General features: G+C 45.4%; 4 protein-coding genes across 7 annotated transcripts in view; 1 reads left to right on the forward strand and 3 right to left on the reverse strand.

Moving 5' to 3' along the window:
* The window catches only part of AGTR2 (angiotensin II receptor type 2), a 3,427-nt gene extending 237 nt beyond the window's left edge, over nt 1–3,190 (reverse strand). Inside the window, exons 1-2 of the mRNA XM_083595307.1 lie at nt 2,952–3,190; nt 1–2,055 (exon numbers count right to left, since the gene is read on the reverse strand). The exon at nt 1–2,055 is cut by the window's left edge and continues 237 nt beyond it. Coding sequence (XP_083451433.1) covers nt 906–1,970 — 1,065 coding nt within the window. The 5' untranslated portion in view covers nt 1,971–2,055; nt 2,952–3,190 and the 3' untranslated portion in view covers nt 1–905. The remainder of the gene's footprint in view (nt 2,056–2,951) is intronic.
* A 10,502-nt stretch (nt 3,191–13,692) lies between these two features.
* Nucleotides 13,693–17,029, forward strand: LOC310754681 (uncharacterized protein). Its single transcript, XM_083596764.1, has 2 exons — nt 13,693–14,957; nt 16,269–17,029. Exons 1-2 carry the CDS (start codon nt 14,111–14,113, stop codon nt 16,736–16,738), a joined length of 1,317 nt encoding a protein of 438 aa, XP_083452890.1. The 5' UTR covers nt 13,693–14,110; the 3' UTR covers nt 16,739–17,029.
* A 4,601-nt stretch (nt 17,030–21,630) lies between these two features.
* On the reverse strand, nt 21,631–91,402 carry PLS3 (plastin 3). 4 transcript variants are annotated; one of them, XM_083595422.1, is made up of 18 exons: nt 91,235–91,299; nt 66,176–66,276; nt 51,813–51,916; nt 42,152–42,240; nt 40,719–40,882; nt 39,006–39,135; nt 37,226–37,358; nt 34,538–34,619; nt 32,890–33,055; nt 31,672–31,814; nt 30,575–30,670; nt 29,873–30,068; nt 29,337–29,415; nt 28,505–28,619; nt 27,571–27,704; nt 26,870–26,993; nt 24,888–25,012; nt 21,631–23,746 (listed from the first exon to the last, which is right to left on the reverse strand). In XM_083595422.1, exons 4-18 carry the CDS (start codon nt 42,222–42,224, stop codon nt 23,614–23,616), a joined length of 1,893 nt encoding a protein of 630 aa, XP_083451548.1. In that variant the 5' UTR covers nt 42,225–42,240; nt 51,813–51,916; nt 66,176–66,276; nt 91,235–91,299; the 3' UTR covers nt 21,631–23,613. The 4 variants fall into 4 exon arrangements, with proteins under 4 accessions (XP_083451548.1, XP_083451549.1, XP_083451546.1 ...); XM_083595423.1 differs by having other exon boundaries at nt 65,908–66,276; XM_083595420.1 differs by lacking the exon at nt 66,176–66,276 and adding an exon at nt 89,905–90,083 and having other exon boundaries at nt 91,235–91,284.
* Nucleotides 91,403–135,062: 43,660 nt separating this feature from the next.
* LOC310753976 (uncharacterized protein) lies at nt 135,063–140,813 on the reverse strand (the record flags this gene model as incomplete). Its single annotated transcript, XM_083595306.1, has 6 exons — nt 135,063–136,243; nt 136,813–136,963; nt 137,638–137,705; nt 139,672–139,816; nt 140,039–140,124; nt 140,798–140,813. 6 exons carry the CDS (start codon nt 140,811–140,813, stop codon nt 135,687–135,689), a joined length of 1,023 nt encoding a protein of 340 aa, XP_083451432.1. The 3' UTR covers nt 135,063–135,686.
* Nucleotides 140,814–143,873: the final 3,060 nt, after the last annotated feature.

Below are 143,873 nucleotides of genomic sequence, written 5' to 3' on the forward strand. Positions count from 1 at the left end.
GACTATATTCAGGGCCAGCTCTACCATGAGGCATAGTGAGGCAGCTGCTTCAGTTGGCAGATGGGAACAGGGAGTGCACCCTGGCATCCTCACACCCCCAACAAACTTGCTGCCCCCAGGAAATGGGGGAGACACTGCCCCATTGTCAATGTGGGTACTAAGATTCAGCAACCAGTCTAGCTGGCTTCTGTAAATGGAATGGGGTGAGATGGAGAGCCATTTTATCCCTTGCCTCAGGCAGCAAAATGTATTGGACCAGCCCTGACTGATCCATGTAAGCTGAGGCCATAGTAGACCCAGTAGTCTTTAAGATTCCACAAGACTCTTTATTGTTTTAGCACATCCAAAGCAAGAGGGCTGTCTGTGCACTTGCTCTACACGCTATAGCTGCCATACGTCCGGATTTTCCCGGACATTACCGGAATTTCAAAGGCAGAAATGACTACATACTGCTCTCTCTCTCTCTCTCTCTCTCTCTCCCTCCCTCCCTCCCTCCCTCCCTCCCTCCCTCCCTCTGGCATTTCCTGTAAGCCAGCTTTCCCCCCTGATGGCATCTAGAAGCCAGAAGTGCTGCCCTTTCGTCACAAACAGCTACTGGGTTTTTAATGTCACCCAAATGTTTACTGACGGTAAGTCAAACCCTGTCCCATCCCCCCCCCCCAATGTATAAAAACAAAACACAGAGCAAGTAAAATGCATGAAGAAGTCAAAATTAGTTCAAGAAATCGAAAGCACAGTCTTTGCTGGACAGTTTGTTCCAGGAGATGTGTAAAAAGCAGGCGAGGAAACCGAGCAAGAACACAGCCGCCTCCTCCTAAAAGTTTCCAGATGCTGCTCACTCACTCAGGGCACCCAGGGTAGGTGTGTCTGTGGCTTCGCATAGACTCTGCTTTGGTCTGTCCCCATCAGGGACTCCGTGATTTTGGGGGAGCAAGTTTTGCTGGGGCAAAGGTTTTCCCCTTGAACTGATAGAGCCTCAGCTTGAACAAATGTTGGAGTTTCTCCTGGAACTGCCTGCTGATGACATAGTACAACAAAGGATTGATGCAGCTGTTAGCGAACCCCATGGAGAGCCCAAACGGTAGGGCTGCGTCAATGACAGAGGTGACCCAGCAATTGCTGATCACATCCATCCAGGAAAGGGCATCCAGGAAGGTGAGGATGTGGAAGGGGAGCCAGCAGACCAAGAAAGCCACCACCACAGTGGCCACCAGCTTCAGGACTCTATCCCTCATCTGCTGGTTCTTCCCAAACCCCTGAGCTCTCATCAGGTGCACCCTGATCCAAAGGTAGCACGTGATAATGATGATGAGGGGGACCAGGAACCCAAAGATGTTCTTCATCAAGGCTGTTCCAGCTGACCAGCTGGAGTATTTCTCTGATGGGTAGGCCATGATGCAGGCTGTCACACCTAGCTCTACGATGTATTTGGTGTTGCGGAAGTAGAAAGTTGGCAGGGAAGTTAGGGCCGCCAGTCCCCAGATCAGAAGCGCAGTCTTGGACGCTTGCTGCAGTGTCCCTTGCTGGGACTGGAATGGGTGGGCAACTGCCTGGTAGCGGTTCAGGCTTAGGCAGGTGATGAAGAAGATGCTGGCAAACATGGTCAGGCAAAGGACCGAGCTGGTGATTTTGCACATCACTGGGCCAAAGAGCCAGTTGTACCCATACGTATAGTATGCAGCCCAAAAAGGAAGTGTGGTCAGGGCCAGCAAGTCCGCCACAGCCAGGTTGACGATGTAAATGCTGGAGACTTTCCTCGGGCTCCGCTGCCAACACAGCACTGCTACCACCATGCTGTTCCCCACCAGTCCGAGGATGAAGATGATCCAGTAGAGGACTGGGATGAGGACAAACTGGTAACTGGAAACAAAGATAGGGCAGTGGGAGGAGACGTTGGCTGGAGAGGAGTAAAGATCTTGCAAAGGCTGCTCAGTGGGGCTGGGGGTGGAGTCGTTGTCCCTGGAATGCATGCTGGTGCCCAGGATGGAGATTTGGGGTGCAGTGAACTCTTCTTGGGAACTGGAGTCTTGTGTGTCACATCATCCAATAGCTAGCCTATTTTTATTTTTTTTAAGAAAGAGAAAACACAACAGAATCACAAGCTGCATACGTGCAAACTACATCCTTGGCCTTTCTAGTTTACTCATGAAGGAGATGAAACCAGGAAATGGCATTCTATGGAGTCAGAGCATCGTTCCCTCTAACATGGTATGTTGTCTTCATTGACAGGCAGTGGCTTTCCAGGTTTCAGGTAGGGGACGTTCTGGAGGTGCCAGGGATTGAACCTGGGACCTTCTGTGTGCAGAGCAAATGCTCTACCACTAAGCTACAGCACTCCCCCAGGATGCAGGTGCATTCCAGGTCTACTATTGCTTAAGATCTGATCTGCTGGAAGAGATCAAAAGTCAGTCGAGTCCAGCATGCTGTCCCCTGAAGCAACCAGCTTTGTGCTTCCAAGATTGGAGGGTCTGAAGGCAATGTCTGCCTTCAACTTTTGTCCCAGGACTCTAGGGTCACAGCTGTGAAGGCAAAAGCTTAATTCTCTCCCTAAACCAGGCACCATCAGCCTAGAGCCTTCATTTTAGCTCTCTGCGATCAACACTGACAGGCATCAGCTCCCCAGAGGTCCAGACAATGGTCACTTTCCCAGCTCTATGTGGAGATGTCATGGTTGAAACCTGGGACGCTCTGTATGCAAGCAGACACTGAGCCATAGCCCTTCAATTGAAAGGCTGCAGAAGGATGTTTATTTTAAAACAGAAATCACGAAGGAACCATATTGAGCATGGATGCAAAAGTTTGTGTGTGTTAAATACCCTTTAAATCTTCACTGTTATTATTCAGACATTTCTATACAGCAAACCTCCCCTCCATGCAAAGCAGTTTCTTCACACATTGCTAGATAACATAAAGCCTTATGGGAAACACAAAGAAGACAGGTGGTTACTTACTCTGGGAGTGCTTGAACTCAGGCTGGTTACACACCAAGTTGTGTCCACCCTCAGGCAGGAGCAAAACCTTCCAGGCAAAACCTTCCCTTCTTTCTCTGGCTGCTTTGTGAGAGTTGGTTTTACATCACTCCAAGACTGAAATATGAACACCATCGAGAAAGTCTTTGCATAGCTTCCCGCTTTGTATGAGAGGAGCATTGGGCTGGTAGAGAGCATACATGCGTCTCTCAGTCTCTACAACCAATAAGAGGCAAAAGACTGAAGGAGGGAGGGTGTTTAAGCAATCCATTCCCAGTGCAGTTGTTTGGAGAGAGAATGCTCCCCCTCCCAGCTTACCCTTCATAAAGTTTGGCTAGAAAGTGTGCAGCTATTTCTTCCTGCAATCTGAGAAGAATGTGTGCAAAAGAGGGATGGAAAATAAGCAAAATAAACTAGCATCTTCAGTAAGGTGTAGCTTCCAGGAAAGTGTGCATGGAATTGTACAGATAATGCTGAAAGAGAAAAAAGCTTCAGAGCAGAAGTTTCATCTACACTTACTGTTTGCCTTGCGCATTCTATGTGCAGCTCCACACTGAATCTCAACAAAAGGCAATTCAGGTTTTCTGAAGGTTGCTGTTTGCTCCAAATCAGCAGTAAAGAGCGCATTTTCCTGGAGAAAGTGTATGTGGGGAAGCAGTTGGACACGGAGCTTTAAAGTGCAGACCTGTGTCTAGAAACTCAACACAAAATGAAGTTTGAGTGAGCCAAGAATCTCTGAGCAATGTGCTTTCTGATAAGCAAGCAAGGACTCAGCAGGTAAATGCAACCAGCTCTGTGCCAAAGCAATTGGCTGCGGTTCCTAACTTTCCCCCTTCCCCTACCCAGCAAGAAAGATAAATGCATGGAATTTGGGCTGCATGGAATTTGGAAATGCTGTTGGAAAGGCTGGCTCCCATCAAACTCAGAGGTCCAATTAGCAACATGTTAGAGGTCAAATGGTCCATGTGCATGAGACTGTTCACCTGTTTGCATGCACAGGGTTGGCTGGATTCTGTGACTAGTACTATGCAGGGGTAGGGAGCAGCAGCATCTTTTCCTTGGCCTCAGGCAGAAAGACATCTTGAGTGAGCCCTGGTAAGCTCGATTTGCACTGAAAATTGATCCAACTGCAAGCTGAAGGAGAAGCACAGAGTGTTTATTCTCCAGGATGCCAAGTCCTGGCTGCTTAACTTTCAGTGTCAACAGAGCTTCCTCACACATTAGCTTTGCTTCTGCCCATGGGTGCCAACCTGCAATGTTTTTCCACCCGTTAGTCAGACGCTGCTCCTCCCCAGGCTCACTACAATCCAGAAAACTGTGGAGTGCAATTTTCTTTTCTACAGAATTTTATTTTCTAAATGGTGGCATTTTGTTATCTGGGATCACAACGTTATTGTATTCCTAAGCTCTCTTTCATAGTCAAAAGAATAGTCATAAGAATATCACAAAAAGAAAGAATGCTAGTAATTATGCCTATTTTTAAAATTTATCTAATTTTTATATTTTGTGATGTTTTGTGTTTTGTATTGTTGCAGACCTCCTGTTACCCTTACTATTCAACATTTTGCTGGCACAACAGTTTACAGTTCTGAAGCTGCCTTCTGCTGAGTCAGACCATTGGTCCAGCTAGCTCAGTTCTGTTGACACTGACAGGAAGCAGTTCTTCAGGAATCTTTCCTAGACCTCCCTGGAGATGCTAGGGATTGGACCTGAGAACTTCTGCATGCAATTCAGGTGCTCTGCCACTAGGCCACATCAATTCCCCTCTCTTTTCTCTACATCCATCTGAGGCTTTGCTTGCTTAAAATCCAGTGAGGTTGGTTTTCCTCATTATGTTTCAAATCATGTTTGCATGGTGTCATACACATCAAAATGGCTAGATGTGTTTCCAAATCACCTTCGGTCTGTCTGTCCACCCCAGTGGACATAGAAGGTGTGTGAATCTCTTCATGTGGCTTATGTTTTCAGTTCAGATAATAGCTTGTTGGTGGGAATACATCAAAATGCAGTATCCAAACATAGATGAACATCTGCTCCTTGAGCTCAGGACCCATCATGTGAAATTTGGGAAAAAATCAGTGCAGTTTTAAAAGACTCAGTCCTCCATTTTGATTCAAAACAATTGTATCCAACCATAGATGAAAATCCATTTTTCAGTTTTGGGAACACACACAGAAAAAATTGGTATGGTATCTTAAGAGGTGTGCAAATGTATAATGAACAAATAACTTTCCAAAATCGAGAGTATATTACATTGTATTTATATTCCACCATTCCTTCAATGAGCTCAATGGTTCTGCCAGTTTACCCTCACAACTCTGTGTGGTAGGTTAGGCTAAGAGATCGTGTCTAGTTCAAGGTCACCCAATGAGCTCCAGGACTGAGTGGGTCTCCTAAGGTCCAGGTCCAACACTCTAACCACTATACAACACAGACTGCTTCCTAGCTGTTCGTATTTCGTATGGGTGGGAAAATTCAGCTGCAAAAGGCAAATTCAAGTTCTGCAATTGAAATCAGTTTACTCTTAAAAAAACAAACAAACAAAAAAACCTCCAGAATTTTTGCTGTAAGGAAAGTTATGGGGAAATGCACTGGAAAGTGTGGGGTGGCAGTGTCTTAATGTGACACTACGTAACCTGCCCACAAACAAATCAAAAGGAATGTTCAGTAAATAGCAGGCATTGTAGCACCTCCTGCAAAGTCAGGCTCAATAACCAGTTCATCTGGAAGTATCCCCAGCTTGTTAGTCTTTTAATGAGTGTCACAAGACGCTATTGTTATAAACAAGCTCTGCTCTCCGAGAGCCATTTTAATACATGTGTCATAACATAAAGTCAGAATGAGAAAATCAAGAGGCTGAAGATGATAAAGTATGGGATAAAGCAATTTCATTCCCAGAGTAAATGAGTGGCCTGGATTTAACCCAGCCAAGACTGAAGGGACTTGCCTTCGCAATTTCAGGCACATATCCAAGCCTAGCTGTGCCTTCAGGATGTACAGACATGAAGTGTTCCAGTGACCTACATTATGTGCAGTAACTTGGAGAGGGGGCTTTTAAATGATGTCCCCTCCCAATTTCCTTTAAAACACGAAGAATAAGCTTGTAAATGCGCCTTATGTTTAGATTCCACATCGAGGACTTGGAATATCAAGAAGCTTCTGAGCTCCAGAGCATGATTTGACAGTCTCTCTAGAACATTTTGAAACACTGCGTGTTTGGAATATTCCATGAAAGAGGAGATTCCTGCAGAAGCTTGGCTCTGTCTTCCCTTTTCAAGCATTTCTTGCTGATTTAGAAGCATCCAAATGAACTCCAGCATTCAGAGAGAGTCCAGTTTTAGAAAGCCTCCTTGCAGTTATTATGAGTTGCAAGCACCTTTCAAGTACGGTATGTCTTTCGTGTAAAATAAACAGCTTTCTTAATTTGCCTAAAGTCATATCCAGGGTAGAGTATTCTCCAACAAATACTCCAACAAAGTATTCAGCTTCCGTTGATACATTTGAACTCCAGATGTGATTACTCTCCATCCCCTTGCTATTAACTAGTACACCGTGCCCCCTCATGGGGTTGTTTTGTGTTTTTCCTCCATACCCTGCTTTTAGAGTTGTTAAAATTGTACCTTTGCAAACCTGGATTTCTTCCTAACCCTTCTGAAACTTTTGTCTTTTGTGTGGGACTCTGTGCCATTATCTATCCATCTATCTATTTTTAAGTCATTCCTACACCACTTAATTATTTGCATTTCTTTCTTTTTAAAAATAATTTTTATTAGTTTTTTTAACATATCATTTTCAACAATTATTAAACATACTTTTATATCTTATACAATTTTTTTTACTTCCATCAATCACATCTGACAATTTTCCAATCTTTTCACTTATTTTACATTTCTTACTTTCACTATTACATTTAAATCTCATAACTAATATCTCTCTTCTTTCTCTTATTTGCAATGTTTCATATATTTCTCCTTACAAAACTTCTCGTAGTCCTACTAGCGTAATTTGTTGATTACAGTTGCTCTTCAAACAATTCATATGCTTCTTCCAATCTTCTGTAAATCTCTGGTCCCGCAGGTTTCGAATCCTTCCTGTCATTTTATCCAATTCTGCGTAGTCCATTAATTTTGTCTGCCATTTTTCTTTTGTCAGTATTTCCTCCATTTCTGGGCCAACAATACTCTTGCCACTGTTGTTGCATATAAAAACAATTTAACATCCTGTCTATTAATATCCTCACTTATAATACCAAGTAAAAATGCTTCTGTTTTTTTAAAAATATATATATTTCAACATTTTTTTCATTTCATTATATATCATTTCCCATAAATTTTTTACTAATTATTTGCATTTCTAAGTGGTGTGCATAAAAGCAATCAGCAGAAAAACACAACAATAAAACCATTTTTTAAAAGTGTCATAAAACTGAACACTACCTTAAGCAGCTTCCAGAATAAGAAAGTCTTAGCCATGTGCCTGAAATTTAGCAAGGAGGGTGCCTATGATCTCATCTGGAAGGAAATCGCTGCAGGGTTCTGTCCTGGGCCCATTAGATGAAGGAATTGAGGAGATGCTCATCAAATTTGCAGATGACACCAAACTGGGAGGGGTAACCAATGCCACAGAAGACAGAATCAGAATTCAAAATGACCTGTATAGATTGGAGAACTGGGCGCAAGCTAACAAAATGAATCTCAATAGGCCCAAATGTAAGGTTCTGCACTTAGGCAGGAAGAACCAGATGCACAAATATAGGGCAGGGGACCCCTGCCTTGCCAGTAGTACATGTGAAAAGGATCTAGGGGTCTTGGTGGACCACAACCTTAACATGAGTCAACAGTGTGATGCAGCAGCAAAAAAAGCATTGCTATTCTAGGTTGCATCAAGAGAAGTATAGTGTCCAAATCAAGGGAAGTAATAGTACCCCTCTATTCTGCCTCAGTCAGATCATACTTGGAATACTGTACTGATTTCTGGGCACCACAATTTAAGAAGGATGTTGACAAGCTGGAACGTGTGCAGAGGAAGGTAACCAAGATGATGAAGGGTCTGGAAACAAAGCCCTTATGAGGAACAGTTGAGGGAGCTGGGTATGTTTAGCCTGGAAAAGAGAAGATTAAGAGGAGATATGAGAGCCATCTTCAGTGATCTCAAGGGCTGTCCTATGCAAGATGGAGCAAGCTTTTCTCCTGCTCCAGAAAGTGGGACTTGAACCAATGGCTTCAAGTTACAAGAAAAGAGATTCTGGTTAAACATCAGAAAGAACTTTCTGACAATAAGAGCTGCTTGGCAGTGGAACAGACTCCCTTGGGAGGTTGTGGACTTTCCTTCCTTGGAGGTTTTTAAGCAGAGATTGGCTGGCCACCTGTGATGGATACTTCAGCTGAGATGCCTGCATTGCAAAGCGTTGGACTAGATGATCCCTTGGGTCCCTTCCAACCCTATGATTCTGTGATTCTATTACTTGGTTCCATGTCACTGAATGCAGAGTTCCAGTAGTTATGACCTGTGCATCTGATCCATGGGGGACCACCAAGAGAGACTCGGTGATCATGCTGAAATATAATAGATTAGGTGGTCATTGAGGTACCCTGGACCCAATATGTTAAGGGCCTTGCAAATTAAGACAAGAACCCTGACACAGGCTTGGTTGCGAATGGACAGCCAGTACAAGCTTTTAAGCACTAGCGTTGTGTGCTGGCAGTAGTCTGTCCCCATCCACAGTGCCACCACAGTGCTTTGAACCACCTGGAGCTTCTGCGCCAGGCACAAGGGCAGACCCACTTAGAGCACATTGCAATGATCAAGTTTTGGAAGTTATCAGTGTATGAATCACTGCAGCCAGATCGATCCTGTCTAGGATTGGCTGTAGTTTGCACATTAGCTATAGATGGTCAAAGGCACCCATAGCCACCAAGGCTACCTGAGCCTCAAGTGATAAGGAATAGTCCAAGAACAAACCCCCCCACAAAAAAACCCCTATGCACCTGTTCTTTCAGAGGCAGATACATAATGATTGGCACTCGCAGCTTGAAAATCAGGAAGACAGGGAACTCAAGTCAAAATGAAGACTGCTGATTTCTTCATCTAGCAGTGCACCAACACAAAATTTAGTTCCTAACATTATTGTTGTGGAAGAAATATTACCTCCCACTCTAGGTGCAGGGAGTGGGATGTGGGACTGAACCTGAGAGAAGATGGAGGGAGAGGGAAAGCAGGCAGCCAGAGAGATTGAATCAGCCAGGAGAGAGGCTCCCTGGCCAGGGAATGAACAGAATCTTAGTTAAGGTGCTCTTGGTAGGAGAGACTGAAAAATAAACTAGAGAAATTCCACTGCAGAGGCCCATTAAAATCTGTGCAAAGGTTATGTCTGTCTAGCTCAGCATCGTAAGCCAAATGAGGGTAAGCATTTGTGCTAATCCTTAGTTTGCCAGATATCTAGTAATCCAGCCCTTGGGGCTTGTTGTGTTTTTGCCAGGGCTCAGAAAAATTACAAGATGTCTGGAGTCCAATCACAGAGCAGTCCTGCAGCGCTTGAACCTCCTTCTTGGGTCAGAAGCAAAGGGCTCTCACAGCAAGCAACATAGTGGCTTCCAGGGGTGCCAACTTTAATAAAATACTGGGGAGGCCCAGGTAAGCCCCATCCCACATAATCAATCACATGACATAGTGCACACACCATCTGAATGGCAATGCCCATCAGCTTTGGGAGGAGCAGTTCCCTTAAATATTTTATTGAGGGGCAAAGGGACCTTGGCCCTTAGAAGTTGGCTCCTACAGGGCTGCAGTCAGAAGGGGCTCAGAAGGAGATAACCCATGGAATAATTAGGCTCCTTCCCTCCAAGTTAGGCCCCATGTCCATTTAGATGAAAATTTGGCCCCCAAATTCCATAGTTTACCAAACTCTCAAGGGTTGAATTCGACACGGGGCCAGTTTACCTGTGAGGTCATATTACCCCATCCATGCATAGGCTCAAACACACATTCAGCTGCTCCAGTCTACAGGACTGGCACCATGGCAGATGCCACAAAGCACTTGCCCTACATTCATAGGAAATCAAACTTAGTGTGTTAGCAGCCACACATCAGGCAGGCACCCTCACCCTTTATGGTGCTGCTTAAAACCTTCAGGGCTAGACAAGCCTGTCCCGGCATGTTAGCATGTATTTTAAACTGATTTTTAGCTTAGCGTGGATTTTCTGATTTTTTTTAACTGATAATTTCATTTTAAAAATTCTTTTTGTCACCTACTCTGAGGAGTGTATATACATTTCAAGAAACAAATAAATATAAATAAATCTGTCACCCAAAGGTGATTTGCACAATTCATAGAATCATAGAGATGGAATTGCAATTTGCTGATATCCTGAGAGTTCATTTTACTGTGTACTATTATATTTTAAATGGATTATTGAATATTACTTTATTTTATGCATCATTTTTTTTACAGTCATTTTTTTATTATGACTTATTTGTATTGGATTGTTTTGTTACTAGATGTGTGATCTTTGCAGTATATTTTGACGCTTCTTTGGCTTGTATGCTGCCTTGTGTATAGCAATCCAGGAAGGTGGCACACAAACTAAAGGTGAAATGGAATCATATCTGACCAGACAACTTATGCATGTAGTAGCATTGGGTCCATCTGCACATGGGTGTAGCCAAGATTTATGGAGGAGCGGGGCAGAAACTCAGTTAAGGTTTTTATTTATTTACTGGGGGGCAGTTGCCCCCCTGCGCCTCCTTGGCTACAGCCGTACATCTGCACACAAACATAGCAAGATGCATTATACAGAACCAAATCCTTGGTCCATCTGACTCAGGTCTCTGGGTTTCAGACTGGGAATGTCACCAGCCCTACTTGGGAACTCCCACGATTAAATCTCAGATCTTCTGCCTGCAAAACAGATGTTCTGCTGCCAGACCAAGGCCCATTGCTACACAGTGGACAGTGGATGCTATGTGGTCTGTCTGCAGGAGGGTGTCCAAAGAACTACCCTCTGTGCTGCCCACCAGCAAACATCAGCCACTGCAAAGTTCTCTGTTTATTTGCAGAGCCTGGGGATTGAGAAGGAGAGGGCAGCTAGCAGATTAGGTGGAAGGTTCCCCGTGAGGAGTGGCAGTTTGTGATGATGGGCTGCTGACCAATAGCTTTTAGCTGTGTTCAATCAATGGAACCTCCAGATTCAGCTGCAGTGTACCTCTGGATACCTGAAGAGCAATCAGGAGGGCTCTCGCCTTAGGGCCTTTTCTGGGATTCTAGAATTCATTTGTTTGAGCCCTTGTGGGAAACACAATGTTTAACGGGGATCTGATCTCTCAGAGATTGACTTATGGCTTCTCCGTGTTCTGGTCTTCTGGTCAGAGTGTGTGTGCTCGTGCCCACGCACGCTAAAGATGTTTAAATATGCAAATCTGAGCTGAGCCTTACAGAATTAGCATCAGATTAGAGCACGAGAAAAGCTGTTTTCTCTTGAGTGGAATGGAAGCGATTAGGCACCTGATCGTTAAGCGAGTTGCTGCTCCGGAGGTCTTAAAGCTGCGGCAGGAATCGCCGTTTGGAAGCTCATAACGGCTGCTTCTGGGTGTTCAAAATGCGTAGCTGGGGAATCCTGTCCTTTGGCGGCCTGTGTGCGTGTGACGCTTTGAGTCTTTACAATGCCTTCTAGGGAGTAATGCAGACTCGGGGTATTACGCTGTGGTGGATTCTTGGTTACCGAGGCTGTTCCGCCCAACTTATTTCATTATTTATTATTTACGGGTCCCTGACCCTAAGATCCCAAGGCGGGCTACAACAATTAAAAACACAATGTTGAAAACAGCTTAAAACAACTTTCAGAAACAATTGTGTGAGTCCTAAAAGAATACATCTCTGATATACACATCTCACAGTATGAATTTTACTTCGAATTAAAACGAACAAACACCACACACCCCACCCCACTCTCGCTTGCAACACACTTTTAGAGAAACCATGGAAGCTGCTTTGTGGAGAAGATTTCAACCAAAGCTGGGTATGCGTTGTGTTCAAAACATAGAATTGTAGATATGTAAGGGACAACAAGGAGGATCACATAGTCCAACTCCCTGCAGTGCAGGAACATTTTGCTCCAAGCAGAGCTCGAACCCATGACCTTGAGATTAAGAGTCTCCTGCTCTACTGACTGAGCTGTCCCTCACCCATCTGCTTCGGTTGGAATTGTGTGTGCATGGAATTTAATGAGCAAAAGGGGCCCTCTCCAAGCCCATGGTTTTCATCCCTCCAGCCCCCACTCCAGCCATATAAAAAACAAAAAACAAAACGAGGGTATCATATTAGCCTAGACTCTGTAAGAAAAAAACAGCACCCTGAAGTCCTTAGCTGGGTCCTTGGGTGGTATTGCTGCTGGATGTTGCCATGACAGGGTCTTCTCACTGGTGGCTCTTCAGTTCTGGAATACCCTCCATGGTGAGCTGTGTATGTTATTAACATTTCAGCATAATGGTTTTGTTTGTTTGTTTTGTAGAAATAGTCTGTTTCTGGCGTCTTTGAAATTTTGAGGATATTAGAGTGTTTTAAAACATTTTCAAAATCTTTGCATTGCTTTGATAGTTTTGCTGTTTGCTGCCCTGGGCCCCTTTGGATGGAAATACATGATAAAAGTTGAATAAATCAAATAACAAACACGGTATGTTTATTAAAAGTATTCATCACACAATATGTTGCACAGAGCGGGTGGTGGTTGGACATCTTACCTTTCATGCCAGATGAAGAGTGCTGCATAACTCAGAAGCCTGCCACATTCCTTATGATAAATGGCAAGTAAGAAATCTAAAGAATAAAATAAATCCACATCCATTCAAGGAGGAGGAAGAGGAGGAAGAGGAGGAGAAGCAGCCTGTCACATTTCCAGCAACTCACCATACTGTCCTTGCTTAGCCAGACCCTCTTCGGGTAATGGAGTCTAGTTGGGGAGAAAAGTGTTGCATGGGAGCCCCGACCCCACTTTCTATGGGATTGCAGTAGATCCGGGCTTAACCACACAGATCCACGACTGTTGTGTAGAATGACAAGGGATGCCCTGGTTGAGGCAGAATCCTCAAGTCACAGAAGGCATCAGAACAGATTCACATACTGAACTAGAAAGTTAAAGGGAGCAACAGCTACAACAAAATTCTCAAAAAGGCAGATCATAGGTGAAGAGCATCTAAGGATGTCGGGGGCCGGCAGACAAGCAAGCTATTAAATGCTTTCTTCACATAGCTGTCAACTTTCAGATTTGAAAATAAGGGATCAGCAGCCTCACCTGTCCCGGGGACAGTCTATGGGATATCTAACAATGCGGGATAGCAGCGGGAAAAGGCGCTGGAATAAGGGAATTTCCCGCAAAAAAAGGGAAGGTTGACAGCTATGTTTCTTCATCAGTCAAAACAAGTAGACTGCAGGCATCCTTGTTGTGGTCAATGACATGCTGTTCCAGTCTGGAGCAGAAATTGGATTCAGTTCACACTTGCTTTTTGGGAATAGTTCCTAAACTGTTTTAATTTATGTGTGGTTTTTATTTTAGTGTAATATTGTTGCAAACCACTTTGATTTTTGTTATAAAATTGTAGTATTCAAATATTTTTATAAATATATACAGAAAGGCAAACCTGCCTAATTTGCTCTTTCCATGCAAACTTAAACACATATATTGGAATTTTCACTTTTCCTAATGTTTGCAATGTGGTTCTCCATCCTGGTTAATGTTTCTAAAACTGCAAATGCTAGGTTAAAGTGTGCATAAAAATGAAAACAGCATCTATATTGAGGAGACAGCTTTGCAAAACTGTCTGCATGGAGCAAAATTGCATACAAAAATTATGGGTCAGGAGGAATTATCACTAAAATGCAGATTAAATTTCATAAGGGTTGGTTTTGAAAACGGAGCTGTAAGTTGATGTGGAAATGCAGAGAACTGAACTTAAGACAGATTCGTTCACTCTTTGGCCAGTCCTTCTTGTAAGCTCTTGTTTGACTAAGAACTTTATCCCTCCTTGTTCATAGGAAGCTTAATCTCCCTTGGCTTCATTTCACTTCTCAAAAGCCACCTCATTCATCTCAGTCCCCTCTGCCATTTCTCTCTGCAAGGCAGTCCGCGTTCTTTATCCTATGCTGGGACATGCACCTCCTGCTTCTTCTTTTGATCTTCACCAGTTCATTGAGGCCTGGCTTGGGCCCCTCGACTTGCCCCTCCTCGTGCAATTGCTCCCCTGGTGCCACCATTTACTGCAACAGCGCTGGACTCCGCAGCCTCCCTAGGGAAATTGCTGCTTCCACCATCTCGCTGAACCTGTCCAATAACTTTCTGCGCTTGCTGACCACCGACGCCTTCAGCAACCTCACCTACCTGAACAGCCTCTGGCTGGATCGCAACAACCTCACTTTCCTGTACCCGGGAGCTTTTAAGTCACTCTGCAACCTGCGGGTCTTATATCTCAGCAGGAACCCCAGGCTGACCTACCTCCATGCCAACACCTTCCAAGGCCTTCATAACCTCATCAGTTTGGATTTATCCCACTGCAACCTCTTTGAAATCCACCCTTTTGTTTTCTCCCACCTCCCCTCTTTGGAAGCCCTCGACCTAACCTCCAACAACATGCGTTACATCCCACAAGCTTTCCGGAGCCTGACGAGCCTCACACAGCTGTCAATGGAGAGGAACCACATCGAAGCCATCGGTAGAGACTCCCTGAAGGACATGGGAGCCCTGAGAGAGCTGAACCTCCGGAAGAATCGCATCTGGACCATCCAAAAGGACGCCTTCCTCCAACTGGACAGGCTTGGCACGTTAAATTTAGGACACAACCGTCTCTCCAATTTGCCTAATCAGCTCTTCAGTGGATTGACACAGCTCAAGAGCATCCACCTAGAGGCCAATCGGCTCACCAGGATCAGCTGCCCTTTCGACAGTCTCCAGAATTTGAGGAGGCTCTACCTCAACAACAACCGGATTTTGTCCATTGCAGGTAAGAATGGACAGGTCTTGTCCATTTCAGTTCCTCTTAGTTTATCATGCCTCCCCCCCCATCTTAAATTCTAAAAGCTCCCACATTTCTGTAGGAATTTGTGGCTTTAAAAGCAACAACAACAGCCTTGCGAAAATTAATCAGCATTTCCATGATAATTGTACAATTGTACCTAATAAACACATTTTTGTATACATTAAGCTAGAAAACAATGGACTAATATACATATGGCTAATGTACTGTCACCACAAGTGATTTTTACTAATGTGAATTTTGCACACAAAATTTTCATCAATATTTATTAATTTATTATTTGATCTGCTGAATCTCTTTTGACAGAGCATTCTGCAGGACTGTGCTGATAACACTAAAGTCTCTATTTCTTGCTGTTATCAAGTGAGCCTCACCAACTCAAAGAATGATCAATAACACTCCAGTGTTGATCTCACTGATCAAGCAAGGAGATAAGGGTTTAGGTGGTCCCTGAGCTGGCCTAGTCTAAGTTGTTCTGGGCTTTGTAAATTCATGCAAAGACCTTGAACCTTGTGTATATACAGTGGTACCTCCAGTTACGAAGTTAATTCATTCCGGAGGTCCATTCTTAGGCCAAAACCGTTCATAACCTGAGGCATGCTTTTGCTAATGGTGCCTCCTGTTACTGCTGTGCTGCCGGTGCACGACTTCCACTTGCATCCCGGGGCAAAGTTCACAACAAGCTGCATCTACTTCCGGGTTAGCAGAGCTTGTAACCTCCTAGCGTTTGCAAGGAGGACGGTATGTAACACGAGGTTCCACTGTATACAATATGATCACAGCTTATGTGTGGGTTCAGTTCCAAGGCTTCTGTGTACACTCAAAAATGTGTATGCTCAAACTGCCCCCTTGGAACTGCCGCTGCACAAGCATCCCCAGCCTTCTGGAGCCAGCATGCTAAGTGGGCCTTGCCCCCCAAGTGAGGCAGAGAGCTTAAAAGCTCTTTCCACACCTGGAAAATGCAGTGCAAAAAATTCTTCCAAGTTCTCCATCTTGCTTGCAGTGTTTCAACCAGACAACCTTCAACTGCACACGGTTGGAATCACGCCAGCTAAATGCATGTAAGTTGTGATTGTACTATGTATATACATATTTATGCACATTTCTGCCTAATCTGTGCTTTGGTTGTCTGTAGAACCACATCACAAAGTTCTGAGAAGGGCAGGTGTCAAAGGACCAGCTGCATTTCAGTCTGCCTATTGGTTTGAGAAGCGTGAATTTGACTGCTTGCCATCGAATGCAAATGAAATCCAGTTTCTCTCCCCTCCCTGACTGCAGGCCCTGCTTTCGCACACTTGAAGGAACTGGACTTCCTCCACTTGAACAGGAACAACCTGAGCTACCTCTCCAGCCACCTCCTGGTAGAGCTCCCCAAGCTGAGACACGTCCTCCTGTCACACAACCCTTGGCAGTGTGACTGCGGAATGTTGTGGTTTGCCACTTGGATCCTCACCTACCAAGGGGTCATTGAGGGCTTGCACTGTGCCTTTCCCACCATTCACAACACATCTCAGCTTGGCCAGCGTGCTCAGGGGGCCTTACCCAGCTGCCCGCCACAGTCTGGGGTCACGAAGGAAGAAGGCTGCGATGGGCCCTACACAAGTCGGGCTTCTCACCTGGTTGTTGCTGCTGCTGCTGCTGCTGAGAAATCGTTTTGCCTCCTCCTTGCCTGTTGGGCCTCGTACTCAGCTGTGTTCTCGTTACCTAAGCAACTAGGTATCCACAATCTCCTTGTCAAGGCTTTGTAACCCACCTTCATTTCAAGCTGCCTGCTATAAAGGGACAGATTATTTCTCTAATCCCTTTTTGGGAGGGGGGTTTGCTCCCTGTCCATTAATAAACTGTGCTTACAGTTTAGCCCCTGCCAAGCTATCAATTAGCAAAAGTGTGATTAATGCTGCAGGCAGTGGCATAGTGTGGGGGAGGGGCACAGGGACAGCTGCTCAGTGCGCAAAATCGTTAGGGGTGCAAAATTTCAACACCTGGTGCTGCCTCAATACAGCTGTGTGCTTCTGTCACTCCATGCAAACCAGGAAGTGACCTCTTCTTTTCAGATCTCTGTGGCTGTAATCTCCTGGGTGATGTGGGTGCTGTTGGGCAGCTGAACGTGCATGTGTACTTGGTCTGTTTCCCTCCCCTCCCCACCACTCCTTGTGGCCCTGGGCACTGGCAACCTACGCCACTGGCTGCAGACATGCTCGTGAGATGCTAATTTCATGGTGGTTTGGCTGGGCAAGGGCATATGGATACTTAAGAGAGCCAAAAGTTCAGTAGGTCAGGTTAGCTGCCAGGGCTCTGGGCTTTTAATCTGGAATGCTGCTGCCTGTTCCAAGACAACTGCGAAAGGATGCTTTGGTGTGGGATCTGTGGGCTGCAGCTCAGGATCCTTCTAGGGACTTCCTATCTGAGCTTTCTGTCTGATGATGTCAGGGATTAAAGTTGAGTCTTTGTGTGCACAGTATAGGAACCCTGGGTTGTAAAGTTGGCTTGTTTCAACAGACAGTAGTTAAGATTAACCAGTTTAGGGTTTGAACATGGGTCACTGTTTTTTCTTTGAATCATTGTAACAGCCTGCAGGCATAATTTCAGTGTTTCTGTTTTGGTAAAGTTCTACTGGGTTCTTATTGTATTTTGATACTCTGCTTTGTTTTCTTTTGTTTTGTTTTTGCTTGTGGTATCATGATTGCAATCTGTCAAACTGTTTAAAGATGTTGTTATGTTAAGTGGATATTTAAGTTATTAAAATAATGATGAAGATTATAAACAAACAAACAAACCCTATGTTGCCTTATGCCGAGTCAAATCTAGCCCAGCAGTGTCTGCATTGACTGGCAGCAGCTCTCCAGGCTTCCCTGTCCTACCTGGAGATGCCAGGGGTTGAATCTGGGACCATCGGCAAGGAAGGACCATCCGCTTTGCCGCTGAGCTTATGGCCGCTCCCCACTAGAATCATAGAATCATCATAGAGTTGGAAGAGACCACAAGGGCCATCGAGTCCAACCCCCTGCCAAGCAGGAAACACCATCAGAGCACTCCTGACATATGGTTGTCAAGCCTCTGCTTAAAGACCTCCAAAGAAGGAGACTCCACCACACTCCTTGGCAGCAAATTCCACTGTCGAACAGCTCTTACTGTCAGGAAGTTCTTCCTAATGTTTAGGTGGAATCTTCTTTCTTGTAGTTTGGAACCATTGCTCCGTGTCCGCTTCTCTGGAGCAGCAGAAAACAACCTTTCTCCCTCCTCTATGTGACATCCTTTTATATATTTGAACATGGCTATCATATCGCTCCTTAACCTCCTCTTCTCCAGGCTAAACATGCCCAGCTCCCTTAGCCGTTCCTCATAAGGCATCGTTTCCAGGCCTTTGACCATTTTGGTTGCCCTCCTCTGGACACGTTCCAGTTTGTCAGTGTCCTTCTTGAACTGTGGTGCCCAGAACTGGACACAGTACTCCAGGTGAGGTCTGACCAGAGCAGAATACAGTGGCACTATTACTTCCCTTGATCTAGATGCTATACTCCTATTGATGCAGCCCAGAATTGCATTGGCTTTTTTAGCTGCCGCGTCACACTGTTGGCTCATGTCAAGTTTGTGGTCAACCAAGACTCCTAGATCCTTTTCACATGTACTGCTCTCAAGCCAGGTGTCACCCATCTTGTATTTGTGCCTCTCATTTTTTTTGCCCAAGTGCAATACTTTACATTTCTCCCTGTTAAAATTCATCTTGTTTGTTTTGACCCAGTTCTCTAATCTGTCAAGGTCGTTTTGAAGTGTGATCCTGTCCTTTGGGGTGTTAGCCACCCCTCCCAGTTTGGTGTCATCTGCAAATTTGATCAGGATGCCCTTGAGTCCATCATCCAAGTCGTTGATAAAGATGTTGAATAAGACAAACATCTTTGGCCACTAGTGGCCAAAATGATGGGAACGTTTAGGAAAAGTTGTATTTCTGAGGCTTGGTGGCTTAAACATCAGTCTTTTTTGGAATAAGATTATAATGAAGAATATAATGCAACAATCTGGGATGAATTATCTTTATTCTATAAAAAACTACTGTATAGCCAAATAAAATAAACACAAAAAACATGATAAAGGGTATTTCATAACTTCTCACCATTTCTGTTTTAATACTTTGTATGGAAACCTTTGGCCACAATCACAGCCCTACATCAGCATCCCATGGAGTGAACCAAGGAGTTTAGGCCACCAGGTATTATAATGTGAAACCAAGATTGCATGATTGCTTCTAGCAATTGTGCTTTATTCCTTGATTGCCCCTGACTAAAATAGTTTCTTTTATTTGCTTCACAGATTTTCTATTGGATTTAGGTCAGGGCTATGACACCATTTTCTAGGTGACTAGTCAACTCTTTACACTCCATTTGCCACTGGTTACTTTTGAGTTAAGGAAATCTAAACCACAGAGCCTAGGGACTTGCCGATCAGAAGGTCAGCGGTTCGAATCCCCGCGACGGGGTGAGCTCCTGTTGCTCGGTTCCTGGTCCTGCCAACCTAGCAGTTCGAAAGCATGTCAAAGTGCAAGTAGATAAATAGGTACCTCTCTGGCGGGAAGGCAAACAGCGTTTCCGTGCGCTGCTCTGTTTGCCAGAAGCGGCTTAGTCATGATGGCCACATGACCCAGAAGCTTTACGCCGGCTCCATTGGCAATAAAGCAAGATGAGCGCTGCAATTCCAGAGTTCACCACAACTGGACCTAATGGTCAGGGGTCCCTTTACCTTTACTTCTTGCCACACAAGGCAGTTGTGCTTTCTTTTTCTGGTTATTTGGCTATACCTTTTGATACAATAAAGATGATTCAGCAAAATTTGTTGCATTATATTCCACATTAAATCATCTTTCTATTGCTATATGTTTTTATGGCATCAGTTTCTGGTATTATTCTAAAACAAGATTTAAGTTATGAGCCACCAAACCTTAGAAATACAACTTTCCCTAAAGGTTACCACAATTCTGACCACTAGAGTATGTTCTTTGCCCCAAGTTACAGTGCAGGAAACCATCTCCCCAAGTCCTTTCAGATATTATTCAGTCCATCCTTTCTTCTTGCAGAATGTTCTGGTCCTGATGCCTTCACACACTCCACAAACTCCCTAACTTGCAACATCTTGGAAGCAGGTGGGTTTGGTCAGGGATGGAGAACTTGAGGTCCTGAAGATGTTGCTGGGACTACAACTCCCACCATTCCCTGAACATTGGCAAGGCTGGCTGGGGCAAAGGGAGTTGTAGTCTGGTAACATATGTAGGGCTACCAGTCTCCCATCCTTGGGGAAAGGGGAAGGAAAACCTAAGAACAGGCAGGGCAAACGTAAGAGTGACCTCTTCTAGGTTCTGAGTTTGTCAATAGATGCCCCCAAAAGGTTTTCATTTTGTTTCATCTAATAAGGACTAGAATCTTGGATAACCCTCCAAAGTGCAAAATGTCCTTTCATTGCAGAGAATAACTTCACTTTTTAGGATACTAGGAGCCTTCCTAAGATTTCCAGCAAGTTTGCAAGATATGGATACATATTATTTACAAGGTATGTTTTGAAAGATGCATGCTTCTCCAGCTAGTAGTAAAGAAATGCAACCCGTACAGAATGATCTATGATAGGCATGCCAGAGGGATGTAGAAGAAATGTACAAAGCAGCACCATTTGGGCTTCATTGCAACCAGTGACACAGGGCCAAACTACACATTACACCAAGTGCTACATTATTGAGCTTCTGAATTCCGCACCCAAAATACAGCCATGAGGAGAGCTGCCAGTTTGTTTGCAACACGAGCACTGGGGTCATTTTTTAAAACCCCTTCCTCCGTGCTATTTCACAATCAAAATCCCAAACTGTTTGTTTGGGCTGGGAAGAGCGAACATAGCTACCTGCATTGCAAGTTTTCCGTCCCCAGAATCTCTTACATAGAATGTTGCTCAGTCCTCTGTGCATTCCTGGCTGCGTTGGTTCAGCAAGCTGTTCCTACAGGAATGGTGAACACCTCCAATGAAGGAGCCCACACCCTAATTTAGGGTCCCCTATCCCGTCATGTGAGTGGAAAGGAGTGTTCAGGCTTTGAACTGAGAAGTAGAGTTGCACCTGCTTACTGCATGCCCCCTCCCTGTGCCAAAACACCTCTTATGAGCCACGTGTTTGATGATGCAGGAAAGGGCTATTACATGCATCAAGCTGAATTTCATTGGGCATTCAATGAATCTGAATTTAGGGCAGAAAAAAGGCAGTAACTCCTTCACACAGTGTTACAGAGTTAAATTATGGAATTTACTCCCCTGGGAAGCCATGATGGCCCTCAACTTGGGCAGAGAGGGCTGTAAAATGGGATTGGGCAAATTCATGGAGGAGAAGGCTGCAAACAGCTACCGGTCATGATGGCTATTCTCTGCCTACATGGTCAGAGGCAGTCATGCTTCTGAATACCAGCTGCTGGGAAAGGCAGCAGGGGGAGAGCTGCTCTTGTGCTTGGATCCTGACTGTGTGCTTCCCACCCATCTCTGGTTGGCCACTGTGAGAACAGGATGCTGGACTGGCTGGGCCACTGGCCTACATCCAGCTGCAGGCTCTTCTGACATCCTTATACTGGGCTTGAACCAGGAGGTGCGAGAAACTGGCACGCTGACAGAAATCAGATTTGGTCTGTATTTTAAACAACTTTATTTCAACTTTAAACAACTTTTGCTTTGTCTCCATATTACATCATTTTGAATAGCTCAGGATAACAATATGACCTGAAGGGTAGCTAACAGCTCGCCAAAGCCAGAGTACACTTGCTCCTATGGATAGAATGCCTTCTCATTGCTGATAACATTTCCCTTTTTTATTTATATAAAAAAATAGTTTCTGAAATCTCAGCACATTCCGCAATTACTGGTCCCTGCTGTTTGTGGAATTGGCCTGGTCCCATCTGCCATGCTTTTCTATACACACACACACACACACACACACACACACGAAAAAGAGGTGCCAGAACTCATCATGAGCGCCTCCCTTGCTCTCTTATAATGGCAATGGTGCCCACCTGAGAGGGGCCAGAACTGAGTTCCAGTGAGTTCCGGCTGGGGGGGAAAAAGCCCTGTATATAGATAGATAGATAGATAGATAGATGGATGATAGATGGATAGGTGTGTGTGCGTGCGCATATTTAAAAACTTAAGATGTTTCGCATACATATTCTGGGGTTAAACAACAAAGATCTCTAGCAAAATACAAACTGAACCAAGATAATATTACACACACAAAAAAGGCATTCATTTGGTTCTTTTGGTTTACTGAAGCAGTTGGCAATGCAGTAGCCTTTGAAGGTGGTGCTTCTCAAAACAAAAGAATTTGTTTTATATATAAAGAGAAAACTTAGCCAGAAAAGGGGGGGGGACCCTGCTATGCTTGTGCCTGCAAAGGAATAAAAAGCATCGTTAGGCTGTACGGAAGAAAAATAAAGATAAGAGCAGCACCATGTTTTGAGAATACTGCTGGAAGACTCGTCTTTGTAAGTACCATTTCCCCCCTGCCCCTTCCTGTCTCCTCCCTTGAGACCAGCTGTGTGCAGATTTCCATCCCACAGGACCCCTGGGAAAAGAACTGGGTGAGGTTAATTGGGCTTTTGTTTTCAAAAAACAAGTTTTTATCTTTACAGAGAGCATGTTTGAGGAAGTGTAGGCCATGCTAGCTGAAATTTTAGAAACCACTGGCATTTCACATTAAGATTTCCACTGTGAAAGTGACAGGGAATAAGCACCTGGCATTGCTCCTCCCTGTGACTGTCACTGCAATCCTAACCATACCCACCCAAATGTATTATTTACTTCAACGGGGCTTACCCCCTCGTAAGTGGGGTTAGGGTTGCGGCCCAAATCATGCAGGACAAATTAAACCTACCAGTCTATAGTTGCTGAGAAAATGCTGCAGAATTACAGAATGTGTACAACCTCACCCAGTTCTATAATTTACAACTAGATGCAGCCTTTTATTAGCCAAGATGTAGAATCCTTTCTTTCATTCTTTTTGTGCCTGGGGTAACACACAGTTCTGGTTACTGCCTTTGCCTCAATGAAACTGCAGCAAAAATTCAATGGAAACTCAATGCTGTCACACATTCTAAGACCACCTGAAATAAAATAAAAACTAGACTCCCCCCCCCCTTTGTTAAGACAGAAGAGTGAGATGCATCACTATTAAGGACTGATGCCAGCCAGCTCTGACAGCCCACTAAAGAACGGAGCATCTAAGCATGGAAGCCTCAGCTGCCAGCCCAGCAGTCTGCTCCACAAAAATATCCAAATGCTTTCTTGCAGGCACTTGAGAAAACAAACCTTTCTTTAAAAAAAAAAAATCTGGGGGAAGAGAGCTCTTGTGGCTGGTTAACGCTCCCCCCCCCATCTCTTTCTCTGAGAATTCTCATCACATTTCTGCCTTTTGCAGGACAAAATGGAGAGTTCCCCTTTAAAAACAAAACAAAACAAAAACCACACCAAGAGTTCTTTTGTTGCTGCTGCTGCTGCTGCTGCTGTAGAAGCTGGCAGCCTTTTCCTCTGGAATCAGCTGCTCTCGCAAGACACAAACGGGTGGGGGTGGGGGTGGATTGGTCTGGGTGCTTTGGTTTTGGTGCTTGGACTCTTAAACTCTCTTCATTCCTCGGCCCATCAAGCAGGCAAACACTGTCATTACCATCTTGGGTTTCACCTCCACCAGGTCCTCGGGGAGAGCATACACACGGGCCCCGATTCTCCTAGCCATTGACACAGCATACCTAGGAGCAAATGAAGGGATGTCAGGTGTCTTGAACCCTTTTGCCACTTGACCACAATGGAGGAGGAGGAGGAGATCTACACCCAAACATGTGGGGTCTGCAGTGCTGGATTTACGTATAAGCTAAACAAGCTATAGCTTAGGGCCCCACTCTCTTGGGGGCCACCCAAAAAAAATAAACAAAAAACCCCCTGGATGTACATTTCCAAAATATAAGATAAAAAATGAATAAAATAAAACCTACATACAGCAACAGTGTTTTGTGTTGTGTAGGCTCCTATTTGTTATGTGCAAATGGCTTTAGATACCTATTAGGTCCATCAATTACCATATAGCATATATTCAACACAAAAAACAGTGACAATTTGTTGTTGACAAAGGACAGCTGGACATATAAGGGGCTCCATTACCTTCAGTAGCTTAGGGCCTCATCAAACCTAAATCATCAAACCTAAATCTGGCCCTGGGGGTCTGAGACTGTCAAAGAATAGTTTTCTCCATTTTACCAACTATGGGCAGATCCACAACATACATGAAAGCACATCCAGCACACATTTAAAGCACATGATTTCACCCTCCTAGGAATCCTTGGAATTGTAGTTTCCCCTTCACAGAGCTACAATTCCCAGCAACCACAACAAATTACAGAAGAAGACCCCTTCGGGATCAGGCCAAAGGCCCTTCTAGTCGTGCGTCCTGTTCTTACAGTGGCTAACCAGGTACCCCGTTGGGAGGAAGAACACAAACAAGACCCGATCGCAAGAGCCCTTTCCCCTCCTGCTGCTTCCAGCAACTGGCATTCAGAAGCACTGCTGCCCCCAAGTGGGAGACTGAGCACCACGGCTAGTAGCCACGGACAGCTCCAAATTTCTTTGTGAATTTGCCAAATCCCCTTTTTAAAGCCACCTAGTTGGCGACCCTCACTGCCTCCTGTGGGAGTGAGTTCCGCAGTTCAACTAGGATTCTTTGCAGGGAGTCATGTGCTTTAAATGTGGAATCCTGAAAGCAAAAATTCTGGGATCAGCATATGTTTTTGGACTATGAGGTCTGCACACTAGACCTGGAGCCCGAGTTTCAAAAGAGAATACATTTGGTAGAATGCTAAAAAAATAGGACACTGAAGAAGAAGGAAAGAGGCTTACTTGGCATTACTGTGTTTATCTTCCTCTGACAGATCTCCTGTCTTCACAAGATCATAATTTATACAGCCAGGTTGAATGGCATCAATTAAGTCCACAACGGCTAAGCTGCTGCTAATACTCTTGTCCTAGATGAGAGAAGGGGGGCAGTATGTTAACGTAATTTAAAATTTGAGGAAGCGGGTGACAGACAATTCATACACAGAACACACACAGTTGAATTGTATAATAACAACAACAACAACAACAACAACAACAACAACAACAACAACAACAACAATAATAATAATAATAATAATTTATTTATACCCCACCCACCTGGCTGGGTTTCCCCAGCCACACTGGGTGGCTTCCAACAAAATATTAAAATACAATAATCTGTTAAACATTAAAAGCTTCCCTAAACAGGGCTGCCTTCAGATGTCTTCTAAAAGTCTGGTAGTTGTTTTTCTCTTTGACATCTGGTGGGAGGGCACTCCACAGGATGGATGCCACTACCGAGAAGGCCCTCTGTCTGGTTTCCTGTAACTTTGCTTCTTGCAGGGAGGGAACCGCCAGAAGGCCCTCGGCGCTGGACCTCAGTGTCCGGGCAGAACGATGGGGGTGGAGACGCTCCTTCAGGTATACTGGACCGAGGCTGTTTAGGGCTTTAAAGGTCAGCACGAACACTTTGAATTGTGCTCGGAAACGTACTGGGAGCCAGTGTAGATCTTTCAAGATTGGTGGCCGCTCCCAGTCACCAGTCTAGCTGCCGCATTCTGGATTAGTTGTAGTTTCTGGGTCACCTTCAAAGGTAGCTCCACATAGAGCGCACTGCAGTAGTCCAAGCGAGAGATAACCAGAGCATGCACCACTCTGGCGAGACACTCTGTGGGCAGGTAGGGTCTCATCCTGCGTACCAGATGGAACTGGTAAACAGCTGCCAGGACACAGAATTGACCTGCGCCTCCATGGGCAGCTGTGAGTCCAGAATGACTCCCAGGCTGCGCACCTGGTCCTTCAGGGGCATAGTTACCCCATTCAGGACCAGGGAGTCCTCCACACAAGGGAAAAACCAATGCAATGGAACAAACAGCAGCTCTTACACTTGGGGAGAATCAATATTTCTTTCTTGAGGTCTACAAAAATCTCTTGTGGGTGTTTAATCATCTCTAAGAATCTGCCATACAACCTGATATTCAGTGCTGTTTTTCTAGAAAAAGAGGTACCAGAACTCCCCATGAATATCTCCCTTGTTCTCTTAGAATGACAATGGCACCCACCAGAAAGGAACCAGAGCTGAGATCTGGTGAGTTCTGGCTGAAAGGAAGCCCTGCTGATATTCAGTATCTACAGGCTGCATCCAGCTAAGTCCAGCTGCTCACTCAAGTGCAGTTCCAGTGAAATTAAACCATCTCAGTTAGCCACGCCCATTAATTTCAATCAGTTTATCCTGAGTTAGGATTAGCACTAGTGCAGCCCTGTAGCATTGAGAACCGTGTGGAACTATGTCTTGGGTGAACCAGACTGCAGATGGTGGCCACTCAATTGGTGGACTGCACCTCCATAAATAAATAAAGAGCAGTAGCATGTCACAGAGGATAGTTTGAGCGTAGCCTCCTTATCTACAAGCAGGGAGATGTTTAAATGGAGGAACAAGAACTCACGGCAGCAGCTCACACCCAGATACTAATGACAGCCTGAAGTCTCACAGACTTCAGTTAGAACAAGGCCTAAGTTATTTGTGGATGATGGAAGATTTAGAAGAAGCTAGCAAACTGTTCACTGTCAGAGAGGTGTCTGCATGGGGAAAATTATTCCACAAGAGAAGCCTCCTGTTTTTCCCTGTCAGGATGGCTACTTATGCAGGCCTCAGGCCCAGAATGTGGCTACAGACACACCCACCTAAAAATACCAGGCTGCACCATTTCAGGAATATTTATGCTAGAATAAAGGCAAGAAATCCAATACCCATTTTAAAAGAAAGCGAGAGGAACGCTTTGCACCTTAAAGCTCTGGATACAGCTCGATTTTCCAGCTTCTGCCAAGGTCTTGTTTACCCAGCTTACGATAATGTCATCATTTGCCTTCTGACCATCTCCAAGATTCACTAGGACGTTCAGAGTATATCTAGGAGCAGGAAAAGGGAGATATCATTGTTCATCACAAAAGACAGAGAAGAACTTCCAAATAAAATAACCTGCTTGGGGTTTAGCAGTGAAAAGGTGGCTAATGAGCAAGAAAAAACTTCTCAGAAGTCTTCCTAGGATAACCAGGGACAAGAGTTGCAGGTCTTGGGCTAAATCAGGAGGGGGCGCCCTCAATATGCTGTGGGGTTGTCAACTCTTGATTTGTCAATTTTTCCTAATTCAAGACATTTCCATAGTCATTCCCTTATAGCTGGGGCTTCAAATTCTTTCCAGACCCTAATTTTCCACATGAATAAGCAAACAATTTTTTATTTCCCTTTTTCTTAAAAAAAAGGGGGGGGGGGAGAAAGAAGCTGCACCAGTGGACCTTCTTTGTTTTTCCGTGTGAGAACAGAAGCTGGGTTAACAACAGCAAAAGCAACCACACCAGACACAAAAGGCCCCAAGCCTTTTCTGAAACATTTGCCCACAGTGGAAGCCCTGTGGGCAGCCCACACCAAGGCCTTCGTCCTGCAAGGAAGCATTTGCACACGTCAAAAACTAAAGCTGAATGATACCTTCTCATCAGCTGCCACACTACAGCCAGCGTGAGAGTTGGGTTGCCGTCATTGAGGTCTTGCCCGCCAATGCCAACCAGGGAGAACTTTGCCGGATGCTTCCCTAGGTCGACGGCATAATTGCAATTTTCCAGCTGCTCGTGGGGAAAGGGGGAAATTGTGGAGAGGGAGAGAGAGAGAGAAAGGTTAGATTGTGTGATGTGCCTTATGCTGATGCAATCCAGCTAGCCTACTATGGTGCAGTCCCACCTGGGCAGAAATGGAGTTGTATTGCAGTTAAGTGTGTCAGGCTAGGACCTGGGAGACCAGGGTTCTAATCCCCACTCAGCCATGAAGCTCTCACATGGTGATTTTGGGGGCCAGTCACTGCCCCTCAGCCTAATCTACCGCACAGGGTTGCTGTGGGGGTTAAAACAAGGAGGAGGAGAACAATGTATGACACTTTGAGCTCCTTGGAGAAAAAGGAGGGATACAGATTCCATGAATAAATAGAAAAATCTTGGGGTTACTTGGAACAATATTCCCCAGCTCCCAAATGCCTGAGTAAGAAGGAAAGTTTTTTAATTCCTCCTGAATGTTAAGAATAATGGAGACAGGTGCACCTCACTAGCGAAGGCATTCCATGAATTGGGGAACCACCACTGAAAAAGCAGATGCTCTTCTGCTGAGTCACAGCCCTTCCCTTCCCTTCCCTTCCTCCATGGAAACAGCAATCATGGGCAAACCTTCCTGGGAAGAATCTTTGTTGTGATGCTTGCTCTACTCCTGCCACGCACAGCTGCCAGGTGTTCTGTGTGCTGCAGAACACAATTATGCAAGCTGGGGAGGTGGGGGAGGAAGCAGGCTCTGTCCGTCTGTGATGTGAACTGAATCTGAACCCTGAATTTGTACAAACCCGTTTCTAAGCAGCAGCGCCTCCAGCAGGCATCATTACCTTTTTCATGTTTGCTCCAAGCTTTGGGTACGGGGGCTTGTTGACCTTACTCCAGTCAACAGGAACTTTTATCTTTTCATAGAGCTGCAAGATGACCAATGCGTCCTGCAGATCACTGGAAACAGAGAGCATCAATTAATAGTTGATGTGTTTTTGCCACATGGGACATTTTCTTTTTAAAGCAAAACCAGCTCAATATTTAAAATACAGACACAACCCCCGCCGGAGTTACATGCATTTGACTCACACACAACTGGGCATACACGCAGTGCCAGGAAATAATTAAATAGTTCAATTCAAACCCAGAAAAGGTGGGCGAGAGCTGGAGTCTTCGTGGCTCATGAAGAGACCCTCCCCAGAGCGCAAAAAGGACATGTGAGGAAGGAGGAAGCCCCGAAGAGACTGGAGGCACTGAGGCTTTGTTTATACTGCTCGACCTCCCCGCCTAACAACTGGTGTGTGGGGCAGCACAGCAGCAGCAGCAGTGGCGGCTTTCTCCCTAGAGCTTCAATTCTAGTTGTGGATATTTTTGGATACAGTATTTTTGGTAAGGATTGAAGAGGAAGTGGCAGAGAGGGCGTTGAAAGGGCATTTAGAGGGTGCTTCCCATTTTACACGATTTCATGCACAGGGCCCCAGAACATAACCCCCACATGTGTAGAGTCACCTGTAGGTTCCAGCAGGGATGAAAACCCTCTGTGGCTCCCCAGATGCAGAAGGACTTCATCACCACCAGCCAGCAAGCTCAATGGTCAGGGACAATGGGCGCTCCCCTTCTATGTATCAGAAACCGATTGCTCCAAACAAGGCAGGCAGTGAGCCTGCTACTTACCCGTAGAGATGGTTCACATGGGGGTTCACGCCAAGAGAGTTCATCCAGTTGCGAAATGTTCTTTCTTCTCGGGTCTCACCTAAGTTAAGGGGGGGGGAGACAGACAGGAAATTAGGTGCCCCTTTTACAAAACAACAACAACACTGAAGGCAGCTTAAAAAGTTAAATATCAGAAAACTTTTAATGCAACCACAGCGAAAATTAAAGTTATCCAAGTATACAAGAAAAAATCCATTTAATCCTTAAAAATCTGCAAAGCTTGGGCAGAACAGGGCAGCATGGTTTCTGAGAGAGAGAGTTGTGAACACACCATGTGAGTCTCCAGGAAATGTCTGCTTCCCAGTTGCCCCCTGCATAACTTCTGAACATAAGGAAATGTGCATGGCTAATTCTTTGAGTGCAGGAGAGAGAAAAGCAGCTGCAGCTGTCCACCTCTGCAACACACACACACACACACACACACACACACACACACACACACACTACCCTCTTCCCTCCAACAAGAACCCTGGAGAGGAAATGCAGCCCTTCCTTACCTTCCAGCAGTGTCCAGTCAATGTCCTGGTTTTCAGGCTTGGTGAGTGCCGGGTACTTGTTGAACAAGTTGGCCACGAAAGCCAAGTTCAGTTTGGGGTTGCCACTCACAACGTCCGCTGGGGTGACAAACTGCCGGCAGCCTAGTCTGTCTGCCTGCTGAAGCATGCACTCAGCCCTCTTCAAGTCGTCTTTCTCCTGGAAAAGCAGGGATAGCACCATGAACTACCAGGAGGACCTTCTTCAACCGCATCACAGGGCAGTGATGATTAGCAGACTGATTGCCCAATCCCACATGTTCAGGGCTCGCCCTCCTCACCACCCACCACCAACAAAACAAGCTGGGGTGGGGGAGGTCCACAGCTCAGTGTTAGGACACTTGCCTTGCATGAAGGTTCAGTCCCCAGCATCTCCAAGCAGTGCTGCAAAGCCTAAAACTCTGGAGACTGCAAGTCAGTGTAGGCAATAGTGAGCCAGATGGACCAACAGTCTGAATCAGTAGAAGGCAGCTTTGTATGGTAGGGGAAGGGCTATAAAGCAACTGCTATGCATGGAGAAGACCTGGATTCTACATGGGGCTGCCCATGCAAAATTCAGTGGGAAGGTGCACAGCATCGGGTGTTTTAAATTAACCAAAAGCCAGGCAACTATAATGTCCCGATGCTAAAGAGATTTGTAGCAGCCCAAGAATGGGGATGACTTACACTGAAGCCAGACATGTTGATATCAATTTGCGGCTCCCCTTCCTTCTGTCCCTTGGGTGCAATTTGGTTGAGGAGATGGTAGTATGCTCTGGAGTCCTGGAGCAGACCAAAAACGAGGAAGAAGAGAGTCAGCCATTGGTTTGCCTACTGCAAGGCAGAAGACACATACAAGACCGGGCACCATTAAATTAGTTAAAACACTGAGGAGGTATACATTGCTTTGATACCTTAACAGAGTTATTGAAGTCAGTGAGCTTGCAAAAATAAAAGCAAGGGGAGGGGGAGAGAAAGGAAGGCAAGAGAGCGAAAGAAGGACAGCAGAAATCCAGGAAGCATGAGAGAAAGAGAGAAGAGAAGTAAGGTGGTTAGATGGGAACCAGTGGAAAATAGTTTCAATTCCAAAAACCAGGGAATATTCCCTAGTAGATAATCCAGCTTTTTGGGAGGGGGGTGTCTCCCACTCCCAAAGCTACAGCAAGATCTGTAGGAATAATTCATTATCCTCACCCTCAGTAATAGTTATATACCACTTAATGTGCAAAATCCTCAAGTGGCTTACATAAAGCACAGTAAGGTGGTTTTTAAAAATAAAAATGTACGAACATTTAAAACCAAAATTACAAAGAAATACATTGGTAAAAGCAGAGAAGCTACTGATTTAATATTATGTTGAATATCAATAAATGCATCTGTTGAGTCTGGGAATGCCTGCTTCAATAGATGGGTCTTTAGGCAATGCTTAAATCTTGCCAATGTTTCTGCCTCATGAACAGCACACAGAAGGCTGTTTGGCCATTGGCCATGTTGGTTGGGGAAGGCGAGAGCCCCATAAAAGCTAGAGCGTCACAGGTATGCTCCTCCCTAGTTGAAAAGTTAACATGATTTCAAGGGCCCCCAGACCAGGCAGTCTTGGCAAACCCCTCACCCGGAAGAGATGGCCGTGAAATTCTCCCCCACTGCTCACTGTACAAAGCAAGAACTATGCCTGTAGCCAGATGTTTAAGGTGGGATCATTGCAAGGCAGTCAGAACATCAGTTGTAGCCCATTTCTTTATTGCGTAGACAAGGCACCCCACTGTCTCCAGCCCCACGGATACCTTGATCTCTGAGCTGAAGTTGTTGATCTTGTGCCACCCAGCATTTTCCAGGTGGAAGTTGGCCCACCTCAAGAGCAGCTCCTCTGGAGACAACTTCATCAGGTCTTCCAAAGTCTCCCCATCTCGGAGCAAGGCAGCCAAGGCTGAAACAAAAGGATGGGGTCATGGATGTTGGAGGGCACCATTAGGAGAGGCTAGGTTTGCATTTCGTTCCTCCCAAACGAAGCTATCTTAATTTAAAAGGGGCATAATCACATTTGGCTAAGGGAGGAAGTAAGTTGTCTTAATACTGAATGAGGCCCTTGATCCATCTAGCTCAGTACTGCCTACACTGACTGGCAGAGGCTCTCCAGAGTTTCAAGCAGGGAGATGCTTGAATGGAGATGCCATTGGAGATGGAATCTGAGATCTGCTGCATGCAAATCAGGTGCTCTGCCACTGAGCTATGGCCCTTCTCTGGCACTGTTGAGCTATGCTTTCTGTCTCCAACTACAGAATCCAGAGTTCTCCACCTGGATATGTGATAGACTGAATCTGGGACTTTCTGCAGGAAACACAACTTTGACCCTACACTTATCATAGGGAACTGCCTTATGTAGAATCGGTCTATATTAGCTCAGTCTCCCTCCAGAGGTTGTGGACTTGCCTTCTTGGAGATTGTTAAGCAGAGGTTGAATGGCCATCAGCCATGGATGCTTTAGTGGTGATCCTTGTGTTGCAGGGAGTTGGACTAGAGAACCCTTGGAGTCCCTACCAATTCTACAATGCTATGATTCTGTGAACTACAACTTCCATCAGCCTCAACAAGCACAGCCCAGGATGATGAGAGCTGTCCTTCAGCAACATCTAGAGGGTGAAAGGGTCTCCACACCGAGTCTACACTGACTGACAGAGGACCTCCAGGGTTTCAAGCAGGAGGATTTCTCAGTCCCACCTGGGAAGTTTTGGGGACTGCACCTGGATAGCTTAAAACATCTTAGGGATACCCTAACTGTGGCAAAAACCCCAGCGTTCTAACCATGGCATCCTACTGGCTTGCTCACTCCCACAAATAGGGGCCAACCACTTTCCAAAACAGCAGCAGCAGTGATGACAACGAAACGCAAAACTTGGCCTGCTCAAAGGAAAATAAGAGGGTGGCTGGGTCCAGCAGTGACTTTTGCTGGGTAGTTCTTAGTCCGTCATCCGGATGGGAAGAGAGTGCAGCCTTTGGCTTACCTTCATTTCTGCTGAGTTCTATATCTGCAAACAAGCCAATCTTGATGATCTGCCACAGAAGCCCTAGAACCAGATGTGGCTTCCCTTCCCTCAAATCTTCTGCTCCAATGTTGACCACATGACACCCAATGGCAGAGGCCGAGTTCAAGGCCAAGTTCAGGTTTTCCTGACGACAGAAGGGGCTCAAGTCAGAAGGGATCCCTTTCATACCGTTATCTCTTGCCTAAGAGCTGTCCCCTCTATGGGTGGTCAGGTGCACTGTATCTAAATTAGTAAAGGGACCCCTGACCATTAGGTCCAGTCGCGAATGGCTCTGGGGTTGCGGCACTCATCTCACTTTATTGGCCAAGGGAGCCGGCGTACAGCTTCCGGGTCATGTGGCCAGCATGACTAAGCCGCTTCTGGTGAACCAGAGCAGCGCACGAAAACGCCGTTTACCTTCCTGCTGGAGCAGTACCTATTTATCGACTTGCACTTTGACTTGCTTTCAAACTGCTAGGTTGGCAGGAACTGGGAATGAGCAATGGGAGCTCACCCCATCGTGGGGATTTGAACCGCCGACCTTCTGGTTGGCAAGCCCAAGGCTCTGTGGTTTAACCCACAGTGCCACCTGCATCCCTTGTAGCTAAATTACTGAAGCCCCAAATTGCCTGGCTGTTCCTTTACCCACTGTCTTTCCCCACAAAGGGGCTATTTGTGCAGTGGTTCAAATGAAAATGCTAGGCCACTGTTGTTGTTTTTAAAAATCCTGTCTTGTTGATCTTGAACCCTATGCTAGCAAACTGCAGGAGCACAGGAAGCTGCCTTATACAGAGTCAAGCCATTGGGTCCATTTAGTTCAGTGTTGTCTACACTGACTGGCAGAAGCTCTCTGAGGAGTCTTTCTGAGTTTTACCTTGAAGATGCTAGGGACCAAACCTGGGTAACTTCTGTGCGCAAAACAGATGTTCCAGAACTGAGCTATATGGCGTTCCTTAACATTTAATGTTGTTTCATTGAAAGCAACATTAAATACTGCGGTTAAAGCTTTTTTCTGCCTGTTGAAATAGGTTTTGGGGCCCTGATAAGGAAAAAACAGACACAAATCCAACAGGTGTTGGGGGTTTTTTTGGGGGGGGTAGGGCTCAAAGCAAAAATTGCTCCCCAAATGCTGTTGCTACAATGCATTTCCATTTAATAAACTTTGAACCCAGTGGTGGTTTTTTCACCTGTTCTTTAACCTATATTAATATTTACAGGCAGCTACTTCGAACCTAGCAGTTTGAAAGCATGTCAAAGTGCAAGTAGATAAATAGGTACCGCTCCGGCGGGAAGGTAAATGGCGTTTCCGTGCGCTGCTCTGGTTCGCCAGAAGCGGCTTAGTCCTGCTGGCCACATGACCTGCAAGCTGTATGCCGGCTCCCTCGGCCAATAAAGCGAGATGAGCGCCGCAACCTCAGAGTCGGCCACGACTGGACCTAATGGTCAGGGGTCCCTTTACCTTTTTACTTTTTGATATAAAGCAAAAGCACAGAACAAGAGGCCCCTTCAATAATTAAAAGCAAAAAAACCCCTCATCCCCCTTGGGTCAATGAACAACTCCAGCATTATCTTAACCCACTGGGGAAGTGAGGGGGGAAAGAAAGCCAGTTGGAGGAGGATTCCCTACCTGGATTATGAATGGTGTTAGCTTTTTCTTGTTGATTACTCTTTCATCAATTGTGTCAGGAACAGAAAGGTTGATCATTTTACTGGTGGAAAGAAGCAGGGGAGAACAAGATTCAAACTGAGATTAGTCAGGGTCTACGCACTCATGTGAGAGGAGGGGGGAATTCTGTGAAAGGGTGCAGGGCATGATTAAACGGCGTTTGCAGAATAACTCCTCTAAATAATATTAGTGCAATATTACTGCAATGTTGCTCAAAGAAGCAAGGAATTTTTAAAAACGAATTCTTCATTAATATATGTGAACTTATAAGCAGCTGTTTTTCTGCCCAAAGCAGATCAGTGCAGAGGTTTAATTTAAAAAAAAAAAGGTTTTCCCTGTGATCTAAATTATTTTTAGCAAAGTTACCCTTAAAAGCAGGGGTGCAGAGACCTTTTTGCTCCATGTCCTGGATTCTTACCAGGACTGGCCTTGCAAACCAAACTGGGCAGGTGGATGGGGCCACACAACCAGCAGCCACACATCTTTATGATGCCACATGACTGACAGGTGGCTTGTCAAAATCGCTTGTATGAGGCCTGTGAAATGCGTGAGAGAGAAGCCTGGAATTTAAAATGCTGGCTTCTTTCTTGTGCTTCCCATTGATGGCTGCAGGTAGAGGCTGGACAGAGGGGAATACAGTATTAGAATTAGTATCAGTATTTATATCCTGCCTTTCTCCTAAGTTGGGATTCAAGGCAGCTTCCAACAATTGTTAAACAACTTTATAAATACTGTTATAAAACAAACCAGTTAAAAACAACATTAAAAAAAAACCTCAACAGGATGAATTCAGAACCAGTGATTAAAATGCAGTTTGCCCTGACAGCATCCCAGAGATCAGAATAGTCTGCACTTCCATTTCAAAAGGTCTGTTTGAATAGGAAGGTCATATGGGCTGCCGGAGAAAGAGTACCAAGGAGGGAGCTAGGCTAGCCTCTCTTGGGAGGAAATTCCACAATATGGCAGCGAACACACAAATGGCTCTCTCGCATCGCCACCAGCGGGACCCTATTCAGACATGAAGCTCCCTGGGTGACCTTAGGCCAGTCCCTGCCTCTCAGCCTAACCTACCTCACAGGCTGTTGTGTAGATGAAAAGAAGAGCAGGGAGAACTAGGTACGCCACTTTGGGCTCTTTGGAGGAAAGGTAAGGTACAAATGTAATGAAGAAATAATGAACAAACTGCTGCTCTGAAGTTGATGGGATGAAGAGAGGGCGATCAACAAAGGATCTTGGCATCCACGTAGGTTCGTATACGAAAAAAGGATCTTTCGGGTGGACTGGACCCAAGCCATATACTTAAGGCTTAAATCATGTACTTTTAACCAGGGAGTAAGGAAAGTGTTAAGGAAACTGGAAAAAAACCATGGGGTTTGCTCTCCATGAGTTGGCAGAAATGTTATTTTGCCCATGTGCAGCTGAGGCATCTTGTGACTGTCTCTGTTGCTGGGCCAACTATCACTAGGCACAGGGCAGAAAAGGACTCAAGCTGCAGTGCTGAGGAGTGCAGGAGAATCTGTGGGAAGTGTGGAGATTGTTGGAACAAGCCTGTGAAAATGTGGAAGACGTTCTAAAGGGTTCGTCTGACAGACGTCAGACAACATGCAAGACCTCTAGACTCAGAACGTCTGAGAACTCTGGAAGTTGCAGAAGTTTGTTAGCAACTAGATTTTGCCTTTGCCTTGTGGACTCTGCAAGGAATTGGCAAGCAAAGAACCCCTCTGGGCTCAGAAAGAGAAAATTTACTGTAGCAGCTTTAAATAGTGTGTGCATATTTTGTGCATGTGTTTGTGTAGACCAAGTAAAAGCAATCTCTGCTACACTGTTTTTTTCTTCCTGTGGTGAGCTTAGCCACTTGGCTGAACTTCTATAGCACATACACAATACCCAACAGGACACCCTAAACCATACACTGTGAACTTTAGACAGGAGAGAAGAGCTAACATACAGAGTTACAAGAGTTGGTTTCAACATTGCCACTGGTGCTATATGCTAAGTCAATAGGGAGCAGTCAGTGCTGCAGATGTAGATGAGGGAGACTCAGGTTCAAATCCCCAATTAGCTGTGTCAATCAGTCTTTCTCAGCCTAACCTCATTTTTTAAAGAATAAAATCATGTGCGCTTTAGTATGTGAGAGTCCACACTTCCACTGGAACACTGACCTCTCCTTGACCTCTCTGAACACTGACCTCTCCTTGAGCTTTTCCATCCCAGCTGGTAACTAAGAACTTGTACCCGAGTTTCCTTATTTCCCTCTCCCTCCAAATTCACTTTCCTTTTGTGCCATTAAATTATACAGACTGATTTTTTGGTTCATTTTGCTATTTAAAGTTGCAATTGATAAGCTGCTCTGGGGGAGTTTTTTGATTGAAGAGTGGGATAAAAAATCCTTTAAACGAATGGTTAATAATATGTACATCACCCTGAGTTCTCTGAAAACATAATGGAATAAAGACTAAAGAGCAAAAATAAAATAAAATTATTGGAGGGAAGTGTGATACCCATGTGAAGTGTGACAATCTAAAACATCGACAGCAAAGCTAATATAGGAATGTCACTTAACTGGAGATTACAATTTTCCCCTTTCTGCACCTTTCTAATTGCATCCATAACTCCAGAGAACAAAAGCCCTCCAAAGAAAAAACTCACCACAGCACAATCCCATCTGCAACGGCTTTGAAGAGATCGTCTGTATTTGGGTTCATTGGAATGACATGCTTACAGTCTGGATCATTTTCCAAAGCCTTGTTTATCCAGTTCACAAAGGCATATTTTTCTTCCTCTGAAGAAGAAGGAGACTGTCAAGTTCATTGTATGTTTAGGGCTCACACAGGTGGCAAGCAAAACAAGAGGACTCAGTGCATCATCAGGCACCAGAAAACCCTGGGACAGGCTCCCCCCACCCACATCTAATCACTTTAGATACTGCAGAAGGTGGGGGCTGACCCATAGGAGGTTCATGGCCTTGGTGTTTGTGTGTTCCACAATGAAACACCAAAAAACACCTGGGGCTCAAGCAATTAACTATAGGCCTCCCACAAATCTGCACAACTTTTAACTGTGTCACATACGCAGAGACCATCTGAACTGTTCAGATAAAACTCCTCCCCAGTGCACCCTATCTTTGATAAGAGAATTATTCACAATAGCAGCTTCCAAGACCCACTAAGGCCGTGGAGATAAATTCAAAACAGTAACGCTTAATTGCACATTGACTCGGAATACAATTAAATTGATTCTTTTAATTAGTTCCACGAAACTGAACTTTGATCCAGTGGTATCTGGGGTCAAATCCCCCATAGTACACGTCCAGCTGATCTTACTGCCCACCAGGGAGCGCCACCAATCACTTTGGGAACCATGACTGCAAACTGAATTCTTGAGTTTTGATCCGTTCCACCCTCTGTTTATTTATTTAGTCTTCACGTTTCTACCACAGATCACTGATGGGATGGCTCTCTCTTTCATCCTCACAAAAACACAGGGAGGCAAGCTGGGTTAGGCCGAGAGAGCATGATTGGGTGAAGAAGGCCCAGTGAGATCCCTGGCTCCACGAGGCCTCCTTGGAATCTCACACCCAACAGGGAGTGCATTCCAGTAATAGCTTATGGCAAAGCTGGGGAACCTGGTGGCCTCCAGGTGTTGTTGGACTCCAACTCCCATCAGTCCCAGCCAGCTTGGCCAAGGGTCAGAAGGACAGGAGCTACAGGGCACCACATTGGTTACACCCAACACAGCTGAATGTTGGAAGATTCAGGACAGACAAAAGGAAGTCCTTCTTCACGCAGCGCCTTGTTAAACTATGGAACTCCCTCCCGCAGGAGGCAGTGATGGCCACCAATCTAGATAGCTTTAAAAGAGGACCACTCACCATGACAGCGATGATCTGCCTCCACAGTAGGTGGCAATAGCATCCCTAAGTATCTGTTGCCGGGCAATTGTTTAATTGTTGCACTTAGATCCTAGTTTCTCCCCCCAAGGAGCTCAGGGTGGGATACATGGTTCTTCCCCTCCTTATTTAATCGCCACAACCACCCTGCGAGGTAGGTTAGGCTGAGAGGCAGGGCCTGCCCCCCAGGGTCACCCAGTGAGCTGCATGGCTGAGTGGGGATTTGAACCCTGGTCTCCAATGTACTAGTCCCAACGTGCTAACCGCTACACCACACTGCTATGGTGTGTGACTCCGTGCATCATTTCAGCCAGAGCACATGGGTCCCAGGATGCAGCTGGAGCTAGGGATTTGCATCACCGGCATGGAGGGAATTGAGGTGGTGCCTGAAAATAACTGATGGGGTCTTCCTAGGAGTGCCGTCTCTACACCCAATTTACACCTCAAGGGCACAAAAAAGAGGCAGAGAAAATAAACCTCAGTAGCATAGGATGCAGGAATGTATTTCAACTTAGTCCAAAAGATTATTTCAGGGGCTACCTGAGTAGGAATGCTGGGTGCCTTCGCTGGAGAGCTCAGATGTCCCACCGATAGCGCAAATGCCTTCTTTTCTGTTGATGGCTTTTCTGAAAGTCTTGGCGATGTCACTGCTTTTCACCTCTTGGAAGATCTGCGCAAATAAAAACACGTGCAGTCAGTGATAGGCCTGGCTCTTAGCGACATATTAAGCCTGTACCTGAGCTGCACCATGTCAGACTTGAAGCTTGGAGGCTGATTGGGTTGTGCGCTTTGCCAAACCCAACCTCAATAATAAGGAGTTTCAGCAGGTAGGAAATGGGGATCCAGGTGTATGTGGAGCAGAATGCTCAGCATGAAGGAGACCCAATCCTGGAAAACCCTTAATAGACGTTTCAAACGCTGCAACCACAACCTGGGTTTGCCACCTCAGTGAGAACCAGCTCACAAGACAAAACATTTTTGCAGTGTCTTTGCTGTTCAGGATTCCAGCTACATTGGTACCTCTGGATATGAACAGGATCTGTTCTGGAGCCCTTTTCGCATCCTGAAGTAAACGTAAGACACGACTGCGTGTCTACAGGTTGTGTTTCGCCGCTTCCGCACATGCGCATGATGTCACTTTGAGTGTCTGCACATGAGCGAGCGGCGAAACCCAGAAGTAACACGCTCCATCACTTCCGGGTCGCCATGGAGCGCAACCCGAAGCTTCTTCAACCCAAGGTATGACTGTACTCCATTTTAGTGCACTTGGCACATGGTTTATGATACCCCATCCATCAAACAAACAAACAGTGAGCATTTCATGACCACTGAACAAAGTGTGCATTGGGCTGTGTTTTTTTTTGAGTCTCCCCACCCCCCACCCACAAGGGTCCCACCCCTAAATATTTCATGGTACTTCTACAAACTTTGGAGCTTCCACAAACTAGCGCAGTTGGTAGAGAATGAGACTCTTAATCTGGGGTCAAGTCCCACAACAGGCAAAATATTCCTACATTGCAGGGGATAGACTAGATGACCCACATGGCCCCTTCCAACAATAATTCTATGATTCTATACAACTTGCTGATAGTACTCTCTTATGCCTGGGTGGTCCTGTCTTGGCACTTGGAGAACTGAGATCAGGACTGGAGAACCAGCAGCCTCCCAGATGTTGTTAGATTCTAGCTCCCATCAGCCAGGGCCAGCACAGAAAAACATCAGGGATGGCGGGTGGGAACCGTAATTCAGCAACATGTGGTGGGCTGCAAATTCACCTCTCCTGAAAGATATGATGACACAAGTCTTCTGCGCTTGTTGGTGCAGCTCCAAAGCACAGCAGGTAAGCACCTCGCATGCTATTAGATCAGAATCAACTAGAACACCTAAAGGAGTCAAAGGGCTGGAGGAAGTCTGGGGAGATTTTTGTCTTTGGATAGCAGAGCCCCCGACTGCCAAAATACCTCACCACAAACTGCTTTTGAGATTCCCTCAGGTTTTCCCAAGTGGTATTGGGGGTGGATGACATTGTTGTTTGGGAAAGAGAAGCCCAGAGGTTTCAAGGCCTTTAAGAAGTGGAATAAAATTCTTAAACCTTGCCAATTTCAGTCCATTCAGCTCTGCTGTGTGTGGCACAATGCCCCCTTACCATCACAGATAAAAGGCTGGCTGCCTTGCAACAGAAGCAGGCACCAAGGTTCTACGACTGGAAGAGACACTGAGAACTAGCAGGAGGGAGTTTTTTTAGATACTTACGTAAACAAACTCTTCAAAGCTGATCTTCCCATCTTTGTTCTTGTCCCCATCTATCATCAGTTTCTGGATGATCTCCCTCACTTTGTATCCAGGAAGGGGAAGGTTGGCTTCTTTGAAGAGTTCGTGCAACTCATAATCACAGATGAATCCATTGCTGTTGAGATCTTTAATGCAAAAGAAAAAAACACAAGGCTTGTGAGAAAAATTTTGTGGAGTTTTATTGTTTGATATTAGGTTGTTCTAAGCTGCTTCTAAGTCACAAAATATAGATTTATTCATTCATTCATTTGCTTGCTTGCTTGCTTGCTTACTTACTGAATTTGTATTCTGCCCTTGCTCTCAAATGAGCCCACAACACCCACATTTATTTAATTAGGTATTTATTTAAAAAAACATTCTTAAACAGTTAAAACATTCTAAAAACAGTTATCATCCAGTGATCTTGGGGTTGCCAGGAACTGTATTTCTTAGCCATCAAATGCCTGGGTAAACAGGAAAGTTTTCAAATGACTCCTGGGAGTTCATAATGATGATGACAGGGGCACCCCACTAAGGAGTGCATCCCATACAATGGAGAAAGCAGGTGTACATACTCATATATAAGCATGCATTTGTAGCCTGTGCTTCACCATGTGGTCCCAGGGTGAGGCTACATATGGCTCAACGCAGAAAGGAAACCAAGTAATACATAAACACTATGAAATCGAATAAACAGCAGACACAAACCAAAGCAACATTGCAATAGGAGGGACAGCCTGATCTTATCTTCCATCTCCCCAAAAGGTGCTTCTTGACCTGACTTCCAAAGCACATCCCATGCTGAGGCCGCAGGCTCCTTAGAAAAGGAAGGCAATTTGCAGCTTGGGGAGTGCCGCAGAGATGCCCCTCTCATGCCCCCACCCCCATGAATCTCACGAGGGCGGCATTAAAGCAGTAGCAAGGCTTCCATTGCAGATCTCAAGACCAACCCAGGTCTACTTGGAAGGAAACACTGCTTCTGCTATGTTGGGTTAATGTTGCGGGGAAAATACAGGACGATGCTGGATCACAACCTCATGTGCTTTTAATTCTGTTGGGAGCCGCACAGATCGGGGGGGGTTAAATAACAAATTATTATTATTATTAATTATTATTATTATTATTATTATTATTATTATTATTATTATTAACATTTTCAATAAATATATCCATCTTTTTACAATCATTTAAATAGCACTGGTTCCTTTCAGTTCAGACTTTGGGCTCTGTTCTGTATATTATCTGGCTGCTTGGCTAAGATCACCCACTAGGAGGCAGCACAAACAAACCTGGCACACAGAGACACCACGCTGGAGAGAGTTTGGGATCCAGTTTGCTGCTCCCAGAGCAGAGGCACCCACTCCTGACACCCGGATGCATAATTCATGTTGCTGTAAGCCATTATAGACACTCACCGACTTTGGCAAAGGCCTCCCTGAGTTCCTCTAGCTCATCTTTGGATATCTGTGTAGTGCTGGCCATTTTCATGCATTAAAACAAGCACCTGCAAGGGAAAGGGAGAGGGGAGGTGGAAGAGAAGCAGGAACACTGAATAAAATCAGGAGCACCAGTCTAGTTTTGAAATCCCTCCTTTCCCAACAGACTGCAACAGAAAATGGGCTGCTGTGTCTGCTACTCCTCCAGTGGGATTTCTCCAGGCATGAGAGAGCAGTGTGCTAGCTAAGCCACTAATGCTATCAATACCTAACCATCCCCCTGTTTACTTTTGAGAACAGGGCACACTGTGGCTGCCTGTTAAAGCAAAGAATTCGCTCCCGCCAGAAGAAGCGCCGAAGGCCATCAACTTGGATGGCTCTAAAAGACTTATAGACAAATTCTCCTGCTCTGGAAGGCAGGACTCGAACCCATGGCTTCAAGTTACAAGAAAGGAGATTCCAGGAAGAACTTTCTGACAGTAAGAGCTGTTAGACCATGGAAGAGACTCCCTCGGAGGGTGGTGGCCTCTCCTTCCTTGGAGGTTTTTAAGCAGAGGTTGGGTGGCAACTTGTCATGGATGCTTTAGCTGAGATTCCAGCACTGCAGGAAGGCTGTGATTCTATAATTCTATGTTCTGTGATTCTATAATTCTATGAGTATCTCAACAAGGTTAGTAAGAGAGAACGTGTAAATCAAACACAATTATACAGAAGAAGAAAGTGGATATTATAGAAAACATGGAGGGGTCGAAAAATAAAAAGGCAAGATTATTATAGCTATTCCAATAAAGGACACTGAAGATATTGCTTCTGTTCCCAATAATTAAATTTTACTCAACAAAGTGTTTAGATTTATGGTCTCCTATTCTTATTACAAAATAAAAGGGATTCTCAATGAACATGCTGTTCTGTTATCTGCCTTAATTAAACTCTGCCATGTTTACTGTCATTATGGTGCTGGAGGAGACTCTTGAGAGTCCCATGGACTGCAAGAAGATCAAACCTCTCCCTTCTTAAGGAAATCAGCCCTGAGTGTTCACTGGAAGGACAGATCTTAAAGCTGAGGCTCCAGTACTTTGGCGACCTCATGAGAAGAGAAGACTCCCTAGAAAAGACCCTGATGTTGGGAAAGAGAAGGGGACGACAAGGAGAAGGGGACGACAGAGGACGAGATGGTTGGACAGTGTTCTCGAAGCTACGAACATGAGTTTGACCAAACTGTGGGAGGCATGGAAGACAGGAATGCCTGGCATGCTCTGGTCCATGGGGTCACGAAGAGGCAGACACGACTAAACGACTAAACAACAACAACAGGTTTTCTGTCTACAACCCCTCCCCACAACTTGGCATTCTCCAGACATTTTGGACTACAAATCCCACCATCCTGAAACATCTGGAGGGCAACAGGTTGGGGAAGGCTGGTGTATATATCCCATCCCAGATTCTTATTATCCAAGTCAATCAACAAGCAGACCTGAAATCTCCTAATTTGGCTTGGAGAAGATCTCACAAGCTCATGGGTTTTGCAAAGGAACGATGCTGTACCCTGAATAGTATCAAGGAGGAAGCTCTTTAGGTACCTCCAAGCCTCAATGTATTGCATTAATACTGCCAGCCAGGATGCTTCCATGTGTGATTTATTCGCAGTCTGGCTTTGGGGAGAGTGTTTCCTCTAGGCTCACGTAGAACCAAAGTTTTGGCTTATTATCACAGACTACATGCTGGGTAGCTTCTTTATTCTTAACTGGTTTAGGTGTCATGGCTTCTGGTCACCCAGGACGGAAATGTTTAAAACAAAACTTGCAAATCAATGGTTCTCAAACTTTTTTACGCCACCACATCCTTGGTTCCATAAACTCCTCCCCAAGTGCTCACTGCCCTATCTTATAAAAAGCATTATTCAAAACAGCGTTTTCCACTAAGGCCGTGATAATAACACAGTAAAATTCCAAGTGATGGCAATTAACTGTGCAGTGCTCAGTGGGGTTATAATTCTTTGATTATGGTGCAGAACAAGTTATACACAGTGTGCATATTCTTGGAAATGTAACAAACAAATAAGTAAATTGGGGTGGGGAACCCGCTTCAGCTGAAGGGCTGCATTTCCTTTGGGGCAACTTCCCAAAGGTCACAGGACAATGGTGGGAGGGGCTAGAGGGAAAATTTGGCAGATTTTACCTGTGCACAGGAGGGTACTTTCTACACAGCCAGGTGAGCAAGAGGCATGATCAGAGTTCAAGGCCATATTTCCAACCAGGCAAAAGCACTCAAGGAGAGTACATAGCAAAGGGCAATGAAGGGCTGTGGTCTGGGGAAGAATCCCAAGGGCCAAAGAGAGGGTCACATTTGTGCCCTGGCTCTGAGGCTCCCCACTCCTCAATTTAATAATAATAAAAAAGGATTGTGTGTTTTCAGGTGAATATGGGCTGCCTGGTACCACTCAGAAAAGAGCGTGCTGTGAAATGAATCAAAGCAGAGTGTTTTGTTGTGTGGCTACAGGTGGCCACCTGCCAGGATCCTTTGTTTGAACTGGCACCAATGAACATTCCCCCTGCCTCTGTTTGCAGAGCATCTCAATAGGCCCCACTTGCTGTTCCAAGCTAGAGGCTTCAGCATGTGCTTCCAGGCGATGGAGATGTCTGGAGGCCCTGTTTGTCTGGGGTTGCAAACATTTGCTGAGGTTTGGTGCTTTGTTGTTGTTTTTTTATTCTGTGTGCTTAAGAATCCATTTTCACAAGGGTTGTGGGGGAGAAGGCAGAAAACAAGAAAAGGTTAAATAAACATGGCATGCCCAATAATTATATATGCCATGTCCTGTGTCACACATGGCACCAGGTGCGACAGAGGTAAAACCCTGTCTGAGCCCCAAGGAGGTTGCCTGCCACCACCAATCCGCTGCTCAGCGATGCCTTCAAAACCCCAAGAAAAACACTCTGTGAGCTTGAAAGCAGCTTCTGAAGACCCCAAATACTGGCTAATTGTGGGATCTGGAGAAGCAGCATCTTGAGCAGCGCTGGGTTACTGGCAGGTGGGTGGCTCCAACCACCTGCCACACTTGGCCCACAAGTGGTGGAGGGTGGGAATGTCCTGGTCCACTGGTTAGATGCAGTTTCCCTACCTCTGATATTTGGGGCGACCTTTCTTTACTTCCTGCCCAGAGTCTGGCTGCTGCCATTGAGCGCCAGGAAGCAATTCTCTACCCCATCCAGGCCCAGATCACTGCAGGTGACCAGGGTAGGTAAAACATGGTGGGCATGGCATGAAGCTTGGCTCATGTGCTTCAGGGATCCATCACTGTGAGGCACCGTGGCCTGAATGCAGTCTGCAATCTCTCCTGCTCTCAGTTTGTGCCAAACACATGGCATGGATGAGCTGGTGATAGGGACACCTGCCTTGGTGCTGAGGTGGTGGAAGCAGCCTTGAATTTATTAACCTTCTGACCCAGGGCTTGCCCATCTTTTATGGCCAGGTGGCACATCTGCAAATCAAAAAACTCTGAAGGGCACAGGAAACACAGGGCCCAGGCAGGGTCTCTGTTGGTGCAGGTGCACCTCTGGGTACCATACTAGCAATCCTCATTCCAGCCCTTACTATTCTTATATATATATTTTAAAGCCTGATGCTCAGTTTAGGATCTGTCAAGAAAGAAGGAGTGGAACAAAACACTCCCTCTTCCCCCTGTTTGCTTAACAAAAGCTTTTATTCTGCTAAGCTTTGCAGTTTTCACCTTTTGCAATCAGGACACACTGAGCTCTGCACTGGGAACACACAGAGGTCAGCTGAATAGAGCAAGGCCAGCCTGCTTGCCTGTCCATCACTGCAATTCCATAAAAGCGAAGGGGAGGGAGCATAAGGCTACTAGTGACTACTAGCCACAATGGCTGTGTTCCACTCCCGCTGCTGAAGGCACTATGCCTCTGAGTTCCAGCTGCTCAGAAACAGAAGTTGGGGAGGGGGCTGGGGCACTGGGGTCCTGCTTCCCACAGGCACCTGGGTGGCCACTGTCAGAAAGGGTGCCAGACTAGGTGATTAGGTGACTAGACGAGATATGGATATGCTCGTACCCCTTCCAATCTGCGCCTCATCCCGAGGGACGAGGGTAGGGTGAGGAAGGATTACTCACCTCCGTCACTGGTGTTGTGCAATGCCAGGTCTATAGGCAACAAAACCGCCACCCTGCAAGATTTCTTTACCTCGCAGGGGGTCGACCTGGCTTGTGTGACGGAGACCTGGGTGCGCGAAGGGGCAACAGTTACCTTACGACAGATGGCGCCCCCGGGTTTCTCTGTCCTCCACCAGTCGCGGACTGTGGGCCGGGGGGGAGGGGTGGCATTATTAATCCGGGAAGATTGTTCTTTCAGGGCTCTACCATCGCCATCGATTCCCGGCATTGAATGTGTTGGCCTAGTGTGGGGCTCCGAGGTGAGCTTGGCTGTCTGGCTGGTGTACCGGCCACCTAGCGCACCAGCAGCCACCCTGTCAGGCCTGCTGGAGGCGGTGGCCGGCTGGGCCTTGAAGTTCCCTAACCTATTGGTATTGGGGGACTTCAACATCCATGCTGATGCCACTCCCTCCTCACAGGCTCTGGACCTGGTGTCTTCCATGGCGACACTAGGGCTCTCCCAGTTTGTTTCGGGCCCCACACATCAAGCAGGCCACACGCTGGATTTGATCTTTGGCGCCAGTATAGATGTGATCTTGTCTCCTTCGATGAAGGTGCCATGGTCTGATCACTACGCTCTGAAAGCCAGGATTGACTTTCCACCCCCACCCTGCTTAGGTGGCGAGCCAATTTGGGCTCGACCGCAGAGGCTGATGGACCCTGATAGATTCCGTCAGGCCTTGCGGGACCTTGCTCCCCCTGGCGACTCATTGACTGAGCTTGTTGAGGGCTGGAATATCCAGCTCCTGGCAGCCATCAATGAGATCGCACCTAAGCGCCCTCTGCGACCCCGCAGAAACCGGGCTCCCTGGTTTACCGAGGAGCTCCGGAAAATGAAGCAGGACCTCAGACGGCTAGAGCAAGTATGGTGGGGTGCCCGTGACGGAGCCTCAAGAACATCTTATAGGGCTTTTATGAAAACCTACGAGATGGCGGTGAAGGCTGCTAAGAAGTCTTACTTCTTGGCCTCCATTGCATCCGCTAGCTCTTGCCTGGCGCAATTATTTAGTATAATCAGGTCTTTAACATCCCTTGAGAGACAGCCAAATTTAAATAACAATTTGACACACAGCTGTGAGGCATTTGCAAGCTTTTTTGCGGAGAAGGTCTTGTTGCTCCGCCATGACCTCCCTGCCAATTTGGATACAATAAAGGAACTGGAGGTCCCTCGACTGTCCTCGGGTCCAGTATTGGACCACTTCGACCGGATATCCCCAGCCGATGTGGACAGACTCCTCCGAGCTGGAAAGCCCACCACCTGTCCTCTCGACCCGTGCCCGTCTTGGCTGATTAGGGAGTGTCCAGATGTTGCGCGGACCGTCTTGGTTGAAATTATCAATTTGTCCCTTGGCATCGGGACATTCCCAGGGGAACTGAAGGAGGCAGTGGTGCGCCCGCTCTTAAAGAAAACATCATTAGATCCTTTAGATCTATCCAATTACCGCCCAGTTTCAAATCTTCCATTCCTGGGTAAGGTGATTGAGAGCGGTTGCTGAACAGCTTGGTGGGTTTCTGGATGAAACATCGGCTCTGGATCCATTCCAGTCTGGCTTCTGCGCTGGTCATGGGACCGAGACGGCTCTGGTTGCCCTAACAGATGATCTTCGTAGACAGCTGAATCGAGGCGGATCGGGCTGCTGATTCTTCTAGATCTGTTAGCAGCTTTCAACATGGTCGATCATGAACTCCTGGACCACCGCCTTGCCGACGTGGGGATCCAGGGCACAGTCCTTCAATGGCTGCGCTCGTTTCTCTCTGGTCGGGGACATAAGGTGGCGCTTGGGGGGGAATTGTCATCGGCCACTCCTTGGTGTGTGGAGTACCTCAGGGTGCGATGCTTTTCAACATCTTTATGCGCCCCCTCGCCCAGCTTGTCCGGAGTTTTGGGCTGGGTTGCCATCCGTATGCCGATGACACCCAACTCTATCTGTTGATGGATGGCCATCCTGACTCGGCCCCAGACACACTGACCAGATGTCTGGAAGCTGTGGCTGGATGGTTACGTGGGAGCCGGTTGAAGCTAAATCTTTCGAAGACAGAGGTCCTGTGGCTGGGACGAGACGATATGGGATTGGGGGGGCAACTCCCATCTCTTGCGGGGGCGCAATTAGTGCCAGCACCGTCCGTTAAGAGTTTGGGTGTAATCTTCAACACCTCCCTTTCCATGGAGGCGCAGAGTGCAGCTATAACAAAGGCGCCATTTTTCCATCTCCGCCAAGCTAAGCAGTTGGCTCCTTACCTCTCTCGCCCTGACCTAGCCACTGTGATCCACGCGACCACCTCCAGACTGGATTATTGTAACTCGCTCTACGTGGGGCTGCCCTCGAGACTGACCCAGAAACTCCAGCGGGTGCAGAATGCCGCAGCGAGACTCCTTACGGGGTCTTCGCTGCGAGATCACATTCATCCGGTGCTATACCAGCTGCACTGGCTCCCGGTGGAGTACAGGATCAGGTTTAAGGTGCTGGTTTTAACCTTTAAAGCCCTATACGGCTTAGGACCCTTGTACCTACGGGACCGCCTCTCCTGGTATGCCCCACAGAGAAACTTACGGTCTTCAAATAAAAACATCTTGAAGGTCCCAGGCCACAGAGAAGTTAGGCTGGCCTCAACTAGAGCCAGGGCTTTTTCGGCTGTGGCTCCGATCTGATGGAACACTCTGTCACAAGAGACTAGGGCCCTGTGGGACTTGACATCTTTCCACAGGGCCTGCAAGACAGAGCTGTTCCACCAGGCCTTTGGCCAGGGCGCAGCCTGACTCCCTCCCTCGGCAATCTTCGCGGAGCTCTGGCCCAATAGTTGCCAGTGGCTTGATTTGAATTAATTTTATAATGAATGGTTTTAGAGTGTTGTTTGTGCTGTATTTTTGTACTGTTTTATTGTTGTTAGCCGCCCTGAGCCCGGCTTCGGCTGGGGAGGGCGGGATATAAATAAATTTTTTTATTATTATTATTATTATTAGGTGGACTCTTCTTAAGTTCTCACCTCCCACCAAGCGGGCAATGGCCTTCCAAATGATCTTGGGCAGGGTTTCCCAAACTTGGGTCTTTGTTGGACTACAACTCCCATCACCCCTAGCTAGCAGGATCAGTGGTCAGGGATGATGTGAACTGTAGTCCAAAAACAGCAAGTTTGGGAGACACTGGTCTCCACTGACTGGCAGCAGATCTGCAAGGTTTCAGGCAGGGTTCTCTTCCAGCCCTACCTGGAGATGCCATTGGAGACTGAATGTGGGACCTTCTGCATGCAAGACAGACCCTCTGCCCCTGAGCTGCAGCCCTTCCCCAGCTCCAGCTTATGTGGTTTATGAGGAAAGGCATTTGGGGTTTTTTACCTAAGAGAAAAGGCAAGTTTAAGAGGGGACGTGATAGCAGCACATAAAAATTATGCATGGAACGGAGATAGTGGATAGAGAAAAGTTGTTCTCCCTCTCCCTTATACTAGGACTTGTTGACATCCAAGGAAGCTGCATGTTTGAAGATTCAGGACAGATGTGAAAAGGGTACTTTTCCATGCTGTTCAAAGTTAGACTGTGGAACTCACACCACAAGAGACTGCTATGGCCACCACCTTGGATAGTTCTAAAATAGGATTAGTCCAATTTATAGAGGATAAAGCTCTCAATGGCTAATAACCCTGACCTATACAGTCCACCTCCATGCTTCTGAATACCAGTTGCTGGGAATCACAAGTGAGGAGGGCACTGTTGCACTCATGTCCTTCTTGTCAGCTTCCAAAGGCAACTGAGAACAGAGTGCTGGACAAGGCGGGCCATTGGCCTGATCCAGCAGGTTCTTCTACAGTTCCTTTCTCCTCCAATGATGACTGGAAGAGACAGCTGCTTCTGTGCAATCACACACACAAAAGTTGCCTCAGTTCTTCCAGCTCAAGCCAAAACCCAGTCAGAAAGGGATTTTCCCCATGCATACAGGATCTTTGGGTATTTCCTGGCATCAATGGAGAAGTGGTTCAAAATATACACATATATATAAAATACACAGGACGCGGGTGGCGCTGTGATCTAAACCACTGAGCCTAGGGCTTGCTGATCAGAAGGTCAGCGGTTCGAATCCCCGCAACGGGGTGAGCTCCTGTTGTTCGGTCCCAGCTCCTTGCTCACCTAGCAGTTCAAAAGCACGTCAAGTGCAAGTAGATAAATAGGTTCTGCTCCTGTGGGAAGGTAAATGGCGTTTCTGTGTGCTGCTCTGGTTCGCCAGAAGCGGCTTAGTCATGCTGGCTGCATGACCCGGAAGCTGCCTGCGGACAAACGTTGGCTCCCTCGGCCAGTAAAGTGAGATGAGCACCGTGACCCCAGAGTCGTCCACGACTGGACTTAACTGTCAGGGGTCCCTTTACCTTTATATAATACACACATACACACACAGTGATGTAGTGAAGGCAAATCACTACACAATAGTGGCAAGAGGAAAAGAAAAAGGGAATGATAAAGTGTTTTCCATATTCTGCCACTCCTCACTCTCCAGCAAAGGCTGAGAGCACCTGCCTACATGCAACAGAATAGCCATGCAACAACAACAACCTTGGCTGGCTCTAATTCAGATGCGTAACGGTCCTGACCAAGTGTCTGCTGGTCTGGATGCATCAATTCACCTCAGGGACTGGCTGTTTTAAGTCCACACACCATTTAAACTGACTAATGGAAGTGAATGAGTCAATAGCTGAGGTTTTATTTCACCAGCTGCTAAAAGCCTGAGGAACACACCCACAGTTTAAACACAGGTTAAGGAGCAGCACCCAGGGGGAGGGACTGGAGAAGGTGGGGAGAAACTGCAGGTGAGCAGAGCACAGGAAGACTTCAGCCGCAACTGGAACTGGCGTTCCCATTTGCTGGTGTGAAGAGATCGTTGTGAGCCTCACTGGCTGATGCAGCTCTCATGTCTCAACAGGCCAACCACACAATGCTACTAGTGTGAGCTAGAGTTACTTCTGGTGCACCCTTGTTTACACCCATGTTGGGAAATGAAAGCAACCTTTATCAGGGAAAAGCAAGAGGAGGAAACTGGAAAGGCAAGCCCCAGCACGTGGTGCAGTTAGAATGTCAAGACTAAGAAAGAAAAAAGGGCCCTGCTGGATTCAAGTCAATAGCCCATCTAGTCCAGCATCCTGTTCTCACAGGGGCCAACCAGATGCCCCAATGGGAAAAAGCCCACAAGCAGGATTGGCACACAAGAGCCCTCTCCTCACCTGTGTTTTCTGGCAACTGGTGTTCAGAAGCATGGCTGCCTCCAACAGTGAAGGCAGAGCATCAGTCCTCATGCCTAATTCATAGCCCCATTTTCCATGAATTTGAACCCAGCCATACAGTTTCTGAGTTTCTCTAAGCAGGATTTGTTGTGAGGATGCAGAATGTGAGGTGGGAGGAAGAAAAGCAGGCATTGCCATGGCCTCTTCCTCCTCCTTGGAGAACCGCTGTGATAAATATACAAATAAGTTAAAGCACCACATGGTTCGCCTTACCTATATATTGTCTTGCGTGGGGGGGGGGTCGCCCTCTGAGCCAGGAACACAGTAAAATCACAGCAGACACCAAGTGGAAATCACTGCTGTTGGCTTTTCAAGTCCTGTTGGGGGACAGAAAGAGGGGCAGGGTGGAGAGAAAGATGCATGCAATGGTTAGTAATGCTTCGTTGACTCTATTAAACACGGAGAGAGTGAGGTCAGCTCCTGTTTCTGAAAGCAGAGAGCACTAATAAAACCACTTCTGCTGTTTTAAAATGGAAGAAAAGAGGCTCTGGAGGAGTCGTCCCCCCACCCAGAGGCGCCACAGAGGCCTGCCTAGAGGATGCAGCAATTGGGATGTGGGTTCAAGGGTCAGTTTTCAGCTCTAGGCAGAGCAGAGCAGAGTTTTATGAGCCACCAAGCCCCTTTCTGAAGCCTGTTTGAGAGAGAAACTCAACTTCCACATGGTAGAGGATTACTCTGCAGGAAGCAGCAGCAAAGTCAATAGGGGAGAGCCCCTAGCATCCTGTATTCATCCATCGCATGCAGACCACAGAGAGTATCATTGGTGCAACAAAGCATTGGCTACTCTCAGTTGCAAGTCCCACAAATCTTGTGTCACAGGGAAGCTCCCAGTTGATGCAGGGGCTCTTCATTTACATGTGAGCACAGGAAAGTCCCCAAACTTTTCTGGCTGTGATGGACTCATTCCAACTTCCCTTTCCACTACTTTATTGGCTTATTTCTCAAAATTTACATATACTGCTCAGTTGTAACCTCAAAACATTTTGTGAAAGGTAAAACACCATATATATATATATGTGTGTGTGTGTGTGTGTAATATATATATATATATATATATATATATATATATATATATATATATATATATATATATATATATATGATTTCTACATGCCTTGATGGGCTCACCTAAACAATTCTCAGAGTGGTTTAACAACCAACCCTTCTTCACAGGAAACTTTGGAAACCATAGCTCTAGAAGGGGAATAGAAGTCTCCTAGCAATTCTCAGTACCCTTCACAAACTGGACTTCCCAGGATTCTCTGGGGGCAGCCATATTAATTTAAACTAGAGTGACAGGGTGTTGCTTTAAATGTTTGGTGGGAATGCCGCTGAATATTTCCTCTCGGGAAGCAAAAGTTAATGTGTGAAGGAGACATCAGATGGGGAAGATCCTCTGTTCATGGAGCTGACTCCTACCACCCATCCCAATAAGCTCAGAAAGAGGAGAGGAGGGTGTTTTCAGATTAAATATCTCCTCCTCTTTTTTTGCCATCGTCCCTTCAAAGCCTGAAGGTTTAATTTACTTCCTTGTTTATCAAATTCCTTCCGTGCCAGAGGCTCTGTTTGCTGCTGAAAGATAATTCTGAAGTTAACTGGCTACAGTGTTCCTTAAAACTTATTTAAAGAGAGGAGAGATCTTGCAGGACAAGATTGCAGGGGTGGAGAGCAGATGAAAGGGTCCTTCAACCTTCTAACTTAGTGGTTCCCAAAGCAATGCCCCCCCCCGGGGGGGAGAAGGGGGAATCACCTAGGGGAGTGCTAAGAGGCAAGTGGGCAGCAGAGGGGGGCTGGAAGAAGAAGAAGAAGAGTTTGGATTTGATATCCCACCTTTCACTCCCTTTAAGGAGGTCTCAAAGCGGCTAACACTTTCCCTTTCTCCCCCACAACAAACACTTGTTTGTTTCCTTTCCCTTCCTCCCCCACAACAAACACTCTGTGAGGTGAGTGGGGCTGAGAGACTTCAGAGAAGTGTGACTGGCCCAAGGTCACCCAGCAGCCGGAGGTGTCAATGACTATCAGACTTTGAAAAGCTGGTGTCACTGGATCATATCTGCTGAATTAATTAAATGAAATAGTTTTAATTGGATTCTGAATCAATGTGCAATTAATTGTTACTGTTTTGGCTTTTCTGTTTGCCTCTTGCACTTAGCAGGTTGTGCAAACTGCTATTCTGAATAATGCTTTTTACAGGGTAGGGTAGGGGGCACTGGGGATGAGTTTATGGAACCAGGTTTATGGGGAAAGGTTTGGGAATCACTGTGTTATCTGGCTGAGTTGCTATTTTCAGGGGCTCTTTGTGCACACCTGGTCCTGCAAGAGACACATATGCAGGTTTGGATTATGCTTCTCCCTGCAGTTCCCTTCAGTTCAAAACATTTCCCAAGTGCTGCAGCACTATTACCCCCAGGTGGTACAATGGGTCAGTGTTAACCAGAAGGTTTGTGGTTCACGCCCTCCCAGGGATAGCTGTGGGAAGGATTCCTGCACTGCAGGAAACTGAACTACAAGATGACCCTCTGGGTCCCTTCCAACTTGCAATTCTGTGATTCCCATCATTTTGGATGGTGATGGACAGGCACTCTGGAAGCTGCCAATGGTCCATGTAGCTCAGTAGTGTCTGCACTGACAGACGGCAGTTCTCCAAGGATTCAGAGAGGGGTCTCCCCCAGCCTCACCCAGAGATGCTGAGCATTGAACCTGGGACCTTCTGCATGCAAGAAATGTGCTCTGCAACTGAGCTATGGCTCAGTTCCACAGCTCAAGAGCATATCTCCTTCTGCATTTTTTCATCCACACCCTCCGTGTTTTATTCCATCATCTTTGCACTTCCTTTTCCCTGTTCAACACTTCCATTCTCTGCTCTAGCCAAACTCCCTTAAATGAATAGCCACTTACACATTCTTCTTGCTTTCTAACACTTGTTAGATTAGGGCAAACGAACGGCATGCAGACTCAGCAGCACAGTCAGAGCCATAGTCAATTAATTAATCTACTGCATTTTCTACAAATAGGTCTGTGCTCAAAGTGGTACACAAAAACTCAGGAGTGGCTCTCAGAGCCAGAGATCGCCCACCCCTGGGATAGCTCAGTGGGTAAAGAAAACTCTTAATCTCAGGGTCATGGGTTTGAGCCCCACGTTGGGCAAAAAGATTCCTTCATTGCAGGGAGTTGGGACTAGATGACCCTTGTGGTCCCTTCCAACTCTACAGTTCTATGATTCCTTTGACCGGCAGCTGTTCTCTGGCTGGTCACTATAACATGATGCTGGACTAGATGGGCCTGTGACTGATTCTGCAGCACACTTCTTGTGTTCTGCCCGAGTCCCTGGAGAAGGCTCTTGCCCATCACCTAATAATGGAGCCTTTGAACTTTCTGCATGCAGAGTAAGTGCTCCAGCCAGCCGGCTGCAATTCCTCCCCAATACTTACATTAGAACAGACTAGAAAACATACCAGATCCTGCTGCCTTAGCGTTAAGAACCTCCATTGTGGGCTACTTTACTCTGAGTTGCCTAGAAGTTTAGCTACTGCTAACAAAACACCTTTCCAACATCCATTAAATCTGGTGCAGTCTGAGAAACTATGAAATCAGCATCCTAGCAGCTGTGGCATAACCTGCAACTATCTGATTTTTAAAAAGCCACACGATTATAAGGACTCGGAACTTGCTTCCAAGTGTGCTTACAGGAAACCCACCCAAAAGACTGCTGACATTGTCTTGATGACAATGTTGCTATTTGTTCACCCAAGGGAGGCATCAATCACAAATTAGTTAAGCGTTGGCTTTTGCTTTCTGAATGCAATCGGATGCCATGACAAGGGAGTAAACCACGAGGCCAGGGAGAGGCCAGGGAATGCCCAGCTGGCAGGGCAATCCTGTGGGAGAAGCCGGCACAATTAGATCATGCTGACTAAGGCCAGACTCGCAGCCCTGCCTAGGAGACAAGGGAGCAGGGAAAAGGCAACAGCCGCCTGGTCTAGAGCATGATCCGCTTCACCTGATGAATGGGCTGCCACCAATGTTTCAGCTACTGTCAAATGCTTTTGTGTGTCTGTGTGTGTGTGTGTGTGTGTGTGTGCACGCGCGCCATTTGCAGGTCATAGTTAAGAGCCCGGGCACTTTCATTTCCACATGAACTAGCTACTAATATTCACAGGCATGCTCCCAATGGGCGGTGCCCTATGTGCATGCCCACGTTTCACTTTGCTCCTTCACATGCTGTGGCTGACCCTCTTAAAGCCACTTCAGTTCACATCCTGCGGCAGCTATGTGGAGACGTTTTCATCCAGTGGGCCAGAGGCAGAAGCAGGCAGAGCAACAACTGTAAGACTGCCTGTATTTAATTATTGCCTTTCTATCCTGCTTCCCCCACCCGACCAAGGAGATCATGGTGGCCTATGTGGTTCTCCTCCTCCTTGTTCCATCTCCACAACAACCCTCTGAGGCAGGCTAGACTGAGAGGCAGTTACTGCCCGAAGATCACCCAGTGAGCTTCAAGGCCGAGTGAGGATTTGAACCCTAGTCTTCCAGGTTCCAGACACTCTAGCCCAGGGTCAGCAAGGTTTATCTTGCCTAGGCCAGATCACGCGTGTGCATGAGCGTGCACACCCGTGATTTTCAGTGTCTGCGCAGACGCAATTTTCGGCATCTGCACATGCACAGACATGATTTTTGGTGCTGCAGAAGTGAGTTCCCATACCACGCTGCACCGGTTTAGCACAGGGCGTGGGCAGGCAGCTCAGCGGTGGCTCGTGGACCAGTCAAACGACCTCTGCAGGCCACTTCCAGCCCATGGGCCTTAGGTTGCTGACCCCTGCTCTAGCCATTAGTAGGCTAGTTTCTTCCTTCTCTCTCTCTCCCCCTCAGGCAAGCAAGAGGCATTATCAGAAGTCAACAGCACATTTCCTGCAGGGCAGAAGCCCTCAAGCATCGAGTGTGGGGCAAAGCAGGGCCAGACAGTAAGTACTGGAGGAACACATCTGAGGGTCCAAAGTCCTGCATTCCTGTAGTACAGGAAGGGGAGAGGTGACGGGAAGTGAGATGGAGATGTGCTCAAGAGAGGGGTGTTGGGTGTTGCCCATTCTATGCTCAGTGCTTGGGGCGGGGGGACCCTCACAACATCTGGCTTAAACTCATATTTATTTTTCCTTTGGGTAGCCACCACTGGATTGTATATTAGATGACTGCTTGTAAACAAGCCAGCCCATGACCCGTGGATATTTCAAGCTGTGCCAGAGCTACAAGAAACAGCAAGCCAGAACATTTGACACTAGCATACAGAATTATGAGTATTTTACGAAGTTCTAGCTAGTTCTTAAACATTTGAGCCTGGCTCACAAAAAGGGCCAGGTGTGGAACCAAGGAATCGGAAATAATTTTCCCACCTGTGCCTGCCCAGCTGGTTTCATACAGACAATAGACATGAACCATGGAGAAATAGGCTATTAATTATGCTGTGGGTGTCCTTTCCTCTAACCAGAAGCAAAGCATACTGGAAATTCTCCTGTGTTGATCACAACAGCTAGTGCAAAAAGAGCTTCCCTTCTTTCACATTGCAAATGCACTTCAGCAGTCTTCTTGGTTCTGGACTACAGCTCCCAGAAGCCTCAGTCCGGGATGATGGGAATTGTAGTCCAAAACATTTGGGGATGAAACTATGGAACTCAAGTCCCACAGGAGGCAGTAATGGCCACCAACTTAGATGGGGGAGACAACTATTGATGGCAACTATCCACAATGGCTATGCTCCGCCTTCACAGCTGGAGGCAGCAACGCCTCTTGAGTACCAGTTGCTGGAGGCTGCAGGAGGGAAGAGGTAATATGCTCAAGTCCCACTTGGGGGATTTCCATTACCACTGGCATCTGCTTGGCTGCTGTGAGAACAGGATGGATGCTGGACCGGGTGGGCCATTGGCCCGGTTTTATGTTCTTATCTATTATTATTATTATTATTATTATTAATAATAATAATAATAATAATAATAATAATTTATTATTTATACCCCGCCCATCTGGATGGGTTTCCCCAGCCACTCTTGGAGGCTTCCAACAAAATATTAAAATACAATAATCTGTTAAACACTAAAAGTTTCCCCAAACAGGGCTGCCTTCAGATGTCTTCTAAAAGTCTGGTGGTTGTTTTTCTCTTTGACTTCTGGTGGGAGGGCGTTCCACAGGGCGGGTGCCACTACCGAGAAGGCCCTCTGCCTGGTTTCCTGTAACTTGGTTTCTCGCAGCAAGGGAACCACCAGAAGGCCCTCAGAGCTGGACCTCAGATGAGGTTGGAGACGCTCCTTCAGGTATACTGGATCTAGAAATTAGTTCATCTAGGGGGTCATTAAACTGAAACATCCCTGGGCTTGTATCCAACAGAGTGCTAAGTAAGCATCCCGTTGTCAGTGCACGGATTCCCTTATGCACAATGAGATTTTCCTCCTCTCCCCCCTCCATGCTCAAACATGCACCCTGTACTCTCCCCAAATATGATCTAGGAGATTGGGGGAAAGCCTCAGAACAGTTTGGGGGGGGGGAGAGGCAAGCAGGAGGAATCGTAGAGTTGGAAGGGACCCTGAGGATTATTTGGTCCAACCACTGCAACGCAGGAATATGCAGCTGCCCCAAACGAGGATGAAACCTGCAACCTTGGCATCCTTAGTACCACACTCTAACCAACTGTGCTGGCCATGCCATGGGGGCCTTGTGCTGACGGGATGCTTAATTAGCACTGAACTGGATGCAAGTCTTCGTTGACAGCAACTCTCAAAGATCTCAGGAACTTTTAATTTCCTTCTGCATGCCAAATATGTGCTGTGACCTCCTCCTACATTTCAGTCTGAATGCTCACTAGGCAGCTATAGGTGTTCTTTCTGAGATCTTATCTCTCCATCTCTGATACACACATCTGTAATATGGGGATATTAATGGTCAACACCTTTCTCATGAAGACTATTGATAAGCACTTTGAACAGATAAGGCCCTATGCAAATATCAGAGTTCTACAAATTTTGGTTGGTAACCAATATCCTGCCCTCACCCTTAAACACAGCCCCATGTATGGAAGTAAGTCCCAATGGGTTTTGGTCCCACAAAACCATGCTTGCTGCCATCCTATGAACATGGGGGCAAGCCCCATCGAGCTTTGCAGGACCAGCTTATGACTAGATATGCACAGGAATGGGGTGCTGGTCCCTGACACCAGGTTATGTCTCCCAGCGAGCACGGGGCCAATCCTGTGCCCCCCTTCCCCACAACCCCAAGTCTGGAGGTGTAGTTATAATCTAGTAGTCCCCCACAGCTGCACTTCCCTCTGGAGGTCCTTCAAAGCCCAATGCAAGTGCAGGAAGGATGACTGCCACTCCATAGTTAAAACAATGGAGGCAGTGATGGCCAGCAACCTGCCACCGTCAAGGGTGATATGTCTCTGAATATTCATTGCTGGGATACAGCATTTGAAATTCAGCAAGTGAAGTTTGCACCTGGCTAGTAGCCACTTACAACCAAGTGAAGATGCCTGGATACCAGGATTGGCACCTGATGTCTCTACCATTTGGAGGTTCATGCCTGTGGATCCTGTTTTCACACACTAGCAAGACATTCTGTAGAATTCTATCTGTTATATTTTATCTGCACATTCAGAATGAATTTCAGGAACTGAAAAGTCCTATTGAAAAATACAACTTTTGAGCCGTCTGGCCCCAAAATGGCAACTAGGCATTCTGTTTGGGCTTAAGGAGCCATCCTGGTTTAAGAAGCCATTTGGTGCCTGCCTTATATATATATCTGAATTTCTAACACTGGCTGGGAATCATGAGTTGCACTTTGGTCCTGCTTGGGTGCTTCCAATTAGGGCATGCTCTTGACCACTGTCAGAACATAGTGCTGGACTAGATGAGCCATTGGTCATTGTTGTTAAAAACAATTTAAAACATTCAAAAATGATTAAAATCAATGCTAAGGTAAAAACCAGATTAAAACACATGTCAAATTCCTACATGTCTGGATAGGCTTGGTAAGACACATATTTTCACTGAAAAGAGCACAGCGAAGGTGTTTGCCTGATGCCAACAATAAAGAGTCCCAAAGAGTGAGTGCTGCTGGCACTAAAATATACATTTCTAAAAATGTGAAGGCTAATACCTTTCACATCTACCCAATATATCCTTTAAGAGACCTCTGGCCCTCCTGATGTAGCTGTATTAATACTACTACCATTATTACTACTCATAGTACTAGTACTATTAGTTGCTGTTGTACCCTTATAGTAGCTTTGTTTTAGGATGGTTTTGTTTCCTCTGTGTTTGCATGGGCTTTTTTCAGGGTTGGGTTTTATTTTTCTATCCCGAAGCCCTTTCCACACATGCTGTGGAAGTTATACAAAGAAAAATTTGAAGAAAAGAAATCCAGTCACTTTCTGTTCCAAGTGACCTACACTCAGAAGAATCCAGGTTCAAAAAGGTTAAGCTCTCATATCATCTAACTGTTCAGCAGCAGCAACAAGCAGAGATTACAAAAAAATAGAATAAAGAACTCTTGGAGCCGGCAGAGCAGAGTACTTGCTCAATCTCCTTAAAGGTATGAGGAGTGAAACCTTTCCACATTCCTCTACCTGAAAGCCAGCAGCTTTCAGCATCTTTCAACAGTTCTTTTACTGGGTCCACCACCTCCCAAGGAAACAAAACAAATAAAACTCAGCAAGGTCACCACAGCTCTCAAGCAGTCGGGCAGAGGCTGCCATTAGGCCACAAAGATTAGGACCGAGAGGGCACAAACACTGCAGATGATAAACAATACATTCTAACAGGAATGAAATAAAATAAATTTCAAACTGCCAGCGAAGGCATTCCTAGCAAGAAAAAAGAAACACGCCCACACCAAGCCATTAGTGTTTCTGCAATCAAGGATTTTCTAATGCCCCAGGCAGCGTTTCCCATGTTTGGGTCTCCAGCTGTTTTGGGACTACAGTTCACATCATCCCTGACCACTGGTCCTGCTAGCTAGGGATGCTGGTAGTCCAAAAAACAGCTGGGGGACCCAAGTTTGGGAAACACTGGACTAGAGCAAGGGGGAGGAAGCTTCTTTAGACTGGGGGCCTCACTTCATCTGGGGCAAAAGTGAGCCAAGTGTCAGATTCCAGGCATGCAAAAGACCCCTACACACCCATATGTTCCACACACCTCTCTCCACTCAGGCGAGCAAAAGTGGTTATCACTGATCATTATGCACCCCAGCCAGGCAAAAAACCCAACATCTTGAGGAAGCCCCAGGGCAGCAAGTGTGAGGGAAGTGGCTTGAGAAGGCCAGCCCAAAATGACTACATTTGGCTCCCAGGCCTCAGGTTCCCCACCCCTGATCAGCTGTTTTGGACTACAACTCCAATGAGCTATGCTGGCTGATAGGAGCTGTAGTCCCAAAAAACAGCACCAGGTTGGGGAACGATGGAATAAATGCTTGAACGTGAGAAGTCTTCAAAGAGAGAGGCAGGCGGGCATGCAAAGCAGTGGCGCTGGGGCTTTCTGGGCCATTAAAATTTAGTAGGAGGAGAACTCCTAAACTAATCAGAATAATTTAAATATATATAAACTATTTATTGACTTGGCAACAGATTAAAGCTGCCAGTCCTCAATGTGGGATGGGAGACAGAGGCGATCAGCTGTTTTCTTTGCTACTTATGTTCTGAAATGGTTTGGAACTAGAGCCATGAGCTGGCCCCTCCCTGGCCAAGCCCAACACTATCTGAACTGAGCTGCAATTCAGGCCTCACAAGCTATTCTGAAATCTTCTTTTGTCTTCAGAAAGAGTGAGTGAAATGGAATTGAGATATCATTATCGGCAAACTTGTGAAAATCCCACATTATTATTATTATTATTATTATTATTATTATTATTATTATGTCACTGCCAAGATGTTTGTGTGTTGTTGTTTGAAGAAAACAACAACACAGCTAACAGTTACCCTCTTTTGTTAAAATGTTTTCTAATATTGTTTTAGTGAACCTTGTTAATAATATGGCAAAGAAATTACTTACAAAACTTGAAGGTTTATAGGCTCTCATTTCACCCTGCAATTTCACATATCCTGCTTTGCAAGACAGATTAAGTGGGAGGCAGTGAAATACTAAACCCATTTTGGCTAAGTAGCCATCTGAACCACACCTAACACTACCCCCCCCCCAATCAAGCCGGCTTGGAGAGAGAATTTTTTCTAGGTTATCACATGATATAAGTAAGGAGTTGTCCAACTTTTTGTACCAATGGGCACATTTTGAATTTTGAGAGAACACAGGGGGCACCAGTCCCCAAAGAACTGTTGTGCGGGGGCATAGGACAAAGTAGCTGCCGTGGGAGTGCAGCAAAACACAAAATTAGAGAGACAGTCACCTCCACAAACCTTACCATGAGAAGTCATAGAATCAATAGAATTGTAGAGTTGGAAGGGACCCCAAGAGTCATCCAGTCCACCCCCTGCAATGCAGGAATCTCTGCTCAAGCATCCATGACAGATGGGTGCCCAACCTCTGCTTTGAAACCTGCAAGGAAGGAGAGTCCACCACCTCCCGAGGGAGACCATTCCATTATGTCCTACTGGTCCCAATTGTGGAGATCACAAGGTACTGATTTCACACACAGAGAGGGGGGGGAGGTGCTGCTTCTGTCTGATAGCAACAGGGCGCATTCCTCCGTACCAATAAAAATATACAATGTGGCTACACCACACCCTCATTTCACAGAAATCACTCAAGAAGTACCTGCGTATTTTGTCTCATAAAGTTCTATGAGAGCTAGAGACTTGCTTTTTCTTTGGGAGGGAAAAAGAAAGCTCAGAGTGTGGGGCACATGCCTAGAGGCACCAATGAAATCCTATGGCCCTGCTGACCAGGGATGATGAGAATCGTAGTCTAGAACTGGGTGATGGGGTGGGCGATGGGCTTCGCGGGGTGGTGAATGCTTCTTTCTGTGAGGGAGCCTTCCCAAGCCCACTGAAAGAGGCGGTCATTAAACCGCTTCTTAAAAAACCATCTTTAGATGCAGCCAATATGGCCAACTATCGCCCAGTCTCAAATCTTCCATTCTTGGGCAAGCTGATTGAGCGAGTGGTTGCTGAACAACTCCAGGCACGCCTGGAAGAAGCGGACCATTTGGATCCCTTCCAATCAGGATTCAGGCCTCATCATGGGACTGAAACTGCCTTGGTTGCGCTGGTCGATGATCTCCAGCAGGCTAGGGACAAAGGTGAGAGCTGTTTTCTAGTTCTGCTGGATCTCTCAGCGGCTTTTGATACCATCAACCATAACATCCCTCTGGACCGTCTAGAGGGGCTGGGAGCTGGGGGCACTGTTATACGGTGGTTCTGCTCCTTTTTCCTGGGCCATGTTCAGAAAGTGGGGGGGGGATGAGTGTTCAGACCCCTGGGCTCTCACTTGTGGGGTGCCTCAGGGTTCTGTCCTCTCCCCCATGCTTTTCAACACCTACATGCAGCTGCTGGGAGAGATCATCAGGGGGTTTGGGCTGGGTGTTCATTAATATGCGGTTGATACCCAGCTCTAACTCTCTTTTAAATCAGAACAGGTGAAGGTGGTGAAGGTCCTGTGTGAGTGTCTGGAGGTGGTTGGAGGATGGATGGCTGCTAACAGATTGAGGTTGAATCCTGACAAGACAGAAGTACTGTTTTGGGGGGACAGGAGGTGGGCAGGTGTAGAGGACTCCCTGGTCCTGAATGGGGTAACTGTGCCCCCGAAGGACCACGTGCACACCCTGGGAGTCATTCTGGACTCACAGCTGTCCATGGAGGCGCAGGTCAATTCTGTGTACAGGGCAGCTGTTTATCAGCTCCATCTGGTAGGCAGGATGACACCCTACCTGCCCAGAGTGGTGCATGCTCTAGTTATCTCTTGCTTTGACTACTGTAATGCGCTCTATGCGGGGCTACCTTTGAAAGTGACCTGGAAACTACAACTAATACAGAATGAGGCAGCTAGACTGATGACAAGAGTGGCCGCCGAGACCACATAACATCAGTCTTGAAAGATCTACATTGACTCCCAGTACATTTCCGAGCACAATTCAAAGTGTTGGTGCTGACCTTTAAAGCCCTAAATGGCCTCGGTCCAGTATACCTGAAGGAGCGTCTCCACCCCCATCGTTCTGCCTGGACACTGAGGTCCAGCGCCAAGGGCCTTCTGGCGGTTCCCTCCCTGCGAGAAGCCAAGTTACAGGGAACCAGGCAGAGGGCCTTCTTGGTAGTGGCACCCGCCCTGTGAAACGCCCTCCCACCAGATGTCAAAGAGAAAAACAACTACCAGACTTTTAGAAGACATCTGAAGGCAGCCCTGCTTAGGGAAGCTTTTAGTGTTTAATAGACTATTTTAATATTCTGTTGGAAGTCGCCCAGAGTGGGAAACCCAGCCAGATGGGCGGGGTATAAATAAAATAATAATAATAATAATAATAATAATAATAATAATAATAATAATAATAATAAAGTAAAAAAAACATGTGGAAGGTCACTAAGGATGGTCTGCGTGCTGCATTCAATGCAATATGCATGTTTTGAAGGCTGAGTAGGTGCCCCTTGAGGAGGAGATAGACACAGAAATTTTCAAACTCTGCAAGAAGTGCTGAACTACAAGGGGGGAAATGCTTACAGTTAATTTGGAGAAAATGTGTAGACAGCCTGTGCCTGAATTTCCACTGGTGAGATGGCTACACCCCTAAACCCCAAAACATGTGTGGCTTTGTACATCTCTACTTCTTTACACGATGCCTAGTTAAGGTGTGGAACTGCCTCCCACAGCAGGGAGTGGGACTACCAACCTAGACAGCTTCAAGAGTGAATTAGACAGGTTCATGGAGACGGCAGCTCTCAATGGCTACTAGGTAAGATGGCTCGGCTCTGCCTCCATGGTCGGAGACAGTGATGCTTCTGAATGCCGGTTCCCAGAAACTGCAAGAGGGAAGAGTGCTCTTGTGCTTGGATCCTGACTGTAGGCTTCCCATAACCATCTGGTTGGCCGCTGAAAGAACAGAATGCTGGACTAGGTGGGCCATCGGTCTGATCCAGCAGGCTCTTCTGATGCTCTTGTCAATGCTGGGTGGGGCTGGTTTGGAGTTGCAATCCAAAACAACTGGAGGTCCCTAGAGCTGTTGGGCAGCCCATTTATTCCATTTCTAAGGCTAAATGGACAAGTTAAGCAATCGTTGCAGTATTTTTGATTCTCTAATCAAAGAAGAGGTCAACCCGGCAGTATACAGGCTGCAAAATCTCATAGGTGCTTGGCATTTCTGAAGTCAAGGGATTTTAAGTGCTCTGCTCTGTGAAGGATTGCAACCACAGTGCCCTGCCTAAACAGCCCCACAACAAGGAGCCAGGGGGTTGTAGATGGCAGGAACTCCCCTTCCAGAATCCTGCTCAGCTTCTCACACACACCCCAACCCCAGTTCTCTCTAGAGCAAATGAAGTTTTACATAAAGATCCAAAGCCCATTTTGCAATTGCTTCACGGACCATGTATCACATTACAAGTGTCAGAATGAAGACCACAAGAAAGTTTGTTTTCAACACTGGAGCTTGCAGCATCTCATTCTTGACTTAAAACATCAACACACTCCTGTCTACAGCAACCTAGAAAATACCTCCCATTACCTAAATTGTAGCTTCACATATCAAATCAGCAAAAAATATTTACTTAGAATGCTCTGCAAAGAAGTGTCCCACCCCACGAAAGCATCCCCCCACAAAAAAAAACCATCGCTTCTCCTGCTTCACAAAAATCAACTGTCAGATCTAAAAGCATAAGTGTGTGCAAAAGAATCACTGAGAGAAGTAAAAAAATAAAAAACATCGCTATTTTGATTGGCTCTGTTATAATAGCGTACTGTGAGTTTTGGAATCATATTTAAGGGCACAGTTCCTTTGCTGATATCTAGAAAAAATGACTTGGGGTGGAGAATGACAGACCAGCATTGCTCTCATTATACTCATTGCTTTCTTGGAGAAGCAAACCAGAACTACAGAGCTATTAGTCCTCCATCGTAGCCTGTCCAAAAACATAAGACACTGCTCAAATCTGCTCTTATTTTTTCACAAGAAAAACTCTAATCTTAAGGTTTGTCTCGACTGAATTCCATCTCCCGTATGCTTCTATCAAAAGGAGTGCTTAACACACCAGTGGTAAAGAGGAAGTTAAATGTAAAAAGAGAGGGGAATCTTGCAACTCAGCTTAGCCTCAAGAATTCATTTTGCCACACTGCAGCAACACTGAGCCAAGACTTCCCGCTTTGGATCCCCGAAATTGTTTCAGTCTCCTTACCTCGCCCCGTCCAGATTTCAGAGGATAGCAGATCTGTTTCTTCACTTAGCCCCACAGCAAAATATGGAACATTCTTCCACGCCCAGAAAGTTAATTCTGGAAGCCCAGCATTCCTCTTAGAATTGTAATTCTAAGCAGCAAGTCACAACACTTCCTGCCAGCAAATGAGAGCATGCTGACAGAAGCCTGAGCTGTTTAAAAGCCCCCTCCCCACTGTCTAGAAACTTTGCATTACACAGCAAAACTCCCAGCAAGTAGCTCTCCTCACCTGCCTCTAAGCTCCAGGGCAGACAGATCACAGATCCAGCCCAGCGGGTGGGGCAGCGGCTTCTCTGAAATTTGATTTGTGAATCAAACAGAAGCTTTCAGCTGCAAGCAGAGAGCAAACCAAGGATCATTCACAGCTTCCTTGCACATTGTTCCAAAACTTCAGTACAAGGAAAAGGTACATCTTCAGGCATAAACTACTTCTAAGCAATGTGTTAGAACTTCTGTTTCACAGATTAAAATTGTGGGTTTTTTCTCCATCCCAGAAAAGGAAGGCAGTTCCTTTGTTCTGCCAGTGCTGATGGCATGCAGCTTTACTAAGGAAAGATTTCACGTTGCTAAAAGAGTACAGTAGTCCTGACCAAGGAGAGATTTAGCCAAAATGTTTCCCTGCTGCTTTTTTTTCTCAGGAGGGAAGAAAGAGTCCTCCTTGAGCCAGGAAAGTGAGTCACTCTCCTGACTGGCCTTCCTTAGCCATGACCTAGAAATTTAGCTACTAGTAGCTAATTCTCCGGAGAGGTAAACACTTGCCAAGGTTCTAAGTGTGTCTGTGTGTTTTAAATATAAGGGCTTGGGAGAAGAAACTAAGAGTGAAACCAAAGTCGCAAGAGATTCTGAGAGAAATAAAGTTGTATCAAGTACAATATATGAAAATGATAAATCAGGAAATAGAATGGAAAATTAAGCAGATGAGACAAAATACATTTGAATCGGCTAATAAATGTGGGAAACTGCTGGCTTGGCAGATGAAAAAAAGACAAAAACTGAACACCATTACAAACTTAGAAGTGGAAGGAAAGAATATACAGAATCCAGTGGAGATTAGAAAGTGCTTCCAGAGATATTTTAAACAACTATATACACAAGGGCCACAGAAAGAGACTGATATAGACCAGTTTTTAAGAACAAATGGACTACAAAAAATCTCTCAAGAAAATAAATTAATGCTGAATTATAAAATAACAGATCAGGAGGTGGAAGGTGCCATCCAGAATATGCAGTTGGGCAAATCTCCAGGGCCGGACGGTTTAACCTCAAAATATTATAGATCTCTGAAAGATTGGCTAATTCGACCACTAAAGGAGGTTTGTAATGAAATTTTGGAGGGGGAAAAAGCGCCAGAGTCGTGGAAGGAAGCTTATATTACACTTATACAGAAAACTGAGTCCGAAAAAACACAACTTAAGAACTACCGCCCCATATCCCTACTTAACATGGATTACAAAATTTTTGCAGATATTTTGGCTAAAAGACTGAAAAAAGTACTAGTTGAGGAGATACATAAAGATCAAGCTGGCTTTCTCCCGGGTAGACACTTGTCTGACAACACGAGAAATATAATTAACATTTTAGAGAAGTTGCAAGTGAACATTAATACAAAAGCAGTTTTGATATTTTTGACGCGGAGAAAGCCTTCGACAATATTTCTTGGAGTTTTATGAAGAAAAATCTTCAGGGGATGGGGGTTGGTTAAGGTTTCGAAAATGGTATAGGTGCAATTTATTCAGAACAAAAGGCTAAATTGATAGTTAACAATGTGGTGACAGAAGAATTTAAGATGGAGAAAGGGACACGACAAGGCTACCCAATTTCCCCATTGCTTTTTATTTCGGTCCTGGAGGTTTTGCTAAACATGATTAGAAGGGACCATTTGATCAAAGGTATTCAGGTCGGAGCTAAACAGTACAAACTTAAAGCGTTTGCAGATGACTTAGTATTGACATTACAGGAGCCAGAATCTAGTACTAAAAGAGTATTAGAACTGATTCAGGAATTTGGTCAAGTAGCAGGATTTAAGTTGAACAAATTAAAGACTAAGGTTCTTGAGAAAAACTTAACACCGATTGAGAAAGAGAGGTTTCAGAAGGAGACGGGTTTAACACTGGTTAAGAAAGTAAAATACCTAGGGGTTAATATGACCGCTAAGAACCTAAACTTATTTAAAGATAACTATGAGAAATGTTGGTCAGAAGTGAAAAAGGATCTTGAAATATGGTCAAATCTGAAGCTTTCCTTGTTTCGTCGAACTGCTGTTATAAAGATGAATGTATTGCCAAGAATGTTATTTTTATTTCAATCATTGCAAATTTTGGACAAAATGGATTGTTTCAAGAAGTGGCAGAGAGATATTTCTAGATTTGTCTGGCAGGGCAAGAAGCCCAGAATAAAATTTAAAATATTAACTGATGCAAAGGATAGAGGTGGATTTGCCCTGCCAGACCTTAAACTTTACTATGAATCAGCAGCATTTTGCTGGTTGAAAGAATGGCTGCTTCTTGAGAACACAGACATTTTGGATTTAGAAGGTTTTAATAATGTTTTTGGATGGCATGCATATTTGTGGTATGACAAGGTTAAAGCACATAAAGCATTTAAAAACCATATTGTCAGAAGAGCACTGTTCAATGTCTGGACAAGATATAAAGACTTACTTGAAAATAAAACACCAAGGTGGTTATCACCGATGGAAGGGAAGGCTCAGAAAAAGCTCAATATGGAGGCCAAATGGCCAAAATATTGGGAGATTTTGGAACAGGAGGGTGACAAACTGAAACTGCAGAGTTTTGAGAAACTAAAAGATAAAGTGCGAGATTGGCTTCATTATTATCAAATAAGGGAGGTTTATAACTTGGACAAAAAAATTGGCTTCCAGGTGGAAAAATCAAAATTGGAAACAGAACTGTTAGATCCCAAAACTAAGACATTATCAAGAATGTATAACTTGTTGTTGAAATGGAATACTTAGGATGAAACGGTTAAATCTGCTATGATAAAATGGGCACAAGATGTTGAACATAACATAATGTTTGCTGACTGGGAACAGTTGTGGACCACAGGTATGAAATTCACGGCATGTAATGCCTTAAAAGAGAATATTATGAAAATGATATACAGGTGGTACATGACACCAGTCAAGCTTGCTAAAATATACCATTTGCCCGATAATAAGTGTTGGAAGTGTAAAGAAAACGAAGGTACATTCTTTCACCTTTGGTGGACGTGCCCAAAGATTAAGGCTTTCTGGGAGATGATCTATAATGAAATGAAAAAGGTATTTAAATATACCTTCCTGAAGAAACCAGAGGCCTTTCTCCTGGGCATGGTCGGCCAATTGGTGCCAAAGAAGGACAGAACTTTCTTTATGTATGCAACAACAGCAGCAAGAATACTTATCGCAAAGTTTTGGAAGACACAAGATCTACCCACCTTGGAAGAATGGCAGATGAAAGTGATAGACTATATGGAATTGGCGGAAATGACTGGCAGAATCCGAGACCAGGGAGAAGAGTTGGTGGAAGAAGATTGGAAGAAACTTAAAGACTATTTGCAGAAACATTGTAAAATTAATGAATGCTAAAATGATGTAGGATTGAAATGAGATGGCTTTAGTAATAAAGTTAAAAGAATATCTAAAAAAGGATTGATAATTAGATGGAAATATAAAGTAATAATATGTTAAGATATATAATTAAGATACAAACAAAGTGGGTAAGGATTTGCTGAATTAACTATGTGAATTGGAATACAAAAAAGGGAGGTGTGAGGAGGTCAGGAAACAAGTAATTGAAATATAAGATGTAAAAAGATTGATTTGTTTTTAATTCTGGTTTTTTCTGGGTTTTTCCATGTATTTTGTATTTTTCTTGGTATTTTGTATTTTTTTCTCTTTTTCTTTTTCTTTTACTTTTTATTCTGTAATTCTTTATTGTCTGTAAAATTTCAATAAATATCTTTTAAAAAATAAAATAAATATAAGGGCTTGGATCCAAGATTTTTGCAGAGACTGCATTACAGAGATTGCATTGGGGAGTTCCTGTCTCCTTTCCTACTGCAGATCACCCCCCCCCAATGCCATTATTGGGGTGAGAGGATCCTGAGAACAGCAGGTGATATGGAAGGGGGCTACAGCTGGAGAAGGAGAAACTGGAGAAGGCTAATGCCATCCCAGGCCTTCTTTGCAGAAGGAGCCCCATGGGACTAAGTACAGTGGTACCTCAGGTTAAGTACTTAATTCATTCCGGAGTCCGTACTTAACCTGAAACTGTTCTTAACCTAAAGCACCACTTTAGCTAATGGGGCCTGCTGCTGCCACCGCACGATTTCTGTTCTCATCCTGAAGCAAAGTTCTTAACCTGAAGCACTATTTCTGGGTTAGCGGAGTCTGTAACCTGAAGCGTATGTAACCTGAAGCGTATGTAACCTGAGGTACCACTGTATCAAGAAGGAATTCTGTTATCAGGCCTTTAGCTGCAAAGGAGAAGGAATCTGCTGGTCACATCACAGACTCACAGAATTGCAGACTTGGAAGGGAGCCAAAGGGTCCAACCTCTGCAATACAGGGGATCAAATCAGTTGAGCTTCTCTGTTTTATATGCTTGGACACTGTTAATTTGGCTGTACTTGGCTCCACCTGTACTTGGCTCCAGCCCCATCAGAAAGGCAGAGGTGGCAAGGAACTGTACATTTAAAACATTGTGATGTCATCTCAACACCTAACAGGCTCTTTCATGATGGGAGTTTTGGACTACTGGCTTTTGCATTTTTCTTGCCACTTTGCATCAGGCCTAGTCCCTTCAGTGAAAAAGCACAACATATGGTAGGCTGGTTAAATAGCCTTGAGGGACTAATTCCACCCTTACAACCTGAAAGGCAGGGACGCAGGTTGCTTGTGAAAGAGACAAGCAACATGCGTACCAGGTAAGCTAAGAGAGAGCTTTCAAAGCCCATATCAGTCTCCTCACAGTGCAACATGCACATGCAACTGTCATTTTATGGCCACCTAATAGACACAAAGGGCCTTGTTCACACATAACTTTTAGTCACACATTTGGTCAGGCCAAACCTCAAATTAACCACGAGTTGCCCCACAGATGATCTAACAAGCCATGGTTTGTTTCTGCAAAGCTCCGTTTGCTTTTCAGAAGCCCTTGCTTTGTGCTTTTATAGCTTAGGGAGCTTCCGGAGAGGGTGGCCAAAAAAACCATGGTCAAGGAAGGATGCCAGGTACCTAACTAGGCTCAAAGCAAACCAAGGTTCATAAACCAGTGCTGCTTTTCTTTGAGGCTGAATTAAAGCATAAGAATCCAGAAATAATTCTTGTTTTTTGTTTTGAAAAAGATCAAGGCATGTAAGGAAATCAAAACCATGGCTCTTTTGCATTATGCACTGTTCAGCCCTGAGAGAGGAGCTGGGTGTGTGGGGGTGTCTTCTGCAAAAAACAACAACACCAGAGTTGTGAATGTTAGGTTTGAACATTCCAGCTTTAAACTAGGAAACTTTTTTGAAATGAAATATAAGCTTAAGAGAAATGTGGGAGCCTCTTAGATTGCAAGAACCCCCTTCAGCAACGCACATTACTCCCCAATGCCTGTTTGGCTTTTCCAAATAATAAAAATAATTATTCAGAATTGCTGGGAGTCAAGCATCAACTAGGGGGCTTAGAGGAATGGAGTGTTTTATTACCTGGTGAGCAAGGCTTCATCAGCACCCTTCATAATATTCCCATGTTGAGGAACACCTGCTTTTAAAAAGCTGTGTGGTCAGGCCCATTGCAATCATGCAGTGGAAGAAAAAGGAACTGCGGATGCACATCAGCATGTTGAAACAGCACAGAAAACCTTTAGAAGCGCCTCCACAGGCAACAGAAGAGGCCCTGAAGCACAGGAAATGACATCAGGGTTCCTAGGAAGGTGCCAGCTTCCATTTCCCTCATCATTTCCCCAGCCACACCCTGAGCAGAGAGAACTGGAAGAAGATTTTCACAGGCATTTCACGTTCTGGAGCACAACAGGGCAAACTTAGCTGGGCAAACATAGAGGAACCACTCTTGCTTGCCTCCTTGCCTTCCTGAAAAATCTTGCACAATATTGCTAGGGATATCAGAGAATTCGAATGAAAGCAAAAACACGAGTGGAAACTGCCAGTGTTCAGTTATTCATCCCATGTCCAGAATGGAAATCAATTAATACAAGCGGTATTCATGGTTGTGGATCCTTTCAGCCTGCAAATGATAAATAATTGATTACATTCCTCCCCACTTTCATGGTGTTTCCTTTGCAATTAAACAAACAAAGTGGAATAACATAACAAGATCAAAATGCATGTAATGACTTTAGCGAGTTATGTAACTCTGCCGCAGCAGACAGCGAGACCAACAATGCAATATTTGGTGGAAGATGAAAAGCAGCAGAAAAGAAACAGTGTTGCATGCAATAGAGTGTGGAATAAAAAAACCCCACTGCCTTCTTAACATCCCTAGCTATTGCTAAGGGAGATAAGAGACCCATGACACTCCAGCTCTAACCAGTGTGCAGAAAACTGAATTCTGCATGCAGCAATTGGTGCCTTCATAAAGTACCCAGCATATGCTACGAGCTTTGCAAAAACAGAATGAACAGATCTCTGACTGCAGGCACAAAGGAGGATAAAGCTAAAAGAAAGCAACGAAGCGCATTAGAAGTGCAATAATTAACCTCCGAGTAGGGAAAAGATCAAAGAAACCACACAGAACATGAAGAAGAAAAAGGAAGTTTTTAATCATTTCTCAAAAGTGGGACAAAGATGCCAAAGAACATCACAAGAAGGATGCTTATTCCCACAGCCACCTTCTCACGGGCTGGGGAGCTGCAGGGAGCAGGCTTTCCCTCGCAGTGACCCAGGAACCGATGATCATGCAAAGAGGACGTCTGCACCCGACAAGCCGCTCAGAGTGGGCCACGGAAGTAATTATGGCTGCCAACCTGGCATGCAATTTAGACTGCGCAAATCTCACTGAAGCCAATGCCCACCTTCATCCTGACAGATCCCTTCTCCCCCAACTGCCCAACAGTAATACAGAAGCAAAATGCTTATGAGGAGAGACTGTCCAGCAAACCTGCAACAGATGTATATTTGGCTTTCATTACAGGGAATCTGCCTATACACTTACCCAGAGTTCTGAGATGCAGGAAAGCCAGTGACTCAGAGCTAAATTTAAAACATGCCTCCTTCTTTGTTCAGCTTGTCAGCATCAGGAAATGAATGGGTAGAAGCTTATTAGAGGCTCCAAGAGAGACATTTGTCTGCATTGTGCTCAGATTATGCTTTTAGCCTACAATTCTGCATCTCTCTGCGGCAGTAAAAGCAAGGAGAATGCACACACTTCTTGTTTTTAAGTGGTGCCAGTAGCTCCTCTCTTTTGCTTCAGAGACTGCTACAGAAGACACCCACAGCAGCAGGGTGACAACAGAGAAGAGACAAAAGGACATGTCACATAATTGGGATATTTGCATGCAAAAGGTGGCCTCATCCTTAATTGGCATGAAATCGCCTCTTAAAGAAACCTGCTAAGGACATGGGACCAAGTGACAGAGCATCTACAATTCTATGATTCTGTGATTCATCTAGGAATCATCCACATTTAAAGTCTAAGCTGTTTGGGACACGACTATTCTGATCAGGAAGTCTTCAGAGACTGACTCCACGTCAACCACTAAGATTCTGTTAAAAGCAACTGAGGAAGGTAAGAACACAGGAAGCTGCCTTGTGCAAGTCATACCATTGGTCCACCTAGCCCAAAACGGTCTATACTGACTGGCAGAGGCTCTCCAGGGTTTCAGACAGGAGGTCTCCCCCCCACCCTGGAGATGCTGGGGACTGAACCAGGGTCCTTCCACATGCAAAACCAATGCTCTACCACTGAACTTTGGCCCTTTCCACAGATGTTGACTGGGGAAATAGTAGGGATCCAGATATACAAAGGGTTTAGCTCAGTGGTGAAGTGCATGCATGGTCTGAAGGCGTCCTCACAGTCTCTCACATCCACACTTTGAAACAAAGAAAAGCCAGGTGGGAGGTGATGGGAAGGCCCTCCACTGGGAAGCCACTGCCAGTCAGAGTACACAATGCTGGATTAGATGAGCAAATAGATGACCCATTACCAGTGGCGTAGCGTGGGTTGTCAGCACCCGGGGCAAGGCAAGTAATTTGCGTCCCCTAACCCGTGGATTTTAGTAGGGGCAGAGAGCTGCCAGTGCGAGCGCGCCCCCCACAGATGTTGCACCCGGTGCGGCCGGCCCCCCCTGCACCCCCCACGCTACACCACTGCCCATTACAAGACAGCGTCCCATGGAATACCTGAGTGGTGATTTCAACCCAGACTTGTCAGAGCCAATATTTTATCACATGGGGCTAGGCATGCTCCTCCCATGCACTCTTTCCATCTTACGTCTTCATTAACCTACCTCACAGAGTTTTCGTGGGGAAGGGGAGAACCTTGTTCACCACCTTGAGCTCCTTGGAGGAAAAAAGACAGGATATATAAACAAAGGAGTGAAATACTGTGCAGAAGACTTCACCAACCGGGCAGACTTCACATTTTGGATTACAACTCTCATCTGCCCCAGCCAGCACAGGGAGTTGTAGTCCAAAATGTCTGGAAGCCACAGAGTAGGCAAAGGCTTTTGCAAAGCATCCCTACAGTGGGAAGACATTGAGTAGCACCCCTCTTTTCCACTGGTCGTTGGCACACACATCTCAAGATTACATTGCAAGAGCCGGGACAGCAGCAGTGCCAACCATGGCACCAAACAGAATGAAATAATATCTCCCAACCATAACTGAAAGAGGGGACATTCTAGCTGAAATCACAGGTGGAATTAAAGCCCCCAAACTTGTTGGTTCTCCCCACCAAAGCACCAAATTGGAAAACATCTAAGTGAAGAGTCACACACAGTCAACACATCTCAATAAGGGTTTGAAGAAGGAAAATGACCTGATGGCAGAAAGCCTCATTAAGTTGCTAAGCAGAAAGCAAATTACTATAATCATCTTGAGCAAGAGAACCATGGGCCGTAGCTATGCCTTTGGATGAGTCAGGACAGTTGCCACAGGAGGGCAACTGTGCAACAAAGGAGGGAGTTGGGAAATGCATTAACAGACTCTTTCTGTAACAGGCTATGCAGAAGGCAGATTTTGTGCTCTTGCTTTGAGTGTTTACCTTTCTAAGAGGCTACCTGCCTGAGCAGGTACCCACCACTTGCTTGCAGAAGTGTGTGTGTGTGCCTCTCTCTCTCTCCAAAGTAAGATCTCCCAAGCAAAGAAAAACAAGGTAGAAAAATAAACAGTTGACTCTTCCAGAGTGAGCTGGCATAGGAATGACCTTTGGAGCACTACAGTATACATTTGCAGGCTGTTTCCTTCCATTCTTATATCCAGTCACAACAGTGAAACCATATCAGAAATCACATCTCCCTTATCTTTGTAGGACAAACGATGTCTGCATCTGATGCAGGAAGAAGTTTATATTGCAAAAGTTGACCAAATACAGTTCCCACATAACATGTTTGAAAGGGGGCATTTCCTGCTTTTCAATACATCCAGTAATTTTATTTTTTTAAGCCTTAAGAGTGAAATTGACAAGTTTAGACAGTTCCATCAATCAAGTGAATGATCAGGGAGAAGGAAAGCAGCTGGGACTAGGAAATCAGAAACAGTAAAACAAAAGCCCAGTTCTCATAAACATAATATGAGGTGGAAAACCTCTGTCTGGTCTGGATTGCTTCACTCTGGAGCAAATATATATACTGCATGAGAGCTATTAGGGTGCTAAATCTATCCTACTCCTGACATGCTACTTTTTGACATCTAGAAATTCCCCTCTCCCAAAATATGGGAGCCAGCCTTCACCCTCAGTCTAAACTGGCAGGGTACAAAGAAGATCACCACCTCATTGGTTGGTCTCTGAGAAGCAGGTGATAAAAATGAACAGGTTTTTTATCCCTGTGGCCAGGCTTCCACTGAGACACATCCCACCTGTGGCACATGGGTAAAGACAGTAGTTCAGGGCTTGAGCACAGGTCCGACCCTTGGCATCTTCAGGTTAGAAAAGGATCAGGCGGCAGTAGATGTGAAAAGATCCCTCTGCCCAAAACTGTGGAGAGAAGCTGCCAGTCAGAGCAGACAACACTGGACTCAATGGACAAATGGTATAAACAAGTTCTTATTTCCTTAACCATTATTGCAGCATCAACTTTAATAATAAGAAGCTGACTTCTTTTGAAGCAGAGGCTAACACAGAATGTATGCATCAGTTTCTGAATATATGATGGGCAGGATTCCTGCGTTCTGGGGGGGGGTTGGACTAGATGACCCTTGGTGTCCCTTCCAGCTCTACAATTCTATGACTCTACATGCATGCGTGGAACTTTCTCATTGGATTTCCCACCACCACCAAGTATTCAGAGTAGCCTATTCTAAGAGGAAACGGTCTGAAACATTTCCAGTTCCTTTTCCTGAAATTGTTTATAAAATGATCCACTAGCCCCTTTTAAAGCTACTGTTTGTTTTGAACCTGGTTTTCTTCTCCTGGGTATCTCCCAGAAGGAAAGCAGTGGATTCCAAGAAGTGTCTCAGCATGGTTAAGAGACTCAGCCTCCAGAAGAGAGCACTAAACATAAATTATCAGTTTGAATAGTGAGGATTCCTGCTGCACTGCTGGATTTTATTCCAGATTTTTTTCCAAGAAAAAGAACAGAAGATTTCACTCTCTACTCATCATTTTATCTCTGCTTGGTATCTGGATGTAAGTTCCAGTTTTTAATTCTCCCATCCTCTAACACTCAGGAACAAAATCAGGGTGCCTCTGATTGCCAGATGCTGAGGACACAGACAGAACAGGAGGATATGCCTTGCTTGCCAACTTTCCAAAGTCATCTCTGGTTGACCACAGCTGGGAAAAGAATGCAGGACTACAGTCTATCCAAGATGGCTCTTCTGGGATGTTTTGGCCATTCAGCTTCCTGGTGAATCTAATGCAAAGTCCTTAGGACCCACCTTATCAATTCAGGGATCACTTTGTTGGGGGTTAAACTTCCCATTTATACATACCCTCTTCCAAAAATATAAAAAAGGAAAAATACATCAGAGCAGAGAACACCTGCTGATAACTAGCTGGCCAAAATTACCTGGAAGCTTGCAGAATGGCTTGGAAACAGCTAATGTTTAACATGGCTCCTTGAGTTACCTCAGTCTAAAAGCTCCAAATGTTCTTCAGTTTTTTTTAAAAAAAAGTTAAAATCCATGCTGCTCAGAATCCTCTGCAGATATGGCGGCACAGTGTAAATGGCTACTTACTTTATGGGGAAAGGGTTTTTTGGTTTTTTGCAATAACACAAATCTGGGTGTGCCTCAGACTCTAGCAGAGGCCAAAATAACTATTATGTTCTCAGAAGACCAATGTCTGGCAACCTTTATTTATAGATCTACATCTTCTGTTATTTAGGGAAAGTGACCTCACTTCTTTGAGGTTTTTAAATATACAATAACATCTGCAGGATAATCAACTGGGAGGAAAATCCATTCGCCCTCTGTATTTGTTGGCTAAAGGAAGGTGGGCAGTGCAGGAGTTCAGAATGAGCATGGTGGGTTGCTGTTTTTTCTTGGGATCCTGTACTTTCTTTTCAAACACCCACCCACACATATAGACACATACCACTCCTCCAGAAGAGAAACAAAAAGAAAAATCTGCATTTAATTTTATTTAAAACCAGGGCAAACAATGTTCCCATGCATTTATACAGGAGGCTTGCAAATAGTAACTCATCTGGTCTCCTGTGGACATCAGAGTGAGCCTAAACAAAACAGCTTCTATAAATTGTTTGATTCTTTTCTCGCTCTTTTTGCCCTCCCTTCCAAGCTACTGATATGCCCAGCTAATTCACATACTCAGACAGCAGAAAAGAACACAGCTTCCTCATACTTGTATAAAGCCCCTGCCACACGTACCAGATTTTATATACTGCATCTCTGGGATGATGCTATTTCCTCTACCGAGCTCCAAACAGAAAGAGATTGAAAGGAAACTTACTTTCATCCACAATCCAATAGTACATAGTTCTGTGCATACAATACCTGGGTGCATTAACCACCTGGCATAATTAAGGAAAGAACTTGCATGCAAACAAGTCAGACAAACAAGCAGGTTCAATTTAGGGTTTGTGTTTAACTGAATACATGGCTTAGGAGTTCAGTATTCTGCCCACCGTGCAACATATTGAAGCTGCATGTCACAAATTAACCAAATCTGACAGGTGCACCTGCAGAGTCACATTTTCCATGTGTTGACAGGAGAAATCTGTACATAAGGTTTCTCTCAGAGGCAGCAGTCACAAATGCAAATGGAATCATCCTTGTTTACTCAAGAGTCTGATGTTTCTCCATCCTGGAGAAATGAAACACAGGGACACCCAACAGCTGATGCTAAATGGACAGGGGAAGGGAAAACTACATCCGCTTAAGAAAAGCAATCCTGACATGTGGAAAGCTTAAATTGTCACTCCTACATTGCCGTGAGAAATCACCACCCCTTTTTATTGTTATTTTAAAATGTATTTCTTGTTTGATCCCAAAAGGCTTAGCACAATTCATGTGCACAACATATGAATTAATTTTGAAAACCAATCCCCCCACTGCTCCTGAGTTTCTTCAATACTGGATTGTTAACTGTGTGATTTTGTTTTATTTTGCATTTTGTTTTACTGCCATTTCTAAAATTATGACCTGCAGTTCTGTTCTTACATACTTCTTTATAACCAGTATACTAATGTTAAGTGCTATACCAGGGGCTCCCAAACTGTGTGAGTTTCACTCAGGCAGTCCACCACATGTCTGCATTAAAAATTCATACTGATTTTTAATTGTATTTTGAATGATAGAACAGTAGGGTTGGAAGCAACCCAAATAGCCATCTACTCTAACCCCTTGCAACGCAGAAATTGCAGGTAACAAATGCAGGAGTTGTAATCCAGTGGTGAATGCTCAGCTTGTAAGCCAAGATGCTGCCCCACCCCCTTACCTGTTGGTGGGGTCGATCAGCCCCACCCAGTTCACAAGCAGCAGGACCTCACTGGTCAAGTATGTCCCGTGGAACATGCCAAACTTGCCCACGTGGCAGTAGTGCTGCTGGAAGAGGGCAGGAGGAAAGGAAGGCTGGGGGCAAAGGGAAGCAAAGGCTTTACCACGCAGGGTGCCGAAGCCCCCAGAACAAGACATTTCTCTCCCGATCTCACCCCCCCCAAAAAAATCTTTTATTTCTTCTATCGTGTTTTATTGTATTACCATCTGAATTCTGTGGAATCATTTGGCATCTAGCAAAACATGCTGCAATTGGCAGAACAGGGAGAAAAGTGGTCCACCATGACCATCAGCAATCTTCAAGTGGTAAAGGTCGAGGATTCAAGCCAGGAAGGACAGAGAATGGGAAGAGCCCATGCCTGAAACCCTGGAAAGCCACTGCCAGTAGACAAGCCAATGGTCTGAACATGGTACACAGCAGCTTCCTCTGCTCCAATGACCTCACTATCCACACATAAGAAAGCGAGGAAGGCTATCAGGAAGCCAGGTCACCAGACAGCAATGCTCATGACTGAGACACAGCAAGTGACACATGGGATTTAATCCATTTAAAGCAATTCCTGGTTATGCAAATGTGCCTTGAACAGGGGAAGTTCCTGGAGGACTGCGCACAGCAGCTATGAGTAAGCTTTTCAAAAAGCCCATAAAAGCAACTGGCCCGCCAGAATTCTCACTGACTACATCCCAGACAAACTCATTTTTAAAAAGTATTCAGCAGCAGCACCTGAACAGTGTGCAAACCTTCAACAAGACAGGAACCCACAGCAAGTTGTTGCAGAGTTCTCCATTCCTGAACATTTTTCGTCTTAAGCATGTTAGGTGGAATGATTCCTGTTCTGACAGCTGAATTACTCCTGTGAAGCACATTCAAATGAAGCCTGATTCCACAGAGACAAGTAAGCACTAGGCCTGGGCGATGTATTGATACATCTTCCAGGATCAGATTGAGGGCCAGATCGTGATAGCGTTTGACCCAGATATTGCAGGTATCTCGCTTGCCAGTCAGCTGGCGCCTAGACTTGCTTCTCCAGCCAAGCGGGCAGATTGCCTCCTTCCTCCTGCTCTGCCCGGTGCCTTGTGGAGCCAGTGGCCCTTCTTCCTCCCTCCGCATGCTGGCAGCAGCAGCAGGGGTGGTAGCAGTTTCACCCTGGTGCCTCGCAGGACGAGGACCAGTGCTTCTTCCTTTTCAACATCATCATGATGCTCAGCTGGTGATACATCACAGTGTTGAGAACCTAGTATCGCCCATCCCTAGTTAGAATGTAAGAGTAGCCCTGCTGAGTCAGACCAAAGGCCCCTCTACTGCAACACCCTGTTCTCACAGTGGCCAAGCAGATGTCCTTTATGGGAAGCCTGCAAGCAGGACCAGAGCACAAGAGCCCTCTCCCCTCTTGTGGTTTCCAGAAACTGGTATTGGGAATCATGTTACCTCGAACCATGGAGACAGAGCATAGCCGTCGTGGCCAGAAGCCACTGATTTAGCTTTCACTGGTCAAGGATGTGAAGGCTAAAGGTAAAGTGAAACAAGACTACTCTACCTGCATAAAATACTCATTCGCAGGCTCAGTGGATAGGGGCCTTTACATCTTTTTAAGTCTGCCGTCTCCAATGTTCCTGGAGTTCTGCAGCATTCCGAGTTACTAATTCAGAGCCTCATGTCTTCCAGATTAATCATTTGCGAACACTACTGCAGAGATGGTGTAGAAAGAATGCAAGCTAGCATATGCTGCTGGGTAGCGTGTGTTGCGGGTTCTTGACACATGTATATCACAAAGCAGCTGTCTGCAACATTTGCTGAGGGGAGGGGAAAGAAGATAACTTCTGGGACCATTTGCTCGAAAGGGATGCGTGGGAAGAGAACTCCTCATGTAGGGTTAAGCCAGGGAGCTAGCTCACCCTGTGGAGCTGAGGATTTATGAAACATATGGGCAGACAACTGCTACGCATACTGAGCATCATCCCACAATGTGTGCTAAGGATTTCAGAGCTGGGCAAAAGTTACATCTGAACAGGTGCCCCTCACCCTTCCAAGACCCACGGAGCAAAGCAGTTCTCAGAAGATTCATTTATTACATCTGTTCACCCTGCATCAGTGTTAGATACTCTGGTATATAATCTAATTGCCAAATAGTACAGTTGTGATAATGGAATGCGCAGGTGCTTTTCTGCAGTGGGGTATTATTATTATTATTATTATTATTGCTCATCTCACTTCTATGCCACTTTATATTTTGAAGAACAAATCTCAAAGTGGTTTGCAGCACATTTAAACATCAAATAAAACAATCCAGTACAGTGGTACCTTGGGTTACAGACGCTTCAGGTTACAGACTCCGCTAACCCAGAAATAGTACCTCGGGTTAAGAACTTTGCTTCAGGATGAGAACAGAAATCGTGCTCTGGCGGCACAGTGGCAGCGGCAGCCCCCATTAGCTAAAGTGGTAACTCAGGTTAAGAACAGTTTCAGGTTAAGAATGGACCTCCGGAATGAATTAAGTACGTAACCAGAGGTACCACTGTATAAAACAAACTCAAGCTCCAAGGAAAATATTTCAGATCCTTCTCTAAATGGCATTTGGCTTTCCCAGTCGCCATCCTGGCATCCAGAGAGCTCCATGTTGTCACAACTGGACCGCACCAGTTGCAGAACGGCTATTTTCTAACACTGCCCTGGAGATCCCACTGAAATGAACATACAGTGGTACCTCGGGTTACATACACTTCAGGTTACAGGTTCCACTTACCCAGAAATAGTGCTTCAGGTTAAGAACTTTGCTTCAGGATGAGAACAGATGCTCCAGTGGCGCGGCAGCAGCAGGAGGCCCCATTAGCTAAAGTGGTGCTTTAGGTTAAGAACAGTTTCAGGTTAAGTACGGACCTCCGGAACGAATTAAGTACTTAACCCAAGGTACCACTGTACATTGGAAAGAAAGCAGAAAACTGCAAGCTGCAACATTGTGAGAATTGCTTATTTTCCTTTAAGAACTGGTGCTTGGGGTTGCTTGCCAACCTTTCTCTCCCCATCCCTTTTGTGCCATGTATTTTGCCATGGTCAATAACATGCACCCTTAAGATGCCCTCCTTGATATTTGAAGGGCCGCCTCCCCTCTGTGAAATTAGGCTTGGAAGAAGCATTATATCATACTCAACAAAACTGGCTACGATTTGTTGACAGCTTTGTAAATGCGTCCATCTGCCCAAAGGGACTCTTCTACGAAAAAAGGCTGTCTTATTTTAATTTGCTGCATTGAAGCTGCTGTATGAACAGTTTTGGCAGATGAGCAGGGTTAAAAAATGCTCTAAATAAATAAATAAATAAGAGACTTTGGTGCCAATTAATTGGCTGAATTTGCACTACAACCTCGCAGTGACATTATAGCCTCACAACAACCCTTTGAAGCTGGTCAGGCCAAGTTACTGCCTTTCCCCAAAGCATGTGAGCTTTAAAGTTTGGGGCAGCAGTGGCGGTGGTAGGATTTGAACCAACATTCCTGTTAGCACTACAGTATAGTCATTCTTGTGTGGCCTGAAGTTCCAGATTCTTTATACAGCTGTTTGCAATGTGAACACTCACACAAACACACATGTGCAAACGCAGACACAGAGCTTCTGGAAGCTGCCACAGTAGCAGACAGATCCTTTCAGAGGCGACAGGAAGGGAGGTTGAAAGAAATGTAGCATAACCCCCTTTCATATGAGCACCTCGGCTCCTGTAAAGGAAATTAAATGCTCAGTTGAATCAACAGCCAGAATGCAGCAAAATGAAAACTCTGCACTTCCTGCACCTTGGCTTACAGCTACATTCACAATTCCAGAGAGAGGGAGCGAGGAAGAGAGAGAGGAGGAGGAGCAGCAGTGGGGGAGAGGACTGGGAGGTTCTACAGTTCTGCAACTCTAGCGCCCAACTTACCCCAGGTGCAAGTGAGGTCACATCCACACCAAACATTTAAAACACATGGCTTTCCCCAAAGAATCCTGGGACCTGTAATTTGTTGGAAACTGTGGCTCTGTGGGGGTAAACTCAAGTTCCCAGCCATAAGCTCTAAAATATATAGTGTGGGTCTGAGCAGAAAACACAAATTTTTTGCAAGGGGGTATTTCATGTTGAAGTCAGGTGGTTGTGTCCTCCAAAGTGAAGTCAGTGGCCCTTTTAAAGCCCGCTCATTGACAGATAACTGACTAATAGGACAATTTGACTCTTTTTTATAATTACAAGTTTTCCATAGGCTCTCTTAAAAACACCAAGAAGACAGGAAAATGTTTTCAGCCTTAGCTGCATTTAACAGTATCCTCTGATATTCCACATCTGATTTTTGTCAATAAAGAATGAGGAACTGCATAGAGCCACTATTTTTTGCCACAAGGACCATCTCTCCCAATATTAACCGTCCCAGACTCTGTTCATCATCTGAGGGCCTCGTGAGCTCCAGAGGGTGGCAGCATGAGAACGGGCCTTCTCTGCGGTGGCTCCCCAGGGAAGTTCGCCTGGCACTTTATTATATATATTTTAGGTGCCAGGCAAAAACATTCCTCTTCAACCATGCCTTGGGCTTATTAATATTCTATAGCTTTTCAAATATGTCTGTGGGAAGTGGGGGTTATTGTTTTGCTGTTTTGCTTTTAATTATTTACTTGCTTTTATTCTCTTCTTTATTCTGTCAACCACCATGAGATCTTACGACAAAGGGTGGTATATAAATCTAATAAATAAATAAAAACTACCTGAGATGGTATATTTCAAATGCTATGTTCAGCTCCCAGTCTTCATACATGGGGCTCCCATGCAGCCTGCCTGCCCTCCAACCCATACCTCAGTTATGGATCACTGGTTAGCTGAACTTTAAAGAAGCATCCCACTTTAAACAGCCATGGCTTTTCCCCACCCAAAGAATCCTGGGAGTTGTAGTTTATTAAGTGCGCTGAGAGTTGTTAGGAGACTCCTATTCCCCTCTCAAAGCTACAATTCCTTGAGTTCCCTGGGAAAAAGGATTGATCATTAAAATTATCTGGAAACTGTAGCTCTGCGAGAGGAATAGGGGCCTCAGCACCCTCAATGAACTACAGCTCCCAGAATTCTTTGTGGGACGCCATGATACTGCTTTACCGGTATGGTGCAGAGGGGGCTATAGAACTGCTGTAGGAATCTGACAAGTATCCTTGGAATTATGCACATCAGTCGCTATGTGCAATCATTCCTAAACCAATGCTTCAATGCAGTAATGGCTCCTCCATCTGTTAATAGCAAAGCAGTATTGGGCGGAATCCTGTCAGCGTTCATTTGCAAGTTTAATTTATACACGAGAATGGAGAACAAGATTTCAGCCTCCAGACTTAATCTAAAAGCTTTGTTACAAGTAGCAGCATCCCTGGCTCCCTTCTAAAAGATCCATCTGAGATCCAAAAATCCCATGCTGCACCAACTAAGCCTCTCCACTGAGTGAATGGAGTAATCCCCTGAGCACAGAGAGGAAACCGGTTATGTCTTGACATACAGAGAACTATAGGAGCCCTAAGATCAGGGATAGAGGAATCTTTGGCCCTCCAGATGTTACTGGACTCCAACATCCAACTGCCTCAGACAGTATGTCCAATGGACTCAAGGATTACTGGAACTGTAATCCCAACATCTGAAGAGCCACAGGTTCCACATCCTTGCCCACGATTATAGGCTTGAGTTTCTCTGATGTTGTTTTCCTTGAGGCAAAGTCTCTGTACTGAAACTTTTAAGTTTCTCTGCACTGAATTCTCTGCAGCCCTAATATCTATGGTGACCTTTGCTTTTATACTGACAATTCTCTCGGTGTGTTATTTCAAATGCGAGAAAAGAGATCTGATTCTTGCCTCCAAAATGTTAAAAACCTGTGACATCTGTTGCACTTAATAGCTTTTATCTGCAGAAAAGAGAAAGAAAAGCCCACAAAAAACAACAGGAAGCTGAGTTTGGGTTGCACATCCACATTCCACTGGGATTATGCAAGATATAACAGCAACTTGATCTTGTAATTCAGTGGTGTTTGCTTGGGGATATATAAATAATACTCTGGGGTTGGGGAGAGTAAAGAATGAAAGTTCTAAAACACAGGTAGCAAATTTCCCAGAGGACTTTTCAACCTGCTGTAAATAATGCTTAATTTCATATTTCAATGTTTTGATATACAACCCCATCAGCTCAGTACCCAAAACGAACTAGTTTTTATCTTCATCACAAGCTCAGCATCTAACCTTAGGCGTATAATGTCTCTGAAACTGTGCCAGTTTTGGCATTTGACAGGAAAGCCAGAGATGCTTTCAATGCCTTCTTAAAACTGGGGGACGGGGTGGAGAGATAGAGACGCCAGTCTGAGAAATTGTCTAGCGCACAGATCTGTCTTTGCTAATAGAACAGTCATCTTGGAGCTAGGGTGTGGCTGCGCATTCTCTCCAATAAAAAAGCACTGCTACCGTTCTCAAAAGATAATAGTGAATCAATGATGCTTCTGAGCTGCTAAGTGAAAATCAGAAGGGTCACCACCACATGGATGCCCACGAGTGCTTCCCTTTGCAGCAGTAAAGGCTCAACAAAGCAAGTATCTATTGGAGTCACTGCCCCAGGGAGCCTTGAGCAGCCAGACCCATTGCAAGCCAATTCATCTTAATGAATCAGCCCATTCAGAGAAGACTTTATCTGGCAGAAGTGCAGTTATCTCCAAATGAGGGGCCCCATGGCAGGAGCAGAAACCCCCAGTTTGAGGAAGAAGTTGAGACAAAGCATGCTGGGGTGAGGGCTTCTCAATATTTTTTTTTGAAGAGTGCTTTAGTTTAATAAGAGCCACATGTGCTTTGAGAGGAAAGGGATGCAAGGAGGATCCCCGGGATGTGCATCTTCATTGCAGCCAGGCTTCAGCCTGGAGGTTAAATCTTCCTTTCCTCTCCTCCTGCTGTGTCAGTTCAGTGGGAGGTTATTTGTCAGAGTGAATATGCGCCCCCTCCTCCAATTACTGGTGGAGAAAGCATGGTTGGCTTGGGGGGGGCGTCCTTCGGTTATGCCACAAACTGCCCCCCAGCAACCCCCAAAAATGGTTGATGAGGTGTGTGGTGCCTTCCAGCAAGGAATGTGGATATCAGGGTGTGATAGTAAAATAGGACCCTGTGAAGGAATGAATGGGGGGAAAGGAGGGGGGAAGAGCAACAAAGAAAATCGAGGTTCGTGCAAAAGAAGAAGTTTTCCTCCCCCACTCACAGCATTAGGACTTGTGGACATCCCATGAAGCTGAATGTTGGAAGGTTCAGGACAGGTGAAAGGAAGTCCTTCTCCATGCAGTGCATGGCAGAACTATGGAACTCCCTCCCACAGGAAGCAGTGAGGGCCACCAACTTGGGTGGCTTTAAAGGGGGATTTAAATAAATTCATGGAGGAGAAGGCTATTAATGGCTACTTGCTTAGTGGCTTTGTTCTCCCTCCACTGTTGTTTGAACTGCTGTTGCGCGGAGGTCCTCCATGTTTGCTTTCCATAGGGATCTGGCTGGCCACTATGAGAACAGGACGCTGGACTAGTTTGGATGGATCCAGCAATACATTTATGTTCTAATGGATTTGCTATACACACACACACACACACACACACACAAAGGCAATAGATTTAAGATTTGACTTTACAAAAAACTGTTATAGTTGCAAGTATTAACACAAAAGGTTTGATGCATCCCTAGCGGAAGAGGAGAGGCATGATGTTAAAAGAGAGGTGGCAGCAGTTTCATGTCCACACTCTTGCAGGGGCAGAGGCAGCACTTTTGGAGTTGCAGGGGAGGCAAGGAAGGAGGGGGGCAAGAAGGTAGACAGAGGGTATTTCAGGTTTATGGTACAGCAACCACTAAGTCATATTGCACCACAAGTACCAGAGTTGTTTGTGTTATCTGCATGCTACCTTTTGCCCTGACTGGAACACAAGAAGGTTTACACCAATTAATTAATTAATTAAAATTTACTAGTTAAAAAAAAACCTAATCTATTAAAATCCTGATAATAAAAACAGCACGGCACTGTTAAAAGCCCTTTCCTTTTTTTAAAAAAATGCAGTCAGTTCCCAAGAGCCTGACAGAATGAAACAGGCTTTACCTGTCAGCAGAAGGACAACAAGGAGGGAGCCAGTCTAGCTTCTCTAGAAAGGGAGTTGCGAAGTCTGGGAGCAGCCACCAAGAAGGCCCTCTCTCACGTCCTTACCAAGTGGGTCTCTGAGGGTGGTGGGACTGAGAGATGGTTCTTCCCTGAAGATCCCAGAGCCTGGGCAGGTTTGTATGGGAGAAAATGGTCCTTCAGACAGCCTGCACCTAATGGCTTTATAGGTATTAACCAGCAGTTAGAATTGCACTTGGAAACAGGCTGGGAGCCGGTGGATCTGCTGTAACAAGGGAGTCGTATAAGCTCCCAGTCACCAATTTGGCAGCAGCTGTTTGAGCCGGCTGAGTTTCTAAGCTCTTTTCCAAAGGCAGCCCCATGCAGAGTCCATTACAGTAATCCAAACCGGATGCAAGGAAGGCGTGTGCCACTGTGTCAAGAGTTTTTGCAAACGCTGCCAAGTTCTTTTGTCAGTGACTTGCTCCCAATAATACAAACAGCCTTTTAAAAAGAAGATGACCAGCAAACCAAACGTGGGAATCCAGATGAAATGTCTCAATCAGCATTGGTCACATCTGTTGTGACCAACACATTCAAGGCATTGTTACACCACTTTAACAGTTACAAGACTTCCTCCAAGTCTCTCAGGAACTGTAGCGTGTTAATGGTGCTAAACATAGGTAGCTGCATAAGGGGTCTCCTAACAACTCTTGGCGCCCCTCAACGTACTACAGTTCTCAGGATTAGCAGCCATGACTGTTAGTGGAATAAATGGTGTTTCTGTGTGCTCTGGCACTTGTCATGGTGTCCTGTTGCACCAGAAGCAGTTTAGTCCTGCTGGCCACATGACCCAGAAAGCTGTCTGCGGACAAACACCAGCTTCTTCAGCCCGAAGCGATATGAGTGCCACAACCCCATAGTCGCCTTTGACTGGACTTAAACGTCCAGTGGTCCTTTACCTTTTACCTAAAGTGAAATATGAGTTTTTTAAAAGGTATGCTGTGGATGAGACCATTATCACAAAGAACTCAGGCGTGATGCTGAAATTAGTTCCTTAATACCACAGAAATTCAAAACACAACACAGTTAGAAAACTTGTTTGTTTGTTTCTAAAGTGAAGTCTTATATGTCCCTGAGCCCCAAAGCAAGTTTCTGTGTGCCTCCATGGCCTGCCCCCTTTGAAATCCACAACACCCCCCCCCCACAACCCAGTTCACAACAGTCATAAATGTGTGCTAACCTCAGATAACAGCAGCAACAGCAACCTGGGGTGACACCAACAAATTAGAAACTTCAGCCATAGTAAGGCTACACCTGTTTTCACACCACATTTGAGGCACATTATTTCCCCAACAGAATCCTGTGAACTGTAGGTGGTTTTTCTTTTAAGGTAAAGGTAAAAGAACCCCTGACCGTTAGGTCCAGTCGTGACCGACTCTGGGGTTGCAGCGCTCATCTCGCTTTATTGGCCAAGGGAGCCAGCGTACAGCTTCCAGGTCATGTGGCCAGCATGACTAAGCTGCTTCTGGCGAACCAGAGCAGCGCACGGAAACGCCGTTTACCTTCCCGCCAGAGCGCTACCTATTTATCTACTTGCACTTTGACGTGCTTTTGAACTGCTAGGTTGGCAGGAGCAGGGACCGAGCAACGGGAGCTCACCCCGTCGCGGGGATTCGAACCGCCGACCTTCTGATCAGCAAGTCCTAGGCTCTGTGGTTTCACCCACAGCACCACCTGCGTATCGGCAAGCACTAGGCTCTGTGATTTAACCCACAGCGCCACCCGCGTCCCTGGTTTTTCTTTTAAAGGCTGCTGCAAAATGCAGTTCCACAATGGTTAAATTGCGGTTCCCAGGATCGGGGGGGAGGGGAAGTTTGCATCAAATATGCTTTAAGTCTATGGTGGGTACATGGCCAAAGCATGGAACAAGGCGTGTTGAAAATACCTGATGTCCACTTAAGGATTACACCAGCACGTGTTTTGATGCCAAGGCACACACGAGGGCAGGGCTTTCCCGTCAGAAATGATAGGTAAGTCAAGTCAAGAGAAAGTACATCCATTTCTCTGGGGGACATACCTGCCTATTCGCGAGTGGGGGCCTTTGATCAAGTGTGGCACATGAAGGGAAGCAAAGGGGAGATCCCAAGAATCAAACCAGGCATTTGAAACTCAAAGGGTGCTCTGTCTGAAGCTGAAGAAGGGAAGAGGAAGGTGAGGAGGCTCCTGACAGACACTCTGCCTCTCTCTGCACAGCCTGGAAATGGAGCAGCTGCGAAGTGCATTGCAATACTCTTCCCCATTCAGCACTTCCCCCAGGGAATATGGAGCCACTTGCAAGTTGAGATGGGGGAAGAAGCAGAAGAAAGGCGAGTTTTGGAATGTGTCTCTCACACACAAAGATTGGTGAACATAGGAAAAGTCAATGAGTCACGCAGCTCAGTCCAGTTAGTCACTGGGACATGCGAAATGTCTGCAATTCACTCAAAAAGGTCTGCAGCTCACACCCACCCCCTTGAATGGCAGCAGGCGGAAGGCCACGTGCAGCCAGGCAGTTTAGCGTGCCCACGTGCAAACTGTTGCCAGCTGCTTTTATGTCCGTTGAACAGAGGGCCCCAAAATTAACCTTACAGCCAGCATTTGCCCTGTGCACTACATTTCTCAGTGGTAGAACCAAGCAGGTTGGAAATGCAGAGGCACCACCTGCCTATGGCTGGAAGCAGGGCAGCTTGTAACTTTCCACTCACCTGAGAATCAGCAGCAAGCGAATCAGAAGCAAGAGTCCAGTGTGCTAAGCTATGTGATGCTACAAGAGGCTCTCTCTCCCACTCCCTCTCTGTCTAGTGTAGCCTCCACTGGGCTGCTGTACTGGGCTGCTGAGTAGCCACCCATGCAGGTCTTGCAAAGGGTGGGGCCAAGGAGCCAGCTGCAGAAGAAAGGGGGAGGGCAAGAGCAGGCGCGCTCACATCTGCACCAGTTCTTTAAAGCACATTCTTCCACCTCCCCCAAAGAACCTGCAAGGCTAAGAGCTCTGCCTGGTAGTCTGTCAAGCCTAGTGGAAATGTGTGCTGTGGGAGTGCCCATAAAGAACAGCAGATAACCTGGGGGGAAATGAGGGGCGGGGGCGAGTGAGCTCCTCTCCCAACACACTTCATGCTGCTTCACATGCACTTAGTACTGAACATGCAACCCACATGGAAGTGGTCAGGAGCAATGAGCATCCACACTAGTTTTCCATTGCATAGATGGGAACTAGGAAACAACGCCGCCCCCCTTTTCTCAAGCACGTGCGACAAGTTTGGTAGTCTGAAAGGCCCTTTTGGAATGGGACGTACAGACACTCCCGGCATGTTCCCAGAGTCCTTGCAAACGGGAGTCTTGCAGAGGAAACGCGTTAGGACACAGGAAGCGCTGACTTGGTCTACCGGCCCATCTGGTCAAAGTATCCAGAGGTAGACTGCCCCTGAACATGGAAGCCCCGCGCAGCCACCGCAAATAATTGCCGGCGACTGACCAACCACCCGCTTCCGGCACTAATTTCTCTTACACCCACGCGCCCTTTCAAAGCCATCGAGCTTAGAGGCCCCGTTGCATATTGCAGCAGTCCTGGTCAGTCCGTCTCTCTCTCTCAGGAGCATTTTTCCCTTCTGGGGAAAGCATGACCGCCGCCGCCCCAACCAACCCAAGGATCAAGAGTGCTTTGGCGGCATTACCTTGGAGAATTTCTCTTTAGAGCAAGCGCGCCTGGCGCCCCAAGCCCCCTGCCCTGCAGCAGCCCCCTGGAAGAGTCCGGAGAGCACCCCACCCCCGCCTACAGCAGGCCATCCTCCCAGCTGGCCTCGCTCTTGCTGCCCAGCCCGGCCTCCTGGCCAGTGGCCCAAAGGAAGCAGGGCGGGCGAAGCCCCCACAAGCTGAGGCAGGCGCCACTAATACAGGCACGTGCGCTTCGCTTGCGGGAGGTGGGGCGGAAAGGCTCCCCAAGTTCTGCCAGAAGCGGCCGGCGGGAAAGTTGCAGCGCCAAAGGGGCCCCCGAGCGCGACCCCACCCCCGGCCTCGCTCGCTCGCGGGGACACTCACAGTTGTGCGTTACGCTCTTCGACTGCCTCTTTCGCTCGCGCTCTGCTCTCCGACTGGCACCGCGGGCGCTTCCCAGCTCCCTAGACACCTCCCCAGCCCAGGAGCATCGCTCGGCCCTCCCGCTCCCCCACCCGCTCTTCAAGCGCCGGGGTCCGCCCCTCAGCCGAGGAAGGATTGGGCCGAGCGCCCGCACATCAAGGCCGATCCGGGAGGCGATTCGGTGGCAAGGAATGTCTGTTACTCTCCAGAGGCGGGGATTGGAGGCAGGCCTGCCCGCCCAGGTAGAATTAGTGGTTGCTCAACTCTTAGCGGTGACTCCGAAGCTGAGGGAGCCGAGCCCGCATGAGTTAGTTTCACGGACTGACCCCTTGGGAATCATCAGGCGCTGCAAACAATATATGCTAAATGCAATTGCATGTTAAAATGAGGCAAGATTTTAAAATTAAACACACTTTAAGTATTTCTGTCACAAGGAAGTTTTCCCTGTATGCCTCCTGTATCTATGTTCTCATGCATATGGAGATCATGTGAGTGTGCATATTTGCCGTTTGCAGCTGTTTATAGGGGTCTGTGTGGCATGTGAAACAAACATGGGATATGTGTGCATGAGATGCACATGACTGCTAAACTGGATTTTTTATTTAATCCCACTGTACATGGGATGTCAGCACTATGGGCTTTTCTGGGGTAGTACAGGGCCTTTTACAGTCTGGCCTGAAAGAACAGAACCAACAGCAGCTCGCTGTGACTTGTTTGCAAAGCATTTTGAGGACAAAGTCATTTGCATCCCCCTGGAACTTGACCCTGCTGTTACAGCAGATGAATCTCAAGGGCGTCCAGAGCACAGGACTAGTTATGTTGGATGAGTTTCCTTTAGTAAGGCTCAAGGATGTGGACAAGGTGCTCGGATCAGTCAGGGCGACCACTTGTACCCTGGAAACTACATTCCATAACCTCTCCCACACTGCCATTTCAATATTATAACATAACACCAAACCAAACAAAAGGTTGGTACCAAAGCAAGGTAGAAGCATGACATCTTGAACTGAGGCAATTCTATTACAGCAGGCAGGTTTCATGTGGCATAGACCTGCCCATACACATAGGGTTCAGAAACTAAACCGGAAGCAAAAAATGCTTTGGTATGACATTGGACCAGCAGAGCTGGGACACCCATGAGGCAAGGTGAAGCAGCCACCTCAGGCAGTTCCCCCACAGGTGCCCTGCCTGCCACACCACAGAGTGGAACAGCATTGTTTGTCGGTCTCCCCTGTCTTGCAGAACTATCAGTAGTTTGTGGGATAAAGCTTTAGGTTTATGCAATTAGATTAGATGAGTGGGGAGTGCCTGGTGTTGCCTGGGGAATCTGTAGAAACCAAAAAATATTGCGATTTTCAAAAGGCCAGGGCAATTTGTGAGTTTGGGCCCATCATGCTGAAAGCATGAAGTCATGCCAAGGTCTCATTTTGGTTCACCATTTTGAACCAAATGGCACCTGGCACCCTAATGTCAATGGAGACTACCACCCCCACTTTGGGAACCTGCATAACAAGTTTTGTGATTATACCTTGGGAGGCAGCCAAACCTATGCCACAAAATGGGCAAAGTCACACCAAAGTGATGTTTTGGTACACCAGCTTGATTCAAAATGGTGCCTGGCACCCAAATGGCAAACAAAGACCGCTACCACCACCTCAGGGACCCTCATGGCAAGTTTGGTGACAATATCTCAAGAGGCGTCCAAACCCATAAGGAACAGAGGGACAGGCAGACAGACAGACAATTCATTTTCCAAAATACAGAATAGATTAAAGCACACTCTCAGTCCTGGCACAACAAGTTGACTATGTGTGTGCTTTTTGCAGTTTGGAAAGTGTTGGAGAAATGCACTGGGAACTGTGGGATGAATGAATAATGGAAAGATGTTTAAACACCACACAAGAAAATCAGGATGAGCATAGGATGAATGCTCACTGTCATAAAACTGCCTTGTAAACGAATCAGAATAAATGACATCACATCAACTTTGTGCAAGCAAATCACAATGAATGCAGAATAAAGTTTTAATAGACTGTGGTGATGTTGTTTGCTGTTTCTGCTGCTCTTAGGCAGTACAGTGGTACCTCGGGTTACAGACGCTTCGGGTTACAGACGCTTCAGGTTACATACTCCGCTAACCCAGAAATAGTGCTTCAGGTTAAGAACTTTGCTTCAGGTTGAGAACAGAAATCGTGCTCCGGCGGCGTGGCAGCAGCAGGAGGCCCCATTAGCTAAAGTGGTGCTTCAAGTTAAGAACAGTTTCAGGTTAAGAACAGACCTCCGGAACGAATTAAGTTCTTAACCTGAGGTACCACTGTAGATGGGTACTGCAAAAAGAACTGCAAGTGTTTTTGTGGGAGTGTGTTTATATTAGAATGTATTTTTTACTTATGCTTATGATTTAAATACATTGTAACTCACTGGGATACCTTTTATGGAGCAAGTAGTTAACAAGTTTAATGAATTAGTTCATCATGGTACCATTTGTGATGACTGCCCATTAATTGCAGGACTCTTTTCCATTGCAGACATAGCAACACACAGTGCTTTTTTTCTGGGGGGACGCAGGGATATGCATACCCCTAAATATTTTGTGAATCTAAGTTTGGCCTCATTGAGGGGCAGTATTTCAATATGAGTAGGGAAATGAGAGTACTCCTAAATATTTTTTTAGGAAAAAAGCACTGCCAACACATCTTATTTTGCAATGCTTATTTCAGAAAGCCAGGTTCAGAGTTTTCTGAGGGCTCAGTTTTAATATTGTAAGGGTTCCAGCTATTTTACTTTAATTAATTGGTTTCATTTTATTTTATGTGTTTACATATCAGGTTCATTCCAACCCCAGGCAAGCAGTTTCACACATCCCCAGTTTCAGTGGGGAGCTAAGTGCATGCTTAACTCTTTCCCGTTGAAACCAGTGGGACTTCACAGTGTCACATACAGTGCCTAGATTGTGACCATTTTTACCTGTATCAAAACTTTGGAATGGCAGGTGCACATCAAAGGTACCCATAACTCACTAGCTGAGGACTGAGAACGTTATTTCTCAGCTTCAAAAACTCTGATGCTTCAATGCAAGGAAATTCAAGACTCTGCTCTGGGCTCATGCCATTTTTCAACATCTTACAACTTCCTCCATTTGTTAAATATTTCACTGTTGTTTTGCAAATTGTTCCTTTCACTTCCTGTTTCTTAACCAAGCACATACTATATATCCTCTCAAAGCAATTGTTACTGGTGTTACTGGTCTGGTAGGGTGGAAGGCAGTGAGGCAGCCTAACATGGCATGTACATGCCCTGCAGTGTGCCCAACACCCTCTGCCACCCTCTGCTTAGCCCCTTAATGGGGAAATCTGTGGGTGCTTGGGCACCCAGAGCCCCAGGGAGATGTCACCTATGTATGCTGGCAATATCTTGCACTTATGAGCAATTGAGCTGCCAAATTTTGCACCAGCTGCAACTCCCAGACCAACCTCAAGGGCAGCCCCCTGTAAAGCACATTATAGTAATCCAGCCAGTGGTTATCAGTGCATGCACAACAGTGCTCAGGCTATCCTGATCGAGAAACAGCTGTAGCTGAAGCTGGTAGAAGTTAGTCCCAGCCACTGTGGCCACATGGGCCTCTGGCGACAAAGATAAAATCCCGAAGCACCCCCAGAGCAGTTTCCCTCTCGCAGAGCTAAAATTCCCAGCACACTCAACAAACTAGAGTTCCCAGTATTCTTTTGAGGAATCCATGTGCTCTAAATGCAAGGTGTGTATACAGCCCCATTTATCAACTTGCTATTGCTATCTGTGTGGGACATCTTCAGGAGAAGAGAAGACTAAGGAGTGAACCCTACACAAGAGTGGAGACTCTAAGACAGTTGGGTGGCACCTTGTATGCCTCCTTCTCAAAACTCCTGCAGCCAAGCTGGTGCCAAATGTCTTGCTCTGCTTTCCTTTGGACCACACTAGAGAGGCTGAAAGGGGGGGGTCTTGTCCTCTGGGCAGTCCAGGACCTCTAGACACACTTCCCAAGCTTGTTCCCCAGGAAGGTCACTTCGGTGCTGCTAACACAGCAAAGACAATGCAGAAGGCAGAAGTTAGGGTCTCTGCAGGCACAGCAGGCACTGTGATTCTCCAGCAGTTGACTTTGCCCCCAGAGGTGCACTCCATTGTTTTGCAAGACAGACGGATGCCAACAATGGCAGTCCTGTGTGTGTACAAATGTTGCAATGCCATGATAAGATACCTCCCACCTCCCACAAGCTGCAATTGTGTGCTTTTCTGCTGTACAGGAATTGAGGACCAATCAAATCCCATCCCACCCAGCTGAGCTGAGTTGTAGACAAGACTGTGCTTTTAGCTCCTTTTTTAAAAATAAAATATTCAGAGTAATTTATGGCAAAACAAGCTTGATCTGCAAAGCAAACAGAGGCCAGAGGCTGTCACAGGCAGGTTGGGGCTGGGTGATTCATATCATCCCTTTCATAGATACAAAACCTCAGATGCAAATGTTCATTCCAGCTCAAGTGTGACTTGTTTCCTTCCTGCCTAACAGTCAGTGGCTGCAACATGATTTTGAAGAGTTTTGACAGGCAGGCACAATTTTTCTCTGCTGTGACATAAAATAATTGTAACAAATGTATCGGGAGTGGGGGAAATCTTTTATAAAAATTATCCAAATAAAGATCTCTATATAACAGCAGCCAGATTTATGTTACATCAGAAAAGAAAAGAAAAGAAAAGAAAAGAAAAGGACATGTGGCCTAGGACTCCGCTAGCATCCACCTCCGCTACTTGCTTTTTCTCACCCCATAGTACAGCCTTTCCCCTTTCTATGCACCCTTATTTCAGCAAAAATATAAGTATTGATGAACTGGAAAAATAAAAATGCACCTTCCTTCATGCTCACTACATGTGAACAAGTTGCATACAGATGTAGACTTGCTATGGACAAATTCAATGATAGCTGGAATTCATTTTTATAACTACTATATTGGGATAAGATCTGGTTAACTACAATAACATTTTTTTGGTAATGTGTGCCTCCTCCTCGAGAGGTCCGGAGGGTGGCAACACAAGAACGGGGCCTTCTCTGCAGTGGCTCCCCGTCTGTGGAATGCTCTTCCCAGGGAAGTTCGCCTGGCACCTTCATTACATACATTTAGGCGCCAGGCAAAAATGTTCCTTTTAAACCAGGCCTTTGGTTGACCTGATCAACATCCTGTACCGTTTTAAAATGCGACTCTTGGGGGGGGTTGTTATTGGATTATTGTTTTTATTTTATATATTGTGAATTTTCTGTGACCTGCTCTGAGACCTCTGGTTATACAGTGGTATATAAATTCAATTTTAAAAAAGTCTATAATTTTTTGTTGTTCTGGCTCCCCCCCCCATACACTGGTACTATTTCTTCTTCTTTTTTGTGTTTTCTTACTCTGCACTTGTAATTAGGTATTTTCAATCTATTATCTATCTATCTATCATCTATCCACCATCTATCTATATCAGGGTCAGCAACCTTTTTCAGCAGGGGGCCGGTCCACTGTCCCTCAGACCTTGTGGGGGGTGGACTATTTTTTTTGGGGGGGTGAATGAATTCCTATGCCCCACAAATAACCCAGAGATGCATTTTAAATTAAAGCACACATTCTCCTCATGTAAAAGCAAGCTGATTTCCAGACTGTCCGTGGGCCGGATTGAGCAGGCAATTGGGCCAGATCCGGCCCCCGGGCCTTAGTTTGCTTACCCATGAATGAACATGGGAAGTTGCCTGATACAGAGCATAGCTGTCAACGTTTCCCTTTTTTTAAGGGAAATTTCCTTATTCCGAATAGGATTTATCGCAAGAAAAGGGAAAAGTTGACAGCTATGATACAGAGTCAGACCTTTGGCCCATCTACCTCATAAGAACATAAGAAGAGCTTGTTGGATCAGGCCAATGGCCTGCCTAGTTCAGTTCTGTGTGAATAAGCACTCCCCCCCCATCTGTCCTGAATCCTCCAACATTCAGCTTCATTGGGTGTTCACTAGGTCCAATGTTATGAGAGAAGGAGACAAACCTTTCACTTTCTCCATGCCACGCATAGTTCCATAAACTTCTATCACGTCGCCTCGACCTGGTCTATACCACTGTTTTCCAAAATTGGGTCTCCAGCTGTTTTTGGACTACAACTCCCATCATCCCTAGGCAGCAGGACCAACGGTCAGGGATGATTGAACTGTAGTCCAAAAACCAAGCAGTTTGGAAAACACTGGTCTCCCCTGACTGGCAGCCGATCTGCAAGCTTTCAGGCAGGGTTCTCTTCCAGCCCTACCTGGAGATGCCATTGGAGATGGAACCTGGGACCCTCTGCCACTGAGCTGCAGCCCTTCCCCACCTTCAGCTTATGTGGTGTATAGTTGCAGCCAATCACAATTTTCAGAGGCAGCTTTTCCTTCTCTATGCATCCAGTCCATGGTCCTGCAGAGCCATTGTGCTCGCATGAGTGTTTGGACAAAAGTTGCAGCAGCCAATTACTTTTGTCAAGATTCAAGAAACAGCTTAGCAGTGTGTGCTGCTGGGGCAAGTGTTGATGCTTTGCAAAACAAGATATAGAACTCATATGTGGGGGAGGTAGTTGCAGTTACGCTTTGTAGCATTGTCCCCCCCCCTTGCTTATCTGTGCAGCTGGCTCTGTCCAGGCACCTCTGCAGTTGCTGCAATGTGGTTGTTGCTGTTGGATGTTTGAAGTGTGTCTGGCGTTCTGCGGTGTGGCAAGGCACCTGTTCAGATTCAAAGTAGAGAAACATTCAGCCATGTGCTAAAGTCCTTCCTGAGTGTTCTGGGAACAAGCAGCTTTGTGCAAAGTTTCACTTGTGCCCCAGATATTAGCAGCTGATGATTTCACACACACCCTCCCAGATGCTGAGAGGAATGAGCTGCCTTGTCAGCAGCTGCTTTGAGAACATAAAACCTTAGCACAGAAATGGCAGAAGGGGAAGGATGCAATTAAGAGGAACAAGTGGCCGCAGCTGATTCCCCCCCCCTCCCCAAGTGCTTCCAAGCCTAGGTGCAGAGCAGCAGCTGTCATAGGAACACAGGGAAAGCCCTGTTGGGTCAAGCCAAACTGCCCATCTAGAGCAGCATGCTGCTCTCATGGTGGCCAACTATGTCTAATGGGGGACGCCAGAAAGCAGGACCTGAGCCCCGTGGAGAGACAACCTGGCGATTGTGGCCAGGAACCATTGATCACCTAGTTCTCCTTGAATTTGTCTAAACCTCTTTTAAATTCCTCACACTCCAGCAGCAGCATCTAGCTGTCAAGGAAATATCTGGCGATGCCTCAGAGCCACCAGTCTAGGGCTGGCACTCGGAAAAGAAAGCTGGAGATCAAATCTGGCCTTGATCTTTCTCTGCATGTGTGTCCTGGGGTGGGGTCAGGAGCTGTATACTGAAGACAGTTGCTGATGGTTAGTTTTAGTACTACAGTTTTAGTATTACATTGGTACCTCGGGTTACAGATGCTTCAGGTTACAGACACTTCAGGTTACAGACTCCGCTAACCCAGAAATAGTACCTCAGGTTAAGAACTTTGCTTCAGAATGAGAACAGAAATTGTGCGGCGGCAGCAGGAGGCCCCATTTGCTAAAGTGGTACCTCAGGTTAAGAACAGTTTCAGGTTAAGAACAGTCCTCCAGAATGAATTAAGTGTTTAACCCGAGGTACTACTGTAATTTTAAGCAGCCTTGCATGCAGAATATAAATATGAATGAGAAAGAAATAATCCTATCAAAAGTAGTGGCCCAACCACCTTACCCCCCTCTCCTTGTAGGACTGTCCTTGGAAAATAGGGACACCTGGAGGGTCTGCACTAGTTCAGCTACCCTTAGACCTGTTTGAGGAGATGGGGGGGTCATACAGATCCAGAAGTATCTTGTTATCTACTATGGGAAACAGAAAGCTGAACTAAGTAGGCCTGGTTAACCAGATAAACAAATCTGAGGAAATTTGGCTTTGAACCCATGGTGCTGGTATTCAGTGATACAGAGAGCAAGTGGAAAGAGGAATTACCAGAGTTCGAGAACACATTCCAGACAGGCAAAATATACTGGGGGTGGGGAGCAAAGCCACTGTGAGGTGTGGCCTGCGGAGAGTTCTGAGTGCCAGACCGGGGGGGACGGGGACGGGACACAACTGTCCCTACTCCAAAGGCAGCCATCCAAAAGCATTTTTCAGAGGCTTCCCTCAAAATGTCTTAGTCCCAACATGCTTCTTTTGTTTTCGCACTCAAGGCTAGCTTGCCTCCTCTTTCTCTTGCCGCAGGGGAGCAGGTAGACGGAGATGAGTAACTTTGTCACAATATTCCAGTGTGCAAGACCTCAGTCATGCTCACTCGTGGGTATGGTGTTTCTGGCTCATATTAGCAGATGAAAAAACCTTTAATGCATAGTGTTGGTGCATATTTTCCCATCGCAAACAAGCCAGCAACATTTGCTGCGAAATATAAACGCAGGAAGGAAGTGACTCTGAGAGGAGCTTGCATACAAAGTACTAGAGGGGAGATGGGAATGTGCAGAAGTTGCTTGTTGTTGCGCTTCACTGAGAGACATAGAGAAATGAGCCCACAACAGTGGGAAGAGTTGGTACAGTCATACCTTGTGTCATGAGGTATGACGGCTAAAGATTGAGGTTGAATCCTGAGAAGACAGAAGCACTGTTTTTGGGGGACAGGAGGCAGGCGGGTGTGGAGGACTCCCTGGTTCTGAATGGGGTAACTGTGCCCCTGAAGAACCAGGTACGCAGCCTGGGAGTCATTCTGGACTCACAGCTGCCCATGGAGGCGCAGGTCAATTCTGTGTCCAGGGCAGCTGTTTATCAGCTCCATCTGGTATGCAGGATGAGACCCTACCTGCTCGCAGATTGTCTCGCCAGTGTGCTGCATGCTCTGGTTATCTTTCACTTGGATGCACTCTATGTGGGGCTACTTTTGAAGGTGACCCGGAAACTACAACTAATCCAGAACGCAGCAGCTAGAATGGTGACTGGGAGCGGCCACCAAGACCATATAACACCGGTCTTGAAAGACCTACATTGATTCCCTGTACATTTCCGAGCACAATTCAAAGTGTTGGAGCTGACCTTTAAAGCCCTAAACAGCCACGGTCCAGTATACCTGAAGGAGCGTCTCCACCCCAATCGTTCATTCCGGACACTGAGGTCCAGCACCGAGGGCCTTCTGGCAGTTCCCTCACTGCGAGATGTGAGGTTATAGGGAACCAGGCAGAGGTCCTTCTCAATAGTGGCGCCTGCCCTGTGGAACGCCCTCCCACCAGATGTCAAAGAGAAAAACAACTACCAGACTTTTAGAAGACATCTGAAGGCAGCCCTGTTTAGGGAAGCTTTTAATGTTTAATAGGTTATTGTATTTTAATATTTTGTTGGAAGCCGCCCAGAATGGCTGGGGAAACCCAGCCAGATAGGCAGGGTATAAATAAATAAATTATTATTATTATTATTATTATTATTATTATTATTATTATTATTATTATATGTTTGCTTCATGTTGTGGCTTTTCAGGTCACGAACATGGCTTACTTCTGGGTTAGCTGCGCAGAAACAATATGCGTGCTTCACACACATGCAGAAGCACTCTATCACGCTTTGCACATGCGCAGTAGTGACACTCTACTTACAGACTTTTCGGGGTGCGAATGGCACCCTGAAATGGATTGTGTTCATAAGTAGAGGTACCACTGTATTTGCATGGTGATTGCTTAAACTGGGATCCACACTACACATTTAAAGAACATTTAGCACGCATCTAAAGCACATGACTTCCGCAAAAGAATCCCCATGGAAATACAATTCCCAGCACCTATAGCATGTGATTGTTTCCAGGTTTCTTTTGAGGCAGTTGGGTGCTTTAATTGTGCATTGGATTCCTTTCCACACATGCAAACAAATCTCAATGCAGTCCATCAAAGGCAAACAACAAGGCCCTGGGGCCCCCTCAACCTTCTCTCATTGCCATGTAAACCAACAAATGTATAGAAAGAGAACCTACCAAATGATGCTGACATAAAAACATCACACATATGCCAAATTGAAAAAATGAAAAAAATATGGATACCATATTGTCTGACATTGAACATAACCAAAATTTTGGCTGATTAACATCTGATATCCTTTTAAATGTGTTGTGGGAGGTGGGGGTTCTTGGTTTGTTTCTGTTTCTATTATGTACTCTGTGTCTGTGGGTGGGGGGTAATCTTGAATTACTGTGTTGTGAAGCGCCCTGGGATCTATGGATGAAGGGCTGTATGCAGATTTAATAAGTAATAATGATGGTGCATGTGCCTTTTGTGCAGGGTTGTGGAACTTCAGATCCAGGGGCTGAATACACATTCATTTTTATTTATTATCTGGTCCTAGGACTCTTCTCAGGCCTCACTACTCACTGGCCCTGCTTTGAACCCCCCTTGAGTCTTTTGGCCTGGCTGGACTGGGTCCCTGAACTCAGAGGATGCCTCTTGCTTCACCTGGAGGGAGGATAGAGAGCAGGTGAAAGAACGTGTGTGGAAACTTGAGTGTTGCCTGGAACGGGATGTGGCTCTCAAGTTGAAAAGGGTTCCCCACTTCTGCATTAGTGATTTCAGTACTTGAAAGCACAGCACAGGTAATAATGTTTTTCAGCATTTTTTGTTTGGGGAATGAACAAACCATGGCTGCTCAGGAAACATGTCATTCAGGTTTTGAACTTTAAAAAGAAAAGAAAAGACAGCACTGGCTGCATTGTTCAGAAATCACAGTTAATGGTTGTCCTCAGCTGAGCACTTTCCCCATCTTTTGTTCCTGGGAAAGCCATGCTTCCTATGCAGAGGTTGATAAGACTGTTGCAGCTGTATCTGGAACTGAGGATGGATGGGTGATCCTTGAACCCATTTGATCCCTCCCACTGGATAAGAGTGACTTGTGATTAAGAGAGGCTGATAAGGCTGTGGTGACTGTCAGACCACACTCTTATACACGGCTTGCCCCTCCCTCCCTCCTTCCTGCAGGGCCTCAAGAAATGTACTTAAAAGGTGATTAAAGAGAGATGAGGAAAGGAAACTGCAGGATGTGGCTTTTGCAGCTGAGGTTGCACTGCTCTCAGACAGCATTGCTTAAGCTGAGCTTTAGATGCTCGAAAAGGAGTTGTGAAGAAAACAAAGATTAACGGCACTTTTCAGCAGACGGACACGCACACACACACACACACACATTTCCAGCCACAAGGGTCTTGCTAGATGAAGAAGAAACCTGTTCTGGAAATGAACTGGACCTTGCCTCTTACAATTTTCACTGGCTTATGATAATTAGCCAAGCTTAGTCCCCATCTTCAAAAAGGAGGGGGAAAAAATAGGATGCAGGCAATTTCCAAATGGTCAGCTTGACTTCAATATCAGGGAAGTGCAGACCCTCCAAAAGCCCCTATTTTCCAGTGATGTCCCTGATTTAGAGAAGCTGTCCCGGTTTCTGATTTGATCCCAGCATGTCCCACTTTTCCTTAGGATGTCCTGATTTTCATCAAAGAAATGTTGGAGGATACAGAGTTATGTTGGAAGCTGCCCAGAGTGGCTGTGGCAACCCAGTAAGATGTGTGGCGTATAAGCAGTAAAATTATCATTATGGAATGGGACGTCCCTATTTTCATCGGAGAAATGTCGGAGGGTATGAAAGCGCTGGTGCAGGAACTGGGTTGGTAAAGGCTGACCTAGGCTGTAAGATTTCAGATATGGCTGATTTATGACATACTATTTCTTTAAAGCACATTCTTCCCCTCAAAGAATTCTGGGCACTGCAGTTTGTTACAGTTTGGCACAGTGACTCTGCGAGGAGTGAAACTGCAGGTTATTACAATAATCCTGCCAAAGTTTCTATCTGTTTACAGTTTGTTTGTAAATACACAACAAACCATTTCCATTCTTTTATAAAAAGTTTGTTATCTTTGATTTCTTTTTTTTTTTTTTGGTAAGTTTTGCCATTTCTGCTTATTCCATAAGTTTTTGTTTCCATTCTTCTTTTGCTGGGACTTCTGCTTTTTTCCATTTTTGGGCAAGTAACATTATTGCCACTGTAGTTGCATACATGAATAAATTTCTGTACAGTCTGGGTAGTTCTGATCATATAATTCCCAAAAGAAAATTTCTGGGGTTTTTTTTTACAAACATTATTTTAAACATCCTTTTCAATTCATTATAATTTCCCAGTAAGCTTTAACCTTACTACAAGACCACCACATGCGATAAAAAGAACCTTCTTTCTATTTGCATTGCCAATACTTCATTGATTTTGATTTATACATTTTTGCCAGTTTACTCGGTGTTAGATACTAACAATATATCATTTTCATATAATTTTCTCTTAAACCATAACATGCTGTAAATTTTATATTCATATTCCACAATTGTTCCCATGCTTCCATGTCTATATTATGACCAATATCTATTGCCCAATGTATTATTGAGGATTTTACTTGCTCATCCTTTGCCACCCATTCCAATAATATCTTATACATTTTAGACAACACTTTTACATTGCATTCCAACAGATCTCTCTCCTTTTGTGATATTTGTTCCCCAAACCCTCGTATCCTATCTTTCTTAAATACTTCATTCAAATGATGATATTGTATCCATGTTGTTAATTTTCCTGATAATTCATTAAATTCTTTTAATTGATACTCTCCCCCCTCTAAGGCTGAAGACAATGTTGGTTTACAGAAAGTAGTTGTACTGGGTGTTATATTGGAGTGGATGAGTTGAAGAATTTTATATATAGTTGACAGATGAAGAATCGGAAGTTCAGTCATTTTTAACTCTATTTTTCTCTCTTAATTCCCCTTCTCTCTCTCTCTCTCTCTCTCTCCTCCCTTTTTCTTTCTTTTCCTCTGGATCTTTTAAATTTATTTTATCAAGATTATTTTTTCAGTCTGGACAAAAAAGATAATAATATTTGTATCTCTCTTTATAAAATCCAATAAAATATATTCCAAAAAAAGAGATCAGGGTAGGGAATAAAGATATACATTGGGATCTGCCACCCCTGTGGATCCTGCCACCTGAGCCTGTTGTCTCACTTTGCCTCATGGGTGAGCCGGCCCTGGTGTGTCCACAGCCTATATAACTGAGCAATAAAAAGAGAGAGATTTTACATTTTTAATTCTTTTTGGAGGGGGTGGAGCATATTTCTTACTGTAGACAAATGGATTAAGGAAACCTGGTCTATAGTAACGATGATTAAGTTAACTTATTACAAAAGAATACATATAAACCAGCATAACAGATTAATGTAAAATTTGGGGCAGGGTAGGAGCTTAGTGATTTGGAGCAATAAGTTTAATAATAATGTTCAATATACCCTCCAACATTTCTCTGATGAAAATAGGGACATCAATAATAATAATAATAATAATAATAATAATAATAATAATAATAAATGTTATTATTTATACCTTGACCATTTTACTGGGTTGCCACTGGGTTGCCCAGTCACTCTGGGTAGCTTCCAACATATATAAAAAGATAATAAAACATTACATATATTAGTTTTTTTCCCATACGGGGCTGCCTTCAGATGGCTTGGAGGTCAGATAACTCCATACCCTCTAACCTTTCTCCAATGAAAATAGGGACACCCTAAGGAAAACAGGACATTCTAGGATCAAATCAGAAATGGGGACAACTTCTGTAAATCCAGTACTGTCCCTGGAAAATAGGGACACTTGGAGGGTCTGCATTCAACCTTATGCTGCTTTCAACCTGCTATAACATTGTGAGTATTTCTTTATGCTTCACCCCATATTGTGTTTATTTTACTTAATCTAAATGAAGTAATTTTAGAAAATTACACACACACACACACACAAAAGAGAGAGCTTGTACATAATTAGCTACTCATTGTGTCTTAATAATAATAATAATTTTATTATTTGTACCCCACTCATCTGGCTGGGTTGCAGCCATCCTTCTTGCCATTAATCTTCAGAATTGCCTTGACTTTTCGCAAACCTTGCCAAGGCAAAACCGGGAAATGTTCCTTTACCTCTTGTCTATGATGTCTACACTGGGACCGCACTGTTTTCTGCCCTGGATTCATAACCAAACAGCTCCCAATGAGGATTCTTCTGGACAGTCCCCCTTGCTCACCCACAGCTTCCCTGGCCTGATAAGGAAGTTGGTTGAGTCATATCAGCCCACAGGGAAGTCCCTCGAGCGTAGAGAGAACTAACCCAGGCAGCTGGGGTTGGGGGAAACTGTAAGCTTCTCCATTTTATTGATTCTCTCAAGAGACGTTTAATAAATCCCATGAATCCTGATGTGCCCAATTGTGAACGAACTTGGAAATGTTTGCTTTAATGCATGATGTTGTCAGGTAACTCCATGGATTAAAGGAAGTCACAGGGAAATGGAAGCTCTAAAATCAAAGCTTTCCACATTTTTCATGTTGGTGATACACTTTTTGGACATGCATCATTTCGTGACACAGTAATTCAGTTTTACTAGCAAACTGGAGGTTAAACTAAAACCTTTCCAGCTTCGGGAGAAGTGTGGGGAGCATTTGCACAACACACCTACACACTGCAGCTGACGTGCTAACGTGTCGCAACACGCAGTTTGGAAACCTTTGCTCTCGAACAACCTTGTATCCTCCAGATGTTTTGAACTACAACTCCCATCAGCCCCAGACAGCACAGCCATTTTGGATCATCACTTCCATCAGTCCCCACCCTTGATGCCATTTTGGACTGCTAGTTCAATTAGCTCCAGCCAGTACAGTCATACCTCGGGATGAATACGCTTCGGGTTAGGCAAATTCGGGTTGCGCTCCGCGGCAACCCGGAAGTAACAGAGCGCATTACTTCCGGGTTTCGCCGCGCACGCATGTGCAGACCGTCAAAATGACATCATGCGCATGCACAGAAGCGCCGAAACATGACCCGCACACACACAGACGCACGGTCACGGGTTACATTCGCTTCGGGATGCGAACGGGGCTCCAGAACGGATCCCATTCGCATCCCGAGGTACCACTGTACTAGCTAATGGGAACTGTACTCCAAAATATCTGGAGGGCACCAGGTTTGTGAAGGCTGGGTTTCAGCAACTGAGAAACATGCCTGCTTCCTCCTTTTAAAATATACAAACTAGGGCTGTGCACTGGGTCCAAAATCATATCCTCCAACACAGAGGTCAGCAACCTTTTTCAGCCGTGGGCCGGTCCACCGTCCCTCAGACCATGTGGTGCGCCGGACTATATTTTTTTGGGGGGGGGATGAACGAATTCCTATGCCCCACAAGTAACCCAGAGGTGCATTTTAAATAAAAGGACACATTCTACTCATGTAAAAACATGCGGATTCCTGGACCATCCACGGGCCGGATTGAGAAGGTGAATGGGCCGCCTCCGGCCCACGGGCCTTAGGTTGCCTACCCCTGCTCCAACACATAGATGTCATATATACATCTGTCACCTTGAGCCAACTACAACCTCTTAGCCTGGCCTACCACACCTCACAGGATTGTTGTAAAGAAAAAATGTGAGGGGAGGGATTGTGTGCAACACCCTCAACAGATAAATGGTATGAAATAAAATTTTAGCTGTAAGCTGCCTTGAGTCCCTGTCAGGGATAAAGGTGGAAAATAATAGTAATAATAGTAATAGTAATAGTAATGGAAACTGTGATGTTGAACAGTTACATACCAGAAAGTAAATCCTGTTATCCTGTTTAACTCAGTGGGACTCAGTTCTGAGTAAAAATGCCTAGGATTGCAGTGTAAGGCTGCAGAGTCTTTGCCCTGTTACCTGGAAGTAAGCTCCACTGAATTCAATGGGACTTACTTCTCGGCACACAGTATAAAGCTCCATTTACAATAAAACATTTCACATATTTCCCTAAAAATGGCTGGCTTCTGAAGCACTGCAATTAAAGAATTAAAAGTGGATTGGTGGCATTTTCCTTCAAAATTATAGGAAAGGCTTCATATGCTGCCTTCACCATTTCCTTCACACCATCTCCTTCATTTGGTACGGGAATTTTATTTTCAGTATAAACAGGACTCTGTTTTTGCGTGTGTCTGTGCACACACACACACTACTCTTAATTGTTCTCCAAGAAGTGGAGGGGAGGGAAAAGGGAAAACTGAGACATTCTGGGATCAAATCAGAAACTTGGACGGCTTCTGTAATTCCGTCCTTGGAAAATAGGGACACTTGGAGGGTATGCAAACTGAATCAAGCTGATTTTGAGGAAAACTTGGCTTTGCCCAAACTGGGTATAAGCAGCCCCAGATTGCTGCAGACCAGGCCACCCAGAGTGATCTCAGTACAGCAAAGATGCCTGTCTGATATCAAAAGGCAAGGAGTTCCAAAGTGTAAGTGCCACCACATTAGAAGATAAATTTATTGCAACTGCAGGACGAGTATTATGTGGCACTTGTAATAGTACCAGTTCTGCAGATTGAAGTGGTTGAGTGGATATATATGGGGAAAGATGATTGGTTCGAAGTCATTAATGGCTCTGTATAGTAACAGTAACAAATTGGCAGCCAGATCTCTGAGCATAGGTGTTATATATGCTGACAGTGTCTCCCTCCTGCTGGCAGCTGTGCTGCAGCATTCTGCCCTAGCAGGCCTTAGCTTAGGAGATCCTATACATGTTTATTTGGTGGTTTTGATTTAGTCCCCCAGTCAGTGGGCAGAATCCATGGCTGCCCAACTGGGCTTCTGCTTATGCAATGGAATTTCACTTTCCTCTCCTGCTGCCCACCCCACCCCAGCAGATTTTGAGGCTGTGCTTGCAGTGGGTGGAAGAGGAAAGTGAAGCCCTGCTGCACAAGCGGAACTCCATTCTGCCCTGTGCATTGAAGTCTGCGGCCTTTGCCAAGCTAGGAAGACTTATTTTTAGACTTGGCTGGGGGCCAAGACAGGAACTGGCTATGAGGTGGAAAACCAAAATTGGAACTCAGTATCTTAGTTCCATGTTTTAGTTCCATATTTCAGACCTGCTTCCTTATTTCTTATCCTTGATAATTTCTTGATTTAATATTCTCTTACATATCTCTGCAGTTATAGGACTAACAAGAAGAGAGGGAGAGAGAGGGAACACTGTGTTCACTGAGAAACAGAAAGCTGAACTAGTTGGATCCCTGGTTTGACCCAACAAAGCCGTTCTTATGTTCTCTCGCTTTAAAAAAAAGTTGTAAGTTTCAAGGAGGGACAGGTGCAAGTATTGTAATGAGACCACGGAGCCTTGGAAAAACATTCCCCACAGCCCCGGTTGCGATCTGTAACTGTCAGTATTTTGCAAGAGGGATTAAAGCACATATTGGCATGAGCGTAGCCAGGATTTTGGGGGGGGGCAGAACCTCGATTTGTATTGATTTTTTTATTGATTGGGGGGCAGCTGCCCCCCCCCCCGGCCAAGCCCATGCATACTAGAAATTTGGGTTTCCTGTAGGAGCGCCTCTCCTATGATCCCACCCTAGAAAAACCTCCTTCATGATCAAGGTGTCTCCCCTGCTGTGCTCACTAGGCCTGGCCTCCTGTTTTCTTGAATAAAGAGTTAACTTCACTGATGATGTGTGATTTATTGCTGACCTGTTCCTGACCCGCTGCTGACATCTGACCACACTGAAAAGTATATGAAGGTGAATGTTGGAAGATTCAGGAGAGATGAAGGAAAGTGGGTGGGTGTATGTGTGATCAAAAATATTTCAAAGCATTTATCATCATATACATTTTTTTAAAAAGCATAGAAAGTTTCTTCTTGACTTCCCACCCCTTCTTTCCTGATGTTTGTTCTGTACTCCTTTTTATTAGCTGTTTTATAACACACATATTTTTGTTATCTAAACCCCACTACCATTAAATCTTTAGTAACCCACTGCTTCTATTTCAAATCCTGCCCCCGACTTCATTTGATAGATAATCCACCAGTGGTCTCCATCCTTCCTTAAACACTTTGTCATTATGTCCTCTTAATCTGGCAGTTAATTTTGCCATTTCAGCACAGTCCATCAGTTTCACAAGCCATTCCTCCTGAGTTGATAATCCTTTCTCTTTCCTCTTCTGTGCATATAAAGTTCTCGCTGCTAAAAGAAATTACTTCTTCACACAGTGCATTGATGAACTATGGAACTCACTCCCACAGGAGGCCATGACGGCTACCAACTTGGAAGGCTTTAGAAGAAGATTAGACAAAATCATGAAGGAGAGGGCTATCATTGCCTGCCAGCGATGGCGGTTATGCTCTGGCTCCACATTTGGAGGCAGTAGTTGCTTCTGAGGACCTATTGCTGGAAGACACAGGAGGGGAGGGGAGCCCCTGCTGTAATGACTCCTGTTGCCAAACAGAGGACATCTTCAAACAGAGCTCTATTCTTTGTTAGCCTTGCAGATAAATTACTGTTCCTCTGTAAAGCAGCCCCATGCTTACCCTGTTTCTGATGGATCCGTTTGCTCTTCCATGTTTTAAATGCTGGTTGCCCACTGATACAAATGTTGTATTTCTTCGCAGTTGTACTGCTCCAGGAATTTTGTAGTCTCAATGCTGCAGAATATGAATCCAAAAACCGAATAGTCATTCACATTTATGGAAACACAAAAATACAACACCTTTACCACCCAGCCAATGAAGCAAAACAGCATTGCATGGAAGGAAGGCTGCATAGGAATTGCAGCAAAATGTATGTCATTTTGTGTGTTTGAATTCACCTACCAATTCAGAATTTAAAACCCAGAATTCTGCTACTGACATATCCAGACACAGCTAGCTAGGGAACAAAAACATCTTCAGCTATATACAAAGTTAAAAGCCTGACCTGAACTTAGAATCATAGAGTTGGAAAGGACCACAAGGATCATCTAGTCCAACCCCTTGCAATGCAGGAATCTTTTGCCCAATGTGGGGCTCAGACCCACAACCCTTAGATTAAGAGCCTCATGCCCTATTGACTGATAAATTGACAAAATAAATTCCATCTATTTTGGATGGAATTTGTTGTTGTTGTTGTCATCTGTCTGTCTCGAGAGAAAATGGAGTGCACCTCCACTCGTGAAGTCAAACCACTGGAGAAGCTTGTAAATGCTGCCTCCCACATTCTTTTAGTTGTGTTAACAGTACAATTTTTTTTTTTTGCAAAACTTGAAGGGAAGGTATTTGAACAGTAATCTATGATGGTTTGGACATTTTTAACTTTAATTCAACTTCCCCACCTTCATATTTCTTTGGTTTTCATTGGCATAAGCCGCTTTAATACTCTAATATTCTAAAGTTCTTACATCAAATCCAGCTGAAATCTTGCAGTCAAATATCACAATCGTTTGAACTTGTTTTGATATGTGTGTGTGTGTGTGTGTGTGTGTGTGTGAGAGAGAGAGAGAGAGAGAGAGAGAGAGAGAGAGAGAGAGACTGCTTCCCTCAGAGAAGCAAAGTTACAAAATTAAGGAGGAACGTTACAAAATTAAGAAGGAGGAAATACTGTCTGCCATGTCATTTTTTAATTAAAAACCCTTTTACGGTTTTCAACATCCCTCTGCTGTGTCTGCCGCTCTCTGGCAGCTGCATTAAATGAAGGGATGGATGAAAATATGTGTTTGGGTCCCAGGCAGGGGCTTAATACAGTGGTGCCCCGCAAGATGAATGCCTTGTAAGACGAAAAACTCACTAGACGAAAGAGTTTTTCGTTTTTCGATGTGCTTCGCTAGATGAATTTCCCTATGGGCTTGCTTCGCAAGACGAAAACGTTTTGCAAGTTTGTTTCCTTTTTTGTAAAACCGTTAATACCCAGCGTGCATTGCTTGAAGAGGTGCAGTTGCGACTTGAACTTCGAGGAGCAACACATAGCACGTGGTGTGGTAGCCTTTTTTGAGGTTTTTGAGGACTTTGGTGCTTTTTGAAGCTTTCCCAAAACTTCTTTTGCATCCATTTGGTAAGTTAAACTTTTAAAACTTTTTTTGGGGTTTTTGGATTTTGGGTTGGGGTGTTTGGAATTCAAGGACTTGGTGTTGGGGAGAGGTTTGCAAGAATCTGGGAGCTTGTGTGGTTTTTTTCTGCATTTTTATGATTTTCTGTGACCATTGGGCCATGTGGTTTTTAAAAAAAAAATTCTGGGTTTGAATTTCTGTGTGGTGGGTGGCTGGGGGAACAGTTGGGGAGAGGTTTGCAGGAATCTGGGAGCTTGTGTGGTTTTTTTCTGCATTTTTATGATTTTCTGTGACCATTGGGCCATGTGGTTTTTTTTTTAAAATTTTTCTGGGTTTGAATTTCTGTGTGGTGGGTGGCTGGGGGAACAGTTGGGGAGGGGTTTGCAGGAATCTGGGAGCTTGTGTGGTTTTTTTCTGCATTTTTATGATTTTCTTTTTTTTTTTTTATAATATATTTATTAAAGTTTTCAAATAAAGCATATATTAGATAAGCACTTATCATTGTCCATTTAACATCTCTCAATTGTTACATGGGACTCCCCCACACCTCCCGCATACACTTACATCATTATTAAATTAGTTTCAAACAAATTATCATTTAATTCATCTTAATTAATAATCTTAATTTGGTTTGACATATAATTCAACCTTAAATCTAATTTAATGGTAGACAATTGTCTGCACTGGCATCCAATTCAGCACTCAACCAAATTACAATATTTTTGTAAATAAATCTTAAATTTCCTCCAGTCTTCTTCCATCCTTTCTTCTCCCTGGTCTCGAATTCTGCCGGTCATCTCGGCTAATTGCATATAGTCCATCAGTTGCATCTGCCATTCTTCCACAGTGGGTAGCTCCTGAGTTTTCCAATTCTTGGCAATTAATATTCTTGCTGCTGTTGTTGCGTACAAAAAGAATGTTCTGTCCTCTTTTAACACACTCTGGCCGACAATACCCAGGAGAAAGGCCTCTGATTTCTTAGTGAAGGTGTATTTAAACACCTTTTTTAATTCATTATATATCTTCTCCCAAAAGGCCTTCACTCTAGGGCAGGTCCACCAGAGGTGAAAAAATGTTCCTTCATTTTCCTTACATTTCCAACATTTGCTATCAGACGAATGGTATATTTTAGCCAGTTTAACAGGGGTCATGTACCATCTATACATCATTTTCATCACATTTTCCTTCAACGCATTACATGCAGTGAAGTTCAGCCCAGAGGTCCACAACCTTTCCCAATCTTCAAACATAATATTATACCCAATATCCTGCGCCCATTTTATCATTGTTGATTTTACCATTTCGTCATGTGTGTTCCATTTCAGCAGCAAGTTATACATTCTTGAAAGTACCTTAGTCTTAGGTTCTAACAGTTCAGTTTCTAACTTTGACTTTTCCACTTGGAATCCTAGCTTTTTGTCATTTTTAAACACTTCTTTAATCTGAGCATAGTGTAACCAGTCTCGCACTTTGTCTCTCATCTTTTCTAAACTCTGCAATTTCCAGTTGTCACCATCCTTTTCTATTATCTCCCAATATTTTGGCCAGTTGGCCTCCATATTGGCTCTTTTCCGAGCCTTAGCCTCCAGGGGTGACAGCCACCTCGGAGTTTTATTCTCCAGTAAGTCTTTATATTTTGTCCAGACATTAAAGACTGATTTTCTGACAATATGGTTCTTGAAGGCCTTATTTATCTTAGCTTTATCATACCATAAATATGCATGCCATCCAAACGCATTATTAAAACCTTCCAAATCCAAGACATCCGTATCTTCAAGAAGTAACCAATCTTTTAACCAGCAGAAAGCTGCAGCTTCATAATACAACTTTAAATCTGGCAGGGCAAAGCCCCCTCTTTCTTTCGCATCTGTTAATATTTTAAATTTGATTCTGGGCTTTTTGCCCTGCCAGACAAATTTAGAAATATCTTTCTGCCACTTCCGAAAGCACTCTGTCTTGTCTACAATCTGCAGTGTCTGAAACAAAAATAACATTTTTGGCAATACATTCATCTTGATGGCAGCTATTCGGCCTAACAAAGAAAGTTTTAGTCTTGACCAACTATCCAAGTCTCTCTTAATCTCTGACCAACATTTTTCATAATTATCTTTAAATAAACTCAGATTTTTTGCTGTTATGTTTACCCCTAGGTATTTAACTTTTTTAACCACATTTAGTTCTGTCTCTTTCTGAAGCTGTTCCAACTCAATATCTGTCACGTTTTTCCCCAAAACTTTAGTTTTTTGCTTATTTAACTTAAATCCTGCCACTCGACCAAAGTTTTGAATCAGTTGTAGTACTCTTTTCAAACTAGACTCCGGCTCCTGTAATGTCAGAACTAGGTCATCTGCAAAAGCTTTAAGTTTATATTGTTTCGCTCCGACCTGAATCCCTTCCACCAACCGGTCCCCCCTAATCATATTCAGGAGCACTTCCAGAACCGAAATAAACAGTAATGGGGAAATCGGGCAGCCTTGTCGTGTACCTTTTTCAATTTTAAACTCTTCTGTAACCACATTGTTAACTATCAGTTTAGCCTTTTGTTCTGAATATATTGCCTCAATCCCGTTCTCAAACCCCCGTCCCACTCCCATTTCTTTTAAATTCCCCTTCATAAATTTCCAAGAAATGTTGTCAAAGGCTTTCTCCGCGTCTATAAAAATTAAAACTGCTTTAGTGTTTATGTTTGTTTGTAAAAGTTCCAATATGTCTATAATGTTCCTTGTGTTAGTAAACATATGTCTGCCCGGGAGAAAGCCTGCCTGGTCTTTATGGATTATCTCACTTAAAACTTTCTTAAATCTTCGTGCCAAAACATCTGCAAATATTTTGTAATCCACATTTAAAAGGGAGATGGGACGGTAATTCTTGAGTTGTGTCTTTTCAGTTTCTGACTTTGGAATCAATGTGATAAATGCTTCTTTCCACGATTCAGGCGCCTTCTTCCCCTCCATTATTTCATTACTGACCTCCAACAAAGGTTGTATCAAATAATCCTTCAATGTCTTGTAGTAGTTAGAGGTCAGTCCATCTGGCCCTGGTGATTTGCCCTGTTTCAGACTCAGGATGGCCTGTTCAATCTCTTGTCGTGTTATTTTGCCATTTAAAATTGTTCTATTTTCTTCTGACAGCTTTGCTAATCCATTTCTCTCCAAAAATTGTGTAATCTCTATTTCATCTTGTGGCCCTTGAGTATATAACTTTTTAAAATACCTCTGGAAGCACTTTCTAATCTCTCCCGGGTTCTGAATGTTCCTTCCTTCAACCTCTAAGTTTGTTACTGTATTTAATCTTTGTCTCCTTTTCAACTGCCAAGCTAGCAGTTTCCCACATTTATTTGCCGATTCAAAAGTTTTTTGTTTCATTGTTTTAATCTTCCATTCTATTTCCTGATTTATCAGCTTGGAATATTGCGCCTGATAAAGTTTAATTTCTCTCAGAATCGGTTGGGACTTCGGGTTAGATCTTAACTTCTTCTCCAACTCTTTGATACTTTCCAGAATTTTATCTTTCTTTTCATTTTGCAGTCTTTTCTTTAAGGAATTCTGTTGAATCAAGAACCCTCTCATCACAGCTTTACTTGCATCCCAGATAGTTCTTTTTTCCACCGTAGTGTTCAAATTAATCTCAAAATAGTCCTTTAAGGTTTTTTGGGCCTTCTTTACAATTCTTTGATCTCTAAACAGGCCATCATTCATCTTCCATCTAAAGGAGCCGATTGGGATCAATGTCATATCCATTCTCAAGGCGTTATGGTCGGAGCATGTTTTGGGGCAGATTTCCACCTTCCTCACCTTAGGTGCCAGACTTCTAGTTATCCATATTTGGTCGATTCGTGTCCAAGTCAGTTGAGCTTCAGAAAAGAATGTTCCTTCTCTTCCCAGGGGGTTTCTAACTCTCCAGATGTCAACCCAGTCCATATTGTCAGTCATTTCAAAAAAGGTCTTAGGTAGTCTTCCCTCTTTAGTAATGTTCTGGTTCTGTGACTTATCCATATTTGTTGATACGACCCCGTTCATGTCCCCCATCATGATGACGTTGTTGTAATCCAGATAATCCAGCATGATCTCGTGCAACTTCTTATAAAAATCCGATTTTCCTTCATTTGGAGCATAAATTCCTAATATCAAAATTTTTTCTCCTTGATACTGTACTTCTATTGCGAGGATTCTTCCACTTTCATCTTTAAAGAGAAATTTTGGTGAAAGGCTCTCTTTTGCATAGATCACTACACCTCTCTTTTTAACTGTATCCGATGATATAAATTCTTGACCAAGCCTTTTATTTATTAACACCTTTCTATGGAGCCTAATCACATGTGTTTCTTGTAAGCATATAATGTCCAATTGTTCCTTTTTTAGAATATGAAAAATTTTAGACCTTTTTTCGGGACTGTTACAGCCATTTATGTTCCAACTCAAAAGCTGCAGAGACATCCTGGATAGATCTGGTTATTCTTTCTGGGGTGGTACCTTGTTCTCCGGTCCTTGAGGATCCGAGGGGGCGGGCTCCCCTGGAAGTTCTGGCGCTGGCAATCCAAGTCCTTTGTGGAGGTCTTCTCCGTGTGCTCCCAAAAACTTGTCTCTATCTTCCACTGTTTTGATTTTGATCTTTCTCCCTCTGTAGGTAAAGGATAATCCTTGTGGAAACTCCCACCTGAAGATAATTGCGTTGCTTCTCAACAGTCTTGCCAATTCCGTGTAGTTAGATCTGAGGTCCAGCAACTGCTTAGGAATGTCCTTGTAGATTTCAATTCTCTTGCCCAAAATGTCTAGTGACTTTTCGTAGTGCAGGCCCAAAATCTTGTCCCTTTCCTCCTTTGATCTCAGTGTTATCAAACAATCTCTGGGCTTCTCTGTCCTTCTGACTCTGCCAAGCCTGAAAGCAGATACAATTTTACAGTCTTTTTCCTCTAACTTCCAAAACTTGGCAAATTCCTTAGTTAGAAATTCAATAAAATTATCTTCTTCCACCTCTGGTATTGACCGTATCCTCAAGTTGGTCTCCCTGTTTCGCAGTTCTGTCATCAAAAAGTAAATCTGATGTTCTCCAACTTGTTTGCTGAGTGGTCTTACTTCTTTCTCAAGTTCTTCCAATCTTTGACTAGTATCTTCAGCCAGTTTACGATTTTCACCTACAGCCTCCTTTAATTCTCCAATAGACTGGGCATTCTGTGCAACTTGTCCAGTCAGCTTATTCAAGCTTTCTGTGTTCTGTTCAATTTTAGCTGTATGCAAATCAGCCTTCTTGTCCAGAGCCTCCAGTTTCTCCAAAATTTTCTCCAAGACAGAGCTACTTGTCCCTGAAGCCATATCTCCCAGGTGCAGCTCCTCTGTCTCACCCTCCCCTGCCTGTATTAGGGAGGCCGCCTCTATGTCTGGAGGCAAAGTGGAAGGCAAGGCCGGCACAGAAGATCTACGCTGTGAGGCTGCAGATAAAGTTAGAGTTGTTTGTTTAGTCCTTCCTCTTCTCCTTGCGCCACTCATTCCAAAGTTATCTGTAATCCAAGGTCAATCCAAGTTGTTCCCATGAGAAAGCAGAGTCCCAGATGCAATAGTCAAACAGAGGCCGGGAAAGGGAAAGTAAAACAAAGTCACTGCTGTAAGTCCAAAATCCTCTAGAGGGAGCTTGATACGTCTTCAGGGAAAAGATCAAATCCAAGTTAAACTTATAAATTTAAATCCATGTCTATCGCCTCCACAATGTATTATTTTTAGCAGAGTAAAACTTAAAGCAAAACAGTGTTTCTTACAGTGCCTTGACTGCAACAGTTTCAAAGTATCCAGTTCCAACTCAGAATGTTTCAAAATCTGAATTCAATGTATCCAAAGTTGCAAACTGGTGCTCATCCAGGCAGCTCCAGCACCAGAGATTCTTATTTATTTTATAATCCACTGGTGCCACAGAAGAAGAATATCAGTGCACCCCGAATATAACCAGCAAAATTCAATAGCTCAAAGTCTTTCACTCAGAAAACTGCTTTAACAGGGTGCCAGCATTTAGTTAACGCATAACTTTTTGTCTCCACTCCTCCTGCTCTTTGCTTAAAGTTCAGTATAGCGGGAGATGGGCTTCCTGCTTATCCTCACTCCGTTTTCAGCCAGATTTCAACTTTTTTAAAAAAGTTTTAAAAGTTTCATAAAGTTCTCAAAAAGTTTCAGAAAGTTGACAAAAGTTTCAGAAAGTTTTCAATGTCCAAATTTACTCACGGGTTGTAGTTTCCAAAGTTCAGAAAAGTTGCAGGAAGAAAGGACAGCGCTGACCGGCAACAGCAATGCGGCTTCACTTCGCTGTTTGCGCAACGACCCACAGCGCCGCTACCCCCTCCGCGATCCGGAGCCCCTTACGGGGTCCCTTCAACGTTTTGGGGGCTGCTTCTGGCGCCCGCCGGGTCCCGAGACCACAGGCTTCTGCCACCTGTGGTTTTCCTGAATGGGTCTCCGCTTCGCCGTAGCGGACGACCCGTTTACAGCGGAGCTCCCTTCTCCTTACTCGGAGAAGGCAGCCATTACCGGTCGCGCCGCCTCCGGAAGTCCCATTTTTATGATTTTCTGTGACCATTGGGCCATGTGGTTTTTTTTAAAAAATTTTCTGGGTTTGAATTTCTGTGTGGTGGGTGGCTGGGGGAACAGTTGGGGAGAGGTTTGCCAGAATCTGCGAGCTTGTGTGTTTTTTTTCTGCATTTTTATGATTTTCTGTGACCATTGGGCCATGTTGTTTTTTTAAAAAAAAATTCTGGGTTTGAATTTCTGTGTGGTGGGTGGCTGGGGGAACAGTTGGGGAGGGGTTTGCAGGAATCTGGGAGCTTGTGTGGTTTTTTTCTGCATTTTTATGATTTTCTGTGACCATTGGGCCATGTGGGTTTTTAAAAAAATTTTCTGGGTTTGAATTTCTGTGTGGTGGGTGGCTGGGGGAACAGTTGGGGAGGGTTTTGCAAGAATCTGGGAGCTTGTGTGGTTTTTTTCTGCATTTTTATGATTTTCTGTGACCATTGGGCCATGTTGTTGTTTTTTAAAATTTTTCTGGATTTGAATTTCTGTGTGGTGGGTGGCTGGGGGAACAGTTGGGGAGGGGTTTGCAACAGTTGGGGAGGGGCTGGGGGAACAGTTGGGGAGGGGTTTGCAACAGTTGGGGAGGGGCTGGGGGAACAGTTGGGGAGGGGTTTGCAATTTCTGTGTGGTGGGTGGGTGGCTGGGGGAACAGTTGAGGTTTTTGAAGACTTTGGTGATTTTTAAAGCTTTTCCAAAACTTCTTTTGCAGCCATTTGAGGATTTTGAAGACTTTGGTGATTTGCAGCCATTTCGTAAGTTAGACTTTTAAAACTTTTTGGGGGGGTTTTGGATTTTGGGTTGGGGTGTTTGGAATTCTAGGACTTGGTTCTGTGTTTGATTTTCTGTGTGGTGGGTGGCTGGGTGCTTTTGAATTTTTTGGAAGTGAAGCACTGATTTTCTTTTTCTTTTTCTGAGTTTACAAAGGAGCTGTGCTGCCATGGGACCCAAGAAGACTGCTGCTGCAGAGGCCGGCGAGAGGAAGAAGGAGAAGGTGACGCTGGAAATGAAGAAGGAGATCATCCGGAAGCACGACGGTGGAATGCGTGTGACAGACCTCGCCAGGGAGTACGGCGGGAATCCATCGACCATCGGGACCATCCTGAGGATGAGGGAGAAGATCCTATCGACGGATGCAGCCAAGGGAGTCACCAGGATCATGAAGAACCGCCCAGCTGTTCTGGAGGAGGTCAAGAAGTTGCTGCTCATCTGGTTAGAAGAGAAGCAGCGTGCAGGGGACACAGTGACTGAGGCCGCCATTTGCGAGAAGGCCAAGGCCTTGCACGCAGACCTCGCCCAGGAACAGCCAGGAACCTCAGGCGAGCCAGAAGTCTTCAAGGCAAGCAGAGGTTGGTTTGACCGGTTCAAGACAAGATCTGGAATCCACAGCGTGGTCAGGCATGGAGAGGCTGCCAGTTCTGATGTTCCTGCGGCTGAAGACTTTGCAGCGGAGTTCCTGGAGGTTGTGACGATGGAGGGCTACGTTCCACAGCAGGTCTTCAACTGCGACGAGACCGGGCTGTTTTGGAAGAGGATGCCCAAAAGGACTTTCATCACACAGGAGGAGGCCAAGTTGCCTGGCCACAAGCCCATGAAGGACCGTCTGACCCTGCTCTTCTGTGCCAACGCAAGCAGCGACCTGAAGATCAAGCCCCTGCTGGTGTACCACTTGGAGAACCCACGGGCCTTCAAGAAACACAAGGTCGACAAGGAGCAGCTGAGTGTCATGTGGCAATCCAACAGCAAGGCTTGGGTCACACGTGTGCTGTTTGTGGACTGGGTCAATCTTGCTTTTGGCCCTGCTGTCAAACAGTACCTGCTGGACAACGACCTGCCGCTGAAGGCTTTGCTTCTGATGGACAATGCTCCTGCTCATCCTAAAGGCCTTGAGGAGGACTTGTTGGAGGAGTTCAGCTTCATCAGCATCATCTTCCTGCCGCCTAACACCACGCCACTGCTCCAGCCGATGGATCAGCAGCTCATCGCCAATTTCAAAAAACTCTACACCAAGGAGCTTTTCAGGCGATGCTTCGAGGTGACTGATTGCACCACCATCACCCTGCGGGAATTCTGGAAGGACCACTTCGACATCGTCACCTGCTTGAAGATGATCACCACGGCCTGGAACGGGATCAGCCGGAGAAATTTGAATTGCGCTGGACTGTGTGGCGCCAAGTGACTCTGATGCAACAGAGTCAACAGTGGTGCAGGACATTGTTGCCTTGGGGAGGACCATAGGACTGGAGGTCACAGAGGAGGACGTCAGCGAGCTGGTGAAGGAACACGACCACGAGCTGACCACCCAGGAGCTGCTCGAACTGCAGGCAGAGGCTGCGCAGGAGCAGGCCTCGCTGGAAGAGGAGGAAGCAACTGAGGAACGGCTGTCCCCAAAGAACTGAGGGACATTTGCCAGAAGTGGAAGGATGTGCAGGCTTTTGCACAGCGGCACCACCCTGACAAGGACCTGACACGTGACCTTGCGAACACTTTTGATACGACGGTCATGTCACCTTTCAGGGAGGTGCTGAAAAGGCGGATGAAGCAGCAGACCATGGACAGGTTCTTCAGCAAGAAGCAAAGAGTGGAAGAGGAACCTTCTTCGAGTTGTCCCCCAGAGTCTTAGAAAATGTACAGTACACTTTGTTGATTTTTAAATGTTTTTCTGTCATGTTTAGAAACTTAATTTATTTTTCCTTCAATTTTTGAACTGTTCTTTACAGTATGTGTGACTTTAAAGAGCAGTTAATAAACTCTTGTTGTACCAAATTTGGCTTTGTTTGGACTTTTTTTGACCATAGGAACACATTAATTGAATTTCAATGCATTCCTATGGGATTTCGTGCTTCACAAGACGAAAAATTCGCTAGACGAAAAAACTCGCAGAACGAATTAATTTCGTCTTGCGAGGCACCACTGTATTGCAAGTAGTCCATTCAGATATGGAGTAGCATTTAATGCTAGTCCTACTCGGGGGGGGGGGTCACACTCCTTGTTATGCACTCACTGCATTCCCAGTGCTGGGTTTTGTAAATCCGTGTTCACATGATGTACAGTGTGTCTCCTGAACTTTGTTATAAAACACTACTGTTTGATGTGTTGTTTCTCAGACCAGCTTTGCTCCAGTTGGAGCGCTTAAGCTGTTCCTAATTTGTTTGTTGTGGGGGGACAACTTCATTGCACTCTAAGGCGGTGACGCTAACAAATCAAGATGAATGCTCATCAGATAGCCACTGTTAGCTGGGTACACACCATCACACTTGAAGCAACCCCTAAAAAATGAAAGAATCGTGGGAACTGTAACTTGCCCCACACAGAGAGCTACAAGTCCCAGCACCCTTAACAAACTACAGTTCCCAGGATTCAGGGTTTTTTGGGGGGTAATGGCTTTAAATGTATGGTGGGCATGCAGCTGTCACTGAATCTCTTTGCAAAGTAGTAGGATGGATGCTTGTAAAATAGCCAACGTTAGCTGCTTGCACACCATATACTTAAAGCATCTGGCCTCAAAAGAACCCTACAGATCCCAGCCTCCTTAACAAGCTACAGTTCCCATGGTTCTTTTTTTGGGTGGGGGAGAGGTGAATGAGCTTTAAATGTATGGTGAGTGATGTGTATCCATCATCTGATCTGTATGCAAACAAGTCAAGATTAATGCTCATTAAACAGGTTGTCTGGATGCATGCTCAGGAGGAGATTGTGCAGTGATGCTCTGCTCACAGAGGTCTTGTGGGGAGGGGGGAGCATGCTTCTTCAGTTCCAGTACCCATGTAAAGCAGAAGGTTACACAGACTAAAGGACACACACACAAAGAGAGACACACACCTCCCTTCAGTGACCAGAATTACTACCCAACCCACCAAGTCTTACTCCTCCTCCGTTTCAGCCATGGGGTTGCATTCCTGTGGTTTCTCTAGCTGTGGGGCAGCTCTTGCTGCTGGCCGTGCCTCCCTTCCACAGATGGCCTAGGAGATAGTGATCCAAGCAGTCTGAGGTGATAGCAATAATCTAGAATCTAGATCAGTGGGAAGGCTGATCTGTAATGAAATACTGACTTTCAGGCATCTCTTGAGTACCTTTTTTATGCCAACAGGTCTCAGCTATCATTTAAACATTTCTTGAGCACCCGGACATTTTAATTATTTTTACTGATTTTGATGTCCACTGTCCACCTGCTTTTGTACATTGCTGTATTTTATTACATGCCCTAGCTTCTGAGAAGCCTTTCACTCAAACCAGTTAGACATAATATTAATTAGTACAGTGGTACCTCGGGTTAAGTACTTAATTCGTTCCGGAGGTCCGTTCTTAACCTGAAACTGTTCTTAACCTGAAGCACCACTTTAGCTAATAGGGCCTCCTGCTGCCACTGCGCCGCCGCCGCACAATTTCTGTTCTCATCCTGAAGCAAAGTTCTTAACCCGAGGTACTATTTCTGGGTTAGCGGAGTCTGTAACCTGAAGCGTATGTAACCCGAGGTACCACTGTAGTTTTATCCTTGCAGCTGCCCCAGTTCTTCTCATTCTACACAACTAGGGGGGTTATTTGATGAACTGCCCCTTAACTACTTGGTTTCTGTTCTCCGTGCACACAGAGCTGCTTTAATGTGTGTGTTTTCCCATTACCTCCCCCCTCCCCCCCAACAGCTCACAAAACCCCCCCAGTAATTGACACTTATTTCTCCACCCTGCATGTATGGAACAGACCCTGACAAATCAAATGACAAAGCATAATTAATCCCTAGCTGAACTGAACAGGGACCAGCACCAGGGGTAGAACATGCAAACAAGAAATTTTTAGTTCAATGTACAGAAGCCCCAGAACACCCCAGCCACACTTTACCAGTCCACGCTGGGCAGGATGACATGGCATTTGGCTTTTGTTGCCAAAATGAAAAATAAAACACCACAAATCAGGCATGGAGAAACACAGGAATACAGTGCAACACTGGGTAATGAATGATATTACATGGAGTTAAGAATAGCAATTATGGATAAAAGAGCTAGCATTTGAAACATTTGTCCCTTCCTTTTTTCCCAAGACAGGTGATGTTCCTACAAATACAATGGAAATTTTGAAAGGACCGTGGGCATTTTTTCTCTTCAGCTGAATATTCAGAGCTATCTGAAGAGGGGAAAATACCAGGTTTTGCTCAGCTGGAGATGTCTTATTTCCTTTGAAGATATAATCTGATGAGAACTTTAGGTTGCTGGGGGTGGGGCAGAATTTGAGGATGGGAAAATGATATCACTGGCAGTCACATGGGAGGCTGCTGAAAATGCACACGGAGAAACAATGGGTCCTTGTACTGAGGGGACTGTTTGGCCTGCAGGAGGAAGCCAGTTGTTGAAAGGGAACATGGATCTGAGAAGGAGCTTAGAGGGAGATTTCAACATCCAGCTGGAGCCATCAATAGCAGTCACTAGTTTGGAGTTGGGGATCTTTTTCAGTCTTAAGGGCCACATTCTCCTCTGGGAAGCCTTCCAGGGGCCGTGTGCCTGTGGTGGGAGGGGCCACAAGTGAATGTGGGTGGAGTGATGAATGTAAACTTTGCTTTCCTAAGGGAGGCTGGTTTCTACACACATTCATCTCTCCACTCTCTGTCCTTCATGACTCAAGGGTGCGAGGGGAGGGGTAGTACCTCTGGTGGGGGGCATGTCATGCTCCTTCTGGGGTAGTTTGTCTGCCTTTGGTCACTACAGCTCTCACCTGCAGCTCTTAGAAACTGTCAGGTGAGGGGAGTTGATGGGTCTCAAACCTTCAGTGAGTTAGGGGCTTCCCCTGCACGCAAAGACAATGTCAGGTACTGGCTAGAGGAGAAGGAACGGTGGGAGGCTACAGCCAGGGAACCCCCCAGGGAAGCATCAAAGTGGGAAGGCTCCAAGCCAGGAGACTGCTGGTGGGATGCAGGAGACAGGTCAGAAGAAGAAGAAGAAGGGGGAGCAGATGAGTTGGAGGCTAAAACAAGCAACAGATTAAAGTGAGACTGAGGCAGCTGAGGAGGAGGAGGAGGAGGTGGTGGCGGCTGAGGCTGCAACAGATCCCCAGGCACCTGCCATGTCCACTGTTCCCTTCTCCCCTCCTCCTTTGTCCCCAGGAACAAGGGAGGCATTACATGTAGCAGAACAAAAGGCACAGAGAGCCCCTCCACGGCTGCTGAGTCAGCTGACTGGGGAGGAGCCTTAGAATAGGGATGCCATATTTCTAAAAGTAGAAACCAAGACACCCTGAAAGCTGTTGAACTATTTTTAGGAACACCCCAAAATTGTTGAGCTTCTTAAAGGACAACCCAGAAGTTGTCGGTGTATGATAGCCCTACCTTAGGAGGAGGCTAAGATCCTCCGTTCTGGCAACTGGGGCTAGTCCTGCCTGTGGAGTTTCTCTGTTGGGTTTTGTCTCTCTGAATAAAGAGTCCACCTTACTGCTCATCTCTGAGTTGCGGTGCTGAATTGCAGCTGAATTAGGCCTGACATCCAGGCTCCAGGCGACTGAGCAGATGAGACCACTAGGGGGTCCAACAGTCAAGAAGGCAGTTTCTGCCTGTGCTGTAGAGGGAAGTGAAGAGCAGTGGGAAGGGAGCTCATTTAAGAGAAGGAGGTCCCTGATTCTAAACCTTGTTGATCCCACTTCCACCCTGAGTGGCAGAAGCTCTCCAAGGTCTGGAGCAGAGAAAGGCCTTTGACATTAGCTCCTACCTACATTGAGCTTCTAACTGTAGGTGCTAGGGACTGCACCTGGGACCTTCTGCATGCAATGCAGGTGCTCACACACTGAGGTTATGGCGCCTCCACAAAACCTTCAGGTATGGGCAGGAGGCACAACTCGGCATCATTATATCCCACCCTTCCTCCCAAAAGAGTCCAGGGCAGCAAACACACAACAGTTAAACAACCAAAAATCTCTACTTAGAAGGCTTCTTGAAAGAGGAAGAGGAAATAGGCATTGAAAATACAGCAGAGAATGGACCCCCCATAAGATGGTACCTGCAGGAAGCCGTCATCTGCAGAGCAGAGCCATCAATTGGGTATATAAGGGGTGATAGGATTTTTCAGATAAATTGGCCTCAACCAATACCTTGAACTATCAATCAACATCCCCAGTCTCCTTTATGCATCTGATGGAATAGGCTATGCCTGCATAAGTTTTTGTTATGTTCTCCTAAAATGCCACTACAGTGGTACCTCGGGTTATAGACGCTTCAGGTCACAGATGCTTCAGGTTACAGACTCCGCTAACCCAGAAATAGTACCTAGGAACTTTGCTTCAGGATGAGGACAGCGGTGGCAGCAGGAGGCCCCATTAGCTAAAGTGGTACTTCAGGTTAAGAACAGTTTCAGGTTAAGAAAGGACCTCCAGAATGAATTAAGTTCTTAACCCCAGGTACCACTGTACTCTTTTGTCTCTTTCTTCTGAAGGATCCTGATGAACAAGCAAAAAGACCTTGAAAAACACACACACACAAGAGCATAAGACAAGACAGGGCTGTGCACCACAAATTATCCCAAAATAAGCCTCCATTCCCCATTGAGCAATATTGGGCTAAAAGCTATAGAACACAAAGCTAAATGCACCTAAAAATTGGTTTTGAAATAGCCTTGGTGGAGAAATCCTTTCCTGTCCTTAACCACAACATTTCTCATTTCCTCCCTTTCCATGAGGTCAGGTTGTTACAAAGTCAGCCATGTTACATTAGCATCCTGTTCTGGGGTGGGGAGAGTGCTGGATGAATGGGATGTTGGTACCAAGGACCAGCCTGAGACTGAATGCTGAACAGCTGCCTTGTCCCTATTCCCTCATCCATCACTCATCTTCACTTTTCCACCTGCTACGGAGATGTTCTACTTCCCATTCTTGGATGGTGGAAATCATATTGTTATAAGTTTGGGGGGGTCAGTCTGGATTGTATCCATGGGTCCCTTCCAGGCCTGTGGTTCTGTATCCAGTGATGTTTAGAATCTAGTAGAAGATGCTGTTGAACAAGACAAGCTTCTTTGTAAGATAATGGCCTTAGCTGGCCATTTAGTTAAGTACTTCCATTTACATCTCTGAAGAATTTGCTAAAGAGACAAAGGGACCTTTCCCCACTTAACCTGGTTGGATGCCACATCATTCTAGGATGAAGAACAACAGATGGGGGTGGGGGGTGGATTGGCTGGTGCTGGAGACTAGAGACACAGGCACTTGTCTTGCTCTATGCTGGACATAACGCATAGCATGGGAACCTAAAAAGATCTGTTGAAGTATTAATGCTGCATGCCCCTCCAGCCTATGCTCAGGTTGCATATAAACGTGTAAATAAAACCATTTATCTGAAAGACCTCACCGTCTCCACTGAACTTCGCTCCAAAGAAACTGAACCTAGGGGAAGCACAGACCACCCAGAGATTAGGCTGCACTCAACAACTTGTCTAAAAGTGGCCCTACAGCAGCCCTAGCAAACTATCTTCAGTCCTGGTTCTACTTTCACTTTCAAAGCTATACCATATAAGGCATTGTCAGTCTCTCCAGGATCATTTTTCAGCACATTTCCTCTCCTTTGAATTCTCATCTATCCTGAATACAAACAACTGTGTCCCAGTTAGACAGAGGTGCTGCTCACAGGTTAGGCAGTGCTCTGGCAGTTAAGTATGTCTTCCCTAGTCCCTCAGCCTTGTGAGTTTGGGAGCTAGTCTGCAAGGGTGAAAATCTAATGGAGGATTCCATTGTTGAATTAACCAAGCAAGGGTCATAGTTGCCACCTATGTACATTGAGGTTGCTCTGTGCCAGAGGGCAAATGAGGGTGGTCCTCCTCCTTCGCCTGGCTGGTAATGAGAAAGGAAAAGGTCAGAGTTGTGTGAGAGAGCTGGGCTGGAAGTTGGCAGAAGTCACAGAGAGAGAGCCATGCCTGATTTCTTCTTGATTCGAAGGCTGTAACTGAAAGAAGCAAGACCTTCTGGGGTGTTAATGCTGTGAGCCTCTCCGTCTTAGGCTCAGGTTGTATATGTGTGTGAATAAACCATATATCATAAAGACACCACAGTCTCCGCTGAGCCTCATTCCAAGGAAACTGAGTCCTGGGTAAGTGCCTGGGACCCCTGGTATCTTGCACTGCTCAGAGATTGTGTTGGCATACAACAATAGGGTAGCACTGGGGCAGCATCACAGCACCAAATAAAGCAGAATAAATCCACTTCTGCTGAAATTGCAGCAGGAACGTGTAGGATACACACACAATAAAACACCCATTTTGGAGAACCCCTAACTCTTAATGTCTAAAAGTGCTTCTGCAAACAGCTCCAACAACCTCACCAATGCAGCCCCTTCAGTCCTTTATTCTAGTTCCCCTTTCCATGCTGTACCATACAAGGCTTTGCTAGTATTTTCAGGATCATTCTTTCACCACAATTTAGGGTTGCCATATGTCTGGGGAAACCTGGACATGTCCTCTTTTGGGGGACCAACATGCCTATCTGGGTGATTTTTTACATTTTAAAGGAAATGTCCAGGTTGAGGGGGAGCTGTTGGGGGTCTCGGGCTCAGGTGGCTCAGGATTGGGATTGGGCTGCTCTGCCCGCCATCACCCCTGCCAGCCCGAGCTGGTGAAAGGGGCATGGCAGTGGCAACCCCGCACACCTCTATTCCCAGCTCGGGCTGGCAGCGCCTCAGGCTGTCCTCCTTTTTTGCTTTTCAATATATTATTTAATTATTTATTATTTACTGAATCTATATACCACCCTATACCCACAAGTCTCAGGGCGGTTCACAGAGAAAAATGATAATATAAAACCATAAAATAAATACAGTCGTACCTTGGTTTTCGAACAGCTTAGTTCCCAAACATTTTGGCTCCAGAATGTCGCAAACCCGGAAGTGAGTGTTCTGGTTTGCAAACTATTTTTGGAAGCCGAATGTCTGACGGGACTTCCACGCCTTCTGATCGGCTGCAGGAGTTTCCTGCATCTAATCAGAAGCCGTGTTTTGGTTTCTGGCCATTTTGGAAGTCAAACGGACTCCCAGAACGGATTCCGTTCGACTTCCAAGGTACACCTGTAATCAAAATAAAAACAACAACCCAGTAACCCACAATTGGATGGCCCCATTGGGTTCTAGAATTATGGAGGGATGAAAAACTCCTTACATTCCACTTTCTCTACACTATGCATGTACCCTGACTGTGTCCTCTGTTACTCATTTCCCCCCTAAACTAGAAAGCCCCAAATGTTTCAGCTTCTCCTCTTCTGGGAGCTGCTCCAGCCCCTTGATAATTTTGGTTGCCCTCTGCTGAACCTTCTTGCCCCCCCAAAAAACCCCCAGCTCTGCCTTCAACTGCAAATGTGGCAGACAATGCCTTCCCAGTCAAAAAAGTTCAGTTTTACTTTTAAGGACAGGAAGTTCTCCTGCAGGCCATCTGTGCTAAAGAGAGGGTGCAGATATAACCCTCCTTGTTTTGGATCACCCAATTTGCATAAAAATAAGAAAAGATTAAAAGTGTTGGGTTTTCCCCACCCCATGGAAAAGAATCAAATTAAAAACCCTCTCCTGAGCTGTGGCTGCTACTTCCTGAGCATGAGAGATGAAAAGGGCCTGTATGGATTTGGCAAATTCAGCATTCAGAGTTCGAGAATCATACTCGGCTCATGATCAAGGGTGTCAAAAAATAGCAAAAGCCAAACTTTTGGCTCAGAGTTGAAATGCTGACGTTCCTCTTCTCTATGACCTGCTGGTCAGCAAATGCCTTGACAAAGACCTGGTTGTCTAACTTTAGACCTTTCGCCTACACCTGCTATTCTAGACTATGAAACAACAGCAGCAATTCAGCCTTTGGCTCACTGCAAATCATGTGTGCAAATATAGAACCTGGCTTTTGGCTGCTTTGCCTCTGACTTACTTTGCAACTTCCTCTCCCCCCCAGAAGAACCTTGCTTTGAACAAAAGTAACCCACAGTCAGTGGCGGAGCTTCATGCTCTGGCACTGGGGGGTGGAGGGCTGGTGTGTGTCCTGGGTGTGGGGCGCACCGTCTGCCCAGCACGGGGGAGGGGGGCAGCCACCATGGCACCCTGCTGGGATTGCGCTGCCAGGAGCGGTGTGCTCCCCCTGCACTCCTCTTCCTCCACCAGTGCCCACAGTGGAGGATCAACTTCACTTTATAAGCCCTGCCCCCCCACTCCACCCCCACATATGGGGAAAATAATACAGTGGTAAAGGTAAAGGTAAAGGTACCCCTGCCCATACGGGCCAGTCTTGACAGACTCTAGGGTTGTGCGCTCATCTCACTCTAGAGGTCGGGAGCCAGCGCTGTCCGCAGACACTTCCGGGTCACGTGGCCAGCATGACGAAGCTGCTCTGGCGAGCCAGCACCAGAGCAGCACACGGAAACGCCGTTTACCTTCCCGCTAGAAAGCGGTACCTATTTATCTACTTGCACTTAAGGGTGCTTTCGAACTGCTAGGTGGGCAGGAGCTGGGACCGAACGACGGGAGCTCACCCCGCCGCGGGGATTCGAACCGCCGACCATGCGATTGGCAAGTCCTAGGCACTGAGGTTTTACCCACAGGGCCACCCGCCACCCGCCACAGCAAGGGATCCTCAGGAGAGGTAAGTTATAACAGTACAGTGGTACCTCGGGTTAATAACTTAATTCGTCCTGGAGGTCCGTTCTTAGCCTGAAACTGTTCTTAACCTGAAGCACCACTTTAGCTAATGGGGCCTCCCGCTGCTGTCGCGCAATTTCTGTTACCATCCTGGAGCAAAGTTCTTAACCCGAGGTAACATTTGTGGGTTAGCGGAGTCTGTAACCTGAAGCATATGTAACCCAAGGTACCACTGTACTGTTATAACTGACCTCTCCTGAGGATCCCTTGCTGTTATTCTGTGAGGTCCAAAGCTTTTTGTGACTCCACCAAGCCCCAAACAATGTGGTCATTAAAAAAAAGCCTGCACCCACTTTTACACTTCAGTGGCACTTACTCTGACATGTGCCCCCCCCCAAATGTTGACCACGAATCAGTGTGGCCCTCATCCTGAACTAGGGTTAGCTATCACTGGTCTGCCCCTTAACTTGGGAGTTGCTGGATCCACATTTCAAAGCCTGCCTGAAGACAGTGAAGCTTATTTTTCTACAGCTGAGGTGGGCGATCTGTCCCCCTTCAGATTTTGCTGGCCTCCAGTGCCCATCACCATCATGACCAATGATCTGGGATTATAGGATCCGGAGTCCAGAAACACCTGGAGGGCCTGAACCTGAAATCAGAAGTGTCAATTTTTCACTGTAGGCCTGTGACATTCTGAACAAAGGGACAGTCTCTGCAAGAGTGCTCCAATTCTGAAGTGAAAAATATGGCATGCCAAACAATAGCTTGGGATCACACATCTACTCTGGAAGTCCTAAGCCCAGATGTGTGGGAGCTTGAAATATACTCTGAGTCGAGAGTGGATTTCATGCTCTTTATTCAGCTCATAGTGGTGAGGAGGAATGGAAGTTCCCCCAGAATGTCTGCTTTATATACATTATTTACACAATGGGCCCCACGTGATTGGCTAATTCCGGGATTCACCTGTAGGCCAATCAGGTTGTGGATTCACTTCCACCTGGAGCTGGATTGGGTGGCTCCTGTGGACCAATCAGACTGCTGCATTCTGGACCCTATTGTTCTAGGACCAATCAGACTGCTGTGTTCTGAATCCTATTGTTCTAGGACCAATCAGACTGCTGCGTTCTGAATCCTATTGTTCTAGGACCAATCAGACTGCTGCCTTTGGATCCTATTCAACTCAGTACATAACAGAACTGTTTGGACTTACTCACTGATCAGAGAAAGGAGTTCTCAACAAATCATTTTTTAAAAAAGCATTCCCTTCTTTTCCTTTTTTAATTTATGCAAGTGGGTTCTGAAACAAAATGTTGCAATGTGGCAAGTACTTATGCTCAGTGTTCCTACGAGCCCAAGGCCAGCCTAAGACATTTTGCTGCCGGAGGGAAAGGACAAAATGCACTGAGGTCAGCTGGGTTGTTAAAAAGGTGGAGGGCAAGGCACGTGACAGCTCTCTTCTCCCACAGAAGCAGCCTAGTCAGGAGGAAGAGCTGAGAGGAATATTTTGCTGATAAATCTCATGGTATTAATGTGCCTAGATAATTAACATTTTCTGTACAAGTATGAAATTGGTATTGTTTAAACAGTTGAAAAAAAATTCCTAATAACATCAACTCCGATTTGGACCTATTTATGGTATATCCTGAGATTTTGCCAAAAACATTTATATTTTGCATTATCCTCCAGACATGCCTGGAGTTGTTCAGTACCTGCTCAATCACCTTGCCCAGGAATGGAAAGTTTGAGACCGGACGATAATTGGACATAATGGCCAGGTCCAAATATGTCTTTTTAATAAGCAGTTTAATTTTTAAACTTCTTAAAGGGGGTCCGAGAAGACTCCCTCACAGAGGGAAACATTCACCGGCCCACAGAGCCTATTCTTCAGTCATGCCTGGTTCCCTTTTATGAGCTAGGATGGGCAAGGATCAAGGAGACAGGTGGTAGGTTTCACTCATTCAAGTCTGCCCACACCCTCAGAGGCAACAGGTTGTAATTGATCCCATACAACTTGACTAGACCCAGTGGCATAGCGGGGTGCGGAGGCACAGGGGCAGTTGCCCCAGGCACAAAATTGTTAGAGGTGCAAAGTTTCAGCGCCTGGTGCTGCCTCAGTACAGCTGCACTCTTCCATCACTGGGGTGCAATGACAATGGCTTGTCCATGCGAACAAGTAAGTGACCTCTCCAGACAATGGGATGGCTCTTCTTTTCTTATCTCTGTGGCTGTGATCCCCTGGGTGATGTGGATGCCATTAGGCAGTTGAATGCTCATGAGTACTCCGTCTGTTTCCCTCCCTCCTACCCCCTCCTCCACGTGGCCCCGGGAACTGGCAAGCCATATTATGCCTCTGACTAGGCAGAGCTCTGGCACCCTCCCACCCCGGCCCTGCTACCATGGTGGAGTCTACCTCTTTCCAAACCTGAGTGATTTTATCTGCAAAAAAACTTATTACAGGAGTCATTACAGGAGATCTTGGAGTTTTTATCAGACCCTGATGGTGAAGGTAGTTCTGTTAGACTATGAACCACCTGAAGGAGTCTCCTGGTTCTGTTTTCACCAACAGATCCAGCAACAGTGGTCCTCCTCGCTCCTCCTCCGTCGCTATCACCACTTGGTAAGGCTCTACATTGAGCTCTAACCCGTGTTTGGTCTCATTTGGAAGGGTTTTTCACCACCAGCACTTTAGTTGTCTCAGTAATTGTTTCATCACCCACAGCCCCGGGGCGGGGGGGGGGGACACAGCAGGGTGCTTTTTAAGGTTTGTGGAGCAGCACACTCTTATTCCCCACCCCCAAATGTGTTTTCCATGTGTTTGGCTACCGTCTATCAGGTCTTCCCAGATGAATTTGCTATCAGAAGGAGACATGTGAAGCTATAATCCTGTAAAGAGATTCTGGAGAGAAGCACTGAACCCAATTTCAGCATTTGCTTTCTGTGAGAGGCACCCAGTGCTTGGTCTTACTAGCTGCAGCTCAATTTTAACTATGTTTACAGCAGAGGAGCAAGTCCTGGATGGCCTGTATCCTATTCTACCTCGATGGGTGAGTTGGCATATTCTTTAAAAAGAAGGGGGGGAGAGACTGAAAGGGAAGAAAGATTTCCTCTTCCCCCCTCCTCTCTTCCAAAATAATTCTGAGCTGAGGTGGAGAGCTCTTTCCTCGCTCTTCCTCCTCCTCCCTTCCTTTTTTGTGGAAACATAACTGGCTGTGTCACCTTGCCTGTAAACCTCCCTTTGAACTGAAGATTTCCAATTGTGTTTGTGCCAATTGTGGAGACTAAAAGCCGAGGACATAAATAAGCAAAAGGGAAATGACACCCTTCCTACCCACGCAAAAATGCAACTTTAATTTGTATGTTTGCTACTAGAAGTGATCGCCAAGCTTGGCAAAAGTGGCTTGTTTTTGTTTTTTGAAGCAATAGCTCATTTGCTCAGCCAGCTTCTGCTAGTGTGGGAGTCTGCAAGTCTTGGTGTTCCAGGGATTTTTGCAAGTTGGAGTTGACTCCAGTCCATTTCCACCCAGGATGTAAGAACAGTCCTTCTGGATTAGACCAATGGATTATCTAATCCAGCACCTTGTTCCCCATAGTTGCCCAGCAGAGGCTCACAGCAAACCCATAAGCAGGACCTGAGTGCAATGGCCCTCTCCCACTCATATTTCCAAGCACGGTCAGCCATGTGATGAGCCAGAGTGAAGCAGCTGCCTCAGGCAGCAGATGCCGAGGTGAGGGGACCAACCTGTGAGTGCCCTGTGGCCTGTCCTATACCCCTACGTTAGCTGACTGCTCTGAAGTGCAGTGAAAGATCCTGTCCTTTCCAAAGTATTTGGAATAAGATTCAACAGTCTATCCAATTGGCTTCAGTATAGGGAAGGTTTTTTTAAATGTTCGATGTTTTACTGTTTTTGATGTTTTAATTTGCTGGGAGCACCCAGAATGGCTGGGGCAACCCAGTCTGATGGACAGCATATAAATATCAACATTGAATTTCTCTGATTTCCTTTCAAAGCCATTAAAGTTGCTAAAGTTTTCAGTACCTCTGGGTGTAATGGGATCTGGACCATGAAACTCTCAGTTGGTGACTTGTGGGAGTCAGTCTGTAGCTCACCACACCTCAACCAATGTGATGTATCACCAGGCTTTACAGAACCCCAGCTGAGTCTTCAGAGATGTCCTGCTGCCAGAACAGCTTCTTCCAGAGTTCTCAGTTAAGGGGAAAACTCCTCTCCCGCACAGTTCCCAAAAAGTGTTTATTGTCCTCCCAGGGGCTTCTGCTTGCCTGGGATGCAGGAGAGCTGCTGCCCATCAATGTAGGTGATACTGGCAGATGATACGTTTTAGCCTTTTTTCAAACACCAACCTTGTCACCTTGCACAATTATTTTATATTGCTTCAAATGTCATTGCAATGTTAAAAGCCATAAGCCACCGGTGTGCTGGTTTTATGCACCAGAAGAGCGGGAAACAAAGGTTTCAAAAAAGAAACAGATTGTGCTGATGTGTCACCGCAATATTTTACCGGAATTTATGAGCAGGTCAAAGAGAGTGTATGTGCACCGATTCAACCTCCTTTGAAAATGACTTACATTTTGAGTATTTCCTCGTGAATTGTGACATTTATTGTTTCTTTGAAAGCAAAGTTTTGGAGCCGCTCACCAGGAGAAGGTAGGCTGGCTCCTCACCTTCAGTGAAACCTGGAAGACCTCAGCAGCATGTATAAGGCTCAAGAAATGTTTAGGAAGCCCCATTCTGCGGCCAAAGGCCTTAGAAGTATTTTTTGGCACATTCCCAACCCCAACCCCCCAATTAGATGGGAATGTGTTGGAAACTAGATGGTTGGACTGAGACACCCTAGAGAAACTTCCCCCATCAACTACTGAACGGCTGTTTATGTAACAGCACAGGAACAAGAGGAAGGTTCAACATTCCCAGGAATGTGAGTCAATCAAAAACTGAAACTGCCTGGGGAAATTAAAAGAATGATTCATGGAAGAATCCTTGCACTGCCCAGATCCAGGAATTTTGGAAGAAGGAGGTGGACGACAGTGGCCTTGAGTATCTCATAAGTAACAGCAAGTCCTGTTGCCTCTCATCTGAAGAGCAGAGCGGTTGCGGTTTTCCTCCCCATCTCGGCACTGGGCTGAGCAAAGAGATTTCAAGCACTCTGCCCATCCCAGCGCTGTGATGGGGAGGAAATTGTCCCCCCAGGCCCTTGTCCTTTGCTGAGGATTTGACAGGAGAGGGGTTGCCAGCTGGTCACTGTGGTGCTCTGATGTGTGCATGTGAGGTGGGAGTTGGCAGTGGCCACAGCCATCACTGACACACTAGCCCCAGATGGGAGGCAGGGGGGCCCTTTGGCTGCGGGAAAAAGGGTTGGTCACTGCTGCCATCTCTAATCCCAGTGAACCCAAACATGTTCTGCACCGTAATGCAAAGCGGTCTGTGCATCCTCCTCTGCTGCGCCATCTCCATTGTGGGTTTCTATCACAGCGTCAGAAACCCAAGGCAGAAACCCAAGGCAACCCCCCAGATGGTGCTGAACTGCAACTCCCAACAGCCCCAGCAACACAGCTGATAACCAGAGGTGGGGGTGCTACAGATTCACAACATCTGGATGATGTTCCCCACACCTGCTTTAAAGTGTTGCTCTCAGCTGGGGTCAGGGAGGGTCACAACAGAAGCACTCTCAACATATTCAGTTAACTATTTTATTTATTAATAAAGGAATATATACCACTGAATGACAAAATGTATAAGTGCACCCATATACCATTGTGGGAGGTGTGCCCGCATAGGCCTGGTGGAATGAAACAGCAGGTGTTTAAAAGTTGGCACAGAAAGCGCCCTCTTAATCTCTATTGGCAAGGAGTTCCACAGGTCTGGGCTGATGACTCTAAAGGCTCGGTTTCTCATTGCTGTCAATGGAGCCTCCACAATTCAGGGAATATAAATGCATGGCCCAGAAATTTCAGAAAGGAGCTCTCAGGTGCATGCTTGGGTGAAAAGTGGGTCCTGCGTCTCAAAAGGCTAAACTTTAAGGGACAGCGGCTACCAGATTCCAAAGAACCAGTTCTGTCCGGGGGGAAGGAGGGAAGGCAGAAACCTCAACAGGATCCTGAGAATACTTCTCTGGACAGCTATGGCAAGGACTGCAATAAAACAGTGATATATGAAAGGAAGGAGCAACAAGTGATTTCTTAGCAGCAAGCTAAAGCCAAGTGCTGCTGATCTTCAGAAACCTTTTCACAGACTGTGCTCAGAAGACTAATCTCTATTCAGTACAAATACACATCATATTGCTGAACTTTTAAAATAATTATAGGAATATAACTGATAAGAGAAATATAAATGAAAATATATTCCCTCAGTTTTCTTTGTTTTTCTTCTTTGGGGGCTCCTCCTTCTCTTCCTTCTCTTCCTTCTCTTCCTCCTCTTCCTCCTCTTCCTCCTCTTCTTCCTTCTCCTCTTCTTCCTCCTCTTCCTTCTCTTCCTCCTCTTCTTCCTCCTCCTCTGCCTCCTCCTCTTCCTCCTCCTCCTCTTCTTCCTCCTTCTCTTCCTTCTCTTCCTCCTCTTCCTTCTCTTCTTCCTCCTCCTCTGCCTCCTCTTCCTGCTCCTCCTCCTCTTCTTCCTCCTTCTCTTTCTCTTCTTCCTCCTCCTCTGCCTCCTCTTCCTGCTCCTCCTCATCTTCTTCCTCCTTCTCTTCCTCCTCTTCCTTCTCTTCTTCCTTCTCCTCTTCTTCCTCCTTCTCTTCCTCCTCTTCCTTCTCTTCCTCTTCTTCCTCCTCCTCTGCCTCCTCCTCCTCTTCCTCTTCTTTCTCCTCCTTCTCTTCTTCCTCTTCCTCCTCCTCCTCCTCTTCTTTCTCCTCCTTCTCTTCTTCCTCTTCCTCCTCCTCCTCCTCTTCTTCCTCAAGTGAAAGAATAGCTGAGGGAAAAGCCAAAGAACCACCGGTTAAAATTGGTATATGGCATGTACAACCATAAACTGTATTTTCACAGACCCTCCAAGTGTCCTATTTCCCAGGGATGTCCCTGATTTAGAGAAGCCATCCCAGTTTCCAGTTAGATTCCAGAATGTCCCACTTTTCCTTAGGATGACCCTAGTTTCATCAGAGAAATGTTGGAGGGTATGTTTCCATTATGCTGTACTTTCATTTTTTATGGCAAAAAATGGACAACCAAGGAAGACAGGAAATCCTGGCCACAAGGAAGACAGCAAACCTTGGTGCCCTTCAGAGGCACATGCACAGTCTGCTACTGGCCTCTGGCCTCCTGGGGGGAGGGATGCCACCCCTTCCACTCAGCAAAGGCAACCGTGGCATGGCTACCAGCTCCCCACAAAGGCGCACTGAACTGTGCTCCAGACTGTGGTGGGACTCCCCTAAGCCCCAGCCAACATGGCCAGTGCTCATCATGGATGATGGGACTTGAAACCCAACATCATTGGGAGGACCATGTCCCTGGAATTTGTGAAGACAGGATTCTCAAAAATACCTCCTGCTTGTGGCTCCTGGGGTATCTCTGACAGCTGCTGGAGTTTTTCTTCAAGCTCCTGGAGGTTCATAAGAAATACTTGCGCAGACATAAGTACTGTTTCTGCCGCCGTCTTAAGGCCATTGAGCGCCTCCTTCATGTTTGCAACTTCCTGGAGAGGACAGACACTTCCTGGTAGACATTTACTCCAGACATTTACAGAAGGCATAGAGGCACTGGGTGAAGAAGTTGGGAATGAGCAGACAGTGCTATTGCTGAGAAGGAATTCCACCCCAGGGTGCTAAAGGCATCACAGGCAGCGCCCAGAGAGCTCTTTCCCTAGCTGCAGGTGCCAGAAGGCCAAGCACTGGTGTTACAGCGGTGGTACTTCAGAGCTGCTCTGGATTCTGGGTATATAAATGGCATTGCCTGAAGTTTTGGATTGTGCTCTGCATTAGCAGAGAGGCTCTACCTAGCTGCAAATGAAGCACATTTCAGCTATTATAGAAACCATTTTTCCATGTATGCTTGTTCAGGAACTATGTGAACTAGACAGCTACTGCTTTAAATTGGCCCTTTTTCTGGCAATTTAAATGATCCAACCAGATTAAGTTAACCTGCCACCCACCCTAGGGTTGCCATACATCCAGAATTTCCCAGACATACATGGAATACTGCTATAGGAAGCAGTGTCGGGCAGAAATTGGCAAAATGTCCAGAAAAATCCAGACGTATGGCAACCCATGTCAGCAGTGCTGTTTTTGGTGATTTTACTATAAAAAAGCTCAAAGACGTCCATTTTTTTTGCAATTTCCCCCAAAAGCTCAGCAACTCTTCTGGGCTTACCTCAGTAGATATCACAGCAAAACTTGGATGATCCCCATTGATTGTCACCTTGGATCTCATGGCCTCAACTGAATAAAAAACAAGTTATTTTACATCTCCATTCCAACATAAAAGTAAAGCCTAGAGCTTTATTCTCCCCCTCATCTGGAATATGGTCCATAGCTGTCAACGTTTCCCTTTTTTAAAGGGAAACTTCCTTATTCTGAATAGGATTCCTCGCAAGAAAAGGGAAAAGTTGACAGCTATGATATGGTCACTTCCAGTCCCGTCCCAGCCAAAGCAGTTTCCCCCTCTGTCATGCAGTGCTAGGATACCTCATGTTTTTCAGCCGTAGAGGACGGCTTGTATGACAGTTTTTTTCTGTGGAGTGCTGCCTCCCTCTGCTGGTGCAAGCTGTTTCTCCAGCAGAAAAAAGGCTTCCTGGTAGATTGGAAGTGGCCGTCCCCGAATTCTCTAGGCAAGCATGCATGCCACACCTCAGCCAAAAGAGCTGCTATAACTCAGGAAAAGAAAGGAGCATCTGGGCATGTCATTCCGGTCAAGTTGGCACCGAAGTGGGACTTGTTCATCTGAGCTCCACAGGTGTTTTTTTTTAATTGTTTGACTGGGTTGTTTGCTGTTTTTTCTTTAATTTGGGGTAAGGCCTTTTTATGTGCCTTTTCAATCCCCAAGAGCCAGCATTGTAAATCAGTTTTAAGGGAGTCTTACAACCACACCTGCCCCCCAACACCCCCCCCCAACATCAGTTACACATACAGGCTTTTAAAACTTTGTAAATATCTTTTAAAAAGGTTAACCTTGTAATTCCTGTATCATTTTAAATATTTTTAAATACTTTTAAATTCTTTTTAAAATTGTGCTTTTTAACATTTATGTAAATGATGCAATAAAGGAACCAAAATGGCCAGATTTCCCCCCTGTTTCAGTTTCATAGCATAATGTATCCATTTTGCTACATGCCAACGATACAGTGTTGTTAGCACAAACACAAGTGGGTATGAGGTACTAAAGAACTTTGGGACACTGGGTCATAACAAACATTTGAATACAAATTGTACCAAGACAAAAGCCATTGTATTGGGGGCACAGCCCAAGAAGCATAAATGGCTCCTAAATGGATAATCAATTGAACAAGTGAGGCATTTCAACTATTTGAGGATTTGGTTCTCTAATAGGAGTACTTGGTCGCATCAGATGACAGCCTCGGTCTTGAGGGCATCAAGATCTGCATAAGCAATTCTTAGCTTTACCAGAACTGAAGGCGGCAATAGGGTTGCCCCTGCTCTGAGAACATATACAGTGGTACCTTGGGAGTCAAACGGAATCCATTCCAGAAGTCCGTTCAACTTCCAAAACATTTGGAAACCAAGGCACGGCTTCTGATTGGCTGTGGAAGCCCCGTCGGACATTCGGCTTCCAAAAATAGTTTGCAAACTGGAACAGTCACTTCTGGGATGCAAGGTACGACTGTATTGGTAAAGTGCACCCACATTAACATGTGGGGAAGGAGGAGAATGATAGGAGCGAATCGGGAGAGACAGGGAAGCCATGAGGGAATGCACCACCTAGCCCAGGTCCAACTCCAAGCCAATATCCCCAGCAACTGGAACAAAAGAACAGAGGAACCGCACAGGGGTTAACCAGCCAGGGGAAAGAAAGGCATGGGCCCTCCTCTGCTAGTGCAGGGGCCACAGCAAAAAAGACAAGTTTTATTTTATTTTATTTTATTTTCAGTCCATTTCTTATCAATATTTTAAAACCCTTTGAAGGACTGTAATGGAAGGGGCCTGAACCATTGGAGCCCATTTCCTGGAACCACCACCTCAGCCCTGATCTAGAGACCCAATGCCAAGCCCTGGCATGGCTACCAGCTGCCCACAAAGGCGCACTGAACTGGGCTCCAGACTGTGGTGGGACTCCCCTAAGCCCCAGCCAACATGGCCAGCACTCATCATGGATGATGGGACTTGAGACCCAACATCATTGGGAGGGCCATGTCCCTGGAATTTGTGAAGACAGGATTCTCAAAAATACCTCTTGCTTGCTGGAGTGTTGCTAGCATCTGCTGGAGTTTTTCTTCAAGCTCATGGAGCTTCCCAAAAAATGCTTCAACCTGCTTTAATACTGCTTTCACCGCCGTCTTAAGGCCACTGAGCGCCTCCTTCATGTTTTCAATGACCTGGAGAGGACAGACACTTCCTGGTAGACATTTACTCCAGACATTTACAGAAGGCATAGAGGCACTGGGTGAAGAAGTTGGGAATGAGCAGACAGTGCTATTACTGAGAAGGAGCTCCACCCCAGGGTGCTAAAGGCATCACAGGCTCTACTTAGTTGCAAATGAAGCACATTTCAGTTATTATAGAAACCATTCATCTGCCAACTCCCCTTCTGGCCTTACCTGAGCAGCAAGTGCAGCTTGTCCTGGATTACCGTTGATCCCTTCACCCTCCATCACGCTCCCAGGTGTGGATCTCTTGTCCTGACCTGAATACAAAAGAGGTGATTTTACATCTCCATTCCAACATGAAATGAAAGCCCAGAGCCAGGCTTCATGCTCCCCCCATCTGGAATATGGTCACTTCCAGCCCAAGGATCTTCTTGCAGAGGACTGCTTGTATGACAGAGGGTGTTTCTGTGGAGCCACCTCTCCAGCAGAAAAATGCCTCAGCCTGGTAAGATACTTTCTGCAATCGGAAAAAGTAGCAATGACTCCATTGCTAAAGCTTTTAGGTGTGGTCTTCAACATGTTTGAATTAAATTCCAATTCTCTTTTAAAATCAGATCATTAGGAAGAAAAGGAAAGAAAGAAGGAGGAGGAAGGAGATCAGTACCAAAGCGGGGTATTAGGCCAGGGGCATTTTGAGAGGAAAGGGCATTATTTAAAATAATGAAATGCTATCTATCTATTTGAACAACACCTCTAAAACACTTTTTAAAGAATTGAAATCATCACAATATATACATACAATTAAATAATCCACCTAACAGAGCAATTTTATGTAAAAATAGCTCAACCAATATAAAACTTAAATCTATTATTCAGAAAAGCGACCAACCACAATAGCACAGTTTTATAAACTGACCATTCAGTCAACACCCCGGAGACATTGAAAAAAAATCACCCCAAAGGGAGTTGAATCATCAAAACAAGTCTTACTTATACTCCTTGCCATGTATCTCATACAAATTGCAATAAGAATAAAAATAATTTATTTATACCCCGCCCATCTGGCTGGGTTTCCCCAGCCATTCTGGGCAGCTTCCAACAAAATATTAAAATACAAAAGTCCTTCAGATATTAAAAGCTTCCCTAAACAGGCCTGCCTTCAAATGGCAGAAACACATGCAGCCTCCTGGTGTTAAATATCAACAATATGTATTGAATAGGAAAAAGCTTCCTTCTGTGTTAGCTTTGTTGTTTGTTGCAAAGTAATTCCCAAGAATAAGCCCAGAGTAGGTCTTTTTACTCCTGGGGAAATGACCAGCAATTTCATTTTAAATGCAGCAGAAGGCAGAGGCACAGGAGCTGCTATGAAACAGGCGATCCTCAAATCACAATACAGGGATGGAATCAATCCTTTTGCTTCAGTAAAAACCTCAAGGGTCGTAGGTTGTGATTAAATGAACTGGATGGTGTTACTAAGGATCTAAAAAATGAAACACCTTTTTCAATTTGAAAACTGTTTAATGATCTTTACCTATCCTGGAAACAGTACACGGCAGTGGTGGGCAGTTCCACAGACCCTCCTCGACCTCTGCTCAAAATGCATACAGACCCATCAGCCTTCCCTTTCTCCATTTATCATAGCCGTACTTCTCTCTGTGCTCACCAGGATGTTACAATAAGTAAAATCAACTCCTGTCTCCGAATTATACACTAGAACACCTGAAATATTATTGTGCTCTGTGCCTGAAGGCAGAAATGGGCAGCGAAGGCAATACAGTCCCGTTTACTCGGCTTTCTAGTCTCTCTTTCCATAGTCTCTCTTTCGCTTCCTGACCTAACGTTTGCCTCGCTTAACATAATTAATTAGTGAGTGAAGTTTTTACTCTTCCATTCAAGCAGGAAGTAAGAACGTGTTAAAGGAATTCTACTTCTAGAATTCCCAACTCCTGACATAAAACAGGATAAAGTTTGCCTTTAAATACTACGCGTTAGAAACAGAATTTTAAGGGGCAGTCTTTTCTGGCAGTGCCAAATAAAGCTACTGACCCATTTCTAAGTCCTAAAATCCACAATTTCTCTGGATACCTGAAAAACCCAGTGGTGTATGTTGCCTTTCCAAAGTTCAAACCGTGTGCAAGGCAGCTTACAAAAAATAAAATATTATATATTTTGTGCAAACACAGCAAAACTAGTCATAAACAATGAACAAAATGTCAAAAGGTACACAACCAAATTGAAAAAAATCCACGTAAATCGTAATATTCCACATAAATCATATGATCCAAAATAAAGATGTAAAAAATTAACATCAGCAACGGCAAAAATCCCCGCCACCCCCTCCCCCGAAAAAGAACCGAGCCCTCTTTTATAAATTGTAAAAGAGAAAACCACTGGAAATTGTAACCTTCCACTATTAATTGTTCCCTTGTTTTAATTTTACAATCTCCTCGTTTCGACTTTAAGAACTCTCGACAGGTTAACCATTTCTCTTTATCCGTCACCCCTTTTCTGTAAAAAGCGGCTTCTGGTGAAACCCAAAATGGAGTCTTTGCGCATAAACTAACTTTATATCTATTTCCAGATTCTTAACACGCCACGCACGTCTAACAGAGTGGTTCTTAAAGTGCGCAATTACTTTAATTTTATCTACCACAAATATCCAAGCCATCTAACCCTTAAATCCTAACCTTCTAATTCCCCAAGTCTCTTATTTCTCAATATCCCCCATTCCGTTAACCGCACCAAGCAACAAGCTGTAAAGCAGAAGTTTAAAACGCAAGCTTTCCTCCGCATCTCACAGAACTTTAAATGTAATTCGTGGGTTTTTTCACCTGTCCTACAAACCTAGGTCTTTTTGCCGTTTAAATGGTAAATCAGTAGTCAACCCATACTTTTTGGTAAAAAGTTGTCTGGATCACAGAAAACCTACCGAATAAGAAGAATTGGAGTTTCTGTCGCTTTCTGCAAGCAACGCCACCCGAATTCCCACCTGGGATGAGTCGTTGCGCGCACGATCTGAGGCGTCGGAGAAGGACTGGGGCGGGCGGCAAGTGGGAGGGGAAAGTCGTGCGCTTCTCTCCCGTGAGAAAAGCGCTGATCCTCCCAGGAGGCAGCCTGCTTGCAGACAAGGGGGCAGAGCCGGGGGCGGGCAGAGATGCAGCCTGGCCTTGGGATGCCCGCCTCTGCCCGTGCGCTTTGCCGCGTGGCTCTTGCTAACGGGCTGCTTTTTGTGTGAAAGGGTCCTGGATGCTCGTCATCAAGGGGGCTGCTAATTGCGCTGGTGGCGCTTGGCTCTTTCTCTCTTCCTTGGTTGAGAGGTGGAATACCAGGTGTGCTGGGCTGCCTCTAAGCCCATCAAGGCTACAGGCTGCTAGCATGACTCATCCCGGCTTTCTCATCTGAGGGGAAAGTGTGTGTGTGTGTGTTTAATCTTAACTGCCATCCTGCTGGCTTTGGCAGCTTCACTGGGCTATCCTGGGCCAGTCCCTTACCAACCACTTAGCCTACCTCACAGGGTTGTGGTGAAGATGCAATCAGGGGAAACACCTGAGGCGTTGCTTCTGGATGTGTAGAACCCTGGCATGCTGCAGGCAGTGGAATGCCCATGGATGGGCCAGGAGAGAGAGTAACGGGTGGGGGGCGTAATGCAATAGTGGAGACTGAAGGGAGGACAATGAAAGTGAAGCAACATGGACACAGAAAGAGAGAGAGAGAGAGTTGAGCAAAATCCAGAGAGAGTTTTAGGATGGCAGAGAGAGGAAGGGAGACCAGGCAAGGAAGGAGCGAGAGAGCATCACAGGAGCCCAGGTCCCCTTGGACCCCTTCCACAATAAAATATTTGAGGGGGTTGGGGCCCCCAAGTTGATGTGTACTGCCATTCAAATGGTGTGCATGCACCATGTCATGTGATTGATTATGTGGGGTGGGGATATTTTATTCAAGTTGGCACCCTGGAGGGCACAAAAAGAATGAGGAGAACCAAACGGCATTTGGAAAGGGGGGGGGAGTGACTCCTGGGGTTCAGCCCCAGATCTCTGGAGCGGAAAGGCTCTTGGGCGTGAATATG

This window comes from Podarcis filfolensis (genome assembly GCF_964270895.1).
Source record: "Podarcis filfolensis genome assembly, chromosome: Z".
Taxonomy (NCBI): Eukaryota; Metazoa; Chordata; class Lepidosauria; order Squamata; family Lacertidae; genus Podarcis; species Podarcis filfolensis.

Bases quoted from the DNA above. Each gene is read 5' to 3' on its own strand.
- PLS3 (XM_083595421.1), bottom strand. From the start codon at position 42,224: ATGAAAATGGCCAGCACTACACAGATATCCAAAGATGAGCTAGAGGAA. The intron at 39,136-40,718 runs GTAAGTATCTAA...TTATTTGCGCAG, and splicing joins GCTTTGAAGAGTTTGTTTAC to ATCTTCCAAGAGGTGAAAAG. The intron at 31,815-32,889 runs GTAAGCCAAAGG...CTTTTGTTTCAG, and splicing joins AGAACTCAGCAGAAATGAAG to CCTTGGCTGCCTTGCTCCGA.
- LOC310754681 (XM_083596764.1), top strand. From the start codon at position 14,111: ATGCACCTCCTGCTTCTTCTTTTGATCTTCACCAGTTCATTGAGGCCT. The intron at 14,958-16,268 runs GTAAGAATGGAC...CCCTGACTGCAG, and splicing joins CCGGATTTTGTCCATTGCAG to GCCCTGCTTTCGCACACTTG.